Source organism: Salmo salar, chromosome ssa01 (assembly GCF_905237065.1).
Source record: "Salmo salar chromosome ssa01, Ssal_v3.1, whole genome shotgun sequence".
Taxonomy (NCBI): domain Eukaryota; kingdom Metazoa; phylum Chordata; class Actinopteri; order Salmoniformes; family Salmonidae; genus Salmo; species Salmo salar.
This window is the reverse complement of record NC_059442.1, coordinates 127,898,549-128,042,727: the sequence shown is the minus strand read 5'-3', so window position 1 is coordinate 128,042,727 and position 144,179 is coordinate 127,898,549. Positions and strand designations below refer to the sequence as shown.

General features: G+C 42.3%; 2 protein-coding genes and 1 long non-coding RNA gene across 14 annotated transcripts in view; 2 read left to right on the top strand and 1 right to left on the bottom strand.

The window, feature by feature from the left end:
* LOC106561920 (transcription factor TFIIIB component B'' homolog) overlaps nucleotides 1–12,814 on the top strand; it is a 26,566-nt gene extending 13,752 nt beyond the window's left edge. For 2 of the 10 annotated variants that reach the window (XM_014126314.2, XM_045688617.1), the window contains 17 exons: nucleotides 1–49; nucleotides 177–222; nucleotides 1,825–2,038; nucleotides 2,297–2,412; nucleotides 2,499–2,913; nucleotides 3,383–3,517; nucleotides 4,571–4,607; nucleotides 4,748–6,270; nucleotides 6,415–7,488; nucleotides 7,635–8,489; nucleotides 8,633–9,487; nucleotides 9,588–9,647; nucleotides 9,748–10,007; nucleotides 10,184–10,443; nucleotides 10,618–10,972; nucleotides 11,224–11,560; nucleotides 11,753–12,814. The exon at nucleotides 1–49 is cut by the window's left edge and continues 191 nt beyond it. In XM_014126314.2, the coding sequence (XP_013981789.2) occupies nucleotides 1–49; nucleotides 177–222; nucleotides 1,825–2,038; nucleotides 2,297–2,412; nucleotides 2,499–2,913; nucleotides 3,383–3,517; nucleotides 4,571–4,607; nucleotides 4,748–6,270; nucleotides 6,415–7,488; nucleotides 7,635–8,489; nucleotides 8,633–9,487; nucleotides 9,588–9,647; nucleotides 9,748–10,007; nucleotides 10,184–10,443; nucleotides 10,618–10,972; nucleotides 11,224–11,560; nucleotides 11,753–11,887 (6,726 nt within the window). In that variant the 3' untranslated portion in view covers nucleotides 11,888–12,814. The remainder of the gene's footprint in view (nucleotides 50–176; nucleotides 223–1,824; nucleotides 2,039–2,296; nucleotides 2,413–2,498; nucleotides 2,914–3,382; nucleotides 3,518–4,570; nucleotides 4,608–4,747; nucleotides 6,271–6,414; nucleotides 7,489–7,634; nucleotides 8,490–8,632; nucleotides 9,488–9,587; nucleotides 9,648–9,747; nucleotides 10,008–10,183; nucleotides 10,444–10,617; nucleotides 10,973–11,223; nucleotides 11,561–11,752) is intronic. The other 8 variants (XM_045688650.1, XM_045688640.1, XM_014126379.2 and 5 more) reach the window with 8 other exon arrangements.
* A 3,238-nt stretch (nucleotides 12,815–16,052) lies between these two features.
* Nucleotides 16,053–27,030, top strand: LOC106561919 (uncharacterized). The gene is made up of 4 exons (XR_001318934.2): nucleotides 16,053–16,393; nucleotides 21,042–21,108; nucleotides 22,113–22,167; nucleotides 24,105–27,030. It is a non-coding gene; the product is annotated as an uncharacterized lncRNA (long non-coding RNA).
* Nucleotides 27,031–41,773: 14,743 nt separating this feature from the next.
* LOC106561913 (band 4.1-like protein 4) lies at nucleotides 41,774–140,419 on the bottom strand. Of its 3 annotated transcripts, none has more exons than XM_014126271.2 (24): nucleotides 139,970–140,419; nucleotides 139,525–139,792; nucleotides 101,654–101,758; nucleotides 79,381–79,432; nucleotides 79,154–79,232; nucleotides 69,954–70,051; nucleotides 68,130–68,250; nucleotides 58,557–58,644; nucleotides 58,210–58,298; nucleotides 56,928–56,991; nucleotides 55,660–55,751; nucleotides 54,053–54,130; nucleotides 53,111–53,226; nucleotides 52,380–52,470; nucleotides 52,089–52,175; nucleotides 51,025–51,135; nucleotides 46,654–46,713; nucleotides 46,177–46,254; nucleotides 45,437–45,556; nucleotides 44,674–44,721; nucleotides 44,354–44,425; nucleotides 43,867–43,977; nucleotides 43,352–43,430; nucleotides 41,774–43,107 (listed from the first exon to the last, which is right to left on the bottom strand). In XM_014126271.2, the coding sequence occupies exons 2-24, from the start codon at nucleotides 139,621–139,623 to the stop codon at nucleotides 42,994–42,996; spliced, it is 2,052 nt and encodes a 683-aa protein (XP_013981746.1). In that variant the 5' UTR covers nucleotides 139,624–139,792; nucleotides 139,970–140,419; the 3' UTR covers nucleotides 41,774–42,993. The 3 variants fall into 3 exon arrangements, with proteins under 3 accessions (XP_013981746.1, XP_013981757.1, XP_045544558.1); XM_014126282.2 differs by lacking the exon at nucleotides 139,970–140,419 and adding an exon at nucleotides 139,151–139,316; XM_045688602.1 differs by lacking the exon at nucleotides 43,867–43,977.
* Nucleotides 140,420–144,179: the final 3,760 nt, after the last annotated feature.

Genomic DNA, 144,179 nt, shown 5'->3' with positions numbered 1-144,179 from the left:
GCAAAGGATGGAAAGAAAAAGAAGATCGACCTAATAACAAGTGATCAAGGTGCAGTAGAACTTCCACGACTTCAGTGGTGCTTTTCACAGTAGCCATACAACAAAGTGAAAATATACAAAATCTAGTAACTCATTATTTATCTTACTTACTGCCGTTGTTTCCTCTGCTTCCTCAGAAGAGGCTGGTGTACCTGAAGATTCTGAGGCAGGGCCTCCAGAGAGGTAATGCTTGCCGTTTGTAAATGTCAACTATTTTGTTCTTTACATTAGGAGAAAAAGTGTCAAGTGCTAAAATAATTTTTTGACTTCATATTCATCATCTCCAGCACCACCCCAACATCAACATACACTATACATACAAAGTATGTGGACACCCTTTCAAATGAGTGGTTTCGGCTATTTCAGCCACACCCGTTGCTGACAGGTGTAAAATGGAGCACACAGCCATGCAATCTCCATAGACAAACATTAACAGTTGAATGGACTTACTGAAGGGCTCAGTGACTTTCAACGTGGCACCGTCATAGGATGCCACCTTTCCAACAAGTCAGTTTGTCAAATGTATGCCCTGCTAGAGCTGCCCCGGTCAACTGTAAGTGCTGTTATTGTGAAGTGGAAACGTTTAGGAGCAACAGTGGCTCAGCCGCGAAGTGGTAGGCGACAAGCTCACAGAACGGGACCCCTGAAGCGAGTAAAAATCGTCTGTCCTTGGTTGCAACACTCTACCGAGTTCCAAACTGCCTCTGGAAGTCAGCACAAGAATTGCTCGTCGGGAGCTTCAAGAAATGGGTTTCCATGGCCAAGCAACCGCAAACTAGCCTAAGATCACCATGCGCAATGCCAAGTGTCGGTTGGAGTAGTGTAAAACTCGCCGCCGTTGGTCTCTGAAGCAGTGGAACAGCCTGCACAAGGCCCTGACCTCAACCCCATCGAACACCTTTGGGATGAATTGGAACGCTGACTGCGAGTCAGGCCTAATCGCCCAACATCAGAGCCCGACCTCACTAATGCTCTTGTGGATGAATGGAAGCAAGTCCCCGCAGCAATGTTCCAACATCTAGTGGAAAGCCTTCCCAGAAGAGTGGAGGCAGTTATAGCAGCAAAGGGGGACTAACTTCATATTAATGCCCATGATTTTGGAATGAGATGTTTGACAAACGGGTGTCCATATACTTTTGGTCATGGAGAGTCCTCTATGAAAATAGTGTTTCTATGTTTTGTGTGGAAAAAGATAGAGAAAGATAAGTGTTTCTAATGACATCCTCAACCAATTAGTAGGCAATGCCTACTCACAATGGGTTAAAATATCATGATGCACACCGATGATGTCACTGGAAAGACTTATCTTCCTCTATCTAACAAAACATAGAAATGTGCCATTTTCACATATGTTGATGTTGGGGTGGTGCTGGAGATGTTGATTATGAAGTTGAACATTTTAGAAATGTCCCTTTAAAGGTGCAGTATGCAGATGTCGCTCTGCCATTTTACATTTTGCTAAAAGTCTATTAGTTTGCCTAATTTCAGTTTTTGTAGAGAGTCATTGTGCCATCTAAACCCCTGTGAAATATTTTTTAAATAACCAAATATTGTATTTTCAGCTGTTTGAAACTGGTGTACAAAACCGAAAGTAAAAGACGCAAAAAACAGAATTTAAGAATGGGAAGCATAGAAATAGTGTACATGGAACAGATCTACCACTTCTTGGACTTGCGTTCAATGAGAATGACAGATCTATAACTCACATTTCTATGTGAATTTGGTCAGGTCGCCCAAAAGATTACATATTGTAGGTTTAATAATTATGATGTATTTTTTTATTAGTTCAAAGCAGGCAGAAGGGCCTGTGGAAGCAGCCAAGGGACCTGTGGTGATCAAACCAGCCCAGTTGTCCCGTGGCCGATCCCAGAGACCTCTTCCTAACCTGGGTAGGAAGTGGGGCCAGAGGGGCCCTGAGCCCAATACCAAGCCTAACGTTAAAGATGGGGCAACACCTACAGAGGAGGAGAACACTGAAGAAGGGCTGTCTGAAGAACAGGTAGGTCTTTGTCCTGTGAGGAAAACCCCATTTTTAAGAGGGTAAATAGAGCTTATATTCACTCCAACATCATTGTGGACAAAAAAACTTCCCCTGGTCATATGACGCACACCAATCACAGAGAATTGTGACTTTTTTTCTTATTAATCGTAAATGTTTGTAACATTCTATAAACCCTAAGACTGTTGTCTGAACCTCAATAGCTGAAAAGTAGTTGAGTGTCTGTGTGGTCCAACCTCTACTTTAACTTACTTTCAGGTAGATAAAGATGCTTCTCCTTCAGTCAGTCAAAAGGAGAAGAAGAAAGCTGGTAAACTCTCTTCATCTGAGGGAGAGGAGGAAGAAGCCAACGATAAACCCATCAAACCCACCAGGTACACACACGCACACTGATCCTACATAACTGAAGAGGGTCACAGCCATAGATGGCAGTAAAACTAACTATGTTAATGTATTTCAGGTATGGCAGAATACCCAAAAAGACACAGCTCTTGAATTACCCTGCAAAGGAGGATGGGGACTCGCCCTCAGACTCTGCCCCCACTCCTGCCTCAGACGGATCCCCATCCACTTCTTCCTCCACCAAGCCCAAATCCAAACCAGCATCCAGGAGGTCCAAAATCAAACCTGGCCCAGCACTGCCAGGTAGGAAGGGCCAATCAGCGGCTAGGAAATCCAAGCTGGTCACCCTCAGGGCGTCCCAGTCTGAAGATGAAGATGAGGAAGAAGGAGCATGGAGAGAGGAGGCGCAGGCTGAGGAGGACACCCACAATCCCACAAGCCCAGAGGATGAGAACCAGGCACCTGCGTTCATTCCCATGAGCCTTCGCTCGCCACAACCTGTCGCCACAGAGGTTGAGGAGACCATGGAGGAGGTGAGAGGGGTGACACACTTACCATTTCACACAACTGAGCTTAGCTGTAATGCACTGGCCTGGTTACACATCCCCTATAATTGCTCCACCATAATTGCACCATAGTTGCTGGAAGGGTCAATGTGTAAAGAACAAATCTGAACCACTATGGAATGGGTTGGCTCAATGCTTTGAAAAAGGTTAGTCTACTGTCCCGGGGATCTAGATCCTACATAATGGATCTATTTGTATTTATTTTTAGGTTATTTTATTATTTTATCCAGTCACAGTTGCATCCCATTGGTTTACCCATTTAATTCACTCTCCGACTTGCTATTCACAAAGCTTCTTTAGTTATCCTACACTTTAGAAACCCAGCACAACCTACCCTGTGTATGTCTTTTTATTCATTTATTTATCATGCATGGTTTTTCTATCCTGTAACCTCCCTTCCTTCCTTCCATCCTGTCATCCTCTCCCCCGCTCACAGCTCGATATCTCCGTCAACGTGCCTGATGTCCTGGGTATTTCCCATGATGCATTCTGCCCTGACTCGTCATGCGAGCGGGCACAGGGTGGTGAAATGGGCACAGTGCCCTGTGAACATCAGTTGGACCTGTTAGTAGTAAGTCATCATGTGACCTCATGTGCCCTGTCCTGTTTGTCCTGTCTGTGTCATGTGGCCAAAATGTATTTCCCTATACATCACAACCATCCCTCCTTCATCCATGTTTTTGACCAACATTTTGTCATCAATAGCTAGGTTTCCATCCAATTAGTGACAGATTTTCATGTGAAAATTCTAAAATCTGCATAAAAAAAATATAGGCATTTTCCTACCAGAGATGTTTCAATCGAACATACTTATTGCGGATAAAAGGCTGTGTGTGATGACGTAGTGCACATCAAAATAACTTTTACGGTTAAATTCCCAAGTACCGGGGGGGAAAAAACTAGTTAAATGGGTTTACATCGCCTTTTCAACAACAAAAAAGAGTTATATACCAACTGTGTCCACTCTAGTCTTGTCACAAGCGCTCTAGCCAACAGCTCGCAGATACAGTGTGGGTCGCCTACCAACAGTATGGGATTTTTGGGGATTTTTATTTGTCAAAACGGCAGCCAAGCATCGGTCATCATGTCACCAGAATAAGGCCCTCGAATTTATTGGAAAGGAGCATCAAACTCATCACTGTGCACTTTCACCACCCTGTGAAGTTTATCCTAAGTTATTTCATCTGTAGCCTAATAAACTGCATGTTTGGTAGTGGGAGGACCACACATCATCGCGTGACTCAAGTTTACTATGTTCTGATGGTTATTATATTATTATTTGTGCATTAAGGTGTTTCTCACTGCCATTTCTCACATAATACATTTTCTAGACACTAACGAACGAATTCTCAACATTTCTGAAATTGTACCAGTATTTACTGTTTCCATCAGTCTGTTCGTGACTTTTTTTCATGTGTCAGGCAATTCATCCGTTTTAAATGGTTGGATAGAAATCTGGTTATAGTATCACATTTGAGATTCAGTATATAGCACTTTTCAGAAGTTCTCGGTGTTAAATTGAGATAACTGGGTCAAGCATCCAATTGCGTCAAGCACGGCTGCTATATTGCTCCAGATTGTGTCTATGTTATGAGGACTAATGTTTTAGTTTTCTTCGTTCTAGGACGTGATAGACTTCCTGTCTCCAGATAACATGGAAGGTAGGTTGGTCCTTTCAAGAGCTGATATCTATTGTATCCTCTTAAGTAAAAAATATATACAAAATATAAACGCTCTCCCTCACACCACTAACTATAGAATGTTAAACTGTTTCTCTTCCCCTCTCGCCTCTGTGTTCCAGTATCTGAGGAGAGCTACAACGAGGCAGCTAGAACCCTTCTGGCCATCGGCAACCTCACCCACCTGTCTCAGGCAGCTGAGGCCTTCACTGCAGGAGCAGATGATATCATCACGGAAGAATGTTCCAATGAGGACCAACTGTACCAGATGACACCTCAGCCCACTGACCAATCACAAACTAGCACCATTCCTTCTGAGTCTCTGACACCTTACCTTAGGGTCACTGAGGCATCACGAATCGCTGAGGATTCTGTACCTGTTGCCACGTCAACAACAGCCTATGTCCCTGTCACCACGACAACAGCCTCTATCCCAGTCTGCAAAATAACAACCTCTGTCATAATTACCACGGCAACAGCCTCAGTCCCAGTCACCACGACAACAGCCTCTGCTCCAGTCACCTTGACAACAACAGCCTCTATCCTAGTCACCACATCAACGGCCTCTGTCCCAGTGCCTCAGAGCAGTGATACGCCCACTCTAGAAACTCCACCCATAGAGGAGGGGCCGCTCAGACAGAGGGAGGGGACTGATATTGGACACGCCTCTCAGGTGGAATCAGGTTCTGAAGTGTCAGAAGGCTCAGAGCAGCAGACAACCTCACAGACCAGGAGGAGCCACTTCCCTAAGGTCAAACCCAACCTGGGACGGGCTGCTAGGACCACACAACTCAAACCCCAACAGACTACCACCACACTGTCAGAATCACCACTAGAGCCTATGCTGAATATCACCACAACCTCAGAACCACAGCCTACCATGATTATCATAGAACCACCACTGCCTACTGAGAGTATTAATACAGAGTCAGAAACACAGCCCAACCAGAGAACTACCGCACACTCAAAATCACAACCCACCACCACACACTCCAAGCACCAGCCCACCACAAATATCATCACACACTCAGAACCACCGCCCATTCAGAGAACCAGAGTAGCGTATTCAAAACCACAGCCTGCATTGAATACCACTACACAGTCAGAACCACCCCAGCCCACACTAAATTCCACCACAAACACACTCTCAAAACAACAATCCACACAGAGTACCACCATACTCTCACAACCACAGCCCACCCCAAGCCTTGAGCAGCCAGGTCCAGTTACACTCAGACCCATAGTCCCAGAGTCACCTCTGAGGTCATCAGAAGAGGTGAAAGGTCACGATGGCCGTAAGGGAAATACTTCCTCTTCCCTCAGTGCTGGAGTGTCCCAGTCAGGGACATCTGACTCGGAACAGCCCAAACAGACAGGCCCTCTAACCCGCAGGGCCCGTTTACCTAAACCCAAACCCAACTTGGGTCGCGCCACTACACACTCTGCAGTCCAGGTACCAGAAAGCAGGCCAAACCCTGAAGTCCAGACACCAGATGTGGCTTTCAGACCCACATCTGAGGTCCAGAGTGTAGATACTGGACCCTGCCCTGAAGTCCAAACACCAGAGGAAGCTGATGAAGTTCCCATGGAAATACAACAGATCCACCAAGTCGTCCCCCTTTCTGACATCATCGATACTACTCAGGTAAGGCTTTTATAAATGTCAGCTATTGGTTTACCCGTAAATGCTATTTATAATTGAATGTGTTCCAACAAAGATGTCTGATTGTGTTACAGTTGCATTACCACAGTGTGTTTTTAAATGGTGTGTGTGTGATTTTATTCATAGGAGGAAATACAACAGATTCACCAAGTCATCCCTCATCCACCCATAGAGGAGGGGCCTCTCAGACAGAGGGAGGGGACTGATATTGGACACGCCTCTCAGGTGGAATCAGGTTCTGAAGTGTCAGAAGGCTCAGAGCAGCAGACAACCTCACAGACCAGGAGGAGCCACTTCCCTAAGGTCAAACCCAACCTGGGACGGGCTGCTAGGACCACACAACTCAAACCCCAACAGACTACCACCACACTGTCAGAACCACCACTAGAGCCTATGCTGAATATCACCACAACCTCAGAACCACAGCCTACCATGATTATCATAGAACCACCACTGCCTACTGAGAGTATTAATACAGAGTCAGAAACACAGCCCAACCAGAGAACTACCGCACACTCAAAATCACAACCCACCACCACACACTCCAAGCACCAGCCCACCACAAATATCATCCCACACTCAGAACCACCGCCCATTCAGAGAACCAGAGTAGCGTATTCAAAACCACAGCCTGCATTGAATACCACTACACAGTCAGAACCACCCCAGCCCACACTAAATTTCACCACAAACACACTCTCAAAACAACAATCCACACAGAGTACCACCATACTCTCACAACCACAGCCCACCCCAAGCCTTGAGCAGCCAGGTCCAGTTACACTCAGACCCATAGTCCCAGAGTCACCTCTGAGGTCATCAGAAGAGGTGAAAGGTCATGATGGCCATAAGGAAAATACTTCCTCTTCCCTCAGTGCTGGAGTGTCCCAGTCAGGGACATCTGACTCAGACCAGCCCAAACAGACAGGCCCTCTAACCCGCAGGGCCTGTTTAACTAAACCCAACTTGGGTCGCACCGCCAAAGCCGCTACACGCTCTGCAGTCCAGGTACCAGAAAGCAGGCCAAACCCTGAAGTCCAGACACCAGATGTGGCTTTCAGACCCACATCTGAGGTCCAGAGTGTAGATACTGGACCCTGCCCTGAAGTCCAAACACCAGAGGAAGCTGATGAAGTTCCCATGGAAATACAACAGATCCACCAAGTCGTCCCCCTTTCTGACATCATCGATACTACTCAGGTAAGGCTATTATAAATGTCAGCTATTGGTTTAGCCTAAATGCTATTTATAATTGAATGTGTTCCAACAAAGATGTCTGGTTGTGTTACAGTTGCATTACCACAGTGTGTTTTTTAAAGGGTGTGTGTGTGTGATTTTATTCATAGGAGGAAATACAACAGATTCACCAAGTCATCCCTCATCCACCCATAGAGGAGGGGCCTCTCAGACAGAGGGAGGGGACTGATATTGGACACGCCTCTCAGGTGGAATCAGGTTCTGAAGTGTCAGAAGGCTCAGAGCAGCAGACAACCTCACAGACCAGGAGGAGCCACTTCCCTAAGGTCAAACCCAACCTGGGACGGGCTGCTAGGACCACACAACCCCAACAAACTACCACCACACTGTCAGAACCACCACAGACTACCACCACACTGTCAGAACCACCACAGACTACCACCACACTGTCAGAACCACCACCCATTCAGAAAACCAGAGTAGCGTATTCAAAACCACAGCCTACATTGAATACCACTACACAGTCAGAACCACCCCAGCCCACACTAAATTCCACCACAAACACACTCTCAAAACAACAATCCACACAAAGTACCACCATACTCTCACAACCACAGCCCACCCCAAGCCTTGAGCAGCCAGGTCCAGTTACACTCAGACCCATAGTCCCAGAGTCACCTCTGAGGTCATCAGAAGAGTTGAAAGGTCACGATGGTCGTAAGGGAAATACTTCCTCTTCCCTCAGTGCTGGAGTGTCCCAGTCAGGGACATCAGACTCAGACCAGCCCAAACAGACAGGCCCTCTAACCCGCAGGGCCCATTTACCTAAACCCAAACCCAACTTGGGTCGCACCGCCAAAGCCGCTACACGCTCTGCAGTCCAGGTACCAGAAAGCAGGCCAAGCCCTGAAGTCCAGACACCAGAGGAAGCTGATGAGGTTCCGATGGAAATACAACAGATCCACCAAGTCTTCCCCCTTTCTGACATCATCGATACTACTCAGGTAAGGCTATTATAAATATCAGCTATTGGTTTAGCCTAAATGCTATTTATAATTGAATGTGTTCTAACAAAGATGTCTGGTTGTGTTACAGTTGCATTACCACAGTGTGTTTTTAAAGGGTGTGTGTGTGATTTTATTCATAGGAGGAAATACAACAGATTCACCAAGTCATCCCTCATCCACCCATAGAGGAGGGGCCTCTCAGACAGAGGGAGGGGACTGATATTGGACACGCCTCTCAGGTGGAATCAGGTTCTGAAGTGTCAGAAGGCTCAGAGCAGCAGACAACCTCACAGACCAGGAGGAGCCACTTCCCTAAGGTCAAACCCAACCTGGGACGGGCTGCTAGGACCACACAACCCCAACAGACTACCACCACACTGTCAGAACTACCACAGACTACCACCACACTGTCAGAACCACCACAGACTACCACCACACTCTCAGAACCACCGCCCATTCAGAGAACCAGAGTAGCTCATTCAAAACCACAGCATACATTGAATACCACCACACAGTCAGAACCACCCCAGCCCACACTAAATTCCACCACAAACACACTCTCAAAACAACAATCCACACAAAGTACCACCATACTCTCACAACCACAGCCCACCCCAAGCCTTGAGCAGCCACGTCCAGTTACACTCAGACCCATAGTCCCAGAGTCACCTCTGAGGTCATCAGAAGAGGTGAAAGGTCATGATGGCCCAAAGGAAAATACTTCCTCTTCCTTCAGTGCTGGAGGATCCCAGTCAGGGACATCAGACTCAGACCAGCCCAAACAGACAGGTCCCCCAACCCGCAGGGCCCGTTTACCTAAACCCAAACCCAACTTGGGTCGCACTGCCAGAGCCGCTACACGCTCTGCAGTCCAGGTACCAGAAAGCAGGCCAAGCCCTGAAGTCCAGACACCAGATGTGGCTGATGAGGTTCCCATGGAAATACAACAGGTCCGCCAAGTCTCCCCCTTTTGTGACATCATCGATACTACCAAGGTAAGGCTATTATAAATGTCAGCTATTGGTTTAGCCGGTTGCATTACCACAGTGTGCTTTTAAAGTGTCTGATCTGTGTGTGTGGTGTTTGTATTCATAGGAGGAAATGCAACAGATTCACCAAGTCATCCCTCTTACTGACGTCATTGATACCACCCAGGTAATTCAATGTATTCCTACCGAAGATGTCTGGTTGCGTGTAGAAATGTGCTCCTAAGATATGCGTCTCATCTGTGTGCGTCCGATGTTTCTATTCACAGGGCGATATGTCTGTCTTTACGGAGGGAAGCTTTTTCTCACAACAAAGTGATGCTGTCTTCATACAGCACTCAGAAACTTCTGTATCGACTGCTCTGTTGGACCAGGCCCCGTCAGACCCGGATGAGCCTATATTCATCCTCTCCCTGACTGAAATCCCAGTACTCCCCACAGGGGAGGAGAATGGCTGCACATCCCAGACCCTCTCCGAGCCTTTCTTTTTTCTACCAGTCGCAGACGCAGGCGCTCAACTGCAGCATAGGTTTGTGCCTGTCAGTCATCACTAACCCCTTTTCCACTCAGTTTTCCCCCCAAATGCAATTTATCTCCCACATGAATGTACATTTTCTCCTCTCTTCCCCCTCTTTCTTTCTCTCTTTCGTCCCTCTTTTGTGCACTCTGTCCCTTCACCTTGCATATCCTTCTCTCCTCCTTCAGCAGTGGTATTGTTGCCCCTGGAGGTGGTTTGGAGAAAGGGAATGCTGGTATCCTCTGTGAAGTCTCTGAGCCTATGTCAGTGGATGAGGCCCTTCCTCAACCCTCATACACCAGTATCAAGGAGTCTGGCTCCACAGCGGGCCCAGTAGGAGTGTGTGCCTCGGCCAAACCCTCAGAAGACTCCATGGCTGATGCAGAGACTAGTGAGGACACATATCCTCCTTCTAAGAAGAGGAAAGTGCCAGAGAGAGCCAGGAGAGGTGGGCACAGAGTACACAGTAGTGCATCTAATACAATGTGTAAAACACTTGCTCTCCATCATCTGTTTGTTTGTTTGTTTGTTCGTTCATTCATTTGATTCCGTTCATCCATTCATCCATCCATTTTATTGTGTAATATTCTCCTAATATAATTCTGTCTCTGCTTGTGTGAAGTAGACAAACTGCAGGTGAGACCTAACACTGCAGTAAGGAAACAGACCAGTTGTTCAGCCCCTGCCAAGGAGGCTGTGTCACCTGTTACCCCAGACCAGACCACCTCTTTGACCACTACCACCCTAGACACTGACCACCCCACTGCCTCCAGTCCCCCGGCCCAGCCAGGCCCCTCTGTCACGGGAACCGCATCACGAGAGGTGGTGGCTGATGAGCCACAGCAGGGGACTGTGGGCTGTTTAGATCGTACAGAGACAGTGCACACGCCGACTGGAGGGGAGGACAATAGTTCAGGGGCGGAGTCTCAGGCTGCCTGTCAAATTGCACCGCTGGCTATGGGTGGCCCCTTGAGCAGGTGATTTGTCTGAAATTCATTCGTTCTTATACCTGTCACTCTCTATCTCCCCCTGTTTGTACTATCTATTAGTTACTATCTATTAGTTATGAACTCCTCAATTAAAGATGGAGTCGTAAGTAGCTAAAAGGACCTGCTGTTGTATTATAGTTAATTGACAGGACACATTCGATTGTCTTCCATTGATTAGATTGATTAGGAGTGTTAATAATTATTGATTTAAATATTTTGGATATTCCTTCCCCCTACAGGCCTGGTAGGAGACCCAGAGGATTCCTGTCTTTCATGTCCAATAAGAACACCTCCCCTGTAGCTGTCCCTCCCCGAGGTACCAGAGCAGCCGCTCAGAGGCCCCAGGTCAACACCACCCGCCCAGGGGGGAAACGGGCTGCTCCTGCACCTTCCACCACCACCAGAACCATGCCTTCACCTTCCACAACCAATAACACCACCACCCCCACTAGAGCCACCAGAACCACCACTAAGCCAGATTTTTCCGCCAGGGTGACTCGGGAAAAACCCTCTGATGTCCTGGCCTTACACTCAGACCCAGAGCCCAGTACCTCCCTGTGTACTACAGCTACTAAGGTAAAGAGATGGACAACATCTGGTGATACAGTATTTTACCTATGAACTTTGCAAAAAAAAACATCAACCTACTGTTGTGGGTATGATCTTGTATTTATTTTTTTCCAAAACGATGAGAAACAGAACCCTCATTGTACTCCTGCCCTACTCTCACGCTCGCTCTCTCTCCCTCCCCATCTCTCTTTCCACCAGTCTTCTCAGGTGCCAGCCACCCAGCCCAGTGCGTCTCCCTGTGTGGACAGCAGTTCAGCAGACGAGGAACCCATCAACGTGTCCCAGTACTTCTTCAGTGACATCTTCACCGAGGTCGAGGAGAATGAGGGATGAGAGACGGAGAGAAAGGAGGACGGGAAAGGAGAACAAGAAGGCACTCTTTGACTCTTTGTTTGAATCAAACTGGAGAACAAAATGTCAAGTACTTAAGAAAACATGTTTTTGTATCTACCACTGAAATTACGTTTCTGCTTGCTTGTGTTTATGCGAACAAGGTTTCATGCTTGCAGTGAACAGATTTGGTCACAAGATGGCAACAGTGAAACCAAACTAGGGAAAATTCCTCTTCAAATTTTTTGGGGGACCAAACTGACGCGCCTTTAAGCTAATTTCCTAAATTTAACGATTACGTTTTTGTCTCTTTTACCCCAATCATATCATCTAGTCTATTGAGTAAGCTATTCATTCTAATAACATATTTATATTTATTTGGTTTACATTTTTTCAAACCACACCAAGCTAGACATTCATGATAATTTCCCTCTATCTGCATGAAGGAGAATACTTGAAATCAGTATCAACTCACTCTACTACAGGGACTTTCACATTCAAATTTGTGTTCTTATTTGAAATATTGTTTACATAGGTGGCCATTGTCTTATTATGAGCATTGTGTGTGTATATATGTTTATTATAATTTAGATCAGACATATTGGAGGGGTATGTACCCTTAACATTTACTTTGGTTTTTCACTCTTTGTGCATGAACAAGACCCAGCTTTGCAGCTTGAGGGACAGCACAGCGATATCTCTTTATTTCATGCTCCCTGAAGATACAGGAAATATCGTTTCAAATGGAACAGAATCCTCTAGTTTAATCCATGTACAGTGACAAACTCACAGAAACAGTGCACAGATCATGAGTCCAATTTCAGTTCTCAATTATTGATAATGTTCTGCAGCCACTGTTGGTTCAAACTAACATAGATGTTCTGTAGCTCATGTAAAATATGTGAATAAAGTTTTATACGTTAAAGTCTACTTCGTTTCATGTGTTTCAATAACAGATGAGAAAATAACATTTGATAAGTAGGCCTTGGCCCAGTGCCGCCTTTTTAAGGGCCCTAAGCAAGATTTAGCCGCCCCCCCATCTCGCAGGAAAAAAGCTTTAGTGCCTCCACTTGGCAGTGGGTAATGTTTCAGTTAAGAACAAATTGTTATTTTACAATGATGGCCTACCCCGGTCAAACCCTCCCCTAACCCAGACGACGCTGGGCCAATTGTGGGACGCCCGATCACAGCCGGTTGTGATACAGCCTGGGATCAAACCAGGGTCTGTAGTGACGCCTCTAGACCGCTGCGCCACTCGGGGGCCCTTGATTTATACCAAATTCATATGATATCAGTGTGAGAGTGAATAACAAAATCAATGGGGAGTTCAGTCCCCCTGCGCACATGCCCTGCGGTCCAGATGGTAATTTGGTTATGATTACCTACCAATTTAAGAAATGTTAGCTGATATGGGCTAATTGAGTGACTGACAAAACAAGTGGAAAACTGCTTATGTACTAGCACATTTTTTAATTGCACCTTGTGTTTTCTACTTTTCTAACTCTCAGCAGTACTTTAAGACCCAGACTGAGTTCCTGAGGTTTTTTGGTCTGGGTCCCCTAGTTGCCAAGGGGCCCTACGCTCAGCTCATAGGGAGGAGGTGGCTTTGCCTAGGCCTACTTGAAAGTGAAAATGTAGAGCTCTGTTTTGACATTGGTCTTCTGTCAGTTGACCAGCAGGAGGCAGTCTAGCTGCACAATTATGACTGCTTTTTGCAGACCAGCTATGCAGCAGAACCTTATGGCAACATAAGAAATCAATAACAAAGTTATTCAAAAACACATTGTGCAGATATCTTAGTTAGGCTCAACAGAAATCGAGAGCACATCTCAAAAGCCTTTAAAGTGCAATGGAAACAGTTTTTTGCTGTGTGTGCATGTGTGCATAGGGGGGATGGGGGAGGAATGTGCAGATGTTTCATTCCCAATCAGCATAGAGAGGCATGGAGATCGTAGGGGTTGCTAGGTGACCTCACTACATAAATATTCCACCCTCTCACAGGCAGTGCCCCTCTTCTGTTGGTCCATATTGAATACGGATAGGGTTATTCACTTTTATAGACTCTGCTATTGAATTAATCAGGGGGTTTCCAACCGTTTCTATCCTGCCTAGATAAAAAAAAAAAAAGAAAACACTGCATCAGAAAATGCTGGTGGGAGGAGATATAGGAGGACGGGCTCATTGTTATGGCTGGAATGGAATCAATGGAACAGAGTGAAATGTGTTGTTTCCATGTGTTTGGTACCATTCCATTGATTCCAATCCAGCCATTACAATGAGTTTGTCCTCTTATAGCTCCTCCCACCAGCCTCTTGTACTGTGCATCACTTGCCAATCAATGATTTAAGCCAGTATAAACTCATCACTGTCTGTCTCTGATTATGAACAAGCAATTGTAAAATGGCAAATTGTGTGCATTACACGCACCCAGGAGCCAATTAAGTCCAAAAATAGGGAATAATGTATCCCATAGCAGTGGAAAGCTGAGGGTGCTGCAATACCCCCTGAAAAATCAGAAGAGAAAAAAAATACCCAAATTTAAATTTTAAAAAGTTGTACTGTAAGCCTTTACTAGTATTAACGGAACAATATAGACATCTGTAGCACGGGCAAAAAAAAACAATAATAATAATAATCTCTGCTTTGGCAAGAATGGTAGTTGTATAATTTAAGAACAGTATCTTGCAGGATTCAGTAGTTGGAATTGTAAGAGTTGTTACCCTGTTTGTTTATCTGTGAAACATTTACATCAAAAGGTGCACAGTTATGGGCAAAGGCACAAAACATCCACTTAAAATGTTGTATTTTTCTTGATCAAATAACATGAGAGAAAAGTAAGTTTGATTCCCACAGGGGACCAGTACTATGAAAATGTATGCACTCCCTAATGTAAGATACTCTGGATAACAGTGTCAACTAAAAAGGAATGAATAGACAATTTAAGTTCACGTAGAAATAAGTTGCATTTGCAAAGTATTTCAAGAAATTGGAAAACATATCAAGCAAGTATTTTTAAATTCCACAAGTATTACCAGATTAACTTTTGTACAGATAATTATTAGACTGAAGTTACAAATGCTGGTAAACACTCAAATACATTTAGTTTAAATGTATTAACAAAAGTAGAAATGAGCCTTTACTAGCCCTGTATTAGAAGACAAATATAGACCTCTTCAGTGCAGGCAAAAAAAATTCCCTGCACCCCCAAACTACTGCATTATCCTGCATGTAAGAAGTAGTAGAGCTTCCCTTGTTAGTGGATGTTAAATAAGGGAAACCAGATCGGTGGTATCTGCAGCCACCACCCATTGCATGCATGTGTCATATGTGCTGCAAACTAGATCGAGTTGCACCCACTGAGTGAGTTCGATTAAACTGAACCACGGTGCACCGGTCTATGGCCTGTGACATGACGGCCAAAACCAGTGAGGGAGGGGCAACTCCTGGAGTGCCCTTCTCAAATCGAAGAGTATTCTGCGCCACTCGGTCATGTTGTCGACAAGGCAGCATGGTGCATTGTATTGTTCAGAAACATGCATCACTTTTCCATAAAATACACTGAACAAAAATATAAACCCAACATGTAAAGTGTTAGTCCCATGTTTCATGAGCTAAAATGAAATGATCCCAGAAAATGTCCATACACATAAAAAGCATATTGTTATTGTGCACAAATTTGCATACATCCCTGTTAGTGAGCATTTCTCCAAGATAATCCATCCACCTAACAGGTGTGACATATCAAGAAGCTGATTAAACAGCATGATCATTACACAGGTACACCTTGTGCTGAGGACAATACAAGGCCACTTTAAAATGTGCAGTTTTGTCACACAAGACAATGCCACAGATGTCTCAAGTTTTGAGGGAGCATGCAATTGGCATGCTGACCTCAGGAATGTCCACCAGAGCTGTTGCCAGAGAATTGAATGTTCCTTTCTCTACCATAAGCCACCTGCAATGTTGTTTTAGAGAGTTTGGCAGTACATCCAAATGTCCTTACAACCACAGACCACGTGTAACCATGGCTCAAGCCCGGGAGGAAACCCAGTTCCATAACGAATGCAATCCCTTTTCACCCAACCCAACTCCTCCCACCGGAGTAACACGGGCCAAATAATTGAATCCCCTCAATGTTTAGAGGTTGGCTCCGCTGGCCTTCGATCTGATTGGAGAAACTGGCTCCCAGACAGAGTAGGACCTTGAGTTACCGCGGACTGCCGAGGCACAGAGCAGTCTTGATGTAATGGGGGGCCTGGCCCCGGGCCAACAACCGTCAGAATTAGCTAATTGTTATACAATATAGCTAGGTAGCTAGTAAAAGACGGTGGCAGTCTGGTTAAGGCAGTCTTGTATGGGGTTCTCTCCCGGCAAGTTTGCATGTCATTTTATACCTACGCGAATGCAACACTGTTGCAGTAAAATTGGAACTTCAGCTGCGCGAGCTAGCCCAGCCCCCGCTAGCTGCCTAGCGAACGAGAATTTGCTAGTGGAACGGGGCTTCAGTCCGTAAGTAGCTACATCGAATTATAATGGTCTGTTCTATGTTAGTTAGCGAATCTAACTATGTGGGTTAACTAGCGAGTTGCCAAACTGGCATGGAATTTGTGCTGTACTGTCATACAGCGCGAGCCACTGCTATCAATTTCAGCCGTAAACGGTGTGCTAAACTAGCAAGCTAACATTAGCTACACTATAGTAACCCCTGTGTTTGAGAGGCTAGTAAGACCACTGCAATTTGCTTGACGCAAACTATCCTTTAGACCAGGGCTGTTCCACTCTTATCCTACGAGGTTCGGAGCCTGATGGTTTTCTGTTCTATCTGATCATGAATTGCGCCCACCTGGTGGGGGAAAAATGGAGAGAAATAAGCCATGAAACTGGCTTCGATGTCCAGAGTTTAATATGAGGGCTTTAGATTATGCTTTCGACCCATAGAATCCAGCATGTGGTACGTTTACGCAGCGGCATTGCTATTTTCATTTGGTATCTAGGCAGCTACTAATTCGGGGATTGCATGGATCTATATTTAGACACAAAGACCGATGGAGTCATGCTTTGTCTGCTTGCTGCACAAATGCATTTGATAAGCTCTGACTGCATGGCATACTACTGTGCATTGAGATGCGATTTATTTGATGTACACTGACTGTCATTGACTGCATGCATGCATGCATGCATTACACTTTTTGAATGTCTGCAGTGCCTTGAGTAGCAGACTGGGACAAGAATTCGGCCCTGACATTTTATCCACATCACTGTGCGCGCTGCCAACTCAAGCCCCATACACACCCTACTTAGACACCGACATTAGTGCTGACACAACATTGGCACTACAGTGCCGCGTTTCTCAACCATTTCAGTACCAGTGACTGGCGAGACATGGTCCTCGTTTTCAACCAGCTCATGTTTAAAAGAAATGTGAACACACCACTAGAGATACAGCTTAGCGCTATAACTGTAACTCTGTTCTAGCCATTTTGTTTGCAACCCTGGTGTTGTCTGTCTCATCACACAATGCTTTTTCTTGTTCTTTGTCTCAGGGTTTCGTTAGCTGGCAATAGGCGGCTTTTGGCAGATGAAATAAATAGAAAAGCCGCTAAATAAAATTGGCACCGGCCAAATATATTCCATAGCAAAATAATGCTTTTTAGCCTATTCATTGATGGAAATACCAGTCGATGGAAATACATTTGACTGGTAATGCTTATCGGTCTATGGGTTAATTTGCATAATTTAGTGGAATTAAATTGGTGTGTGTGTGTATATACAGTATATTCATTATGTATCTTATTTATCACATGCGTACAGAGCCTTTAAGCGAAAAATCTGCAACAGCATCCCAAACAGCAAATGCATAGGCAACAAAAGGCAGGCTTCATCAGCACGTCACACACCACTTTGCAATGAGCTGGAGGCAGTATGCATTTTGAAAACGTCTACTTAATTGTTTGAAACCTGAACGTTTTACTACTTATTATGAGGCATGTCTTACCTTGCTTCAAGGTAGCCTAGCCAAAATCAGACCACATCGATGGAGGCAATTATTTTATATAAACTTTCTTAAATTGTCCAGTAGCCAAAGGCACAATCCTAGTCATATAGCAACCCATGCTAGTTTTTGTATATTAGATCTCCCCACTTTCTAAATGTCTTAACAGATATTTTCATCTCTTTCAACATAAAATCGCACGCAAGTGCGTTGCGCTTTTAACAAAGGTGTTTTCCTGCTAACATTTGCGCGTAGCCTACTGCCCTGTGTGCATTGCTGCGCTTATAATATGAAGAAATGAGTTCAACATTTTAAGCTTAAAGTTTTGATCTGTTGCATCACACTCATTGCGTTTTTTTTTTTGTATATTGCCAAGGCCTGCTGGTTGTATGAAATTGGGATCTATCGTCCCACAGCTGTCCCAACGTCTGTTTGGAATAGTCTAGTTCTTTCGCGTTACGCTGACCATTATAATAGTCAACTTTTCTAATATGGTGGAAAGTAGATTGATATAGGCTAGTGATTTTGCTGTTCGTTACGCTTCTTGTTGGGTTGGGGAAAAAGTAAATGTGGACAGTTATTCGAAAATCTTAAGTTCGCATCAGAATTTGGTAAGAAGTACCACACGTCGTTGTATCCTCGACTTGCATGTTCTGTTCATATAAATAACCCTCATCTAAATGTGGTTTCTATCATTCTGAGCACAGTGGGTGGATACCTTAATCAGTTTACGCACCCAATGCATTTCTCAAATGCCCAGTGAATTAAAATGCTGCAGGTCAAATGTCTGGCTCCATATTTAACAAACGGAAACCCTGCCTGTCTGCTTAAGCCTTATAATGTTATAAAAGCCAAGCTAATGACAGGCTATATTTAAGCAATAAAGCCCAAGGGGGTGTGTTATATGGTCAATATACCGCGACTAAGGGCTGTTCTTAAGCACAACGCAGTGTGGAGAGCCTGGATACAGCCCTTAGCAGTGGTATATTGGCCATATGCCACAAACCCCCGAGGTGCCTTATTGCTATTAAAAACTGGTTACCAGTGTAATTAAAGCAGTAAATATATACGGTATGATATACCACAGCTGTCAGCCAAACAGCATTCAGGGCTCCAACCATCCAGCTATTGAGACTAATGAGGTATTCAAGAGATAAGTTGTTTCATCTAACGTGTCCAAGAATGCATGATTCAAATTACTTTCAGGTGCAACCTGATCCAGTGATGGTCATGGATTTTATGCTATTGCACTGTCAAAATAGGACTGCAGAATTTCAGTTTTTTTAATATATATATATATTTATTTATTTGTTTATTTATTTATTTATTATTAGAGATGACCTATATACATGTTATGTGTACTAGCTAATATCATAGGCTAATTCATTTGAGGAAGTGGTAACTCGACATTAAAGGGAATTAGCAAACATTTTCACCTATATATTCATCATCTCCAGCACCTCCCCAACATCAAAAAGGATAGAGGAAGATAAGTGTTTCGGATGACATCAACCAAATACCAGACAGTTAGTAGGCAATGCCTACTCATCATGATACACACTGATGATGTCATTGGGAAACGTATCTTCCTCTCTCCTTTTTACTACAAAACATAGAGATGTTGGGGAGGTGCTGGAGATGATCAATATGAAGTAGAAAAATGTTGACATTTCTCTACCTAGATTTCTAACTCGAAATATAATACCCACTGCTAGTAGCCATGTATTCATCCAGCAGTACATTTAATGTTCTAAAAAAACGTTGCAGTTGTAGGCTACTACCAATGAGACCTATAGCCCTATGTAGGGCTGGGCGATATGGCCTTAAAGTCTTAGCTACATGTTTTTGGGGGCGATTAACTTTCTGTCTAAGCTTTGTTGCACAATTAAAGGTCAATGCACTGCATTTCAAACAGTCGGGAATAATCCAATTATAATTCAGGGCTTGTAAAATTACAGCTAGGTTAAATATAAGCCTTCAAACATAAAACCCTCTAATTATTTATTTTATAAAAACATTGTTTAACTTGCTTTTTTGCAATAATTATTGACCTAGCTTTCAAGTCTATGAAAATGCGCTTTTTGTTACAAATGTAACCAGAACCATGCACATCCACTAATAATAACCAACTTCTTGTAGCAGGCATTATAGAACATTTAGCACAAGTCTCAAACAACCTTTCAAGCACAAGCCCACTGCTAGTGAGTAGCCAGCTAGTCTTTATATTTTAAGCCAACTTGGATCTATTTGCTTGCTAAGAAGGTAGAACAGTTGAACTGTTAAGAATACACCATTCTGTCTGTCTCCAACTGTTTGAACAACGTAGCCTGTTCACTTTGTTTGCTGAGAGTCAGATCAGTACTCTTATAGGCTGACCACACCACTCGCGTCGCGTGCGCGAGCGTTGCAAAATAAATTTAGAAATACATGTTATTCAATTATTGCACCCACACTGCTCGCGCGCGCCAACGAGCATCTGCGTTGCCAAGGGCTAAAATAGAAATCAGTTCTATTTCTGTTTATATCCCAAGACAAATTAGCTAGCAACAGCAAGCTAGCTAAATAGGACAAATTAGCTAGCAAGTGCAAGCTAACTTGCTAAATTGCCATACATGTTTAATGCTTTTAGACCTGTCCCCAAATTAATGTAATTGGTTCAGAGTTTGTTTTGATATTTTTACCTGTGTGTCGTGATCGCGTTTGGTGTAGGGGGACAAAATAAATGTATGCATGATAGCGAACGCGCCCAACTGGTTTGGGTTCCGTGTTAGCTGATGCCGCGTTTGACTTTGAATGTGAGTTTGCGTGACCTCAACCTAACAGAACCGGGTCGGCCCATCTTGGTAGGGGGGTTGGCCGTTGCCCACTGATCAGCTAAAAGCTCATTATAGATTAGTATAACAGAGAAATTGCGCAAAAATCTTAAATAAAATCTTCACACGCCCAAGGATCACTGGCGATGCCATCTTTTTCAATATTTATAAAATTCTTAATACATTTTCACCAGCCTGCCCAACTATAGATAGCCGATCCGCCCAAGCTCATTTAAAAGGAACATTTTCACCAGCCCCCCCAACTATAGATAGCCGATCCGCCCGAGCTCATTTAAAAGGAAAAATGCATTTACCTTTTTTTTTTGTCCTTTTTATTTTTTTTATCTCTTAGAGTCCCACACTTGCCCAGCTGCAGGACTATGCATGCAGTAGCAAATCTGATTTGGCAGATAATCAAGGTAAGATTTGATGCAGCCCTGCTAAATTACACATTCCAACTTCACTGATTTTCATAATTAAAATCTGCATTTTGTCACATAGCTAATAGGATATTGCTTTGATGTATGTTGCAGGTTATGTAGCTATGTTTAATCATAATTTTCTCAATGTTATAATGTATCTGTGTCAAGTCTAAAGGGGAGGAGTATTGGCCATATGCATCTTAAACAATCCATGCCAAGTTTTATAACGGTCACATCATTTCCTAATCTGACCAATTGTGGAAGGAACCTATAACCGCATCACACTAAACCAGCACCAATTTAGATGCTGTAATGATACAAGTGTGCCTTCCCTTATCCAATCAGAGTGCGCAGCAGCAGTATACCGGTAGTTGTATTCCAATCACAGCTTTAGCCAGTACAGTATTGTCACTGCTGCTCAGCATTGAACAGTGCTCTGGCTAATGTAAGTCCATGGCTCCGATGCAGCACTGACCCTGCAAGGCTGCTCGCTAGGCTACCTCCCTCCCTCCTGACTGTGATGTAGAGCAGGACTCGAGCTAGAGAGCTGTTCCTGTCTGTACTTCGTCGAGGTGTGTCTCTAAGATCCTTCTAGGCTGCTCAGCTTGCTAAAATATCTCGCAAGGCTACCTCCCATCTTCCCGACTGTTGTGCTAGTGGAGCAGGGCTGGGGTTATAGGTCATTGGGCTGGAGCTGTTTCTACAGACTCTGTAGGGCCGTGTCTCAAGCAGGATCCTGTAAGTCTATGCTAGCTCAAGGCTGCCTGTAGGGGTCAGTGGGTTCGAGGCAGGCTCAGTACGGTGGACCGACGCTGGGGGTAAATTTGACCTTGTTTGACTGGTGCGGCCTGGATGTGCTTCAAGCTGCAGTCAGGGAAGTGGACAGGACAGTATTTATGCTTTAAACAGGTAGCCTGGCTTAATTTCTGTACTGTAATACAGACTAACACCTGTTTATTCATCAAACAGTTGTATTTCATGTTTGTCTCTCTTGGTCTTAGGTATCAGCTTAACCCTCAAACTGAAGTAAACACAGGCTATGATGAATCCCCTGAGGTAAGAACTTTTGAGTCATAATTATGCCAGACAGCCAAGTCCCTTAATGAAGGACAGTGCAGGGCTACTGTAGTATTTATTGGGCTGTAAAGATGTCATTAGCTAATAATAGCTGCTGATATACAGTTGAAGTCAGAAGTTTACATACACTTAGGTTGTTTTTTCAACCACTCCACAAATTTCTTGTTAACAAACTATAGTTTTGCCTATCTACATTGTGCATGACACAAGCAATTTTTCCAACAATTGTTTACAGACAGATTATTTCACTTATAATTCACTGTATCACAATTCCAGTGGGTTAGAAGTTTACATACACTAAGTTGACTGTGCCTTTAAACAGCTTGGAAAATTCCAGAAAATGATGTCATGGCTTTAGAAGCTTCTGATGCGCTAATTGACATCATTTGAGTCAATTGGAGGTGTACCTCTGGATGTATTAAGACCTACCTTCAAACTCAATGCCTCTTTGCTTGACATCATGGGAAAATCAAAGGAAATCAGCCAAGACCTCAGGAAAAAATGTAGACCTCCACAAGTCTGGTTCATCCTTGGGATCAATTTCCAAACGCCTGAAGGTACCACGTTCATTTGTACAAACAATAGTACGCAAGTATAAACACCACGGGACCACGCAGCCGTCATACCGCTCAGAAAGGAGACACGTTCTGTCTCCTAGAGATGAAGGTCCTTTGGTGCGGAAAGTGCAAATCAATCCCAGAACAACAGCAACGGACCTTGTGAAGATGCTGGAGTAAACCAGTACAAAAGTATCTATTTCCACAGTAAAATGAGTCCTATATCAGTATAACCTGAAAGGCCGCTCAGCAAGGAAGAAGCCACTGCTCCAAAACCGCCATAAAAAAGCTAGACTATGGTTTGCAACTGCACATGGGGACGAAGATTGTACTTTTTGGAGAAATGTCCTCTGGTCTGATGTAACAAAAATAGAACTGTTTGGCCATAATGACCATCATTATGTTTGGAGGAAAAAGGGGGAGGCTTGCAAGCCGAAGAACACCATCCCAACCGTGAAGCACGGGGGTGGGAGCATCATGTTGTGTGGGTGCTTTGCTGCAGGAGGGACTGGTGCACTTCACAAAATAGATGGCATTATGAGGTAGGAAAATTATATAGATATATTGAAGCAACATCTCAAGACATCAGTGAGGAAGTTAAAGCTTGGTCCAAATGGGTCTTCCAAATGGACAATGACCCCAAGCATACTTCCAAAGTTGTGGCAAAATGGCTTAAGGACAACAAAGTCAAGGTATTGGAGTGGCCATCACAAAGCCCTGACCGCAATCCTATAGAACATTTGTGGGTAGAACTGAAAAAGCGTGTGCGAGCAAGGAGGCCTACAAACCTGACTAAGTTACACCAGCTCTGTCAGGAGAAATGGGCCAAAATGCACTGAACTTATTGTGTGAAGCTTGTGGAAGGCTACCAGACACATTTGACCCAAGTTAAACAATTTAAAGGCAATGCTACCAAATACTAATTGAGTGTATGTAAATTTCTGACCCCCTGGGAATGTGATGAAAGAAATTAAAGCTGAAATAAACAATTCTCTACAATTATTCTGACATTTCACATTCTTAAAATAGTGGTGATCCTAACTGACCTAAGACGGGGAATTTTTACTAGGATTAAATGTCAGAAATTGTGAAACTGAGTTTAAATGTATTTGGCTATGGTGTATGTAAACTTCCGAGTTTAACTGTACATGCTGAGAAACCGGCTCTAGGCTAAATTATGGTTAAGGTTTTTTAGTATTATGTTGTCCGACCCCAAATCTCTACTTACGGTATATCTGCATTTACAGATGCTTCTTGAATATGTAATTGAAAAGCCTTTTGGCAAGTCTCAACACAGTATCCACACGTACAGTCAATATATCATGTCTGAAACGTTGAATTAACATTTGCCTTTCTTAGAAAATACTGCAAGTCACTGCCAGTCAGACAAAAGGGGAGCAGCAATGAAACAACTCACCATTCCTTCCCTTCCTTCCTGGGAGAAACACCACACTCTCACCGTAAAGAACAAATGGAAAAATGAATTATGTATATTTTAGTTTCATATTGTTTTGTAAACATGTCTAACCTTTTTTTGGGGGGGGCATGTGGGGTTATAGATGAGATCATGATGACCCTGAAGTTTCATACCTTCTCTGTCTTATCTGTGATTTATTAACATGTTCGATATACAGTAGCCTGTAAGGGACTCTAAGCCTTGACGATATGTTTGTATTTCGGGAAGGAGAGGAAAAGACACAGAAATGTAATAACACCGATACCTGGCCGAATTGAGCAGAGTCTCCTACATCTGAGACCTAGCCTGGTTCCTAGATCTGTTTGCGCTGTCTTCCATGACATCGGCAAAACGGCACAAACAGATCTGGAACCAGGCTAGCAGGGACCCAACGTCTGCGTTTTCAAACTCTACAGGTGGCCCCTTTTTTGGGGCTGAGTACAGTAACTGACAGGCAGCAGCATGTCATCCACTCTTCCACAGAACACAGTTCAAACAGCAGCTGGATCCTCTATGTATGTTTTAACACTCATTCAGTACTATCTGCTCTGTTCACCTCACACACTCATCAGCATTGATCTCTGCTTAACACGGTATGTAGTTAGGCCTAGACTTATATCATTGCCTGTACAAACACACTTTAAAAAAAAAAAATCGAATCAAATGTTTATTTGTGACATGCTTCATGAACTACAGGTGTAGACTAACAGTGAAATTCTTTACGAGTCTTTTTCGAACAATTCAGAGTTTAACTCTTGAAAGGGAGTGGTTCCACCTCGAAGCATAACCATTCAAACATTGGGTTTGGTATTTTACCTCTAATACTCCTAATCCTTCAGCTCTTTAGGTGATTCACACCCTTCAGCTCTCAAATTCCTCTCTATGGTCATTCTCAAAACTCAAATATTTACACACTCTAAAGTATTTACTGAGGCTAAGAGTCCCCCCCCCCTTTTCCATTTTAGATTACTAAATGCTTGGTAGTTAATTCTTTTTTTGTTTTGAAATGTTTATTATATTTTTTTTATGTCAAATTTTAAGTTTAAAATGTTTACGTTGCTAGCTAGTATAAAACCACGTGTAGACACAGTCATGTACGCTGTGATGTATAGAAGTAGCTATAGTAGAAATGCATTGTTTCCTTGTGGTAAGTGAGTGAGATGCTGCCACGGAACTGAGACACTGATGATTGGTGCTATTTTGGACTTTAATCTGCTCCTTGGAAAGGTAGCTGAGATGGGTTCTATTTTTTACTTTCATGTTCTGATTAAGGAAGGGGTTGGTTCTTTGACGTCTGGTTGTTGTAACTTGGTCTGGATTGGCTTTGTTTTTTTCCCTGTCGTTTTCTGTGCGGCTTTCTCATTGGACTTAAGGAAAATATCAACTTTTTTCATGGTAATGTTTTACTAAAGTGGGGGGGGGAAGGATTTAGGTGAGAAGATTTGAGGATACACCATGTTGATCGGAGCAATCACAAAACTGCAATCGTTAACACTAGTTACCCTTTAAAACTGAGATGTGCAATCAAAGGGATACATTGTATCTAGTAGTACCCAGCACAAGTCACTTTTTAAAAAAATGTTTACATTTTTTTGTTCATGTTCTGATTGACAGACAATCTTGAAACCAAGAGTGCATTTTTCCCCTAACATGTTTGTGTTTAACAGATCTCCTAAGAGATTTTGCACACTTGTGAGTAATGAAATTGTCACATATAGAAGACGCCACAGAATGTTAATGTCAGATATTCGCTTCAAGGTGTTTAGCATAAGTAAACACTGAAACGTAAAGGTTATTTTTAGAAAATGGCACTTGAGAGAACTTGATAGTTAAACTATAAAATGAATGAACACACTTTAATGTGTGTTAAGGCCCAGCCTGTTAGGGTTTGGGTTCAGGGTTTCAACTTTTCTTCACCAGCTGGATATGACTTTAATGCTATAGTGAGTCATGTGTGATTATATAATGTTAGTTAGCGTGAGACTTGAATCACATGATGCATATAATCTTGTTTTAGAAAAACGTTTTCCAAACAGGGCGCACATGTATCATAAAGTGATCTCCGTTTTAATTATATATATTTTTTTCATTGTCTTTGAATTATTTAGTAAATAAATTGTTGACTGAACCTTTTTATTAAACAAACTAAAACCCAAAAGATTTTTAATTTTAGCAAATTTTTTTTTTTGACAACTAGGGTTAAGGGCCTTGCTCAAGGGCACATTGACAGATTTTCCCCCTAGTTGGCTTGGGGATTCAAACCAGCAACCTTTCAGTTACTGGCCCAATGCTCTTAACCACTAGGCTACCTGCCACCCTAGCTAGAGATTTAAAACATCAAAGTTATGTCAGTATTTGCAGTTTTGTCTTTGCTTCCCTTTTTTTATATTGTTAAATATTCTAATTAATATGATGATAACCAACTTGAAAGCCCACGTTAGTTTTCTTTTGTCTTCCATTCTCCCTCGATTTTGGGACCTATTGAACCAGCATGTTCTGGTCTTACTAATTGCGTGCTCTCTTTTCGTCATTGTTTTTGTTTTTTTTTTCTGTAAAAAAAAATATATATATATATATCATCTTGCATTTCATTCATCATAGACTACTTAATATGAATGCTGTTTTGTACATAGCAAAGTGAATAGCGTAGGCAGGATGTGTTGAGTGAGGTATTCAGTATTTACCACTAAGGTTGAAAAATATACACTATGCCAGCTTTGCAAAATTATTATAACGATGCACTTAACTTACAGTATCCCATGTACTTTGGCAATTTTAGAAGTAGTGCAATAAATAAGCAAGCTTGTAATTTGGTGTTATTTAAATCTGTTTATGTGTGTGGAGTCTTCTTTCCAGTGCTGTAGGAAAATTGTGCTTTGTTAGAGAAGCCTGACTGGTCTTGGAATACAGTTTCAAAAAGTCATGTGATTTTCAAGCTGTGGTTTTTAACCATTAGTGGCAAACAGTAGAGAGCCAAGTATCCGGAGAGCAGATCCAAAGTGTGGTTGTACACTTCCTATGGCTTCCAAGCGGATATTCCTTACAACGTAGTTGCGACACGGCAAAATCATCAGTCACGGCAAATAAATATAACTTGGGGAAATATTTCTGCCGAAACACACTTTGAAGATGCTGAAGCAGTCCACATTTTTTCCCCCTCTGAAAACAAAACGAGTAACAAAGTACCACAGAGTTGTCTTTTTTTCAGCAGGAACCCCATTTTTCCCACCAGAACTTCTAGGGACCATATTTTTTTTCGCAATTTCTCACGACCTCGTCACAAATCTAATGATACAACCTTAAACTCTGTAAATGTAGATTTTTGTATAAATAAACCAATGAATTGAAGGTTAAGAAATGTATTGGTTTATTGAAAAAAATAAAGCAATACATTTACTCAATAGAATAGTGTTTTTTTTAGATTATCTTTCTCAAATGTTTTATTGTCCCATACAATAATCTGTGCTCTTATTTTTTGGTTACCCCGCTGCAGACCCCAGTAGGGGTTGCGACCCCAACTTTGATTACCACTGGAATAGTTCACCTATTTACATAGCTTGTTGTGTGTTCTGTGGGAGTGAACTATTCCTCTTGTGGAGCATTCAAGTGTGCCATGGGGAGGGAAACATGCATTATGACAAGCAGTTGTATTGGCCTTTGTTAGAGGGGGAATCCCAACTTTCCACAACCTACTTTATTTATTTCTCAACTTCTAAAATATGTGCAAACAGCACCATTTTAAACCCAGAGTTTTTAGCAGCACAAGATGACTTCAGAAGTAACCGATCTGTTAGGCTACTTGCTTCTGGCTGTCCATCAATGTCACATTACTGCTCCACAATTCGCCATGAGTGAATAGGGGAGAGTGGGGCTAAATGTAACATGGGTCAATTGTAGGTAACTTGGGGTAAAACGGCAATATTTCGGGAGAGACTTACACATATTTTTTTAAAGATTTGTATTTATTTGAGTAAGAGTAGTGACACCAGGGACTGTGTTGGGGAAGAATGTTGACATTAAGTGGTTTCTGTGAGAAGTACAGGCAGGGAGTCTTAACCTGTTTGGTGAGTTACCCTAACGGATAGGCCTACATTATATTCACTGTTTATATGCCATTTTTTGGGGATGTAAAATTCATCAATAGGATAATAAATAATTTAAAGATCACATTTGGGATCTGACTAATGATTAGCCCAATAGGCAACCCCAAGCTTCAGCCTATTTATTTGCACTTTGCTGCATTAGTTGGGCTACAAGTGATCATGTTTATTGCTAGTAGCATACCTGATAATCATTTAGGAGTATAATGTCTTTAAGTCGCCAGAACTGAGCTTCTCAGTCCTACATAAAAATGATCTGACCCCCAAAACAAGGGGGGTGGGACCACCCTTTCAACCCCACACACACACACACACACACTGCTACAGTACACATTTTTCCAGAGGAGAAACTGCATTGTTGGATGAACCTCTACCCCCAGAAACCAGACTTTTCCACCAACACAGGCAAACACTAAGCTCTATGACATTTAAAGTACAGTAGCTGTCCTTAAACAGCAAACACGGCCGGAGATGATTATCATGGATAAATCAAAGAATATGGCAGATTTGTGCATGATGGAATAACAGTGTTTAATTTACCCACAGAAGAACACCACATCCCTCTTTAATTCAATACTGAGGTCAGTTTTACCCACTGAGATGCCGTAGAAATGTGTTATTAGCCGTTCTCTGAGATTCAGGTTAATCTCTATGGAGTTTGATTCTGGGAAAGTTTTGAAGCATCATGTGGAAAATGCAGTCAAGGGGAATCTGAATCAAACTAACATTTGGTAAACGATGGCATTTTAACTAAAGAGGCATAAGATTTTGAGAAACTTCCCTCAATATGTTCTTGTGTGTATTCTTGTGTAACTGGTGTGTGAATTTTGTGGGCGTAGAAACTCTTCCCACTGCAGGATTTGGGCTGTTGGGTTCATGCATGCAAAGCCCATTATTCCCTGACATCTGTGTGGCAGGAGGCACTGGTCAGACAGAGCTGAGCCACTACGGAGTTCTCCCTCCCTGGCTCCCTGGTGCTGTTTGTCTTTGTTTCGATGACCAGCTCATTCTAATCTCATCAGCAGCTCCACCTTCCCAACACCACTTTTCATTCATTTAATTTTCATTCCCTCTTCCTCACTTTCCCTCATCCTTATTCTCTCTCTCTCCATCTCTATCTTCGCTTCCTCTCTCTCTATGCCTCCCCCTCTATCTACCCCGCTCTCTTTTCCTCTCTCTGCCTACCCCCTCTACCCCGTCTCTTTTTTTCTTTCTTTCTCAAAACAATACCAAGGATTCCAAGTTTGCATGACATTTTTTTTCTATCAGACGATTGTGTATTAATAACATTACATTTATAGTTGTATGTATTTGACCTCTTTTCTCTGTAATTACTGTAGTCTCAGTCTGTGTGGCGCCTTCCAAGCCTGTCTTTAAATCATATTCTGGCATTGGGGCGGCGATGTGTTGTGTACTGTACTCCAAAGCTAAACAGCAGCATGGGAAATTATGGTCCACTTGGAGTCTGGGACCAGCTCTTTCATAGAATCCTTTCATCAGCTAGCTACCCGAGACCCAGAACGTTTAAGCCTTCCTAAGGAAAAACATGCATTCCAGACACACACACACACACACACAGAGACTCAGGGGGAAAAGGACATGTCCATTTCCTAACCTACAGTATCACATCAATGATCCATGACCTTTCAGCTTTTAATGAAATTATAGGCTTCTGTTTCCTTTCTAATGGGTTTCAGTGCTATGCATCACAGTGCATGAGTATCTATGGCAACACATGATCTCAGTCACTTACTGTTATTCAATACAAAAAGGACTGGATCAGGAAATACCTCAGAAGCAGTCTGTAGAACTGCCATGAAACCAAATATTATATATCTTGTTAAATCCCTCTTTTCAAAGTTGAGAGATGTACAAAGACTTTGCTCAGGCGAGTGTGGAGTATTTGGCTAAGATGGTTGACCGTATTACACTTCAGGAGTGACACAAGATGACTTCAGAAGTTACCGATCTGTTAGGCTACTTGCTTCTGGCTGTCCATCAATGTCAATTACTGTATGTGTAACGGACATGAATCATTCATGGTCTCGTGATGGGTAGCCCCGCCTGCGTCTTCGAAGTTGGTGTCGGCCCTCAGGCCAATAGGGAAATTCCTCTTGGTCTAATGGTCAAGACATTGGTTTCTCCCATGGTAGACCCGGGTTCATATCCTGGCAGTTACATATGCATTTCCATTGGCTTGCAGTAGACCTGTCTGTTAGTTGGACCTATAGGATGTGTTGCGATAGGTGACGATGATTACATGCTCCTGCAGGAACAAGATGTCTGTGCACTGACTACAATCAATCAAATCAATCAAATGTATTTTTATATAGCCCTTCGTACATCAGCTGATATCTCAAAGTGCTGTACAGAAACCCAGCCTAAAACCCCAAACAGCAAGCAAAGCATGTGAAAGAAGCACGGTGGCTAGGAAAAACTCCCTAGGAAAAACTCCCTAGAAAGGCCAAAAACCTAGGAAGAAACCTAGAGAGGAACCAGGCTATGAGGGGTGGCCAGTCCTCTTCTGGCTGTGCAGGGTGGATATTATAACAGAACATGGTCAAGATGTTAAAATTTTAAAATGTTCATAAATGACCAGCATGGTCAAATAATAATAATCATAGTAGTTGTCGAGGGTGCAACAAGCACGTCCGGTGAACAGGTCAGGGTTCCATAGCCGCAGGCAGAACAGTTGAAACTGGAGCAGCAGCACGGCCAGGTGGACTGGGGACAGCAAGGAGTCATCATACCAGGTAGTCCTGAGGCATGGTCCTAGGGCTCAGGTCCTCCGAGAGAAAGACAGAGAGAAAGAGAGAATTAGAGAGAGCATATTTAAATTCACACAGGACACCGGATAAGACGAGAAATACTCCAGATGTAACAGACTGACCCTAGCCCCCCGACACATAAACTACTGCAGCATAAATACTGGAGGCTGAGACAGGAGGGATCAGAAGACACTGTGGCCCCATCCGATGATACCCCCGGACAGGGCCAAACAGGCAGGATATACTACACAACAAACTCTAGTGCTAAAGGTTTATATGTGCCTGAAGATTTCCTCAAAGGGGACTCTGCCCTCTCATGATAAGCTCTGGATTTGTTTAGGCATCTGATATGGAAGAGGCCTTGAGGGATTTTGGTTGGCTGTCAGTTCAAATCCAATTTTATTTGTCACATGCGCCGAATACAAGAGGTGTAGACGTTACCGTGAAATGCTTACTTACAATGCAGTTCAAGAAATAAATTAACTAAAAGAAAAAGTAACACAAGAAAATTACATAATGATAAAGAGTCTATTCTATATACAGGGGGTACCGGTACAGAGTCAATGTGCAGCAGCGAGTAGCAGCAGGGTAAAAACAATGACCCCCCCCCCCCAATGTAAATAGTCCGGGTGGCCATTTGATTAATTGTTCAGCAGTCTTATGGCTTCGAGGTAGAAGCAGTTAAGGAGCGTTTTGGTCATAGACTTGGCGCTCTGGTACCGTTTGCTGTGCGGTAGCAGAGAGAACAGTCTGTGACTTGGGTGGCTGGAGTCTTCGGCAATTTCTTGGGCCTTCCTCTGACACTGCCTAGTATATAAGTCCTGGATGTCAGGAAGCTTGGCCCCAGTGATGTAATGGGCCGTACGCACTACCCTCTGTAGCGCCTTACGGTCAGATGCCGAGCTGTTGCCATACCAGGCGGTGATGCAACCAGTCAGGTTGCTCTCGATGGTGCAGCTGAACAACTTTTTGAGGATCTGGGGACCCATGACAAATCTTCAGTCTCCTGAGGGGGAATAGGTGTCGTGCCCTCTTCACAACTGTCTTGGTGTGTTTGGACCATGATAGTTCGTTGATGTGGACACCAAGGAACTTGACGCTCTCGACCCGCTCCACTTCAGCCCCGTCGATGTTAATGGGGGCCTTTTTTCGGCCGTCCTTTTCTTATAGTCCATGATCAGCTCCTTTGTCTTGCTCACATTGAGGGAGAGGTTGTTGTCCTGCCACCACACCGCCAGGTCTCTGACCTCCTCCCTATAGGCTGTCTCATCATTGTCGGTGATCAGGCCTACCACTATTGTGTCATCAGCTAACTTAATAGTGGTGTTGGAGGTGTGCTTGGCCACGCAGTCGTGGGTGAACAGGGAGTACAGGAGGGGACTAAGCACTGAGGGGCCCCAGTGTTGAGGATCAGCGTGACAGACAGTGGCGACCCGTCATTCAGGGCAGGTGGGGCAGAGCCCACAGGGGCTTGTCATATGAAGAGAAATATTGAAGAGAAATTATAGATAAAACGTATCGGTGCTCATCAGCCACTGGGCATAAACATTACACAAGTTGGAAATCGCAAATTCAACAATGAGTGGTTTGGAAGGAATTTGTGACCGTGGTTAACTGCAAGCATTGCAAAGCATTCACTAGCTTGCTATTCAATTGAGTGGCTGTGTGGTCCCAAATCTGGGGTTAAGGGGCTCTTTTCCAAGTTTAAAATGATAAACATTCAGCGTTAGCCATGCTCTCAATGAAGCATGATTTATGTCGCTCTCAAAGCAACTTAACTCGGAACTGCGAAATCTTGACTTCTCAGTTGTCTTGAACTCACTGAAGTCGGGAATAAACAAGCTCTGACTGGTGAAAATACATTTTGAACGGTCATCAAACCCGGAATTGTAAATCCGGTCTCTTTCTAGAGCTATGACCTGAAGATCAATGACGTCATCATGATTCGACCTTGTTTTTTTTCAGAGTTCCCAGTTGTTTTGAAAACACCATAAATCCAGAGAATTCCAGACTTTGACAAAAATTTGCCCTCGAAGGACCGCCGCGCCACCTTTCTGTTCAAGTGAGCACAGCACAACAAGGCGAGTCCAAAAATGTATTGTATGCTGCTGCATAAATTATGTAATATGCCAGGGAGATGTGTACTGTAGCTAAGAAAGTAATACCAAGTGTATGTTGTGTAGTAAGATGTTAGTAGCCCATGTGCCTCACCCTAATAATTTGGTCTACTTACCCCTCTTAATTTTGCCTACTAATCTGACTTGGTGGTGCACATGTAGCCTATAACCCATTTTAAAGAAATGTAGTCATCGAATATTGTGAGAGCTTTCATTGTCTGCTTATATGCCCCCTTATTTATCCTATGGTTCTGACTTGGTGTACTGGGAGAACACTGTAAGACTGTAACACTGTATGTTCTGAATTCTGTCGCTGTACATTTCAAAGTGCTAAACAAATTGTTATATTGACTACGTCCATCCTAGCTCGCTCATTAATGTCTTAATCGAAATTACGTATTGTCTCTTATCCGCTTGTCGTCCCCTTATGCCATAGTTTGTGTATCTCAATTGTCAGTAGAAACTACATTTGTTTAAGCAAGTCAGCCACATGAGCTATGTTTTTTTTTAAAGGCAGTAAATGAGGCTAAATGAACTGTTTTGCTGCCAGACAAGGCTCCCCTGATAGCCAGGTTTAGCAATCATAAGATGTTGGGAATGCTGTTGGGACAGATTTATGTAGGCCCTAACACTTTGTGGGTACTGTTTGTCACCATTATAGTGCAATTCATGTATTGTTTAGTGTTGTGTAGTCACTTTGCAGGCATGCACCACCAGGATTTACATGCTCAAATCGCCACTGGTGACAGATGTTGTTGCCTACCCTTAACACCTGGGGGCGGCCTGTCAGGAAGTCCAGGATCCAGTTGCAGAGGGAGGTGTTTAGTCCCAGTTGGTAGGGTGTCTACTGTAACACTTTGCTTACACTGCTGCTTTTATTTATGTAATATAGCAATATCCCAGTAGCAATTACTGTTACTGTACTAGATCTCCCATCAAAATGTGGTATTTAAAATATAAAGGTGAAGTTGCATATCCATTGAAGTTACATAAATTAGGCCTGACTAGGCCTCCTGAGTAGCACAGCGGTCTAAGGCAATGCATTGCGGTGCTGAGGCATCACTACAGCCTTGGATTTGATCCCAGGCTGTGTCGCAGCCGCCGGCCGTGACCGGGAGAACCATGAAGCGGTGCACAATTGCCCCAGGGTCGTCCGGGTTAGGGGAGGGTTTGGCCGGCCGGGGATGTCCTTGTCTCATCGTGTTCTAGCGACTCCTTGTGGGGGGCAGGGTGCCTGCAAGCTGACAGTGGTCGTCAGTTGGACAGTGTTTCCTCTGACATGTTGGTGCGGCTGGCTTCCGGGTTAAGCGAGCAGTGTGTCAAGAAGCAGTCCAGCATGGCAGGGTCGTGTTTAGGAGGACGCATGGCTCTCGACCTTCGCCTCTCCCAAGTCCATAGGGGAGTTGCAGCGATGAGACAAGACTGTAACTACCAATTGGATACCACGAAATTCTGGAGAATAAGAGCAAAAAATATATAAACTAGGCCTGACTTGCAGCTGTAGAGTATTTCTACTGTACTGTGTTTATTTTCAACTCTTACGGAAATGTACATTGAAATTGCATTGATACTGATACACGGGCAGAACTCTGGTTTTAGAAGTGGGGGGGACATAACTTGGTGGGGGGTTTGGGAGTCCTCCCATTTTTGGGGCTATCTTAAACATTTCCTGCAAATGACCCATGGCCATTCTAGCTGTCTCTATTTAAAACAACAAAAAGTAAGCAAAAATGCCCAGAGTCATCAAGCTAGGTAAGAGATTATTAATTATGTTTAAGTAATTAATAAGACTGAACTAGGTCAATGATCATTCAATAAGCAATATTGTGTTGCACTTTTAACCAATAGCCTAACAAATATACAACTCCTACAAATAAAGTACAAAGACATAACTTTTGATTGTCTTTATAAAGACATCCTCTATATCAAATTTCAGCCAGACCGCCCAGCTAGCCCAAGCCGCCTGCACCCCCAACCCCCACCAGTCTGGACAAGAACTCAACTCTCTCCCCCCAACACAACTTTCTTCCCATCTTTTTTTTTTATGTCTCAAGGGAAAGGTTTGGAAAATAAAAGTTGAATGAAAACACACATACACCTACACATTAACACACAAAAACAGTAAACCCTCCATATAATTCATATCATGGGTCTAATAGTACTGTAGAGCTCTTTTTACTTGCACAGAATATAGCTGGGTCACCCCGTCCTGCCCCTAGGAGTTCATGGCCCTGTAGCGCCCCAAAACACCCCACTCCGCTTTAGGATCTTGGTGAAACACTTCATTATTGGTTTTGGATGTGTTAGGGCAAGGCCAGAGTGACAACCCACAGGGCCAGGACTGAGCAGACCCAGCAGCTAGGGATTGCCTAAATAGGTATCTCCCCTGACGTGGGCATGTTATCATACAGACTCTTTTTGTTGTACAGTATTCCATATAGGCATCCAGACCTTATGAAAGCTATATCCCCTATGCCCTTAAGTATACCCTTAATCTTGTAATAAAACCAACCTTCCAATTAATGGCAATGTATTTCCTAGCTGCTAAAAATGCTAGGTTCCACAGTTTCTTCTGATAACAGTTTCCAGTATCAACATTTCGAAGCAAACAAAAACCGTGAGAAGGGAGAATCTGTAGACGTGCTGAGATAAAATAACATACTCTTTGCCAGAATTCAGCCAGCCTTCACAAGATGATAACATATGCAAATATGTCCCCTTTTGTGCTTTACACCTCCAGCAGAATAATACAATTTCTGAGTGCATGTAATTCAGTTTCACTGGCATATAGTACTTCTATGGATGGTCTTAAATGGCAGTAGTTTATGTCTGAGATTATATGAACATGATTGGGCAATATTGTGTAGAGTGCATTCGGAAAGTATTCAGACCCCTTCCCTTTTTCCACATTTTGTTACGTTACAGCCTTATTCGAAAATGAATTAAATAAAACATTTTCCTCATCAATTTACACACAATACTCCATAATGACAAAGCGAAAAAAGGTTTTTAGAAATGTTTGCACATTTATAAAAAAATAAAAAACATACTATATTTACGTAAGTATTCAGACCCTTTGCTATGAGACTTGAAATTGAGCTCAGGTGCATCCTGTTTGCCTTTGATCATCCTTGAGATTTCTACAACTTGATTGAAGTCCACCTGTTGTAAATTCAATTGATTGGACATGATTTGGAAAGGCACACACCTGTCTATTTAAGTTTCCACAGTTGACAGTGCATCTCAGAGCAAAAACCAAGCCATGAGGTCGAAGGAATTGTCTGTAGAGCTCCGAGACAGGATTGTTTTGATGCACAGATCTGGGGAAGGGTACCAACAAAAATTCTGCAGCATTGAAGGTCCCCAAGAGCACAGTGGCCTCCATTATTCTTAAATGGAAGAAGTTTGGAACCATCAAGGCTCTTCCTGGAGCTGGCTGTCCGGCCAAACTAAGCTATCGGGGGAGAAGGGCCTTGGTCAGGGAGGTGACCAAAAACCCAATGGTCACTCTGACAGAGCTCCAGACTTCCTCTGTGGAGATAGGAGAGCCTTCCCGGAAGGACAACCATCTCTGCAGCACTCCATCAATCAGACCTTTATGGTAGAGTGGCCAGACGGAAGCCACTCCTCAGTAAAAGGCACATGACAGACCACTTGGAGTTTGCCAAAATACACCTAAAGGACTCTCAGAAACAAGATTCTCTGGTTTGATGAAACCAAGATTGAACTCTTTGCTCTGAATGCCAAGCCTTACATCTGGAGGAAACTTGGCACCATCCCTACGGTGAAGCATGGTGGTGGCAGCATCCTGCTGTAGGGATGTTTTTCAGCGGCAGGGACTGGGAGACTAGTCAGGATCGTGTAAAGATTAACAGAGCAAAGTATAGAGAAATCCTTGATTCAAATCTGCTCCAGAGCGCTCAGGACCTCAGACTGGGGCGAAGGTTTACCTTACAACAGGACAGCAACCATAAGCACACAGCCAAAACAATGTAGGAGTGGCCTGGATAGATAAGTCTGTCATAAACTAGAATTAAGTTTCAAGTTGTATTAATCGTGTGTACGGGACACACATGGTATACACCATCCAACGAAATGCTTACTTGCAGGTTCCTCCTCGACAATGCAACAACAATAAGAACATAAGGTAAATGGCCCAGTATTAAATAATAAACATTTTAGCATAAGTATAATACAGGAAGGGGGGGGGGGGGATTGGGGGGCAATTGTTTTAAATTGTGCGGTATTTAGCAATCATAATAAGAGTCCGGTAGCAACAGTTGTGATGTGTGTAGCATGAACGTATATACTGTATGTGTGAGGATGTGTGTATGTCTGTGTGTATGGGGTGTGTACGTGCATGCGCACTAGCGAGTGAGTGCATGTGTGCTAAGATGCAGAGCAGGTGGTCAGTCCAGTTCAAGTGTTCAGCAGTATGATGGCTTGTAGATACCAACAGGGTCAGAGACAGTTTCTATCCGACCTCATGCTCCGATACCATCTGCCTGACAGTAAGGGAGTGAACAGCTCGTGGCTGTGGTGTGTGGGGTTCTTGATGATGCTGTGGGCCTTCCTGAGGCACCGTTTTGAGTAGATGCCCTGTATTGGTGGAGCACGGTCCCAGTGATGCACTGGTCAATCTTCACATCCCGCTGGAGGGCCTTGTGGACGGAGCAATTCCCATACCAGGCCGTAATGCAAGTGTACTGGAGTGGCACGCCGAATTTCTTTAGCCGCCTTTGGAAGTAGAGACACTGTTGTGCCCTCTTGACAAGAATGATGATGGTGGTGTTGGTCCATGTCAAGTCCTCGGTGATGTGGACACAGAGGAACTTTAAAACTGCTCTGTCAATCAAATGTATTTACAAAGCCCTTTTTACATCAGCAGATCACCCAGCCTAAAACCCCAAACAGCAAGCAATGCAGATGTAGAACAACGGTGGCTATAAAAAATGCCCTAGAAAGGCAGGAACCAGTCGCTGAGGGGTGGCCAGTCTTCTTCTGGCTGTAACAGGTGGAGATAAGAGTACATGGCCATTAAGGCTAGATCGTTCTTCAAGATGTTCATAGATGACCAGCCGGGTCAAATAGTAATCACAGTGGTTGTAGAGGGTGCAACAGGTCAGCACCTCAGGAGTAAATGTCAGAGGATAAACCATCCACAGAGACAAACTGTTATCTTTCCGACAGATGAGATCTAAATCAGGCAAGAACTGTGTAGACCAATTTGGGTTTCCAATCTCTCCAAAAGAATGTGGTGATTTGATGGTGTCAAGCGCACTAAGGTCTAGGAGGACAGATGCAGAGCCTTGATCTGACGCCACTAAAAGGTCATTTTACGATCTTCACGAGTACAGTCTCTGTACTATGATGGAGTCTAAAACCAGACAGGAGCGTTTCGTATACAGTATTTGTTTTCAGGAAGGCAGTGAGTTGCTGAGAAACAGCTTTTTTGATATAGGCCGTTTTTTAAAGGTTTGTCTTTTTCAGGAGTGGCTTTATTACTGCCACTTTTAATGAGTTTGGTACACATGCGGAGTATAGGGAGCCTTTCATTATGTTCAACATAGGAGGGCCAAACACAGGAAGTAGCTCTTTCAGTAGTTTAGTTGGAATAGGGTCCAGTAGGCTGCTGACTCTCTACTGCAGTCCCATTGATGTGGATCGGGGCATGTTCCCTCCTCTGCTTCCTGAAGTCAACAATCAACTCCTTTGTTTTGCTGATGTTGAGGGAGAGGATGTTGTCCTGGCAATACAATGCCAGTTCACTTAACTCCTCCCTATAGGCTGACTCATCGTTGTTGGTTATCAGGCCTGCAACCGTGGTCTTGTTCAGCAAACTTGACGATGGAGTTGGTGTCGTGCAAAGCCACGCAAACGTGGGTTAACAGGGGTACTCCCTGTTAACAGGGGTACTCCCTGTTAACCCATCCCCGGGGGGCCCCTGTTTTGTGTGTGAGTCAGTGTGGCAACAACACCTCCTCCAATCTTCACAGCTTGTGGTCTGCCTGTAAGGAAGTCCAGGATTTAGTTGTGGAGGGTGGTGTCCAGACCCAGGGCTCTGAGCTTGATGTCAAGCTTGGAGGGAATAATATTGTTGAATGCTGAGCTGTAGTCAATGAACAGCATTCTCATCTCTGTGAATAGTGATGGAATGGCATCTTCTGTGGATCTGTTCGAGCAGTAGGCAAATTAGATGGGGTCCAGTGTGCCTGGCATGCTGGCCTTGATGTGGGCCATGACCAGCCTCTCGAAGCACTTCCTTGGTCTCCTTGAATCAGATGGGGACTACAGACTGGGACGGGGACAGGTTGAAGTTGTCCGAGAAGATGCCCGCCATCTGGTCAACATACACTCAGAGGACGCGGCCAGGGATGTCATCTGGGCAGGCAGCTTTGTGAGTATTCAGTCTTTTGAGAGTTTTCATAATGGATGGATGAGTCATGGGTGAATGAATCTTTGGAATATGTTCAATCAGTATTCTCAAAACAATCCTGCAGCATTGAATCTGCGTTGAAGAGGAGCGGGACGTTACCATTTCCTGTTTATAGCAAGTCGAGGACTATTGCTACATGCTGTTGTCCTCTGGGAGCAAAGGATGCTTGCAGGGCATTAGACATGGATATAATTCAAATGTAATTGGTTGGTTGAAGAATTTTGGTATGCTATGATGATGGAGGAAGAAGCAGATGAAGAAATGATTACACAAATGATCTGTATTCTCAAAAAGAATGTGTGCATTAGTGAAAAGGCTAAACAAAAGGTGTCTCAAGTAAACACAAACCGTCTCTCCTAACTTGACACATTCACAAGTACAGTCACTCTCCTTTCATGCTTGGCATAGTATAATCTTCTACTACCTGGTCCTGTTCATATCCTTTCCTTGAAAGAGGTGAATGAGTGCATTTGGTACGGCTTGCTGGTACGGTGACGTAACACATTAAAATCGTGACGGGCTCCAGTGCAGATGTGAGGAGATGACACGAGTCAGAGGAATGGGGTGGCAGGGTATATCAGGTAAGTGGAAATGAATCTGTGGAAGCTGCGAGAGGCTACATATCATAGGCTACATCTCAGACCATAGGAGGGAAGGCAGGGAGGCTGTATCAGATCAATGAAGTCTATGAATGGAAGAATGCTGGCAGAATCATATCATGATCCCCAGGACAAAGTCTTGAGTCATTCAGTTGAGTTGAAGTCAGGATACAACCGGAGCTCAGACGCCTTGCCGTTCGTCATGCAGCCGTCAACACACTCGGTGACAAATCAAATCGCTGAGCAGTTTGCTTGCTGTAACAATTAGTAACTGTTGTTGCTGTGGGCCTATTTCACACGGGTGTGTATAGAATTATTGGCAGTATTCATTATTAACCTCTAAAAGTCTAAGCCTTTGAGGGGGGTGCATACCTCCCTCAACTTCCATTAATTTGTACCTTCAGACTAGTCCCTTTCTACATTGGGGTCATATTTGTTTGTAGGCCAAACCGTTGGGACGCTACTGAGGTTTTCATGAGAAGACCAATTGTCTCATGGTCTGACAAACACCGCTGTAGCTCGTTCCCCTTCCATTTAAAAAAAAAAAAAAAACAGTTAGAGGGGGGGGATTTGAGTTTTTAGGTTAAAAAAAGATTGTAAAATCACCAGGAATTCATGGCTGAATCTAATTGCCTACTCCTGCTGTAGCAGCTGCTAAACTACTGAATCTAGCTACCTACCCCTGCTGTAGCAGCTGCTTAACTACTGAATCTAGCTACCTACCCCTGCTGTAGCTGCTGCTAAACTACTGAATCTAGCTGCCTACCCCTGCTGTAGCAGCTGCTTAACTACTGAATCTAGCTGCCTACCCCTGCTGTAGCAGCTGCTAAACTACTGAATCTAGCTGCCTACCCCTGCTGTAGCAGCTGCTAAACTACTGAATCTAGCTGCCTACCCCTGCTGTAGCAGCTGCTAAACTACTGAATCTAGCTGCCTACCCCTGCTGTAGCAGCTGCTAAACTACTGAATCTAGCTACCTACCCCTGCTGTAGCAGCTGCTAAACTACTTCTTCACCTCTGCCTTTTTCTATCTTGTCATTCCAGCCAGACAGAGTGAGTCATCCCAGACGCTAATCACCACAGAGAACCAGGTTAGGAAGTAATGACTCAGCAATACTATGAGCAAGTTTGCAAGCATGCGCTTAAAAAAATATAAAAGATTAAAGAACCAAACGGCACACTATTGGGATAGGTGAACAAAGACATGGCAGTCAGGTCAAGAAAAATCTATCAGGTCACACTAAGTGACATTCTGAAAAGCGTAGAAGGAAAAAGCAGATACAGATGCAATCCATTATCAATGCGTTATCATGTTACACATGATCATCTTGGTCTCGAGTTTTAGTCTTCAAATAGTCTTACGACAGTCAACCATTACAGAGCAAATTCTGGTCATATAGCTCCCTCTGGCGGTGACAGGTTAACCATAGAAACAATACAAAATCAAATCAAACCAAACCAGAGCCAGTGGAGGACGGCCCAAGTAGAAAAGGCAGATTGGAGCTCATGGACCACCCCTCCAGAGCATTTGACAATATCAGGAAACATAAAATGATATTTGAGACATATTGAATGTATTTATTGAAAAGGACTGAAATTCCAGTTTAACAACTGTACAGTGTAGCTACACAGTTCTAAGTGACTTTTTTTTTTTTAAACCTTAAAACAGCAGAGAAATACAAAAGTTATTCAGTACTCATGAGCAAAACAAAATGGGGTCCAGCAGCAAAGGTTCCTACAGTAGAGAATACTTACAGTAAACACACCTGACTTGACAATATAATAACCCAGTCTGCATCTGAAATGGCACCCTATCCCCTATAGCAAATCATTGTTTTACCAGGGCCAGTAAGAGTCTGGTCAAAAGTAGTGCACTATATATGGAATAGGGTGCCATTTCAGACGCACACTCAATGTCCATATGGAGCTCAACATGTATGAGTGAAACACTGTTTTAATACTGTGTTTGTATAATAATAACGCAAACCAAATCGGAGGCAAATGCATAGGAAAACATGATTGATCGCAGTCGGACCTCCACTGTGCAGTGTTCGCTACGCAATTCATAGTCTCATCCTCAGCCTTCATGTGAGCGTTGGACTGAAATCAATGTGCTAAAAAAAAAAAAAATCTGAAATTCTGTTTTATTGTAGAACTCTTATCAGTGTTGAAATAACTGAATGTGTTATTATAAAACACTTATCCGACGTTTAAAATACCTGAAAAGGTTTTGCCGCTTAATTATCAACTGTTGCTACGTGCATGAACAGGTGACAAAGAGAGTAGTTGTACGACTTGCTCTAGACATAGACCATCTGCAGCTACAGTATATTTTCCCCCACTCAGGACTAGCCAGATCTCAGATCTGTTTGTGCTGTATAGCCTATGGTAGTTGTGGACTTGGCTATACAGCACAAACAGATACGAGACCAGGCTTACTCAACAGGGACTTAAGCCTGAAATGCGCTTGTATAAATGATGTGAAGATACTGTACAGGGTTTCCAGTGTGGTCCAAAAGACAGCAGAGCATACTGGCACATAGACCAGTGACATTTTTGTCCATGCATTATCTAACACATAACGTTACTGTACATACACACACACACAGGAGTATTTCAAGGTGGGGCTTGTCACTGGCCTACTATACAGCTCCCTCCATTGTATTTCACAAGTTCTTTTTTGTCTTTCAAGAAATCAGGGTGGTCTTGATGTTTTGTGTGGGTGGGAGATTGTGGCATTGTTTCTGCGGTGGGGGTTGTGTTTTGGTCAGGTCACGTCTCAACCTTGGTCCTGGGAGAGTGGACAGTCTTCACCACCTTAGCGCTGCTCTTCACATCATGCTCGATGATCTCTGAGAGCGGGGTGTCTTTGGATCCGTGCTTCTTCTGGAAAACGCACAACAAAACACACCGAAATCAGTGCTGGGAGATGAATCAACTGACTAGAGGATCTGGTAATAAAATCTAGTATTGTACTTTAGACATGTAGCGCTGTCATTCAAAGGAAAGAAAGCGCTCCGCTATGCGCTTGCAAAGTATCATTTTTATTAATTTCTAAAATTCCTGCCTCACAGCCTTTGTCAGAGGTAGTACGTGTGGCACTGACCACAGCAAAAGGAGTCTGACTTACCTGAGAGGGGGTTGAGCTGGAACCTGGGATGTCTGCTGTTCGTGTCACAGGTAATGGGGGAACAAGATCTGTCCGGGCGCTGTGGAGTGGGTAGGGATGTGTTAGATCTTGGAAGACATAAACAGGATAAAACTTGAATCATATGATACAGTACATATTATTTACAAAGCGTACCGTCACTCCCACTATCGTGTCTAACGGTGCTGAACAATACAGGAAAGAACCATTGGCATCAAGTGTCGGCACAATGAATAAACTAGGGTCTAGCCCGAGGTTCAATATTGAGGCGCGTTGCAGCGCGCTAGACATTTTTAAAGGTCACTTCCAATTGGGCAGTCATTTGCAGCATTTACCGTGAATGCGATCTCCGCGAACGTCGGTAATTGCCTTTCAAAGGCGCATTGTAGGCAGCCCTCTATAACACGCTTCGGATTGAATCCCACCCGAGATACATTTCTAGTGAGACTGCACAGTGAAAAACCATACGATCTGGCCTGAGACCAGTTTAGACTCACTTGACCTCAGAGAGCACGGATCTCTCCCCTTCGGAGCACTGGGAGCGCCGGTACTGACGGAAGCTCCGGGGAGAATGAGAGTGCCGGATTTTTATTGGGTCTCCTTGGGTTCTGGAAGGAAGGGATGAACATAAAATCATTCCCTTCATCTCATGTGTAGGACAGTAGGCCTACCTCTTATTCAGCCTAAGGGATATAAGGCCTCTCTCTATACTGAATCCATCAACTTCAGAGGCGGTGAGATAGTGGTCTATCTGGAGCACAATGTATCTCTACAGGGTGGACGACTATGAAATAACGATTCAATAATTCACACATGAGCCGAGCTTTGAATCTCTTATTTTCTTATCGAAGTGCAGATCAAGAAACCTTACCCCCAACGTATTGACTCAGCATTATAAATTCATAGCTATCTGTGATTGTCCTTTAGACCATTTTTCATTCTTATCTATCTAATCTAATGAGGAAGGGAAGAGCAGTTACTCACTCCACTTTCTTGTAGGGGATCTCCTTCAGCTGATCCTCTGTGAGGTCTGGAGCCGGGTCCACCAGCTCCTTCCTATAGGGATAAGACCACCAGGACATGTTATTATCTCTCTTCCCATAACCCTAGAGACAATGCTGTTTCAACAACCTTTGAAGGCTGTGCAAGTACACCTTTTTCAATAGTATACACTTTATAAATAGTTCATGAATGCTTAGTCAAGTTATTACAGTGTCACACATTTCACTTTCCATAACACATGATCAAAGGCCAATTTCTAAAAGACCACTGTTGAACCTCATAACTGGAGTCATGGGACTTACTGGATGTGTTTCCACAGTTGTTCCTTAGCCTGCACGTCTGGACTCCGCCTGGAAGACGTCACAGAATTACAGGGGTTAATAGTTGAAGGGTTATTTATAAGAGGGACCATCTGACAGGGAGGTTGTATTGAAATGAATGAACATTATTCTCTGTGTCTTGGAATTGAGGTGGTACCCAATAATGTTGTATCTAAGAGCTTAAATCATTTCCCCAGGTCGGGTCTGAGGTGGGGGTCTCTGGAGCAGGGAGGACAGGGAAGGAGGGTTTGTGTGCTTTAAGAAAAAAATATATATTTTGCATTTATTTAACTAGGCAAGTCAGTTAAGAACAAATTCTTATTTTCAATGACGGCCTAGGAACAGTGCCTTGTTCAGGGGCAGAACGACAGATTTTTACCTTGTCAGCTCAGGGATTCGATCTTGCAACCTTTCGGTTACTAGTCCAGCGCTCTAACCACTAGGCTACCCTGCCGCCGTGTGTGTGTGTGTGTGTGTGTGTGTGTGTGTGTGTGTGTGTGTGTGTGTGTGTGTGTGTGTGTGTGTGTGTGTGTGTGTGTGTGTGTGTGTGTGTGTGTGTGTGTGTGTGTGTGTGTGTGTGTGTGTGTGTGTGTGTGTGTGTGTGTGTGTGTGTGTGTGTGTGTGTGTGTGTGTGTGTGTGTGTGTGTGTGTGTGTGTGTGTGTGTGTGTGTGTGTGTGTGTGTGTGTGTGTGTGTGTGTGTGTGTGTGTGTGTGTGTGTGTGTGTGTGGGGTCTGCGTAAGTTACGATCGAGAGCGGTGTCGTGAGCGGCGGTGGCTTGGGTCGTTCTGAGACCTCTCCTTCTGACGGCGGAGCACAGCTTCCCACTGAGGACCAGAGTCCACCATCTCATTCTCTTGACGAGACCTGGAAGATAAATTATAATACAATCATAATCAATACCAGTTATATGAGTTATTATACAGTAGAACCATGTTACACTGAAAATACAAAACAAGCATATCTACACGATAGACCTGAAGATGCACTAAAACCTCATCCCATCTGCACAGACAAACACAGAGATGACAGTACGGTTGCAACTTGCAACTACTATGACACATGATACATCTAACACTACCTCAGGGACCTCGCCAACCGATACATTACATACATCACCATTTTCACAACAGGTTTCCGTGAAATATACTCTTTCATTTTCTTCCTAGTTCGTTTTGCTGTGTCATGCGCTGAGATATTTATACGGTCTGTAGTGTGTGGTATGATCCGGCTAGGGGAACATTGTGGGCCTACAATATGATATAGCTGTTCAATAAGATCTGGTATCATTCAGACAACAATAGCAGCCTGATAATATGCTTTCTCTCTTCAATTTACAATGTCCACTACAGACACTGGCTTAGGAAAATAGTTGTCTTGGGAGCAATTCCACCATGTACAACATATGAGGGTGAAGTAGTAGTAGTTTACTATAGAGCTTTGCATATGTAATGTCTACTTGTAGGAAGCACAGTGACATCACTCACCGGTTCCTCTTTTTACGATGATCCCGGGTGGAGTTCTCAGACTCGCTGCCACTACTGGTGTTGCCACGGGAACGTGACCTGCAGGTGGGAGGCATTGAATAAAACGGGGTTAAAAGGTTTATGAGGAGAAAGAGAATGAGATGGAATGTTGTTTGTGTATGACCTTTCAGGGAGAGAGGACAAAAGTGCGTGGGAGAGGGGATGAGTGAGAGGGTTAACGCTTACTTTTACAGAAATGACTCTAGGACTAATGTAACTACTGAAAGACAGAACCACACAATGAGTAAACTGTAATCTGTGTACAACTGTGATGGTGGACAAAAAAATACAGCACATCAACGACCATGTGGGCTGGTCACTGGCTTTCCACTCGTCTGACTCATCAAGTCAATGTGTATGTAAAGATGTGTAGTTGAAAACAGGACAGAGGTTGAGAATTTTAAGAATTTACTATTTAGTTCTGTAAGTTAACTATACCTTCTCCTCTGCTGTTTGTTCTGCTGCTGGGGATCTGTTGGATCACTGGCCTGGCCTTTCCTGAGGGACCAGATCACAGAAGTGTCACTATCATGTTTACTGTTATATTATTTTCACTGTGTCACTGTCATGTTTTTACTATAAAACATCAGAGGAATGTCACTGTCATGTTACAAATCTTATTAAAACGGAGGTTTATGAGTTTAAAATGTTTTAACAATCATAAACATTCAGAGAGCATCTATCCAGCCATGCTTTATGCTAATCATCAGTATCTGTTTTATTCAAAGAGACTACTCCATCGCACCCTCGGGGCAATCTGATTCACTGTTTCTACCCAGAAACTCTGCATCTCTGCCGCACAACAGACAGACCAGACTAACCTTTACGAATCATCATATTACATTTTATTTGATTACTACAATGGCCTAGTACAAACATACTACTATGCCCTTTCAGTAGCTTCAATACAGTATTGTCACATTTACAAGGCAATTTAAACAATGTCTTCACAATCTTTTTTTTGTAGTTAACTGCTTGTATAGGAACAATTTAACAGCTATTACAAGGTTAAAATGTTACGTTGTACACACAATATTGTGCGGAACGCAATCGGACAGTTCCACATGACACCACTAGAAGGCAACATTATCCCATAGATGTAGCAAAGATTTTTATAACTAACCCAAGACAGACTGTTTCCAATGGGAACAAATGAGTCATAGTGGGCAGAGCCAAGCACAAGCTAGCGAGATCCTATTGGCGCGTGCTAGCAAATATTTGCATGTTTCGGTTCGGGAACACCAACTCTGTGCACTGCACGTGTGCAATACCTAAATTCGCCTTTGCACTCCTTCTAAACAACACAATTTTTTCAAACTTTACCCTATAGTTTTAAGAAGAGAACTGTATTCAGATCAAATGTTTCATCAATGACAAAATTTGCAGAATGTCAGCCAAAATCAATCTTCTCCCACTGCCAGCAACTGGGCTTCCTCTCACTACCATATTTGGTAGTGAGTGGAAACACCAAATGGATGCTTCACATTTATACAGCCGGTGAAATATCTGTCTACATCTATGAATGTACTTTTCAACAGGGAAATGACTGAAGGAGCAACAGCAGCGGATGTATTCCTCCTGTCACTACCGGACGTTCACTTTCTACCTGCAACAGGCACACCTACCTGGACACACCTGGTAAGGCTATGGATAGCCCATATAACTGTCAGTTATTATGGTTGACAGGTGAAATGTTATTGGCTAGGGCCTCAAAGTCTAAAGTACTAAGCTAACATATGAAATTGTTTTATGATGGATCATTTAGCTATTTGATTTCGAATTTTAGGACCCCTTTAGGTATAAAAATATATACACTACCGTTCAAAAGTTCGGGGTCACTTAGAAATGTCCTTGTTTTTGAAAGAAAAGCATTTTTTTGTTGTCCATTAAAATAACAAAATTGATCAGAAATACAGTGTAGATATTGTTAATGTTGTAAATAACTATTGTAGCTGGAAACGGCATACTTTTTTTTTAATGGAGTATCTACACAGGCCTTCAGAGGCCCATTATCAGCAACCATCACTCCTGTGTTCCAATGGCACACTGTGTTAGCTAATCCAAGTTTTATAATTTTAAAACACTTTTGCAAGCACAAATGAAAACTGTTGTACTGATTAAAGAAGCAATACAACTGGCCTTCTTTAGACTAGTTGAGTATCTGGACCATCAGCATTTGTAGGTTTGATTACAGGCCTCAAAATGGCCAGAAACAAAGAACTTTCTTCTGAAACTCAACAGTCTATTCTTGTTCTGAGAAATGAAGGCTATTCCATGTGAGAAATTGCCAAGAAACTGAAAATCTCATACAACGCTGTGTACTACTCCCTTCACAGAACAGCGCAAACTGGCTCTAACCAGAATAGAAAGAGTGGGAGGCCCCGGTGCAAAACTGAGCAAGAGGACAAGTACTTTAGAGTGTCTAGTTTGAGAAACAGACGCCTCACAAGTCCTAAACTGGCAGCTTCATTAAATAGTACCCGCAAAACATCAGTCTCAACGTCAACAGTGAAGAGGCAACTCCGGGATGCTGGCCTTTTAGGCAGAGTTGCAAAGAAAAAGCCATATCTCAGACTGGCCAATAAAAAGAAAAGATTAAGATGGGCAAAGAACACAGACACTGGACAGAGGAAGATTGGAAAAAAGTGTTATGGACAGACTAATCTAAGTTTGAGTTGTTCGGATCACAAAGAACATTCGTGAAATGCAGAAAAAATGAAAAGATGCTGGAGGAGTGCTTGACACCATCTGTCAAGCATGGTGGAGGCAATGTGATGGTCTGGGGGTGCTTTGGTGGTGGTAAAGTGGGAGATTTGTACAGGGTAAAAGGGATCTTGAAGAAGGAAGGGTATCACTCCATTTTGCAACGCCATGCCATACCCTGTGGACGGCGCTTAATTTGAGCCAATTTCCTCCTACAACAGGACAATGACCCAAAGCACAGCTCCAAACTATGCAAGTACTATTTAGGGAAGAAGCATTCAGCTGGTATTCTGTCTATAATGGAGTGGCCAGCACAGTCACCAGATCTCAACCCTATTGAGCTGTTGTGGGAGCAACTTGACCGTATGGTACGTAAGAAGTGCCCATCAAGCCAATCCAACTTGTGGGAGGTGCTTCAGGGAGCATGGGGTGTAATCTCTTCAGATTACCTCAACAAATTGACAACTAGAATGCCAAAGGTCTGCAAGGCTGTAATTGCTGCAAATGGAGGATTCTTTGACGAGAGCAAAGTTTGAAGGACAATTATTATTTAAATTAAAAATAATTATTTATAACCTTGTCAACGTCTTGACTGTTTCCTATGTTCATTTCATGTATGTTTTCATGGAAAACAAGGACTTTTCTAAGTGACCCCAAACTTTTGAACGGTAGTGTATATTAAAAAAATCTTTTATAAAATATTGAATTTGGCATTTACATTAGCCCATAGAAACACATTGAATAGGGCCTCCCGAGTGGCGCAGTGGTCTAGCTGTGCCACTAGAGATTCTGGGTTAGAGTCCAGCCTCTGTCGCAGCCGGCCGCGACCGTGAGACTCATGGGGCGGCGCACAATTGGCCCAGCGTCGTCCGGGTTAGGGGAGGGTTTGGCCGGCAGGGATGTCCTTATCCCATCGCGCACTAGCGACTCCTGTGGTAACACCGTCGCATGGTGTACGGTGTTTCCTCCGACGCGTTGGTGCGGCTGGCTTCCGGGTTAAGTGGGCATTGTGTCAAGAAGCAGTGTAGCTTGGTTGGGTTGTGTTTCGGAGGACGCACGGCTCTCGACCTTCGCGTCTCCCGAGTCCGTACGGGAGTTGCAGCAATGAGACAAGACTGTAACTACCAATTGGATACCACGAAATTGAAAAATATATATAAAAAAACATGTTTAAAAGTTAAACACCAAAAAAATAATAAAACTAAATGAACAAAATAAGAAAATATTAAAATAAAAAATATTAAACAAATACGCATATTCGGAAATGGCAAAAAAAGACATAAGACACAAAAAAAGGAACATAAGGAATACAGTTTTGAAGGAAAAGTTTTCATTGGAAGACCGACTTTCACGATGTCTCATGGTTTGACAAACACCGCTGTAGCTTCCAAAGGCAGATGCGGAAGGACACCATAGGCGGATGCGGTGGATTGAGACGCAGCCCATGCAAAAAAATATATCTCTAGCTTAAACTGACAGATTTTTTAAGGGAATTTTAAAAATTAATGTTACTTAGATTGACGCACGGTTGCGTAAATAGGCACTTAAGGACCAACATGCGTTGGTAGACCATCTGCTTGGCAGATGTTTTGGAGGTGTAACTGAAGTATGAGCTGACAAATAGGTGAGCGGCTGCTCTTGTGTCAAACCATTCCCTTCCTTATTATCCCTACCATGTCAGAAGTTTAAAGTGGCGTTAGAAAGTGTAGGCTAATGCATGTCTTCATGTTAATTTATAGCCTATATCAGTCTAATCAAGGTGTAGACAATAGACCGCCGCCTATTCGAGTGTTTGAACTTGTAAACGCGGCTGCATGGGATTTGTCGGATTATAAATTCGGGTGGTTTCGTTGCATCCAATGGTTTACAGAAGGAACCGCTTGTGGATTTGACAGCTCTAACGCAGTTTCACCTCCAACACTGCCAAAACAACATAGTGAACATTTTACTGATATAATCTAGCCCTAGGTGAAGGGGACACACCTCTACCAGCACAGGGTACACCTGGACAATTTATGGACAGTTCATACCAGTGTCAGCTAAGGTATTGGGAGGAGAGGTGAGATAGGTTGACAGGTGAAAAGGACAAAGGTGAGGAGTACACACCTGCGTCTGTTCTGGGAAGGCTCGTTCTCGCTGCCTCCTGACGGGGTGCGTCCACGAGCCGTGGGGAATTTAGGCGACTTTGTTCGCTCGTTGGCCGTGTTGTACAGTCCACTGGGGAGAAAAACAAGGCAGCTAGCTGTCGATCCTACTGAACATACATTGAGCTGTATGATGAAACTAACTTGTTGCAAAAAAAAAATTACCGACACAGTATAGTCTTTAGCGTGAATGAAGACATCCTACCTATGCAAACAACAATAGCATTCTTGTCCACCTAGCCACAGATATGCCAGGATGATGATGACATAGCCTCAGAGGATAAAGCTAAATGCCGAGGCTAGCAGGTCGCAACACTGGCTGCTGCTAAGTGACCCCAGGCTTCACACACACACACCTTGTCTGCATTCATTAGCTTCAGATAAGGCCCCTCTAAGGCCCCTCCGACACACAGTTACGCAAGCATGCATGCTGGAACAAACACGTGCACACACGTGCACACACAGCCCTTACCAAGGGAGCACAAATCAATATGTAGATTCAATCATGTTGAAACCAGCTTATTGAAATACAAATGGCCCTAGATAATACTTCATTATAATAGCCTGGTCCCAGATCTGTTTGTGCCGTCTTGCCAACTCCTATGGTCATTATTTGGCCCATGACAATGACTATAGCGTTTGGCAAGACGGCATGAACCAATCTGGGACCAGGTTATACTGTGAACTGGAGGAGACACATATATATATATATATATAAACGGAAAATGTGTCTCGTCACTGGGCTCTCACAAACTGCTTCCAGTAGTGTATTTCATGAATCAGTTGGAGTGTGTACTATGTTAAGTCTCCTTCACTACTGAAGGGCTATGTTCTGTTCCTCCGTTGTTGTCAACGGAGGTGGTGTGTGTGTACATGCTTGATCCATTAAATATAAATAATGTACGTAACACACATAACACAGACAGTATTAGGGAGGATTAGTCTATAAGACAACAGTGTAATTGAAACATATTAGACTAGAACGATCCATCACAGAGCAGGGGCTCCAATCAGACAGTACTGTACCTTTGTGGGGTGTTCTCATCCCATGGTGCATTGGGCTTCCCTGGCTGTTCCTCTGGACCACCATTCTCCGCCTTGGTTACTTTGGCGCTAAAGATAAAAAAACAGGTAAACAAAGTATTTTGTCTGGGCTAAGCATTTTTATGAAGAACTGTCACTTTATACTGGAAAAGCATTCTCAATCCCCCCTCAACTTCTCTTTTCTCTTTCCATCTCTGTTTTATATCCTTTTCTCCATTTGGTCCAAACTTACTGCCTCTCTCGTTCGTACACTATTTTCTACATGTCTGATACCTCTTCACAGGCGACAGTGCTGTAATCTTAGCCGTTCCTTCTTTTTCTGAATTCTCCGTCTTTGTGTTTGACCGATTCCCATTGTTTAGTCCTATAAGGAAAAGAGATGTTCAGTAAGATTAAATAGTGAACCAATTTGCCTCTCTCTTTCCATTGTTTCAATACTAGAACAATATCCGTCCGTAACTACGTGTGGCATGGTAGCCTTCCTACGAAGGGCTCAGATTTATTGAATTATACACAGCTTTGTCTATTTTTGAGCCCTGCAGTTATAATTATAGAGAATTCAATCACTGAATGTGTCAGAGAGATTACTGTCCCACTGCACACAGTGAAAACAACAATGCTAAGTCAAGCACGTTATGCCAACATACTGTGCGTATGTCTGTGTGAACTGCTGAAGTGAATATAATATAATTAGCTAATTGAAGCCCTGTTGTTCCTGATGGGGGAACAGGAGGAGGAAGTGAATACTAAACTTACTGGGACTGAGACTCAACTAAGCTGCTTTACACCCGACATAAGAGGAACTGTCATTAGGAACCTGAGAGGTTCTACTTTGTGTCAGAAGAGGTGAAAGGTGGGGAAATGTTTTGTGGCTATGTATGATGTGTGGCATTAGTTACCATTGATATGTAACCCTTGTCGTAGTGACATTGTGCTTGTTAGGTGTTGTGTAGTGTGTCTGTAGATGTTGTGTATGCTTAAGGTATGCTGCATATCCAGCTGACCTGTGGTCTGTGGTGGTCTCTTGGGGTAGGTCTTGCTGCGGGTCCTGACCACCTGCAGGTCTGCCCGGGGCAGACTGATAGACGGATCCCTGCCCATCTGCATAGCTGTCTTACCACTGTAGGGAAAGAGAGAGAGACACACACACACACACACACACACACACACACACACACACACACACACACACACACACAGAGTTGTTTAGTCATCTTGTCTTTTCATGGTTTTAGGGGAAGACGTTCCTGGTCTGTCAAGTTCTTATGTGAGACAGAGATGATCTGGTCTTGGCCTTTTCATATGTCAAACCCTTTTGTCAGGCACAGTGATACACAGTCTGATGCAACAACGAGGTGTTGAAGAGCAACATGAACATAGAAAACACAGCCAAGGTTGTGACTGAAGTGACCTTAAACCTAGCAGAGGTCAGTAGTAGATCATGTAATAAATATTGCAGAAAACTGCAACTGGTGAAGAAAACAATCACTGTTGTACAGAGTGGCAGTCTTCTCTGAGTAGATACAGGAAGTAGACAACCGAAGGAAGACAAAGGATAGATGGATGTTGTGTGATCTCTGAATTATTCAGGTCTTCCACTTGTCTGTGGTGTCACACACGCACACACAAACAGTCTCTCTGTCTGTTGAACACTGTATCCCCCTTTCGCTCCTCTACTAAAACAGTCTCCATTATTCATGAGGTTGTGGATTCTAGAATGAATACATGCTGGGAGAAGTTCTCTAGGATTTACCTACACCCCGCTTTGCCAACCAAAATGATGGGCAGAGAAAAATGCTATAATATTTCTATGTATAATGCATACCTTTGTGTGGAGTTCCATCTTACAGATTATAGAAATGCATTATATTCTATACAGTTTTTACAATACTTTTCATACATAGCTAACTACATTTGAAGGGAATAAAGAATAGAGGTTCTCTCACCTGTACCGATGTTTAGATCCCAGGGAACCAAATTTGGATAGTTTTCTTGTAAGTGTGTTGGAATCATTTTCTGGCATTCTAGAAAAAGCATTCAACAGCAATGGAGAGCAGGCCTGGATGAAGAATTTAAAAGTACTGTACTTCCACTAAAGTCTCATATGGTGTGCACATTTCTACAGTACATTATTCCACAGGTAATACATTTTTCTTTTTTTCTTTATGAATTCAGAATGTGACTAACCCATGTTAAAGAGGATTAAATGCTCAGGCTGAAAGGAAAATAAAAAAATTGCGTCTTTCACAAAGGTGACCGGCGATGCGTGTTTGAATTCTGAATTCACTTTGTACTTTTTATACATTTAAAGGAAGAGACGCGAACTCAATTGCTGACATATATATATATATATATAAAGAAGCAGTTCTCTTGTTCTGATCATTGCATTAATGACATAATGGCTGCTCAAACACCACTAAGAGCTTTCGGGCTTCATTAAAATTCAAAACTCTGAGTCAGAGAGAGTGAGTGTGTCTGGTACTAGTGGTACATTCCTCCATTAACGTATAGCTGTAAAGCAAAAGGCCATTATAAAAGCCTCTTGTAGTCTCTCACCCAGCCATGTGTTATTAACACAACCATCACCACTACAGCATTGAGCTAAGGCCTCCCTCAAAACCAACACCACTTTAATACACCACTACGGCCTCACTCACAGGGCTCCGTAACACTACAGATAACTCAAGTCACTGTTGAAAGACAATTAGATGGAAGGTTAGATGGAGAAAAAGTACTGAAGGTAGGTGGATGTAGTCAGTACACCCAACCAGAAGCTAAAATGAACCTATGTTTTTACCTCTTCTCATTGTTTTTCTCACTCTTTCTATAAGGGCTTGTATAATATATCCTCTCACATTAAAACTGCAGCAAATACCTGCCTATTTTCATCCGATGGCTTATGCCCACTTCTCCCACCTTCGTGTCATAGTCCCATCACAGCATAACACATTCTCTCCCATTCTCTCATCCAAACCTCCCAACCCCTCCACCCTTCTCTCCCCCAGAGGACTATACGCCCGGGGGGGGTGTATAACCTGTCAAGCCCCCTCCCCTCCTGTCTACCTGTCAGCTCCAGGTCTGTCTGTGCCACAGGGACCCAGCAGACTGCAGGGTTCACACGCGGATTAAACAGCATAAATCCAGAGCCTCACGCGCCTTGCTGCCTCTCCTGCTCTTTAGGGCACAGTCCGTGTAAGTCTGCTCTCATTAGGCCAACGCATGCACACGCACAAGGGACCGCACTGAGCTGCGCAGCCAGACAGAGGCCTTGTTCACTTTGATTAAGGACTGAGGGACTCTGGGATCTTCATGTTAAGAGGTATGTGATAGGGTTGTTTCTACCTGAGGGGATAACAGAGAAGGGCTTTTGTTGGAATTAGTGTGGGTGATTGTGTTGTAGATAAAAGGGACAATTTTTCCACTGAAGCATAAATAGTTTGGGGTTTTACCTGTGGAAGGTGGTAGAAGTTCTAACTGAAAAGTTACAATAGTGTTGGTACAGTATACTGTAGTATTTGCCTATGACTGTGTGTGCGCGTTTGTAGTTTTTTACCTAAAGAAAGTGTGGTGTTCTACGCAGCACTTCCACAGATGTTTACAGGCTGTCTTATTGGGTGCCTCGAAGAAGAACGACGTCTCTGTACACTGCAAATAAACAACAACATAATCTCTTATACAATCAACAAACAAATAATACAAATCACATTCATAAGCTAAACCAAGAAGATGTATATCATAACAAGAGCCATTTCATCATTAATTCCGAAAACAACATTTGTGGTGGTGGTGGAAAGGACTCGTATCAAATGTACCATTAAATGTGTTTTAGCTAAGTGTTTATGTAAATGAACAGGTAGTGTGTAATCTCTCAACCAAGATGGGATGTCTGTTGGGTCATTAGGCAAATGGATATCACTGTAGAGAGAGGACAACTCGCACTCTCTAGACTCCCCTACAGCTAGTCTCCGAGAGGAGGTAGCTACCGTAAGCCCATAGGTCTCCTATATTCAAATGAAGCTCCGTTCTGAGCTGCTCTGATATTATCAATAATGGGGTTATCATGGGTCTCTACTCCAAGGCCTCTCTATTCACGGCTTAATGAGACCCTCTCAGGTTGAATAAAGTAAACCATATCATTCAGCAAGACTCACATGTCTCAATGAGCCTAACTATCTCAACAGAGAAAAGTGGTTCTTTAGTGATATCTGAAGGGGTAGGCCACACCACATCAGTTTTTCCATCACTTTGAAAATGATCAAAATGATCATTATCCTCCCCAAAAGCCCCCCAAAATGTACTTAGAAAATTCCCCTAAAGATTCAAAAGATCAGCATGAAGCTGGATTTGTTTTGAGGAAGTTTAAGTTTGTGTGAAGTGCCTATCTTTTCTCATTTGCACCCGTGAAGTGAACATCAGTGAAGACGGGAGAGTCGAGGCTGAACTGTCATGTTTCTTTAATTCCTCTCCTTACATCCTCCTAATTTTTGTCGAAATGTCTCAAGATCAAACACACAGTGGATCTTTCAAGGTTTCACATGGGAGTACTATAGATACTCCTGGGAACATTGTCAGTTAAGGTCTGATATGGGGAATATTTTTACAATGAGGCTTTCCAAACCTGTGATATCCAAACAAATTGGTTTCGATTCATTCAGTAATTACGAGTTAGCTAGTGCGAATGATCTCACATTATTGAGTTTATGAAACATGCCAAAATTACTTGAAGAATCACAAACAAAGCAGAGGTAGAAATACAGTACATAACTTAACAAAACATTCCTTATGCAGATAATTGCTGAAAGATAATAACTGGTGACTTACATCTTTTCCAACAACTCGAAGTTCAAATTGTGTTTCCTTAAAATGCACTTTAGTTATCCTTGGCCTGAAACAATAAATGTAAACAAACAAATGAGGTGCACTGTAAAAATTTGGGGTTTAACAAGGGTTCTTCTAAGATCCTCAAAGTTCTTTGAAGAACCTTAGGTTTCTTGGCACTGAAAATTGCCACCGAAAGGTTCTTCCCAAGAAGGAGGAGGGATTCATCCGAGGAACCTCCTCAGTTGTTGGGGGTTCTTTCAGGAACCAAACTGCCCAACTGAAACATTTTGATTTGAATTTGAAAGGACATCAGGTGCAGGCACTTAAATAATTTTTTTTTAAAGGTCTCCTCATTTTAAGGTAAGGTTTGTCCCTAATTTGATCTAAATAGATGGTATCATCCTAAAACAATATCTATCTTTTGATATTTGTGCACATCATTCTAAAACAGAAAATGGACACAATACAATGGATATCAATCAACAGAGAGAAGAATATGTAGGCTATAAGAATATAAGGCTAGCTGGATTGGTTGCAGATGACGACTGAACTACATTTTTGTGTCTGTAGGTATACTGACGAAGGGGCATACAAAGGTATGTCAATTGGTGTTGGTATGTTTTGCAGATCACATGTACCATCCTCCTCCCTTCAATGAAAATCCCATAGGCCTCTACATTATGGACATGGTATGTATATGAAAACCATAATCAAAAGTAATTTTTTTCCCCCATTCCCATTTGCCACAAAAACCATGGTATGAATACTGTTGTGTGCGTGTGTTAATCATCTGTATAATTACTATTTTTGGGATTCAGACTTCACCCTCCCCACACCTCTGATGAATATAAGCAGGAAACCTGTTCAATCACCATGCACTGCAAAATCATTCCAGCTATTGATACGGTGAACATCAACACGCCAGAGGATATACCCATTGGACTTGGGGCTCTGCTGGGAGTTTGTCATATCAGGATTTTTTTATTCTGCTTTGTCACTAAAATCAAAACACGGACAACTTAAAATATTGTGTTATTGTTATGCGTATTATTAATAATAATATGGGGGGGTAGTTCAAACATTTACACCAAAAGTTTTTTGAGGATCCATCAGAAAGGGTTTGTCGACGAACATATAGGGGTTTCCCATAGTTTCAATTTGAAGAACCCCTAAAGGATACTCCAGGAACCTTTTTTCTTTTTAGTGTGTATTGTATTCAAGGTTATGATAGCAAATTAAAGTGGATGATTCTCATGAAATACTGCCACAAAACAATACCTACCAGAAATACTTCCCAACTTGTGTTTTGTTTTTGTAAACAACAACTCCAATAGGTGTCAGCCCCAGGAAGTATTCAGACTGATTCTCTCCCTGCAAAACACCACAATAACAGGTATTATACCAAACACAATTTACATAATAAGTGCCAACCAGAAATAACACAGTAAGGATACTAAAGTATGTGTCAAAGGAAAAAAGTCATCTCAGTAAACAGAACCAAATGGTAAGGCTGCCATGAGAGAAATTGTAAGGAACATGATCAAGGCAAGGTGATTGTGATAAACCACAGAATACAACTCTAACAAGCATCTCAGTCTTCTCCACAGTCAGAGTCCAGCTCCTACTTACGAACACAGGGTGAAGGTCGACTCCATACATATCCAGTGTTTTAGCTATTCCTAAATAATTGGCTTCAGCCTCGGAGGGAACCTGACCCCTGAAACACAGAGATGTTATCTTGTTAGCGAAGCATCAGGAAAGGCTTTAAAGTCCATAGAAAAGCCCATAGAACGTAGTGTTATCCAGTGTGTATCTACAAGTATACATCGTGTAACATGATCTAGTACACATCTACAAGTACACATAGTGTAACATGATCTAGTACACATCTACAAGTACACATAGTGTAATATTATCTAGTGTACAATGACAAGTAGTGTACAATAGAGACTATATCATTGGTCTAGTTGCTTTTATCTATTCGAAAGCTAAGGGTTTAGAAACAGCCATGTAACATGAAAAATGAATGTAAAGTTGATATATATTGCATTGTAATTCACACCCGGTGACACTTATTGGATTGATTGAGAGTTGTTGAACCGTCAGGAACCCCACAGTCTAATAAACAGTAAAGCTATCATGATGATCTGCCTGACCTTGGGCAACAACAGAGGTCATTATAGGGAGTGTATTAGAGAACTGTGGACAGTTCAAGACAATGGGTTCACTCTGAAGAGGTGAGATACACAAAGAGGCAATACAAACTACAATGGCCATGGTGCCCATAAGGTCGCCTAGGCAGAGAGCTCCTGTACATTTAGTAAATATAAATGTGAACTTTGAACATTTTTTTTTTTAATCAATCTCTGTTTTCATCACATAAACATGGTCTTCAATGTCCTGTTACAGGACTTTGATGTTAAATCTGTTTGTTTGCCTGCTACATTTTACATTTTAATCATTTAGCAGACGTTCTTATCCAGAGCGTCTTACAGTAGTGAATGCATACATTTCATTTCATACATTCTTTTTATTTTGTTATTTTTTTTGTGCTGGCCCCCCGTGGGAATCGAACCCACAACCCTGGCGTTGCAAACACCACGCGTTGCAAACACCATGCTCTACCAACTGAGCTACAGGGAAGGCTAGTTGGATGGCTAATGTTGCCATTTCAATAATGCAACGGCAGCACCATCTTTTTTGTTTCACCTGCCGGTTGGAAGGTGGAGACTGCGATGTCAGAGAGGAAGAGGGACTGTTCCTGACCACTGCTGAGGTGTGGTTGATTTTCTGGTGCTTTACTGCAGCCAAAGCATCACCCAGGTGCGTGCTACACTGTCTGCAATGGAGGATCAGCCACCTACGGAGGAGCGGTTACTATGGAGGAACTGGGAACGCTGGACAAAGCGATGGGCCCTGATGAAGAGCTCCTGTCTTGTCTGACAGACTGACTTTCTCTCTGGCTGTACTGTGCCATCTGCCCCCTCCACTCAAGCCATACTGACTTTTCCAAACTGCCTCAACTCCATTAGTTTTCCATCTTTACTTTGTTGTTCATTGATGATGTATTTTGTTAACAAGAGGACCACAATGGAAATACGTTTCTAAACTTGTTTGTGTTATCCTAGTTTTTCTTTTTGTCAAATAAATCATATCATAAACACTGAGTGTACAAGACATTAGGAACCCCTGATCTTTCCATGACAGACTGACCAGGTGAATCCAGGTGAAAGTTACTGTATGATCCTTTATTGATGTCACTTGTTAAATCCATCAGTCTAGATGAAGGGGAGGAGACAGGTTAAAGAAGTATTTTTAAGCCTTGAGACAATTGCGACATGGATTGTGTATGTGTGCCATTCAGAGTGTGAATGGGCAAGACAACATATTTAAGAGCCTTTGAACGGGGTATGGTAGTAGGTGCCAGGCGCACGGGTTTGAGTGTGTCAAGAACTGCAACGCTGCTGGGTTTTTCACGCTCACAGTTTCCCATGTGTATCAAGAATGGTCCACCAACCAAAGGACATCCAGTCAACTTGACACAACTATGGGAAGCACTGGAGTCAACATGGGCCAGCACACCTTGTAGAGTCCATGCCCCAATGAATCGAGACTGTTCTGAGGGCAAAAGGGGGTGCAACTCGATAATATTAAAGTTTTGTACACTCAGTGTATCTACAATTGAAGTCAGAAGTTTACATACACCTTAGCCATTTAAAAACTCAGTTTTTCACAATTCCTGACATGTAATCCTAGTAAGAATTCCCTGTCTTAAGTCAGTTAGGATCACCACTTTATTTTAAGAATGTGAAATGTCAGAACAATAGTAGAGAGAATGATTTATTTCATCACATTCCCAGTGTGTCAGAAGTTTACATACACTCAATTAGTATTTGGTAGCATTGCCTTTAAATTGTTTAACTTGGGTCAAACGTTTCGGGTAGCCTTCCACAAGCTTCCCTCAATAAGTTGGCTGAATTTTGGACCATTCCTCCTGACAGAGCTGGTGTAACTGAGTCAGGTTTGTAGGCCTCCTTGCTCGCACACGCTTTTTCTGTTCTGCCCACAAATTTTCTAAAAGATTGAGGTCAGGGCTTTGTGATGGCCACTCCAATACCTTGACTTTGTTGTCCTTAAGCCATTTTGCTACAACTTTGGAAGTATGCTTGAGGTCATTGTCCATTTTGAAGACCCGTTTGCGACCAAGTTTTAACTTCCTGACTGATGTCTTGATATGTTGCTTCAATATATCCACAATTTTCCTACCTCATGATGCCATCTATTTTGTGAGGTGCACCAGTCCCTCCTGCAGCAAAGCACCCCCACAAGATGATGCTGCCACCCCCGTGCTTCACGGTTGGGATGGTGTTCTTCGGCTTGCAAGCGTCCCCCTTTTTCCTTCAAACATAACGATGGTCATTATGGCCAAAAAGTTGTATTTTTGTTTCATCAGACCAGAGGACATTTCTCCAAAAAGTACGATCTTTGTCCCCATGTGCAGTTGCAAACCGTAGTCTGTCTTTTTTATGATGGTTTTGGAGCAGTGGCTTCTTCCTTGCTGAGCGGCATTTCAGGTTATGTTGATATAGAACTCGTTTACTGTGGATATAGATACTTTTGTACCTGTTTCCTCCAGCATCTTCACAAGGTCCTTTGCTGTTGTTCTGGGATTGATATGCACTTTTCGCACCAAAGTACGTTCATCTCTAGGAGACAGAACACGTCTCCTTCCTGAGCGGTATGATGGCTGCGTGGTCCCATGGTGTTTATACTTGCGAACTATTGTTTGTACAGATGAATGTGGTACCTTCAGGCATTTGGAAATTGCTCCCAAGGATGAACCAGACTTGTGGAGGTCTACAATTTTTTTTCTGAGGTCTTGGCTGATTTATTTAGATTTTCCCATGATGTCAAGCAAAGAGGCACTGAGTTTGAAGGTCGGTCTTGAAATACATCCACAGGTACACCTCCAATTGACTCAAATGATGTCAATTAGCCTATCAGAAGCTTCTAAAGCCATGACATCATTTTCTGGAATTTTCCAAGCTGTTTAATGGCACAGTATGTAAACTTCTGACCCACTGGAATTGTGATACAGTGAATTATAAGTGAAATAATCTGTCTGTAAACAATTGTTTGAAAAATTACTTGTGTCATGCACAAAGTAGATGTCCTAACCAACTTGCCAAAACTATAGTTTGTTAACAAGACATTTGTGGAGTGGTTGAAAAACGAGTTTTAATGACTCCAACCTAAGTGTATGTAAACTTCCGACCTCAACTGTATGTATGTGTATATATATATATATATATATATATATATATATATATATATATATATATATATATATATATATATATATATATATATAAGGCAAAGGGTGGCTATTTGACGAATCTCAAATCTAAAATATACTTTGATTTGTTTAACACTTTTTTGGTTACTACATGATTCCATGTGTGCCATTTCATAGTTTTGATGTCTTCGCTATTATTCTACAATCTAGAAAATAGTCAAAGAAAGAAAAACCCTTGAGTAGGTGTTCTAAAACTTTTGACCAGTAGTGTTTAATACAAGTAATCTTACGTGCCAGACTTAATATTCAGAGACAGACTTGTCTGATGCCACGAGACAACAATAAAATAAACACAAAGGAACTAAAACTGTAACATAACATACTTTCCCTCCTCCTCATCTAATCAATAATGGTTTTTCCATGTTCCTGAAATTCCATGTGAGATAATGTTCAACTGAGTTGTGGTCTGGGTTACGTATCTTCTATTACTGATTAACTACAGAGAAAGGGTCGTGTTTAAAAACCAAAAGCATGCAGTCAAGGAAACCACAGCTATGGAGCAACTCCCTGTGGTTTTACGGTATGTTTATCGAGGGTGAAACATGTCCCAACAGTCAACTAAGTCTACCAAATATCTATGAATGTGGATGAAGGGTGATGGAATTCCTAGGTCAATAAGGTGTTAGTGTATGTATCATGAAGCCCACAGTCTAAGCTCTGGACTATAAGCAGTGTGTCTACAGTGTAAACTCTGGACTATAAGCAGGGTGTCTGCAGTGTAAACTCTGGACTATAAGCAGTGTGTCTGCAGTGTAAGCTCTGGACTATAAGCAGTGTGTCTACAGTGTAAACTCTGGACTATAAGCAGGGTGTCTGCAGTGTAAACTCTGGACTATAAGCAGTGTGTCTGCAGTGTAAGCTCTGGACTATAAGCAGGGTGTCTGCAGTGTAAACTCTGGACTATAAGCAGGGTGTCTGCAGTGTAAACTCTGGACTATAAGCAGGGTGTCTACAGTGTAAGCTCTGGACTATAAGCAGTGTGTCTGCAGTGTAAACTCTGGACTATAAGCAGGGTGTCTGCAGTGTAAACTCTGGACTATAAGCAGTGTGTCTGCAGTGTAAGCTCTGGACTATAAGCAGGGTGTCTGCAGTGTAAACTCTGGACTATAAGCAGGGTGTCTACAGTGTAAACTCTGGACTATAAGCAGGGTGTCTGCAGTGTAAGCTCTGGACTATAAGCAGTGTGTCTGCAGTGTAAGCTCTGGACTATAAGCAGTGTGTCTGCAGTGTAAGCTCTGGACTATAAGCAGTGTGTCTGCAGTGTAAACTCTGGCTTTGGGAAACTCTACACAGTATCCTGTGCTCTACATCCCCCTTCTGATGTTATGTTTGGAGTGGTGCAACCCCTCCCTTCCCTCCTCTGCTCTCCCCTCTCTGCTCTCGAGCCGTATCATTGATCTTCTGATCACACACATTAGCAACACAAAGACTCAGGCTCATTCAGCCTGTTCAAGCGTGACCCCTAGAGCTCCTCACACCTCTCCTTCTCCTCCCCCTCTACCTCTTCTCCTTCCCTACCCTGAAGACACAATGTCACCCGGGATTCCTTACGAGTCCATTATGGATTCTGTTCACATGTTCTTTATAGGTGGCCAGGGCCAGGGACAGGGTTGTGATGATTGCTGGTATAAATACGGCGAGTGGCGAACGGCATTGGAACGGGGGAGTTATTTACGGACGCTCTGGGGTGGGCGGGGAGACGGGCGGGGACGGGTCTGCCAGGCTGTGTGTGTGTGTGTGTGTGTGTGTGTGTGTGTGTGTGTGTGTGTGTGTGTGTGTGTGTGTGTGTGTGTGTGCGCCGCTGGTGTGTGTGGTTAGCCCTATGTCTCTCCGCCTGGCCTGTCTGCTGCCTATGGGACCGGGACCGCCTGGTATGACGAGGCAGGAATAGGAAGTGGAAGAGTGTCAGAGAGCAGAGCTTGGTGCTGACTACATAGCAGATCACAGCGAGGACGACATCCACAGGCTCTGGAGAGAACTAGGGCAGATACCTAGCCCGCTACGTCTGTCTCTCTGCATCTACTTCTCCCTCACGCCCTCTCCCACTCTTTATCTGAGTCCAGCTCCCTTTGTCTCTCTCTTCCGCCTTCTGCCTCCTCTCTATCCCCACTCAGTTCTCATTTCACTCTCTCTCCATTTCTGTCTCTTTGCATCTAACTCTCCGCCCTTTCTCCTGCTCCTTCTGTCTCCCTTTCCATCCCTCTGCTTCACCTCTGTCCCTCCTTGTTTTCATATTTCAGTGTCTCTATGTCCCTCTCTCCCACTGTCTCTCTCTTCCTGAGTGCCGCTCCCTCTGTCTATATATTTCTCGCTCTTCCTCCCCCTTGCAACTCCTCTGTTCTCACAACCTCTCTCTATGTCTATCTGCATCTTCTCCCACTTCTTCCTCTCTCTGCCTCCCCTCTACCTCTCTTTTGTCTTTCTCTGACCAGTCAGTCAGTCAGATAGCAGTGGGAGGATAGGAGGATGCATTGATGAACCCTCTAGTGGCTGATCTCCAATTAGCCCAGCCTGTTCCGCTGTCCTCTCTCCATGGGACACTTAGCTCACTGCGTAAATAACGACCGAGGCCTGAGCCTCATCAGCAGGCCAGAGGGCTGAGACTCCCTCCAGTATTACAGTCAGTCACAGCAGCAGACAGACAGACAGATAGAGAGAGAGAGAGCTGCTAGAGGAGCTAAGAGCCCAATTGATGCTCAGAGTCTCTTAATCATTGATAGCTGCCTGAACCCTTTTCACTTCTTACTGTGCGTACTGTTGTCTTTTCAGCAGCATTAAGAGGATGTATGATAATTAACTAACACCCTTCAGGACTTATGGGCTTGACACTGAAGAGGTACTGTAATACATAGATGGTATGTGATATTACGGTCTGAATTTTAGAAGACCAACCCGATAGGTTTCTGTTATAGAATAATAAACTGTCTGACTGCGAGGAGAATGTTGTTATCCACAGAGAGACAGAGGACCAGACTTGGTTGCAGAGGGTATGGTGGGTCTAGATCGTTAATATGTGTGTCTGAGTGTGTGCATGCACGTGTGTGTGTGTGTGTGTGTGTGTGTGTGTGTGTGTGTGTGTGTGTGTGTGTGTGTGTGTGTGTGTGTGTGTGTGTGTGTGTGTGTGTGTGTATGCGTGTCCGGCTGACGGGGGCTGCATGGGGAGATTATGTTGGTGTAATGTAGTGGACATTTGTTGGAGCTGGCTGTTTCTCGTGTTTCACACTGAGATTAAACCACAATCACTTCACTCAGTTCACTGTCACAATACCATGGACCATGCCACTGTTTGGAAAACACAAACAACAACAGAGAATGGATGGATGGATAACTTGTGTGCTGTGGTCAAATTCCTCTGGAAAAATTGGTTTATTCTCCATTCTATATTAATTCCTTCTAGAAAGATGGCTTCACTGAACTGACCTGATTCGTATCATTACATTTTAATATGTGATGATCAAAATATATTTCTCTTTTCAATTAAATCTGTCAAGGATCAAAACAGAGCTGTCTGTCTGTCTGATTTATTGCCTACTCTCTCACAATGAGGAGGAGCGTGCTTGTGAGGGCAGACCAGTCATCACAACTGTAATCCATAACCCTCCCAATAGGGTTGGGGTCCTGGCAGCACTGTGCAATCTGACTTAATACTAATTGGGGGGGGGGGTCTCTCTAGCTCTTATCATCAGGCCTCTGTTTTTTTCTTCTCAGTCACAGCTCTGTCTGTCATCCCTTTACCCTTCAAATCAAATTGTATTTGTCACATGCGCTGAATACAACAGGTGTAGACCTTACAGTGAAATGCTTACTTACAAGCCCTTAACCAACAATGCAGTTTTAATAAAAAAAAAAAATTAATGAAACAAATAATGAAAGAGCAGCATTAAAATAACAATAGCGAGGCTATATACAGGGGGATACCAGTACAGAGTCAATGTGCGGGGGCACCGGTTAGTTGAGGTAATATGTACATGTAGGTAGAGTTATTAAAGTGACGGTACGACATTCATCAGTACAAACAATAGTATGCAAGTATAAACACCATGGGACCACGCAGCCATCATACCGCACAGGAAGGAGATGCATTCTGTCTCCTAGAGATGAACGTACTTTGGTGCGAAAAGTGCAAATCAATCCCAGAACAACAACAAAGGACCTTGTGAAGATGCTGGAGGAAACAGATACAAAAGTATCTATATCCACAGTAAAACTAGTCCTATATCGACATAACCTGAAAGGCCACTCAGCAAGGAAGAAACCACTGCTCCAAAAACGCCATAAAAAAGCCAGACTACGGTTCGCAACTGCACATGGGGACAAAGATCGTACTTTTTGGAGAAAAGTCCTCTGGTCTGATGAAACAAAAATATTACTTTTTGGCCATAATGACCATTGTTATGTTTGGAGGAAAAAGGGGGAGGCTTGCAAGCCGAAGAACACCATCCCAACCATGAAGCACAGGGGTGGCAGCATCATCTTGTGGGGGTGCTTTGCTGCAGGAGGGACTGGTGCACTTCACAAAATAGATGGCATCATGAGGTAGGAAAATTATGTGGCTATATTGAGGCAACATCTCAAGACATCAGTCAGGAAGTTAAAGCTTGGTCGTAAATGGGTCTTCCAAATGGACAATTAAAGAATTAAAATGTTTTTATTTATTTATTAAAATGTTTTTAAAAAACTTCCAAAGTTGTGGCAAAATGGCTTAAGAACAACAAAGTCAAGGTATTGGAGTGGCCATCACAAAGCCCTGACCTCAATCCTATAGAACATTTGTGGGCAGAACTGAAAAAGCGTGTGCGAGCAAGGAGGCCTACAAACCTGACTCAGTTACATAAGCTGTGTCAGGAGGAATGGGCCACAATTCACCCAACTTATTGTGGAAGCTTGTGGAAGGCAACCCGAAACGTTTGACCCAAGTTCAACAATTTAAAGGCAATGCTACCAAATACTAATTGAGTGTGTGTAAACGTCTGACCCACTGGGAATGTGATGAAAGAAATAAAAGCTGAAATAAATCATTCTCTCTACTATTATTCTGACATTTCACATTCTTAAAATAAAGTGGTGATCCTAACTGACCTAAGACAGGGAATTTTTACTAGGATTAAATGTCAGGATTTGTGAAAAACTGAGTGTAAATGTATTTGGCTAAGGTGTATGTAAACTTCCGACTTCAACTGTAAATAAGGTATTTCTAAAAACCTGTTTTAGCATCGTCATTATCGGGTATTGTGTATAGATTGATGAGGATTTTTTTCAATTTAATCCATTTTAGAATAAGACTATAACTAAACAAAATGTGGAAAAAGTCAATGGGTCTGAATACTTTCCGAAGGCACTGCATATATAAACATAGATAACAGTATGTCTATATCAACAGTCTTGTTTTGAGAGCCAACAAAACGCTTCAGAACAGATAAATGAAGGACTCAACTGGGGTTTAGTATTAAAGTGCCAGTACTAGCAAACAGTTACAGATAAAGTAGTCTCTGTTATATCTCAGCGAGTTCTAAATGCTTTCTGAGAAATGATTAGATCAGATACTGTAGATAGTCCAATCCCTTATGACACAGAAATAATACACCAACAGAAACGGACTACATAACCCAGCCACTGTAACAGTAGTCACATTAACAAACATATCAGATGCAAAGAACAGTGGAGAGAGGGGACCCTTTCACACACATAGTGTATAATCTGTTATGAGGGGATCAGACTGGGATTAGGGATTGGGCTGGCTGTCAGAGGAGTGAGGGGGAGAGAGGGGAGAAGAAGGAGAGGGAGAGGAGGAGGAAAGGAGAAAAGAGGAGATAGGAGAGGAAGATGAGATGAGAGGGCTTCCTTACGTTACGGTTTTGTGAATTGTCTCGATGGCGTCTTCCAGTTCCTCTTTCTGGTCCGGGACAAAACGGTACTCTGACACGTAGCCTGACGCATGTTTGTACGGGTCATAGTCGCCAAGTTCAGCTGGAGACAAAGAGTGAAAGTCATAAGCGTACCCAAACACGAACACACACACATTTTGACTGTGTGAGAGATCATATAATACTATGAACAGTGACATCACATACAGTTGAAGTTGGAAGTTTACATACACCTTAGCCAAATGCATTTAAACTCAGTTTTTCACAATTCCTGACATTTAATCCTAGTAAAAATAATCTGTTTTAGGTCATTTAGGATCACCACTTTATTTTAAGAATGTGAAATGTCAGAATAATAGTAGAGAGAATGATTTATTTCAGCTTTTATTTCTTTCATCACATTCCCAGTGGGTCAGAAGTTTACATACACTCAATTAGTATTTGGTAGCATTGCCTTTAAAATGTTGAACTTGGGTGAAATGTTTCGGGTAGCCTTCCACAAGCTTCCCACAATAAGTTGGGTGAATTGTGGCCCATTCCTCCTGGCAGAGCTGGTGTAACTGAGTCAGGTTTGTAGGCCTCCTTGCTCGCACACGCTTTTTCAGTTCTGCCCACAAATTTTCTACAGGATTGAGGTCAGGGCTTTGTGATGGCCACTCCAATACCTTGACTTTGTTGTCCTTAAGCCATTATGCCACAACTTTGGATGTATGCTTGGGGTCATTGTCCATTTGGAAGACCCATTTGCGACCAAGCTTTAACTTCATGACTGATGACTTGAGATGTTGCCTCAATATATCCACATAATTTTCCTGCCTCAAGGAGCAATCTATTTTATGAGGTGCACCAGTCCCTCCTGCAGCAAAGCACCCCCACAAGATGATGCTGCCACCCCCGTGCTTCACGGTTGGGATGGTGTTCTTCGGCTTGCAAGCCTACCCTTTTTCCTCCAAACATAACAATGGTCATTATGGCCAAACAGTTTTATTTTTGTTTCATCAGTCCAGAGGACATTTCTCCAAAAAGTACGATCTTTGTCCCCATGTGCAGTTGCAAACCGTAGTCTGGCTTTTTTTTGTTGCTGAGCGGCCTTTCAGGTTATGTTGATATAGGGCTCGTTTTACTGTGGATATAGATACTTTTGCACCTGCTTTTTCCAGCATCTTCACAAGGTCCTTTGCTGTTGTTCTAGGATTGATTTGCACTTTCGCACCAAAGTACATTCATCTCTAGGAGACAGAACGTGTCTCCTTCCTGAGCGGTATGATGGCTACGTGGTCCCATGGTGTTTATACTTGCGTACTATTGTTTGTACAGATGAACTTGTACTTTCAGGCATTTGGAAATTGCTCCCACGGATGAACCAGGCTTATGGAGGTATGAAATTAGTTTTCTGAGGTCTTGGCTGATTTCTTTTGATTTTCCCATGATGTCAAGCAAAGAGGCAATGAGTTTGAAGGTAGGCCTTGAAATGCATCCACAGATACACTAATTTGACTGTGCCTTGGAGGTGTATGTAAACTTCTGACCCACTGGAATTGTGATATAGTGAATTATATGTGAAATAATCTGTTTGTAAACAATTGTTCGAAAAATGACTTGTGTCATGCAGAAAGTAGATGTCCTAACCGACTTGCCAAACTATAGTTTGTTAACAAGAAATTTGTGGAGTGGTTGAAAAACAAGTTTTAATGACTCCAACCTAAGTGTATGTAAACTTCCGACATCAACTGTAATACAATTATTGAATCTCTTTTCATTCCCAATTTACTCTCTCTACTTCTCTCTCTCTTTGTGGGTACTCACACTGTATGGCCAGGGCTGCCAGCTGTGCGCTGATATCAAGGGGACAGGGAATTCTGCCTTGTAGTACATCTTGCTTTACCTGCAGGAAGAATTGGTACCTACAGTACCAAGGCACAGACTCTGGCCAAGTGAGACACACATCCTTAAATCCCACACATATAGCACATTAAATACAATACATGCAAATAACAACACAACCACCAAGCATGGAGAGTACATGTGTACTGTGCAAGGTTATTATAGTTTTGTGTTTTTATATTTGTTTTTATTTATATACAGTACCAGTCAAAAGTTTGGACACACCTAGTCATTGCAGGGTTTTTCTTTATTTTACATTGTAGAATAATAGTGAAGACATCAAAACTATTAAATAACACATATGGAATCATGTAGTAACCAAAAAAGTGTTAAACAAATCAAAATATATTTTATATTTGAGATTCTTCAAAGGAGCCACCCTTTGCCTTGATGACAGCTTTGCACACTTTGGCATTCTCTCAACCAGCTTCATCTGGAATGCTTTTCCAACAGGCTTGAAGGAGTTCCCACATATGATGAGCACTTGTTGGCTGCTTTTCCTTCACTCTGCGGTCCAACTCATCCCAAACCATCTCAATTGAATTGGGTTGAGGTCGGGTGATTGTGGAGGCCAGGTCATCTGATGCAGCACTCCATCACTCTCCTTGGTCAAATAGCCTTACACAGCCTGGAGGTGTGTTGGGTCATTGTTCTGTTGAAAAACAAATGATAGTCCCACTAAGTGCAAACAAGATGGGATGGCGTATCACTGCAGAATGCTGTGGTAGCCATGCTGGTTAAGAGTGCCTTGAATTCTAAATAAATCACTGACGGTGTCACCAGCAAAGCACCCCCACACCATCACACTTCCTCCTCCATGCTTCATGGTGGGAACCACACATGCGGAGATCATACGTTCCCCTACTCTGTGCCTAACAAATACACAGCGGTTGGAACCAAAAATCTCATCAGACCAAAGGACAGATTTCCACAGGTCTAATGTCCATTGATGGTTTCTTGACCCAAGCAAGTCTCTTCTTATTATTGGTGTCCTTTAGTAGTGGTTTCTTTGCAGCAATTCGACCATGAAGGCCTAATTCACACAGTCTCCTCTGAACAGTTGATGTTGAGATGCGTCTGTTACTTGAACTCTGTGAAGCATTTATTTGGGCTGCAATTTCTGAGGCTGGCAACTTTAATGAACTTATCCTCTGCAGCAGAGGTAACTCTGGGTCTTCCTTTCCTGTGGCGGTCCTCATGAGAGGCAGTTTCATCATTGCGCTTAAAGGTTTTTACTTACCCTACCTTGTCACAGCACAACTGATTGGCTCAAACGCATTAAGAAGGAAAGACATTCCAAAAATGTACTTTTAACAAGGCACGCCTGTTAATTGAAATGCATTCCAGGTTACTACCTCATGAAGATGGTTGAGAGAATGCCAAGTGTGTGCAAAGCTGTAATCAAGGCAAAGCATGGTTACTTTGAAGAATCTCAAATATAAAATATATTTTGATTTGTTTAACACTATTTTGGTTACTATATGATTCCATACATATTATTTCATAGTGTTGATTTCTTCACTATTATTAATGTAGGAAATAGTAAAAATAAAGAAAAACCCTGTAATGAGTAGGTGTGTCCAAACTTTTGACTGGTACTGTATATATACAAACATGAAATAAAAGGTTTCAGTTTTGAGATCTGGTTTACTTATTTCATTTCAAGTTTTATATTAAAAAAATGTAGTTTTCATATTATTTAGTTTCAGTTTTAGTTTTAGTGTTAGGGACAGAAAGTAGCCAATGCCTGGAGGCTAGGAGCCATTTATGTGTTGTTTTGTTGTTGTGTTTTTGGGGATATCCCTTCTTGCCACTGTGGGGCAGTAATGTATAAGCTGATGAGTCAGAGCATAGGTTAATTTAGGTTTAAAGGTCGACTCAGTGAGATGATATAGATGTATAAAGTAAACCGTAGGAGTGGGTCAATTTCCGCAACAGTGCGAGGCTAAACTTCTCTGATCTTTTGGTCCCGTAGCTACCACGGTATAGCAGCTTGAATCGCAACTGTATACATGCGCAGATACTCTGTGTGACTGTGTGAGAGCAAAGTCTTGCATTACGCTCATCTCATTGGGGGTGTTTGAGTAGTATGGCTAACGAAGCCTCACTGTAGACGAAAGTGGACGGGTGAAGTCAGGGGAGATGCATATGCTACAGCTTGAAGTCAGACACTGTAGTGCAGGGATGTCAAACTCATTCCATGGAGGGCCTAGTGTCTGCTGGTGTTTGGTATTTCCTTTCAATTAAGACCTAGACAACCAGGTGAAGGGAGTTCCTTACTAATTAGTGACCTGAATTCATCAATCAAGTACAAAGGAAGAGCGAAATCCTGCAGACAATTGGCACTCCGTGGAATGAGTTTGACACGTGCTGTAGAGGTTTTCTAACAGCAAGGCTCAGATCAACATGGCAGTGTCAACCTCGCTGCTATTGTTAATAAAAGTTTCTTTACACATGTTGAAAACTTTTCTAAACTCCCATATCATACACTCATGAACTAAAAACGTGAATTAATTGGTCAGATAGGTCTCAAATATCACTTTAATGTGTATCCTCCGCTCTGCCTGTAGCTTTAAAATAGTGGCTAAGTTGGTTCCTGTTTCAGTCATGCATTCGGTTACGTTCGCATGGGTCAACCAAAGACACCTAATGGTTGACAAATAGTGCCTCTCACTACCCAGGCGTTTGGCTGCATGGTGCAGTTGGTGAGAAGCAACTGCAGCGACTTGAAGCCAACTTCATCAAAAATTCAACGTGTAGGCGCAAGTTGGACATTTTCTTCCCATAATGCAACACACTTTGAAAGGTGGTCACCGACTAGACAAAATGTATCCGCTCGAACGCGCCCAATATCTGCTGTACTGCTCGTGACATCTTGCTGTCTACCTTTAAATTATTTAAAGTCAATGGGCGAGTTCGAGCTGATCACTTTTGTCAAGTCGATTGTCACCGCCTTGCAAAGTGTGTTGCATTATGGTGATAAACATGTTCCAACTGCATGAACTTTACAAAAAAATCATGTGATCAAAGGTCATCCAAAATGGACCCCTAAGCCTTATGCACTTGTGGAGATCCCGAGATAATTCAACAGGTGTAAGCAATATGGTAATAGCTCCACCTTGCCTTCTGATAGGCTGTGTAGGACCAGAAGTTTTGTTTAATTTTATTTCTTGAATTTTTTGACCGGTATTTCCAGAATTAGGAAATGCTGTTTAATTGACACAAGCTGTCTCCAATCAATCATTCAAGGTCTGGTTGTGTGCGAGTGTTTGGTAGGAGGGGGGGGGAATTGCCTAAACCAGGGGAGGCGTAGCATACGAAACTTAATTGCACTAAGCCTATTATTTGGCAGGGACTACTATTTGTAGATCAGTGATTCTACAAATCACTTTGCTCAATCTGATCCTCTCCAACAGACTCAATCCCTGATCATCGGTGGTTATAAAAATGAGGCAATTAGGACAGTTAAATTGGAGAGACTATGAATCCCACCAGAAAAATCACAATATCGCCTGAAAAAACAGTGTGCCAATACCCCGCTGGGACGCTCTTTGCAGACAACAATATATTCAGCAAAACCTGCAATTTAGCATTACATTATAAACAGAAAGACAGGATAGACAGCCATCTAAAAAAAATTAAGAAAAACACATTACGCTGTTTCAGAATAATGCTTCTACCTTAGGTTTTGGAGGATATAGCGAAACAGTCTCATCCTTACATAAGATAACATCAATCAACAAAATATTTCACATTTGTTGTCTGCTCTTAACATGTGGGCATGATAGGCATTTTTATATCAGAAAATGGCTAGCCTCTTTTCATTCGCTTTAGAAATAACAACCCAACATCTTCTCCAACCCTTTTAAGATCGCAGTATTTGGAGAGACATGCTTCTCCGACCTCAACAAAGTGCAGGTACTCGGAATGATATTCTGACACTGTTGAATACTTCACTGCCTGTAAAAACACTGCATCAAGAAGAACAACTTTAACGTCTTCACCCAGCTCTCCTACAAAATATGAAGAAACTTTTGTTCTTGTCGTTGTTGCGAAGATGCTTTCTGCCTGCGCCTCCGTTCTTTACATGCGTCTTAATGAATGCGCTCATTTTGTGATTGTCAAATTTTTCGAGAGGGATGTTGGAACTTGCAAAAGCCATATCTTCAGCGTTTACGTTTTTTTTTATAGCGAATGAAAATGGCTACTTTGTTCAGAAATAGGCAATTTTTTTTGATAAAATGCCTATAATTTTCATATAATGTTGATAACAGACAATGAATAAGTTAAATATTTATGTTGATAATGTCCTTGAGATAATTTGGTGCATTAGGCTAAAGCATAGGTTGCTGATAAGAATAACGGTCAAAATGCCTGGCCCTAGCTATATGGAAGTATCATGTTGCTTATAACATTCAAATCCTCTTAGATCTCCTTCTCACTAATTGATTGTACAACGTACACCCATATTATTTCAGTTTTTGAGTGTATGATATGGGGGTTGGAGACAGAGAGAAAGAAAAACGTTTATTATAAATAATAGCAACACTGCCATGTTGTTCTGAGCGTTGCTGCTGGAAACCCACATAGTGCCTGACTTTCGACTGCCGCACCTCCCCGACCTCAACTTTAGTCTACAGTCGGTTGCTTTAGCCTTACCACTCAAACGCGTCAAATCTCAATGTGACCTGCCAAATTCAGAAGCTTGAAAAAAAGCTTGAAAACCCCATTAGATTTTTGAGCAAAATTTAGATAAAGAAAACTTAAACTGAACATAATTCACAATGGTTTTTATTTAATTTTAGTTTGTTTTGGAGTCAAAGATAGTTTCAGTATACTTGTGGTTTTTCTAATTATTTTATTTCAGTTTCTACCACAGTCTCTATCACATCTCTAGATTCCTAACGCAAGCTCTGAACCTTTACTCCGGATCATCGCAGCTAGCTAGCTGCTATCCGAGTGGCTACTCCTGTCTAACGTCTCTGTCCCGAAGCAAGTACCAGTTAGCCTGGAGCTAGCCTTGAACTAGGCCCATCTCCCGGCTAGCCGAAGAGATTCCATCAAGCAATCCCTGGGCTTCAATTACCTCTTTTGCCAATTGGCCTGGACGCTTTGCTGCTGACACGGAGCCCCGCCGATCCATCACGACTGGTCTGTTGATGTAACCATCCGAGGTGGTTTCAACAGACTCTCCCGTTGCAACGTCACCCTGAGGACCATCTACTAGCCTGCTGCTAGCCCCGGCCTGCTAACTGTGTGAATCGCCATGCCTCCAGCTCGCCTAGCTACTCACTGGACCCTATGACCACTCGGCTACACATGCCTCTCCCTAATGTCAATATGCCTTGTCTATTGCTGTTTTGGTTAGTAATTTTTGTCTTATTTCACTGTAGAGCCTCCAGCCATGCTCAATATGCCTTAGCTAGCCCTTAATGTTCCACCCCCCACACATGCGGTGACTGTACCTGGCTTAAATGGTGCCTCTAGAGACAAAACCTCTCTCATCATCACTCAATGCCTAGGCTTTACCTCCACTGTACTCACATCCTACCATACCCTTGTCTGTACATTATGCCTTGAATCTACTCTTCCGCGCCCAGAAACCTGCTCCTTTTAATCTCTGTTCCGAACACACTAGACGACCAGTTCTTTTAGCCTTTAGCCGTACTCTTATGCTACTCCTCCTTTGTTCCTCTGGTGATGTAGAGGTTAACCCAGGCCCTGCAGCCCCCAGCATCACTCCCATTCCCCAGGCGCTCTCATTTGTTGACTTCTGCAACCGTAAAAGCCTTGGTTTCATGCATGTTAACATTAGAAGCCTCCTCCCTAAGTTTGTTTTATTCACTGCTTTAGCACACTCCAACCCGGATGTCCTAGCTGTGTCTGAATCCTGGCTTAGGAAGGCCACCAAAAATCCAGAAATTTCCATCCCTAACTATAACGTTTTCCGACAAGATAGAACTGCCAAAGGGGGCGGAGTTGTAATCTACTGCAGAGACAGCCTGCAGAGTTCTGTCATACTATCCAGATCTGTGCCCAAACAATTCAAGCTTCTACTTTTAAAAATCCACCTTTCCAGAAACAAGTCTCTCACCGTTGCTGTTTGTTATAGATCCCCCTTGGCCCCCAGTTGTGCCCTGGACACCATATGTGAATTGATCGCCCCCCATCTATCTTCAGAGTTCGTACTGTTAGGTGACCTAAACTGGGATATGCTTAACACCTCAGCCGTCCTATAATCTAAACTAGATGCCCTCAATCTCACACAAATCATCAAGGAACCTACCAGGTACAACCCTAGATCCGTAACCATAGGCACCCTCTTAGATATCATCCTGGCCAACCTGCCCTCCAAATACACCTCTGCTGTCTTCAACCAGGATCTCAGCGATCACTGCCTCATTGCCTGCGTGCGTACTGGGTTCGCGGTCAAACGACCACCCCTCATCACTGTCAAACGCTCCCTAAAACACTTCAGCGAGCAGGCCTTTCTAAATGACCTGGCCCGTGTATCATGGAAGGATATTGACCTCATCCTGTCAGTAAAGGATGCCTGGTTGCTCTTCAAAAGTGCTTTCCTCTCCAACTTAAATAAGCATGCCCCATTCAAAAAATGTAGAACTAAGAACAGATATAGCCCTTGGTTCACCCCAGACTTGACTGCCCTTGACCAGCACAAAAAACATCCTGTGGTGTTCTGCATTAGCATCGAATAGCCCCCACGATATGCAACTTTTCAGGGAAGTCAGGAACCAATATGCTCAGTCAGTTAGGAAAGCTAAGGCTAGCTTTTTCAAGCAAAAAATGTGCTTCCTGTAGCACTAATTACAAAACGTTTTGGGGCACTATAAAGTCCATGGAGAATAAGAGCACCTCCTTCCAGCTGCCCACTGCACTGAGGATAGGAAACACTGTCCCCACTGATAAATCTACGATAATTGATAATTTCAATAAGCATTTTTCCACAGCTGGCCATGCTTTCCGCCTGGCTACTCCTACCCTGGCCAACATCTCAGCACCCTCTGCAGCAACTTGCCCAACTTGCCCCGCTTCTCCTTCACCCAAATCCAGACAGCTGATGTTCTGAAAGAACTGCAAAATCTGGATCCCTACAAATCAGCTGGGCTAGACAATCTGGACCCTCTCTTTCTAAAATGATCCGCCGAAATTGTTGCAACCCCTATTATTAGCCTATTCAACCTCTTTCGTATTGTCTGAGATCCCCAAAGATTGGAAAGCTGCCGCGGTCATCCCTCTTCAAAGGGGGAGACACTCTAGACCCAAACTGTTATAGACCTATATCCATCCTGCCCTGCCTTTTCAAAATCTTCGAAAGCCAAGTTAATAAACAGATCACCGACCATTTTGAATCCCACCGTACCTTCTCCGCTATGCAATCTGGTTTCCAAGCTGGTCATGGGTGCACCTCAGCCACGCTGAAGGTCCTAAATGATATCATAATCGCCATCGGTAAAAGACAGTACTGTGCAGCCGTCTTCATTGACCTGGCCAAGGCTTTCGACGCTGTCAATCACCGCATTCTTATCGGCAGACTCAATAGCCTTGGCTTCTCAAATGACTGCCTCACCTGGTTCACCAACTACTTCTCAGATAGAGTTCAGCGTGTCAAATCAGAGGGCCTGTTGTCCAGACCTCTGGCAGTCTATGGGGGTGCCACAGGGTTCAATTCTCGGGGCGACTCTTTTCTCTGTATATATCAATAATGTCGCTCTTGCTGCTGGTGATTCTCTGATCCACTTCTATACAGACGACACCATTCTGTATATATCTGGCCCTTCTTTGGACACTGTGCTAACAAGCCTCCAAACGAGCTTCAATGGCATACAACACTCCTTCCATGGCCTCCAACTGCTTTTAAATGCTAGTAAAACTAAGTGCATTCTCCTCAACCGATTGTTGCCTGCACCCTCCCGCCCGACTAGCATCACTACTCTGGACGGTTCTGACTTAGAATATGTGGACAACCATAAATACCTAGGTGTCTGGTTAGACTGTAAACTCTCCTTCCAGACTCACATTAAGCATCTCTAATCCAAAATTAAATCTAGAATCGGCTTCCTATTTCGCAACAAAGCATCCTTCACTCATGCCGCCAAACATACCCTCGTAAAACTGACTATCCTACCGATTCTTGAGTTCGGCGATGTAATTTACAAAATAGCCCCCAGCACTCTACTCAGCAAACTGGATGTAGTCTATCACAGTGTTATCCGTTTTGTCACCAAAGCCCCATATACTACCCACCACTGCGACTTGTATGATCTCGTTGACTGGCCCTGACTACATATCCGTCGCCAAACCCACTGGCTCCAGGTCATCTATAAGTCTTTGCTAGGTAAAGCCCCGCCTTTTCTCAGCTTACTGGTCACCATAGCAACACCCACCCATAGCACGTGCTCCAGCAGGTATATTGCACTGGTCATCCCCAAAGCCTTTCCGCCTTTCCTTCCAGTTCTCTGCTGCCAATGACTGGAATGAATTGCAAACATCTCTGAAGCTGGAGTCTTATATCTCCCTCTCTAATTTTAAGCATCAGCTGTCTGAGCAGCTTACCGATCACTGTACCTGTACACAGCCAATCTGTAAATCACACATCCGACTACCTCATCCCCATATTATTACTTACCCTCTTGCTCTTTTTCACCCCAGTATCTCTACTTGCACATCATCATCTGCACATCACTCCAGTATTAAAGCTAAATTGTAATTATTTTCGCCTCTAGGGCCTATTTATTGCCTACCTCCCTACTCTTCTACATTTGCACACACTGTACATAGATTTTTCTATTTTTCTTTTCTTTTGTGTTATTGACTGTACGATTGTTTATGTGTAACTCTGTGTTGTTGTTTTTGTCGCACTGCTTTGCTTTATCTTGGCCAGGTCGCAAATGAGAACTTGTTCTCAACTGGCCTACCTGGTTAAATAAGGGTGAAATAAAAATAAATGTAACTTTACTGAATAGTTTTTCATGATTAGTTTTGTTACCTTGGTACTGTGAATGTATGTAGGCCGTGCTACATGTAGGCTATTTTGCATGTGTGGAGGTGCTAGCCAATTAAGTACACAATAGTGAGACATGAGAAGTCCTGACAATGCACACCTTGTTATTTCTTCTTTTAGCTTGCAGGGATCCTCAGCATAAAACTTGACCCCAAAATAGAGTGTGTATGGAGGCCCCGCTGAGAGAAAGGGAGAGAGAGAGAAAGTCAGAGAGAAGGAGAGAGAGCCTTCTATTTCACTAACTGCAGCAACCTTCTACTGTAAATCACTGTATCCAAACAGCTGAGAGACATTCAACTCAACGCAGAAAGAAGAGGAGATACTTACTCGTTATTAAATCTTTGTGTTCTGAAAGGGTTTTTGAGGGGTCAAGCCAATACTGCAAACAAACAAAAAAACACAAACAGAAGACATTTAATTACATACAAAAAGTACTGCCATAATGATTATATTTGTTTACATAAGTAGTACCATACGTAATATACCATATGTAACTAGTAGCCTATGTGTACGGTAACAATTACAGTATGTTCTGTAACAAGCTACCTTGAGCATGAGTATTCAGTAATTGTGTGTGTGTGCAGTGTGCAGTCAGTGTATTGGACAGAATGCAGGCAGCTCCAGAGAGGGATGTTCAGTCATGCAAATTCTGGTGTAATACTGAAGCCACATTAAAACCAACTTTTATCCAAACTGTCTTGTTGAAAAGGAGTGTGACTGTGTGAGTCATTAACATCTGCATCAATAAAACATGGAGTTAGAACAGGTCACAGCATGCTGGCTTTTATGAATTATCTTATACTGACTGTACTGGCATTTTGGATTTGCAGACAGTCTTTGGTGGGTATTTTTATCTTGTTGGGCCTATAGCACACATCAATGAACATCTGATTTGGGTAACTTCCTGCAAGACTGCCTGGATTTCTGTGCACAAAGTCCTTATGGGACGTTGATGATGCATAATGCTGTGGGACAGGAATGTGATGTGATATGAATAGGACTTTTATTGTGATCCACCCATACCTGTGTTCTAATTGGCTACTGTATTAAAGCAAAGGCTTCTGAGTAGAAGACAAGTCAGAGCTACCATGATCTAGTGTGTGGAGGTGTCACCATTCCCTCATCCACATATTATTTATTTTATATCCCGTTATGAGTTATGCAGAGTCTCAGTATTAAAGTTTGCAGTCGAATGCACTGATGACGCATTGTCAGCTTTATCAACTACAAGACCTACAACCAACAGCCTTACAATGCGACATAAGTGCTTGAAATAAAATAAAAGCACTGTATCTCCTTGCAACACTGCCTGGCCTGCACAATGTCCTTATGTCACACTGATTAGGCATAATACAACCAGGATCATCAACTAGATTCTGCTGCAGGACAACTTTTTATTGAGCAGATGGTTGCGGGGCCGGAACATAATTACAAAAATGTGTAGACTGCAAATTGACCGCAAGAAGCCCAAACATATATAATATTTGACTAGAACCTTGCTTACATTTGTATATGATCACGTGTCTCTCTATTATGAGTAAGAATACTTGGAAACAGATTTCCAAAATTAAAATCACTTACAGACGATTTCCTGGTGTTTTTACAGTCTTTTATGACCAACAATGAAAATTCTAAAAAGATTGCTTTTGCTCAGAAAACTTGGGGTCCAAACAAAACCACCCCCGGGCCAAATTAGTCCCGCGGCCCACCAGTTGGGGAACCCTGTTGTATAATGTGACATAACATAAGTGGTTGAAAGAAAAGACAAAGTACACTGCTAAAATAACGGTGCTTTTTGGTTCTATATAGAAACATTTCTAGCAGAGTACAGTGACATCACTTCCCAACAAACCTCAGCAGTGGGTTTATAATAGAACATCCTGCTTTAAACAGCCTTTTCAGTGGCTAGTCATTGAGCATGTTCAATGCCGCTCTGAACACATGTACAATTACCCTACGTGACAATGTGTAATATAAACACTGTGGAGGTCTCAAACAAGAATAACCTATAGTATATGAAGCTAACTAGATATGTTCCAACACCCACACTAGTATATGACTTTGAAGGAAAGGTATGCATTCAAAGTAGTATGCTAGTGTGGATATTGGAACATGTCTTCATCTCAAAAATAACAATCCACATCTACAACCTACAAGTGTCATGGTTATACAGTATATTCACTGGGTGGCCTAGTGGTTAGAGTGTTGGGCCAGTAACTGAAAGGTTGCTGGTTCAAATACCTGACAAGGTGAAAAAACTGTTTATGTACCCTTGGGCAAGGCACCTAACTCTAATTTGCTCTAGGGGTGCCATACTAATATGTCTGACCCTGTAAAACAACACATTTCACGGCATCTATCTGGTGTATGTCACAACATTATATATTTTCTTCTGATAAAGACATACATATATTCATGTGTTTATCATTGGTTATAGCAGCTACGGCACAGTAGTGTCTATCTGATGGGATGTTGTTGAGCTTCTTATGATCATGAATGCAAACTTCTATTATAAAATCATTATTTGCATTGTTGTCAAAGTGAGCCCATGCTTTGCTATGATTTTGTGTCAGAGCTCATAATGTCATTGCAGCTTAGGCTTCTCTTGGGAACCATCATAAGGAGGAAAACAGATTGACCACAATGTTTCTCTTCCTCTGTTCTTTTAATAATTTAAAGTCCCAGTGCAGTCAAAATGTGATTTTCCTGTATTTGATCTATATTTCCACACTATGAGGTTGGAATAACACTGGGAAATTGGGAAAATTATGATAATGCCCAATTAGTGTAAGATCTGTTTGAAAAGACTGCCTTAAATTTCAGCATATTTTGGTGGGATGGAGTTTTGGCCCGCCCGGTGACATCACTACGTGGTATAAATGAATAGACCAATAACAAAGAGTTTCAAACCTCTCAATAACAGCTAGTTCTCAGGTTACATATCCCTCCCATAGGTTCATCCATTTAGGCACCTCACTCAGACCACTCCCAGACAGTCCTAGCAAAAGTCTTGACCATTTTAATTGAAAACCATCACAATAAGGTACTTAATTGTTACCCAGAAATGATTTGATAGAGATAAAAACGGCTGCATTGGACCTTAAACAAGTCTCATCGGCAGCAAACATTCAAAACAAACGTGATAACTTAGCAACAGGATTCAACTGTTTTAAAATGAGACTGCAATAAATAGTATTATCCACTCACTGTTTTATGCTTTAAGGGGACTGTAGATCATGGAGCTGATGTTATTGAAACTGCTTACATGTCTGATATAAATTAATTGCACCGCACCCCTTGCATGAAGAAACAGCTTCAAGTCCTGTTTTATATGCATTCCATATATTTAATGCGAATTTCTGGAGATGTAGCTACTACCCAAGATGAAGATGGAAATTCAGGGGATGTTAGAAGAAGGGAGGGGTCTATGAGCTCAATCTTTTGATTCTGGGGCATTTTTGGGGCATGGAGATGAATAAATGTTAGTGTAATGAGGTAGGTTAGCCTTGAAAAACCTATTTCAGACTTAAATATGCCACTGACAGATGCTGTGCATGGTGCACCATCCCCATTTCCTTCCACCTAAACCCTCACCACACCACACTACAGATGGGCCCCAGGGTCATATTCACTAGGGCACATCATAGCCAAATATAGCAAAATGTTTTGCTATTAAAAATGAAAATGAACGTTTCTTATTGGACATGTTCAGGAAAGGTAGACCCTCTCAGTTTCACTACATTTTCTTCCGTTTGGTGCCTAATGAACGACCCAGAACACACTGGAACAGATGTTGGTGACCAGGGGAACGTGATTAGAGCTGTGTCTGTGACTGAATTAGAATAAGTTAATTGAATTGGTTAATCTTATCTAATTTACAATAATCACATCACTGCAGCTGGTGTGTTCCAGTGCATGCTAATTAATGCAAATGAGAGGTTGGGGATAAAGCAGCGGCTGACAGTGACAGGGCGGTATCGCTATGGACAACCAGACAAAGACAGAGGAGTTCCACTTAGAAAGATAGCCTGAGCAACAATCTACTACTTATTAACCTTTTGTAATACTTTATAGCCTTCGGGTATAATGCAGTATGATGCAGTTATAATTTTTTTTAAATGTACTGAAGAATATTCTTTTGTTATACAGAAAAATCTAATCATGGTGTGCACATGAAGGAATATGCTAGCCTTAGTTATCTAGTAACCTTATCTATTAAAGCAGGTAGCGTATGTGTGTAGTACAGACATTTAATATGTTATATCTATCAGCATTCATGGCACCTGCACAAAGCACCGCTAGGTCTATTTATTTGTTTATATCTGTTCAAATGCACCTCAAGGATTTTTAAAACATGGGATCAGAGCTTGTTCTGTATGAGAATTATGAGAGAGTTATGTCTCTCTTCCCTTCAGCACTGCTCAGAACCCCCAGTGAATGGAACTGATTAATAATAGATAGATAATAAATAAATTAAAATGTTCTGTCATCATGGGGCGAGGCTGCCCGGACCATGCACCACTTCAATAGGAAGTTAAGTTAGGACAGTTTGATTGATAGGTCTGACTGAGAGGCCCATGCTCTGTTCCAATAGGCCCATACTGAGAGGCCCAGGCTCTGAATCACTGTTATTTACCCCCATCCCAAGGTTATAACGGGAGAAAAGAACTGTATGCCTAAATTGTTTAACCTGTTACAAAGGCGAAGCCTATATGGTAAATCATGGCTGGCATTGTTTATAATCTGCCACAATAGAAATGTGCCAGCTATAGGAGGGGATAGTAGGTTTAATTGGACAAGGCTATCTTAATCTGAACATGATGGAAGTTAAAAGGTAAATATTAATTATTTAATTTTAAAAAAATGGTGACTGTGTGACTAAGATGACTGACTAAAACTAGCCTAAAGTTGTCCAGGGTTTTAGTTAACTGATATTAACTCAAACTAAAAAGGATGAAATTATAAGAATGTAAATTTGACTAAGACTAAAAATGTACTTTAGTCAAAAGACCAAATCTAAAATAGTTACCAAAATTAACACTGTTATTGCCCCAGGCAGTCCCATATAAATTACAGAGATGTCTATTTTAATTGATAGGTTTTGATTATAGGCGTGCTGCAGGCTGGGATTTATTATCATAAATATTTCCCAGGAGGCAGCTCTTCAGAGTGGTCACTAGCTGGCACAGCCATAAAGTCATAAAATCTGATTTTAAACCTAACCCTGAATTAAAGTGAGACTGCCCCTAAAAAACAACTAAACCCTTTGAAAATGGCCTATATGGCATCAATATGAGTCAGAAACATTTACTCTAGTGTCAAAATTTACTACAAAGTGTAAATACGATAATTTTGGGCTAAAATGGAGTTTGGAACCTCACTGTGTCACAAGTAAATGAAGGTTGAGTTTGGATTACAGTTATGTCAACAAATCATGCCCCCTTTTGCCAAGCTCTACGTTCAAATTCCCCTTCCGCTTCCCTTCATTGAATGGGGCTCAGTTTTTTCATTGCACACAACCAACACATTCAAATATCACGGCAATTTGAGACTGAAAAGCCATATACGGATTAACCATGCAATGCATGCTTCCAGCAAGATGCACAGCCAAAATCTATTTAAAAAAATATATATATTTTGTATTTATTTATTTCACCTTTATTTAACCAGGTATGCTAGTTGAGAACAAGTTCTCATTTGCAACTGCGACCTGGCCAAGATAAAGCATAGCAATTCGACACATACAACAACAGAGTTACACATGGAACAAACAAAACATACAGTCAATAATACAGTAGAAAAAAGAAAACAAAAAGTCTATATACAGTGATGGTTTGCATGCCCTGCCTATTACGCATGACCGTATCATCAGGAATCGGTGGTTGGAGTTCGTTGGTCCCCAGTGGTAGTGAGTATACCGGTAGCTAGACCATAGACTGCTGGTTATGCATATGGTTATGTATATTTTGATAATTATTATCACTATCATCTAGATTAAAATGTATGTTTTAGCACGATGTTCCAAATGCCAGCATCTCAAGAACCAAGGTTTTTATTTGTTTCTGTTTTTATGAGTGTTTGTCTTTTTGGTTTTGTCTCCTTTGCTCCTTCTGTGCTGTGTACACTGCACACCTTCCCATTCCCACACAAACACCTTCCCTGTAGCTCAGTTGGTAGAGCATGGTGTTTGCAACACCAGGGTTGTGGGTTCGATTCCCATGGGGGGCCAGCACAGAAAAAAATGTATGAAATGTATGCATTCACTACTGTAAGTCGCTCTGGATAAGAGCGTCTGCTAAATGACTAAAATGTAAATGTAAAATGTAAACGCCTCTCGTGCCACTCACAACAAAAACGAAAGATAATCTTCTTCCTCTCTGACAAGCAGTTTCAACTCGCTATTTCCATTTTAGGTTTAGTACAACATAATCTGTCATATGGACACCAAAAAACATTGAGACATTATTTTACTGTAATAGAGAACGTAACCTTTGCAATGATTCACTTTTTTTGTCTCAAATCCCAAAAGTTTGAACCGAGCAGACCCTACTAAGACAGGAGTATCAATTAATGTTCAGTTTCTATCATGGGCAGCATTGCAGTACCACTAGCAGAATTCTAGCCAAACTGTCTAGTCTGTGTTTTATAAATGTGCAATGAGCATAAAAAGATGCATTTACATTTATATAAGGAATTGGCAACTCGTTCTCATTCTGAGAAGTAAGCATCCGGCCGTGATCTCATCTGGCCGGGATTGGGAGTCCCATAGGGCGGCGCACAACTGGCCCAGCATCATCCGGGTTTGGCCGGGGTAGGCCGTCATTGTAAATAAGAATTTGTTCTTAACTGACTTGCCTAGTTAAATAAAAAATATATAATAATCTTCTTATCCAGGTAGGCCACTTGATTTCAACATCTAAACAAAGTGAACAGGCTATTGTAGCGACATTAACAACACCTTGCGACCTTGTCAAGAGGTTCAGACCTCTTGGTGTAACAGTTAGCTTGATAACCATTGGACCCGGGTTCGAGTCCCGGTTGGGGCTACACCTCCCGAATTCGCTACATACACTATGTTGTTCAAACATTTGGAGACAGACAGAATGGTGTATTCATAACAGTTCAACTGTTCTACCTTCTTAGCAAGCAAATAGATCCAAGTTGGCTAGGCTTAAAATATAAAAGACTATCTGGCTACTCACTAGCAGTTATGCTTGAGAGATTGCTTATGACACCTGTGTTAATCTTCTATATTGCCTGCGACCAGAAGTTGGTAATTTAGTGAATGTGCATTGTGCATTGTTCTTGTTAAATTTGTAACAAAAATGGCATTTTCATAGACAGACTTGAAAGCCAGATCACTAATTATTGCAAAAAAGCAGGTTAAACTATTTTGATTATTAGTGGGTCTTATGGTTGAAGGCTTATATTTAGCCTAGGTTTAATTTTACAAGCCCTGAATTAATTAGATTGTTCCCGACTGTTTGAAATGCAGTGTATTGACTTTTAATTGTGCAACAAAGCTTATTTAGAGAATTCATTTTGAAAAAAAAATCAAGATACAATATATATTGTGAATCACCCATAAGTTTGAAAAAAAATTGAGATATGATTTTTAGGCTTGTCACGCCCTGACCATAGAGAGCCTTTTATTCTCTATGTTGGTTAGGTCGGGGTGTGACTAGGATGGGTAATCTAGGTTGTTTCGTTTCTATGTTAACCTGGTATGGTTCCCAATCAGAGGCATCCGTTTATCGTTGTCTCTGATTGGGGATCATATTTAGGCAGCCATTTCCCCACTGTGTTTTGTCGGATCTTGTTTTGAGTTAGTGCATGTAGCACCGCTGATGTCACGGTTCGTTGTTTGTTTCTTTTTGTTTGGAAGTTTCGCTTGAATAAATATGTGGAACTTTAATCACGCTGCGCCTTGGTTCGTCTCTCCACACGATCGTGACAAGGCCACATTGCCCAGCCCTACTATCATTGCTAGCATACCTGACATTAATTAGCTAGCTAGCTAGCTAGCTAGCTACCAACTACCTAGCTATCTACTTAACTAGCTAGCTACCTAGCTAGCTGGCTAATGTTAGCGTACATCAATACAATTCGGATTTGGCTTGGAAACATGATAACATTTAAAAAGAAGACAAATAATTAGTAGGAAAACCTTTTATCATGATTGTGATGTCGCCAGATTGAATTTAGATGCAGTATAACTTTAGCCAGCTAACTAAGTCTGAGGGGACCACTGTATTTTAGCTAGCTAAGATTAGCATTGTTGGATATACTTTTATAATGAATTATGTCTTATTTATTTATTTATTTATTTATTTATTGTCCTATCATGGTGGAACAGTTTTAAAATAAATTATAAATTTTAATTTATTTATTGTCCTATCATGGGGATCTACATTTTTAAAATAAATTATATCTATTTATTTATGATCCAAATTTAATGGTACGGTCAACAACCCTATACCCTGGACACCCACCTGAATGACCCAGATACTAAGGAGAAGTCCCTAACTGTTTTATGTGCCTGCTGTAAGCGGTCTCTATGCAGCCAAAATGCGGTCAGAGACCAAGAGCAGCACTGCCCCCTGAAGATTCTGAGCCCGCTTGGCAGGGTTGGTCCTGCAAAGCCAAAGCCCCCTAAAGGGAGAGCATACTAAACAAAAAATTCTCAAAGCTGCTAATGAGAACCATGACGACCTTGTAGCCGGTGGGGATTCCGGTGGGGTGCCCCCACCGAGGCAGTGGCAGTGCCGGCAACACTAGCTGCAGTAACCCATGGGGAGGGGGACACACTCGGACATTCAGAGAGGGGGGTATATTATTGTGACCCTAGTGGCACAAAATCAAAAGTCTGACTGCATGGAGATGCTTGGGAATATGGACAATACAGGTGACCGTATTGTGGGTGTTTCAGGGAAGAGGTGTACATTTGACCTCCATCATCTAGGATGTGACAATGGTTAATCAAATCTCTCAATTTCTGGCCATTTTTTTTGCACGGTCTTGCAGGCCTTCTAATGCAGCTGCAACTGTAAATGCATTTGTAAATCAAGACCTTTCTTGAGTTGGGCTCTGGGTGGTGCAACTGTGGAGAATGTGAGCTTATGGTTGTGTGGGGGAAAGGGTTGAGTGTGTGTGGGTGTATGTGTGTATCCCACAACTGTTGCGAAGGAGTAAAAGATGTTAGGTACAATAGAGGATGATCCACAGCTACATATAATACAAATCGAGGTGAGGGTGATGGAAATGCATTTGGCAATTGATTTACTTCAATTCGGTAAATGGCACTGTGTGCTCTTTTCGAAGGATGGATCCCAGTCTGTTCAGGGCTATGGGATACGGGGGATCGGGGGTGGTCTGCCGGGCATTGGGATGACAACCCAACTAGGGATGAGGAAGGCTTTTAGCGGGAGGAATAGTAGGGACCAATTGGAGGTTTACTTAGTAGCAATGCAAATATCATGGAACAGCTATATAGACACTCAATCATCATGTTACTTTTTAATGGTACGTTTACAAACATATATTTTCATAAATAGAATTTAAAGTTGTGTCTCATTATGATAAGTGGAGAAATAAGTATAGCCAGTTACAATTGTAATGGCCTAGCAGATAATAAGAAAAGACGATCAGTATTTACCTGGCTAAAAGAGAAGGCATATAATATCTATTGTTTACAGGAAACCCATTCAACAATTTTAGATGAAGTTTTGTGGAAAAAGAAATTCAAAAGGGGTGATGGTTTTAATTAACAGTAATTTTTATCCATATGTGCAAATTGTCCAAACAGATTATCAAGGTAGATGGATTATTTGAAATATGTTATTGGACAATAAACGGATATGGCTTATTAACCTATACGGTCCGAATAATGATGATCCAAACTTCTTTGAAAATATATATAAGAATTTATCAACTCTACAAACAACACTAGACTCTATTATTATGGTGGGAGATTTTAATACGATCTTAAATACCTCTATGGACCGGAAAGGAAATCACACTACAAACTATCACCCTCAAGCACTTAAGGAAATCATGAATGTCATGGATATATTGGAATTAGTGGATATATGGAGACTTAAATACCCTGACCTAGTGAGATATACATGGCGGAGGCTTAATCAAGCTAGTCGCCTTGACTACTTTCTTATGCCATTCTCTCTGGCACCAAAAGTTTAAAAAGTGTTGATAGGGGACAGAATGCGGTCGGATCATCACATAATTGGCATATATATTACTCTTACAGAATATCCACATGGGCGAGGATATTGGAAATTGAATCAAAGCCTACTAGATGATAAATTGTTTGGAACTAGGACAGAAGAATTTATAACGGACTTTTTCAGACATAAGTACAGCAGATCCCCTTATTGTATGGGACACTTTTAAGTGTGCCTTTAAGAGGCCATGCAATTCAGTACTCATCTATAAAACAAAAGCAATTTAGATCAAAAGAGTCCATATTAACAGTGGAAATTGAAGGACTAACAGTACAGTTAGATAGCAATAAAAACGGTACCATAGAGGCACAGAATAAGTTAGAGGAAAAACAAAAAGAAATGGAGGAATTTATTCAAGAAAGATCCAGTGTAATATATTATAAAAATAAAGCAGACTGGATGGAATATGGGGAAAAATGCACCAAATTCTTTTTCAATCTTCAATATAGAAATGCTACCAAATAAAATTTATTAAAACTTGTTACAAATGATGGAGTCACGCATGATTCACCAAATGATATTTTGAAAGAGGAAGTAAAGTACTTTAAGAATATATTTTCATTTCAGGTTCCTCCATCTCCACTAACTGAAACTAATTGTATGGATTTTTCCTAATAATAATGTAAAATTAACATCTGTACAGAAAGACTCATGTGAAGGCCAAATTACAGAGGAGGAACTGCTTGATGCAATTGGGGCCTTTAAGGATGGGAAAACCCCAGGGCTGGATGGCGTACCAGTGGAAGTATACAAAACTTTTTTTGATATAGTCAAAGGACCATTATTAGCATGTTTTAACCACTCCTATATAAATGGCAGATTATCAGACATGCAACAAGAAGGTCTGATATCATTATTACTGAGACAGGACCCAAATGGTTTATATAAAGATCCAGTCTATTTAAAAAAATGGAGACCTCTTACACTTCAGTGTTGTGATGCAAAAATCCTAGCAAAATGCTTGGCGCATAGAATTAAAAAAGTATTGTCAGATATTATTCATCCTAATCAGACAGGTTTTTTACATGGACGATACATTGGAGATAATATAAGACAAGTACTGGAAACAATAGAATACTATGAAATATCGGGGACACCAGGCCTGGTTTTCATAGCTGATTTTGAAAAGGCTTTTGATAAAGTATGACTGGAGTTTATATATAAATGCCTAGAATATTTCAATTTTGGGGAATCTCTTATAAAATGGGTTAAAGTTATGTATAGTAACCCTAGGTGTAAAATAGTAAATAATGGCTACATCTCAGAAAGTTTTAAACTATCTAGAGGAGTAAAACAAGGTTGTCCACCATCGGCATATTTATTTATTATTGCCATTGAAATGTTAGCTGTTAAGATTAGATCAAACAATAATATTAAGGGATTAGAAATCTGTGGTTTAAAAACCAATATGTCGTTATACGCCGATGATTCATGTTTTCTTTTAAAACCACAATTAGAATCTCTCCACGGCCACATAGAGGATCTAGATACTTTTGCTATCCTCTCTGGATTAAAACCAAATTATGATATTACGTATTGGATCACAAAAAAATGCTAATTTTACATTACCATGTAGTTTACCAATTAAATGGTCTGGCGGAGATGTGGACATACTCGGTATACAAATCCCAAAAGAAAGAAATGATCTCACTCCAATAAATGTTAATAGAAAGTTAGCAAAAATAGATAAGATCTTGCTACCATGGAAAGGAAAATACCTGTCTATTTGTGGAAAAATCACCCTGATTAACTATTTAATCATATCACAGTTTACCTATTTGCTTATGGTTTTGCCTACACCTAGTGACCTGCTTTTTAAATGATATGAACAAAAAACATTTAATTTTATTTGGAACGGCAAGCCAGATAAAATTAAAAGGGCCTATTTATATAACGAATATGAATTCGGAGGGCAGAAATTATTCAATAGTAAAGCAAGACCTCTCACTAAAGGCATCAGTCATACCAAAATTATATTTAAATCCAAACTGGTTTTCTAGTAAATTGGTACAAATGTCTCATCCTATGTTCAAGAAGGGCCTTTTTCCCTTTATTCAGATTACACCTGCCCACTTTCGGTTGTTTGAAAAGGAAATAATCTCCAAAATATCTTTATTTTTTAAATAAGCCTTAGAAAGTTAGTTGCAATTTCAGTTTAATCCACCTGAAAAGACCAAAAAGACCACCAAATAATACAACAAATATTGTGGTTAAATTCAAATATAGTAATTGATTAAAAAAATGTATTTTTCTAAAGAAATGTTTTAAAAAAAGGTATAATTTTTGTGAATGATATTATAAATAGGACTGGTGGGGTGATGTCACACATGCAGCTAACACAGACATATGGAAATGTCTGCTCTACCCAAAATTACACCCAATTAATTGCAGCATTACCACAAAAATGGAAGAGGCAAGTAGAAGGGAAATAAAGTAAGGAACTTGTATGTCGGCCCTGTATTAAAGAACATAAATGGTTAAAGAAAAGTGTGATAAATAAAAACATATACCAATTTCATTTAAGGACCAAAAAACTGATAGCTGTGCCATATAAATTGCAAAATAGTTGAAGAGAATTGCGATGTGCCCATTCCATGGCACATGGTTTATGAATTGATACGCAAAACAATGCCGGATTCAAAACTTAGAATTTTTCAATTGAAATTATATGGCAAATAGAAATCCGAAATGGATGATGTTGATGGATAGATGGGAAGGGTTGAATGGAGCTGAAGGGTGAGACTAATAACAAGATAAACAATGTAAAACATACGGGGTCTGTAAAATGTATATAGGTTCAGAACTTTTGTGATATAGCACAGTTACAAATAGAAATCAAACTGGATGGACATCAGAAATAGAGGAAGGACTAAAAACAAACAAAAAATAACTATTGTAAAATAGACTGTGTGTGGAAAATGTGTATAAGATGAATAAATTGAAGGTAAAAGCCGAAGTGCTTATTAGTTTACTCCAATTGGGCGGTCGGTGGTAGGGTTTGCGGGGAATAATAATAAAGGTATATTCTTTAAAAAAGTATGTATGTCTATATAGGTATGTGTATGTATATATGTATGCATGCGTGTATGGATATATATATTTACCCAAAAAATAAATGGGGGATTGGAAATGATGCTGACAATTACATTGATGGAAGCAATATTCTTTCCGCAATATTAAGCTGATCCACCCCTAAAAAAATTAAAAAATAATAAAAAAAGATAAGCATAGTTAGCTTTTTTGATTATTTTTTTAAACATTTTAGTCATTTAGCAAACGCTCTTATCCAGAGCGACTTACAGTAGTGAATGCATACATTTCATAAAAAAATGTTTCTCCTGTGGGAATCGAACCCCCAACCCTGGCGTTGCAAACACCATGCTCTACCAACTGAGCCACATGGGACCTTTGATGGTAACAGTAATGGCAACAATGCCATCTCTCTAAAGTACATTTGATGACATCATAATATGGCAGTTGTTTCCTACTAATTATTTTCCTACTTTCATCAACAACAACAGGTAATGTGTATTATATGAAATGTTAAAAGTTGTATAAAAAAATACCTGACTTGATAAAATAGTAGGATAATTCCCCAGCTAAGCAGATGCAATTAGTAGTCATTTTGGTTGTGAAGTGCATTAGAACAAAATGCAATTTACCACTTGGCTATCTATTATATCAACATGTCAGAGGTCCTCTCATTCAACACCACCTCATAAGATTGCCTGCTGCAGTTGTTCAAGAGATTTCCAGTTTTCAGTTGAACACGTACAGCATAGAGAAGACCAGCAAGGGGGCCCTGATCAGCATCATGCAGACATGTCTTCGCTGTGAGCATTCCTAAGAATGGAACAGTGATACTTGCCACATGTTGGCAAGTATCCGGACATTAACCTTCACCTGTCAGTGACAATAGCTTTCACAGGCTCATCATTTGTACAAATACAGAAAGTAACCCACTTCATTACTCTGATAAAATATGTTTCACAATTGGCTTATGTAAACTGGCATAACCTAGCCTGGTGGAACAAGCTTATCGCTTGTTTCAATTCACATTTTATGATATTTATTTTACTTACCTTTAATTAACTAGGCAAGTCAGTTAAGAACAAATTCTTATTTTCAATGACGGCCTAGGAACAGTGGGTTAACTGCCTTGTTCAAGGGCAGAACAACAGATTTTTACCTTGTCAGCTCGGGGATTCGATCTTGCAACCTTTCGGTTACTAGTCCAAAGCTCTAACCACTAGGCTACCTGCCGCCTTCCGCCCATATCTGAAGTGAAATAGAAAGGTGAACACAACGATCAGGTTGGTTCCACCAGCCTAATCATAACCACCATTGATAATGTAATCAGTGCTCTCTCTGTGTGTGTGTGAGAGTGAATGTGTGAATGTGTGTGTGTCTGTATGACCGACCAGTATCTATGATGAGGGGCCAAGAGCTGATCTATGCTGCTATTCCCATCAATGGGGCTCTGGCAAAGTCTTCACCTCTTACCTGCTCACCAAAGTATTCATACCCCTTGACTTACTCCACATTTGTTGTGTTACAGCCTGAATTTGAAATGGATTAAAGAGATGTTTTTCTCACCTGTCTACACGCAATACCCCATAATGACAAAGTGAAAACACATTTAGAATCTTTTTGCAAATGTATTGGAAATAAAATACAGAAATATATAATTTTACGTAAGTATTCACATCCCTGAGTCAATACTTTGTAGAAGCACCTTCGACAGCAATTACAGCTGTGAGTCTTTATGGGTAAGTCTCAAGAGCTTTCCACACCTGGATTGTGCAACATTTGCCTATTAATATTTTACAATTGTTTCAAGCTCTGTCAAATTGGTTGTTGATCATTTTTAGACAACCATTTTCAGGTCTTGCCATACATTTTCAAGTAGAAACTCTAACTTAGCCAATCAGGAACATTCACTGTCTGCTTGGTAAGCAACTCCAGTGTACATGTGGCCTTGGTGTTTTAGGTTATTGTTCTGCTGAAAGGTGAATTCATCTCCCAGTGTCTGATGGAAAGCAGACTGAACCAGGTGTTCCTCTAGAATTTTGCCAGTGCTTAGCTACATTCCTTTTTTTTTTATCCGGAAAAACTCCCCAGTCCTTAACGATTACAAGCATACCCATAACATGATGCAGCCACCACTACCCTTGAAAATATGGAGAGTGGTACTCAGTAATGTGTTGTATTGGATTTGCCCTAAACATAACACTTTTTATTCAGGACAAAAATAAATGTTTTACTTTAGTGCCTTGTTGCAAACAGGATGCATGTTTTGGAATATATATATTCTGTACAGGCTTCCTTCTTTTCACTCTGTCAATTAGGTTAGTATAGTGGAGTCACTACAATGTTGTTGAGCCATCCTCAGTTTTCTCCTATCACAGCCATTAAACTCTGTAACTGTTTTAAAGTCCCCATTGGCCTCATGGTGAAATCCCTGAGCGGTTCAATCCTCTCCGGCAACTGAATTAGCATGGATGCCTGTATCTTTGTAGTAACTGGGTGTAGTGATACACCATCCAAACTGTAATTAACAACTTCACCAAGCTCAAAGGGATATTCAATGTCTGCTTTTTTTAAAAACTATCTACCAACAGGTGCTCTTCTTTGCAAGGCATTGGAAAACCTCCCTGGTCTTTGTGCGGAAGAGGCATTTCAGTTGTACAACTGACTAGGTATCCCCCTTTCCCCTTTAATGATGGCTGGAATGGAGCGAATGGCAACATTTGATGTTTTTGATACCATTACACTGATTCCGCTCCAGCCATTACCACGAGTCCGTCCCCACAATTAAGGCGCCACCAACCTCCTAAGTCCATGCAACTTCTTATGTGACTTGTTAAGAAAATGTGTACTCCTGAACTTATTTAGGCTTGCCATCACAAATGGGTTGAATATTTATTGGCTATAAGACATTGTAGCTTTTAATGAATTTGTAAAATTGTCTCAAAACATAATTACACTTTGACATTATGGGGTATTGTGTGTAGGCCAGTGACCAAAAATCTCAATTGAATCCATTTTAAATTCAGGCTGTAACACAACAAAATGTGGAAAATGTCAAGGGTTGTGAATACTTTCTGAAGGCATTGTAGTATATGTTTCTGTGTCAGATATCTGCTATCCAAAACTGACAGTTGTAATAGAACAGTGACTGTGTGTACTGTATGTGTTCACAGATGCATGAGATGCATAGAGACCTGGCACTCAACACATCCACAATGAGGTGATTAATAATACTACAGTACAGCACAAATGTCCAGTAATAGCAACACACTTTTCATTCCATGTGTCACTGATGAACTAGGGCAAACTAGGGCGAAAGGTAACTTGGCGGGCCTCTGTATGCCTATGTAGATATTCCATTCAAAATCAGCCGTTTCCAGCTACAATAGTCATTTACAACATTAGCAATGTCTACACTGTATTTCTGATCAATTTGATGTTATTTTAATGGACAAAAAATTTGCTTTTCTTTCAAAAACAAGGACATTTCTAAGTGACCCCAAACTTTTGAACGTTTTTTTATTTTCACCTTTATTTAACCAGGTAGGCCAGTCGAGAACAAGTTCTCATTTACAACTGCGACCTGGCCAAGATAAAGCAAAGCAGTGCGACAAAACAGCAACACAGAGTTACACATAAACAAACGTACAGTCAATAACACAATAGAAAAATCTATGTACAGTGTGTGCAAATGTAGAAGAGTAGGGAGGTAAGGCAATAAATAATAACAATGTTGCATTAACACTGGAGTGATAAATGTGCAGATGATGATGATATGCAAGTAGAGAAGTAGAGACTGGGGTGCAAAAGAGCAAGAAGATAAATAGCAATATGGGGATGAGGTAGTTGGGTGTGCTATTTACAGATTGGCTGTGTACAGGTACAGTGATCGATAAGCTGCTCTGACAGCTGATGCTTAAAGTTAGAGAGGGACATAAGACTCCAGCTTCAGTGATTTTTGCAATTCGTTCCAGTCATTGGCAGCAGAGAACTGGAAGGAAAGGTGGCCAAAGGAAGTGGCTTTGGGGATGACCAGTGCAATATACATGCTGGAGCGAATGCTACGGGTGGGTGTTGCTATGGTGACCAGTGAGCTGAGATAAGGTGGGGCTTTACCTAGCAAAGATTTATAGATGACCTGGAGCCAGTGGGTTTGGTGACGAATATGTAACGATGTCCAGACAACGAGAGCATACAGGTCGCAGTGGTGGGTAGTATATGGTGCTTTGGTGACAAAACGAATGGCACTGTGATAGACTACATCCAGTTTGCTGAGTAGAGTGTTAGAGGCTATTTTGTAAATTACATTGCCGAAGTCAAGGATCGGTAGGATAGTCAGTTTTACGAGGGTATGTTTGGCAGCATGAGTGAAGGAGTGTATATACACTGCTCAAAAAAATTAAGGGAACACTTAAACAACACAATGTAACTCCAAGTCAATCACACTTCTGTGAAATCAAACTGTCCATTTAGGAAGCAACACTGATTGACAATAAATTTCACATGCTGTTGTGCAAATGGAATAGACAACAGGTGGAAATTAGGCAATTAGCAAGACACCCCCAATAAAGGAGTGGTTCTGCAGGTGGGGACCACAGACCACTTCTCATTTCCTATGCTCCCCGGCTGATGTTTTGGTCACTTTTGAATGCTGGCGGTGCTTTCACTCTAGTGGTAGCATGAGACGGAGTCTACAACCCACACAAGTGGCTCAGGTAGTGCAGCTCATCCAGGATGGCACATCAATGCGAGCTGTGGCAAGAAGGTTTGCTGTGTCTGTCAGCATAGTGTCCAGAGCATGAAGGAGCTGCCAGGAGACAGGCCAGTACATCAGGAGACGTGGAGGAGGCCGTAGGAGGGCAACAACCCAGCAGCAGGACCAATACCTCCGCCTTCGTGCAAGGAGGAGCAGGAGAAGCACTGCCAGAGCCCTGCTAAATGACCTCCAGCAGGCCACAAATGTGCATATGTCTGCTCAAACGGTCAGAAACAGACTCCATGAGGGTGGCATGAGGGCCCGACGTCCACAGGTGGGGGTTGTGCTTACAGCCCAACACCGTGCAGGACATTTGGCATTTGCCAGAGAACACCAAGATTGGCAAATTCGCCACTGGCGCCCTGTGCTCTTCACAGATGAAAGGAGGTTCACACTGCGCACGTGACAGACGTGACAGAGTCTGGAGATGCCGTGGAGAACGTTCTGCTGCCTGCAACATCCTCCAGCATGACCGGTTTGGCGGTGGGTCAGTCATGGTGTGGGGTGGCATTTCTTTGGGGGGCCGCACAGCCCTCCATGTGCTCGCCAGAGGTAGCCTGACTGCCATTAGGTACCGAGATGAGATCCTCAGACCCCTTGTGAGACCATATGCTGGTGCGGTTGGCCCTGGGTTTCTCCTAATGCAAGACAATGCTAGCCCTCATGTGGCTGGAGTGTTTCAGCAGTTCCTGCAAGAGGAAGGCATTGATGCTATGGACTGGCCCGCCCGTTCCCCAGACCTGAATCCAATTCAGCACATCTGGGACATCATGTCTCGCTCCATCCACCAACGCCACGTTGCACCACAGACTGTCCAGGAGTTGGCGGATGCTTTAGTCCAGGTCTGGGAGGAGATCCCTCAGGAGACCATCCGCCACCTCATCAGGAGCATGCCCAGGCGTTGTAGGGAGGTCATACAGGCACGTGGAGGCCACACACACTACCGAGCCTCATTCTGACTTGTTTTAATGACATTACATTAAAGTTGGATCAGCCTGTAGTGTGGTTTTCCACTTTAATTTTGTGTGACTCCAAATCCAGACCTCCATGGGTTGATAAATTGGATTTCCATTGATTATTTTTGCGTGATTTTGTTGTCAGCACATTCAACTATGTAAAGAAAAAAGTATTTAATAAGATGTTTTCTTTCATTCAGATCTAGGATGTGTTGTTTAAGTGTTCCCTTTATTTTTTTGAGCAGTATATAATGGTAGTGTATATATATATATATTTTTTTTTACTCTGCCTATTTCTACAGATGGACTGGAGATTTTTACCAGTTGGCAGCCTCAAGCGTTTGATGGGACACCATAATTGGGTAGGTTTTATCTGACCCGTTCAAACTTCAACATAATACAGATGTAGGATCTTCATTTGATAACTCTTTTGTTGCTGAGAATTTTAGTAGCGGTTTAAAAAAGCTTTTAAAGTTTGTAATTTCTACTTTAAAATGTCAGACTTGATTTGCCCTAAGGAAAAATGTATTAACCCCTACAACAAATATCCATTAATTATAATCAACGTAATAATTCAAATGTCCTATTGCAGCAGGATTATTCTCCTGCTGTAGCGAACTAGCTCAAATTAAGATCCTACATCTGTACCCGCTTGTGTGTCAGATATTACCTATTCTAACTGCCATTGGTATTAGAACAGTGACTGTGTTCACAGAAACATGTATGGAGCCAGCAAATGGAGACCTGTAGACGGGCTTGATACTGATGTCTCTGAATGGAGAGAGACCTGGCACTCGGCATAAACATTTTACTAGACACAACTTTTACTTGTATTGTCTTTTTAAATTATTGAATTGAAAGGTATCAGTCAATATGGGGAGGGAACTCGTGATGTATGCGGGACACCATACAGGAAGGTATGACCACTCTGACATGTTTGCCAAGGTAGCCCCATTACCACCAGACAAAATGCCGATAGGCACAGTGTCTGTATCGGCTGGGAATGAAAGGTGCACATTGTTATATTACCAGACCACTGTTTCTATGGCATTATGTAAAAGGTTGTTTAATCTACATGGACCTGTTACTACATTTGAAAGTTATCAGAACATTTAGTTTAGAACAGAGATCATCAACTAGATTCAGCAGTGGGCAGATTTTTTATTGAGCGGATGGTCGGGGGAGTGGAAGATAATTACAAAAAAGGTTTACATTGCAAATTGACCGAAAGAAGCCCAAACATACATTTACATTTACAGATATAATATTTGACTAAAACATAGTAATTTCTCCATACGGAATACTTGGAAATATATTTCCAAAATTAAAATCACTTGGAGATGATTTCCTGGTGTTTTTACAGTCTTTCATGTCTGCGGGCCGCCATTTGGGGAACCCTGGTTTCGAATATCTACATAAATTATATATTACTCTGTAGGCTACTGACCCATTCAAAGCTTCCTCTGGCATCTCACCATATATCTGCCTGTAGTTATTGAAATCAACGGCACAGCTGCAGGCAAATTTCTGACAGATGGGTGTGTCTTTGTGGTGGCAAGGACACACCCAAGAAACACCCACATCAAACCACACACCCAAGCCAACTCACGTTTGGCTTCTGTCATGGCCGCCAGAATTTCTTGAGGAGCAAGCCCAAAAAATTGGGCCTAATCAGCGGGTGCAGTTCCCCATTAACCCTAACCTTAACCACACTGCTAACCCAAAATCCTAACCATAACCTTAAATATTTTTGTTTTCATAAGTTAACGATATAGCCAATTTTGACTTTGCAGCTGGCCCATCTTGCGTAAATCTGCCTCTAGGGCAAGATTCATGACAATAAACGTCAACCTGCTACAGTATCTATGTTGGTATGTCCTTTACGACTCCAGAGGGTAGGAATGATGTGAATGTGCATGCTGATGCAAACACGCCCTTGGGCCAAATATTACCCAAGCACAGGGAAGATAACCTGCCATAAACAATAGCTGTGTATACATTGATAAAATAAATGTTCTATAAAACAGACCGTAAAAGGTCTGTATCTATCCAATAACAATTTTTTCTACAGAATTCTTAATTAACTCATCTCCAAAAAAAAACAAGGTTGGCAAAAATTCTTAATCAGATCCCCCGGTCAAACATAGTTGAACATCAACTCAGCATTACAGAGATTTATCATCTCTAATTATCTCAACAGGATACTGGTTGTCAGACAAACTCAATCTGTTGGAGATAAACTGGAAAAACACAACACTGAGAAAAACAAGGGTGAAGGTGGAAAACGAGAGAGAGAGTGAGTGAGTGTGAGAGAGAGAGAGAGAGAGAAAGAGAGAGACGGGGTAGATAGAGGGGTGAGGCATAGAGAGAGAGAGGAGGGGAAAGAGAGAGGGGTAGTGATGGAGAGAGAGATGAGAGAGAAAGAAGAGGAAAACAAACTGAGCTATGTGGGTTAAAAGTAGACTCAGCGATATGACGTAGATGTAGAAATTAAACAGCACAGTGGGTCAATTTCCACAGCAACTATGAGCGTTGAAGTGCGAGGCTCAACTTATCTGCTGTTTATGCGCCCTGGCTACCACGCTGTGAACAGCGTGAAGCTCACACGTGCACTTGTGCAGATACTGTGTGTGACTATGGGAGAGCGTCTTGTATCTTTCATATCTGCGGTTCTGCTCGTGGCAACGTAATTTGTCTACCTTTAAGCAGGGACATCAGCAGTAAAACAATGTATCTCTCTTTTTCAAACAAGAATCCTCTCTTGTACTGGGTGTGTGCTTATAGTGCATAGTGCATGCATGTCAGGTCATACATTAGATAAGTCAAACAGAGACAGTGATGCTGGTGTTCCAACATTTTCTTCTTTTACTTAAACATAGCTTTTGAGTCTTGACACATGTACAGAGACATGCTTTCATCCTGCGCAGGTCTGACGATAAATCAGGGCTTGGCCGACAGCCCCCAGAAGGCATTGCACAGGATACCGCCCATCCATGTGAGCGGGGGGACGTTGGGAGATTATGTCTGGGTCCCAAACGGCACACTATAGTGCACTACTTTTGACCAGAGCCCTATGGGCCCTGGTCAAAAGCAGTGCACTACATGGGGAATAGGGTGCATTTTGGGACGCACACAGCCTATCATTGTGTTCTTTTATGGCTCTGTACTCTGAGTGTGTGGAGCCCTGGGGCCCTGAATGAGTATTTACTACTCCTTTCCACCCCTACTCTACCCTGTCATGGCCTGGCCTGGACCTGCGTGCGACGCACTGTGATGGCACCTTCTGCCAATATTCACAGAACTGTTGTTGTCTTGTCTTTAGAGCATACTAACACATACTATTTTCACTTTGACTGGGGCAAGCTGAAGCTACCCGTTTCAGATATCTATCCCAGACATCTGCCTCAGAGGGAAATACCCTTTCTAATCTCACCAGCCACTTCGATTAGTGTATATGAAGGAAGGAAATATCCTCTCCAGTGCACTATTCATAATGTAATGTCAAAAGCATGCCAAATGCAGAAAGCCTTCCCTGGTCTACAGTGAGAGTATACTGTACATCTGTATTAATGTATATATTATTTGTATAAATATGTTTATATAAATCATTGGTGACTGACCGTCTGGTGGCTGCGGTCACAGTAGCGCAGCCCGAAGTAGTCTGTCTCTGCCAGGTTCACATGGTTGAACACAAAGTCTAGCACCACCGACCCCTTAGTGGACTTCTGTGTAACACAAGAGGTTAGGAATTAGTATCTCAGTCACATTCAAATGTGTTGCCAAGCAAAGACATTCTCAAGTAGATGTCAGTGTTTTTATTTACAGAATATAAGATGGGTGACAGTCATATTATACTGTAGCTTTTAATGCATTCTGAAGCAACATGCAAAGTATTCTGAAATACCATGGTGGACTTCTGTATGGACAGTCATTTAAAAAATAAATAAAAATAGTTTCAACTATATATGGCATACAGCAGTGGTCACCAACCGGTCAATCACGTTCGACTGGTCCATCTCCAAGGCATTCCTAGTCGATCACCAAACATTTCTGTAAAAACCCCAACCATAAAGCCTTGCTTTCCTATTTTTTGTTTCGCGCTGTTGGGGGTAGGTGCACTTGATTCAGCAGCCCTAGCGCCGGGAAGGCAAAATGTTCCCATACATAACCATTTAATGTGTCTGAAGGTAGAACTCCCAGAGAGAAAATCAAGTGCACCTATAGGCCTACCTTTGGCCAATCAGATAGCTCAGAACACCGTGTCTGCAGTTTCCTCGAGCTATAGACTGTAAAAATACGCCTTGAACATACAGCAAGTTCATACTATAACATTTAAAAACTTTTAAAACCATGACTATAGAGAGACTCAACGAATACAGCAAAATTCTGCTGTTTTTGTGTATGCTTAAGTTGTTATTCAGCACTGTCAACACTTTGTTCAACACCATCATAAGCCACAAAATGCGGGTTCTCCCAGCTTCCACAAGCTACAACCAGCACTGCAGCTGCAATGTAGGAGTTTAGCAAAGTGTTCTGATAAGCTTGAGTTGTTATTATTAGCAGCTTGTGTCTTTTTTAATATCAAGGAATATTTCACTTTCTCTGGTCATAGGAGTAACGACATGAATTGGTGCATGAGGCAGAAATAATGCAGTGCGACTTGAGTTGCTACTAGCTAGAAGACTCTGTCCCCTTTTCTCAGTGGAGGGAAGGAGGGTGAAGTAACGATGAGTCGGGTGAAGTAACGATGAGTCGGGTGAGAGGCAGCCTCACCGCTGCTCCCTCCCCTCAGACAGATGCAGGCCATCAGTCCAGTAAAAAAAAAAAAATAAGCAAATGATCATGCTCACTTAGCTGTGCCTCACAAGTAATACAACAAATTATCTATTACCAATGTGATCATATACCTACATTTTTTAAATAGAATTTCAAAATGGTCTGAGAAGAACAACATCGGCAGGGCAATTCAAGCATAGCCAATAATGTATTGGGCCTATAGCCTGCTGCACAAACCTCATTGCTACAGAACTGTTTTTAATTGGTTAATGTTGCATAGGCTTACGTTTAAGTCCTGTTTAAAAAAGATCTGAGCGGTAGATCTCGGCTTGCATTTTGACTCAAAGTGATCTTGACTCAGACCACTGGCATACAGTATAGCACATATTTTATTCACTTCAGGATGAGGACATATAGTCTCTCTTTTAGCTTGCTGTGGCTGGATTTAGAAATAACATGAAGAGACTATAAGAGAGCAGACATATGTCTCCAGGGAAATATGAAGAGAGATAAATTATTACTTTGCTATGCAGTGAAAACAGCCTTACACTGCAATTTACGCACCTCACCTCTTATTACCATTTCTCAGAGGCTTGCAAAAGTAATCTGCTAAAAGAAACAAATTTAGGACTCTGATTTTAGTATGAACCAGACAAACCCTTGTTACAGTAGCATTTCCATAACACCTATGCCACTGTTACAAGATAATTGCCATAAATCTATATCTCCTTCGTAGGATGGAGAAAAATCCTTGACCGTATCTTTAGCTCAGTCAGCACTTTTGCTTTCCCTTGTAGATACAGCATCAATCCAAATGTATCCACTGAGGATATAGTGTAAGTATATATTGCGATAGATAACCAATCATTTAATCAAACAAACCAATCCCAACTTGCCAGGCCTCAGCGAGGAGCAAAACCCAACAAAACTCTCCTCTCTCACCTGCATTCAGTTACATTTACATTTGGGGCTCCCGAGTGGCACAGCGGTCTAAGGCACTGCATCTCAGTGCAAGAGGCGTCACTACAGTACCTGGTTTGAATCCAGGCTGCATCACATCCGGCCGTGATTGGGAGTCCCAAATGGGCGGCACACAATTGACAAACGTCATCCAGGTTTGGCCGGGGTAGGCCGTCATTGCAAATAAGAATTTGTTCTTAACTTACTTGCCAAGTTAAATAAAAAATAAAACATTTTTTTACCTTGAGGGCAATTTGACTACATCCCAAGAGAGGAAATTGATTTCTACTATGGAGGCATCAATGCATAGCCTATGCCAGTAATGAAAGATGGGGGTTTACTCACAGTAAACATCATCTCAAGGTGAGTCAGAGGCTGAAACACACGACAAACACACTAACATTCCAACCCAACCAAGGGTTTCCTACCCTCCTCTTTTGCCGTTTTCCTTTTCAAAGTCAACACACACATGCATGCATGTACACACACACACACTCAGTTCCCTGGGGTATGATTGAGAGATCATTTCGGGTGGATCATTCACAGACCAGCGGTGAGTTTGCTTTGGGTTTGTGTGCGATTTGTTCTTTAGCAGGACACCAACATCCATCTTGGCTGGAGGACATCACTCTCTCTTTACCTAATTCTCTCTGTTTGCTCTTGACACAGAAAGGAGGAAACGGTGTGTGTGTGTGTGAGTGAGTGTGCATCAGAGTGTGTGTTTCTCTCTGAGATAGTGGAGAGGACTGCTCTTCTTAATCACAAAGCACATTTTTGATGAATCACGTGGTGTACACTGACAAACAGTCAGTATGATTTACGTCCCCAAAGGCATGAGCACACAGACCATGCTCGGCTGGTTAGAGACCAAATGTGACTGCCTAGAGCAGAATATGCCATTTTCAGCAGTAGGTTTACAATCAGCAGTGTGGGAAAACCTAGTGAATCTATATGGGTTTTTAGAAGTCACGGCTTACACTCCTATTAAGAATTCAAGAAGTTAAGAGCAGGTTGAGGAGCAGGTCGAGAGCTTCAAGCTCCTTGGTGCCCACATCACCAACAAACTAACACGGTCCAAGCACACCATGACAGTTACGAAGCGGGCACGACAAAACCTATTCCCCCTCAGGAGACTGAAAAGATTTGGCATGGGTCCTCAGATCCTCAAAAAGGTTCTACAGCTGCACCATCGAGAGCATCCTGACTGGTTGCATCACTGCCTGGTATGGCAACTACTCGGCCTCCGACCGTAAGGCACTACAGAGGGTAGTGCTAACGGCCCAGTACATCACTGTGGCCAAGCTTCCTGCCATCCAGGACCACTATACCAGGCGGTGTCAGAGGAAGGCCCTAAAAACTGTCAAAGACTCCAGCCATCCTAGTCATAGACTGTTCTCTCTGCTACCACATGGCAAGCTGTACCAGAGCGCCAAGTCTAGGTCCAAGAGGCTTCTAAACAGCTTCTACCCCCAAGCCATAAGACTCCTGAACATCTAGTCAAATGGCTACCCAGACTATTCGCATTGCCCCCGCCACACCATTGCCACTCTCTGTTGTCATCTATGCATAGTCACTTTAATTAACTCTACCTACATGTACATACTACCTCAACTAACCGGCACCCCCCTGTATATATTGTTATTTTTTTACTGCTGCTCTTTAATTACTTGTTACTTTTATCTCTTATTCTTATCCGTATTTTTTGAAACTGCACTGTCGGTTAGGGGCTCGTAAGTAAGCATTTCACTGTAAGGACTACACCTGTTGTATTCGGCGCATGTGACTAATAAAATTTGATTTGAAGTCCAAGAAGACTAAAAGACCACATAGTATGTGATGAGTAGGTCCAAGTTCATTCCTAAGGCATCTAAAGTAGAACACTTCCTCATGTTAACAGTTAATTACTTCCTCTGTGATTCAAGACTCATCTGCATGTTTTCATTATCTACTCAATCTGCAGGTGCACTCCCAGTGAATCACAAGTGGGCTGCCTGTGTCTGACACAGGAGACAGGCTCTCTCTCGCTCTGTCTCTCTCTTTCTCTCTCTCCCTCTCCCCCCTTTCTCTCTCTGATACCCTACTATATCTATTGTTCTCCTTCTCTCCCCCCACCTCTCCCTCTTTCAGAGATGTAAACTGGTGAGGGCCCAAAAAGGTGCAATATTTTTTTGCTGAGAAACACATTTTTTTTTACACATCTACCAATCGATGCCCTTCTTTGTGAGGCATTGAAAAACCTCCCTGTTCTTTGTGGTTGAATCTGAACCCTCCAAATCGGAACCCTCCAAAGATAAAATGTTTCTTGGTGTCTGCACACCCCAGCTCGCCATCATGGGCCCAGGGGCCGACTGGGACAAAAATTCATCCTTGGCATTTAAGTCACACCAGCCCACATCACCGTGCAGTCACTGCACGCACCCCCCATAGTGCTCCTCTTTTTTCAACCAGCTCATGTTTAAGACAAATACAACACATAAAAGCACCACCGGAGATACAACTTACCACTATAACTGTGCCTCTCTTGCCTCCCTGTTGTGCAGTCTGTCACTACATTTTCTCTGCTGTCACTCTGTCTGTTTGTCTATCTGTCCGTCTGTCTGTCTCTGATTCGCCTTGTGCTCCTCTGCTGTCACTGTCTGTCATTCCTAAGTGCTATTTGCTATTACTTACAGTATAGAGCCAACAAATGAAGGAACTGGCAGTACATCTGTGTCTTTGTTTCCTTCCTACCTCAGATGTACTCACCTATGAGTTGTCTGGTACCAGAAGACCAGGGGTCCACACTACCTGTGCTGGGCCCAGCAACATCCTAGAGTAACACTTTATTTTAAGGGTCCATAATAAACCATTTATAAGGCATTTACAAACTGTTTGCTCACCATATATTAAATCATTACTCCCATATTTTGCAAATGTTAGTAAGCTAGCTATTCACACACCACTGGTCAGCCAAATGCCCAATATAGACAATTATGACAACAAAAATTGCGCAAAAGTCATAAACAAAAGACTGGCTCATGGGCAGCCAGCCGTATCCATAAAATATACAGTACCAGTCAAAAGTTTGGACACCTACTCATTAAAGGGTTTTTCTTTATTTTTACTATTTTAGAATAATAGTGAAGACATCAAAACTATGAAATAACACATATGGAATCATGTAGTAACCAAAAGTGTTGAACAAATCAAAAAATATTTTATATTTGGGATTCTTCAAAGTAGCCACCCTTTGCCTTGATGACAGCTTTGCACTCGCTTGGCATTCTGTCAACCAGCTTCATGAGGTAGTCACCTGGAATGCATTTCAATTAACAGGTTTGCCTTGTTAAAAGTTAATTTGTGGTACTTCTTTCCTTAATGCGTTTGAGCCAATCAGTTGTGTTGTGACAAGGTAGGGTTGGTATATAGAAGATAGCCCTATTTTGTAAAATACCAAGTCCATATTATGGCAAGAACAGCTCAAATAAACAAAGAGAAATGACAGTCCATCATTACTTTAAGACATGAAGGTCAGTCAATCCGGGAAATTTCAAGAACATTGAACGTTTCTTCAAGTGCAGTCGCAAAAACCATCAAGTGCTATCATGAGACTGGCTTTCATGAGGACCGCCACAGGAAAGGAAGACCCAGAGTTACCTCTGCTGCAGAGGACACGTTCATTAGAGTTACCAACCTCAGAAATTGCAGCAGAAATTACTGAATTAACAATGAACTTTTATTTTAACTTAATATAATACATAAATAAAATCTATTTAGTCTCAAGTAAGTAATGAAACATGCTCAATTTGGTTTAAATAATGCAAAAACACTGTGTTGGAGAAGAAAGTAAAAGTGCAATATGTGCCATGTAAAAAAGCTAACGTTTAAGTTCCTTGCTCAGAACATATGACAGCTGGTGGTTCAATATTCCCAGTTCTTCAATATTCCCAGTTTTAGGTTGTAGTTATTATTGGTATTATGACACGTCAACTATTTCTCTCTATACCATTTGTATTTCATATACCTTTGACTATTGGATGTTTTTATAGGCACTTTAGTACTTCAATAGCCTAATCTCAGGAGTTGATAGGCTTGAAGTCATAAGCAGCGCTATGAATCAAGCATTGCTAAAAGCTGCTGGCAAACACGGTAAAGTTTGAATGAATGCTTACGAGCCTGCTGCTGCCTACCACCGTTTAGTCAGACTGCTCTATCAAATATCAAATCATAGACTTAATTATAATATAATAAACACAGAAATACGAGCCTTTGGTCATTAATAAAGTCAAATCCGGAAACTATAATTTTGAAAACAAAAATGGTTTATTCTTTCAGTGAAATACGGAACCGTTCCGTATTTTATCGAACGGATGGCAACCCTAAGTCTAAATATTGCTGTTACATTGCACAACCTTCAGTGTTATGTCATAATTATTTACAATTCTGGCAAATTAGTTTGCAATGAGCCAGGTGGCCCAAATTGTTGCATATACCCTAACTCTGCGTGCAATGAACGCAAGAGAAGTGACACAATTTCCCTAGTTAAAATTGCCTGCTAACATGATTTTTTTTTTACTAAATATGCAGGTTTAAAAATATATACTTCTGTGTATTGATTTTAAGAAAGGCATTGATGTTTATGGTTAGGTACATTCGTGCAACGATTGTGCTTTTTTCGCGAATGCGCTTTTGTTAAATCATCACCCGTTTGGCGAAGTAGGCTGTGATTCGCTGATAAATTAACAGGCACCGTATGTCACACTTGTCGTCGTAGAGAGAATGGGACCAAAGCGCAGCGGGTTTCGTGCTCAACATATTTATTTATCAAATAATGCGAACACCACGGAAGAAAACAATAAACAAACTAGCGACATGAAACAGTGAAAGCAGGCTCAACAAAAAGCAGTGCTCTCAAACAACTACCCACGAAAAACAAAGACAAACACACCCTACTATATAGGACTCCCAATCAAAGGCAACTCAACACACCTGCCTTCAATTGAGAGTCCAACCCCAATCAACTAGACATAGACCAGTGACAAACCCCATAATACATACATCAACACCCTCTGCCACGTCCTGACCAAACTACAATAACCAAATATACTCTATACTGGTCAGGACGTGACACCGTATTGATTATATGCCAAGCAGGACAAGCTAGTTAACCTAGTAATAACATCAACCATGTATAGTTAACTAGTGATTATGTGAAGATTGATTTTTTTATATAAGATAAGTTTAATGCTAGCTATCAACTTACCTTGGCTCCTTGCTGCACTCGCGTAACAGGTGGTCAGCCTGCCACACAGTTTCCTGGTGGAATGCAATGTAATAATTGGCGTCCAAAAATGCAGATTACTGATTGTTATGAAAACTCGAAATCGGCCCTAGTTAATCAGCCATGCCGATTAATCGGTCGACCTCTAAAAGAAACCACTACTAAAGGACACCAATAAGAAGAAGACACTTGCTTGGGCCAAGAAACACGAGCAATGGACATGGTAGAAATATGTTTGTTGGTCTGATGATGCAAAATTTAAGAGATTTTTGCTTCCAACCACCGTGTCTTTGTGAGACGCAGAGTAGGTGAACGGATGATCTCTGCATGTGTGGTTCCCACCGTGAAGCATGGAGGAGGATGTGTGATGGTTTGGGGGTGCTTTGCTGGTCACTGTCTGGGATTTATTTAGAATTCGAGGCAAACTTAACCAGCATGGCTACCACAGCATTCTGCAGCTACATGCCATCCCATCTGGTTTGCGATTAGAGGGACAATCATTTCCCTGCATCCAGGTGGAGGCCTACTACCAGCAGGAACATGGAACACTCCAAAAAGATATGTATAGCTAATACTCCACTCACATGAGGAGTGGAGAAGCCCTATGCCCCATAAACCTTTCTACCCCTGGAGTAACTCCCTGTCAGAGATACTGTGATTAGAGGGTTTTGCAGGAGGCCCTGGGAGGTCAGGGGTGAGGGCTTAGGTGTCAGGGGGAGTGAGAACGAAGTTACAGAGTAAGGCTACCTTCAACCAAAATGCACGAAACGCATGTCCAACAAGGCTGTTTGGTGGGGAAGAATGCTGTTTTTCCGTTTTAATTGGTTGATGGATCGTCTCGATGGACCCCCCCACACCCAATTTGTCTGATTTGACCCTTATAGTCCTCAATCATCAATGTAAATGTTAACTATTGCTTTTTCTTTCAAGAGCATTCAGTATGTTTATACATCTCTCTACAGGTGCAACAGAGAGGAATATTCCAAGGACCTCCAGGGCCTTCATACCAACTACATGTAATCTCTCCAGAGCGCAGAGAAGTAGGCTCTGCTGGTGGTAATATACTTTATGCAAACCTCCTTCACTACGGCGGTGTGATTATAAACCGGGTGATTCGAGCCCTGAATGCTAGTTGGCTGACAGCTGTGGTATATCAGACCGTATACCACGGGTATGACAAAACATTTATTTTTACTGCTCTAATTATGTTGGTAACCAGTTTATAATAGCAATAAGGCAGCTCGGGTTTGTGGTATATGGCCAATATACCACGGTTAAAGGCTGTATCCAGGCTCTCTGTGTTGGGTCGTGCATAAGAACAGCCCTTAGTCTCCCAGACTTTTAATAAAACTAATGTGTCGTCCCCTATTCCCAGGTGAGTCGACTGGGCCATGGAACTCCAGAGCAGCACATCAAAAACCTGCCACCCTGTTGTCAGCAAACAGTTCCCTGAGGAAGGATGCCACTCTCAAGGCTTCAAATTGTCAAATTTGAAATAAAGTTAGGTATAAACAACTTATTTTCATTTTTTGGAAGGTTACAAAAAAATAATATATATCCTGTTATTTTTACTACCTACTCTGGTAACTTAAACATCTGACAACATGCAGATTTTCTCTATCAAGACAACACTTAGAGCTTATGATTCAAAAAGGTTTAATATCAATGAAAGTCTCATATCAAGGGTGAATACATTTTCATTCATGTATATAAAGACATCACACAGGTGTGCGAACTAAATATACATCCCAGGCAAGACTGAAAAATAGGATAAATAGGGTGCGTTTAGACAGGCACCCCAAGTCTGATCTTTTTTCACTCAGATCAGCTCTGAAAAATATCTGATGTAAAAAAATATATATGTGATTGGTCAAAAGACCAATTAGTGAAAAAAAGGCTACCAGGCTAACAGGGCTACCAGTCTAAACACAGGCAGGGCCAAGTGAATATAAGTCTGTTCTTGTGTTCGTAGCAGTTTGTATGAATTTAAGTAGTTACATAAATCAAATCAAATTATATTGGTCACATACACATGGTTAGCGACTGTAGCAAAATGCTTGTGCTTCTAGTTCCGACAGTGCAGCAATATCTAACAAGTAATCAAAAAATTCCACAACTACCTAATACACACAAATTTAAGTAAAGGAATGAAATAAGAATATATACATATAAATATATGAATGAGCAATGACCGAGCGGCATAGGCAAGATGCAATAGATGGTATAAAATACAGTATATACATATGAGATGAGTTTTGCAAGATATGTAAACATTATTATAGTGGCATTATTAAAGTGACTAGTTATCCATTTATTAAAGTGGCCAACGATTTCAAGTCTGTATGTAGGCAGAAGCCTCACTGTGTTAGTGATGGCTGTTTAACAGTTGGATGGCCTTGAGATAGAAGCTATTCTTTCAGTCTGTCGTTCCCAGCTTTGATGCACCTGTACTGACCTCGCCTTCTGGATGGTAGCGGGGTGAACAGGCAGTGGCTCGGGTGGTTGTTGTCCTTGATGATCTTTTTGGCCTTCCTTTGACATAGGGTGCTGTAGGTGTCCTGGAGGGCAGGTAGTTTGCCCCCGGTGATGTGTTATGCAGACCGCACTACCCTCTGGAGAGCACTGTGGTTATGGGCGGTACAGTTGCCGTACCAGGCGGTGATGCAGCCCGACAGGAAGGTCTCAATTGTGCATCTGTAGAAGTTTGTGAGGGTTTTAGGTGGCAAGCCAAATTTCTTCAGCCTCCTGAGGTTGAAGAGGCGCTGTTGCGCTTTCTTCACCACGCTGTCTGTGTGGGTGGACCATTTCAGTTCGTCTATGATGTGTACACTGAGGAACTTAAAAATGTCCACCTTCTCCACTGCTGTCCCGTCGATGTGGATAGGGGGGTGCTCCCTCGGCTGTTTCCTTAAGTCCACGATCATCTCCTTCGTTTTGTTGACGTTGTGTGAGAGGTTGTTTTCCTGACACCACACTCCGAGCGCCCTCACCTCCTCCCTATAGGCTGTCTCATCGTCGTTGGTAATCAAGCCTACTACTGTTGTGTCGTCTGCAAACTCGATGATTGAGTTGCAGGCGTGCATGGCCACACAGTCATGGGTGAACAGGGAGTACAGGAGGGGGCTGAGCACGCACCTTTGTGGGGTGTTGAGGATCAGCAAAGTGGAGATGTTGTTTCCTATCTTCACCACCTGGGGGCGGCCCGTCAGGAAGTCCAGGACCCAATTGCACAAGGCGAGGTTGAGACCCAGGGCCTCAAGCTTAATGATGAGCTTGGAGGGTACTATGGTGTTGAATGCTGAGCTGTAGACAATGAACAGCATTCTTACATTGGTATTCCTCTTGTCCAGATGGGATATGGCAGTGTGCAGTGTGATGGCAATTGCATTGTCTGTGAACCTATTGGGGCAGTACGCAAATTGAAGTGGGTCAGGGTGACAGGTAAGGTGGAGGTGATATGATCCTTGACTAGTCTCTCAAAGCACTTCATGATGACGGAAGTTAATGCTACGGGGCGATAGTCATTTAGTTCAGTTACCTTTGCCTTCTTGGGTACAGGAACAATGGTGGCCATCTTGAAGCATGTGGGGACAGCAGACTGGGATAGGGAGAGATTTAATATATCCGTAAATACACCAGCCAGCTGGTCTGCGCATGCTCTGAGGACGTGGCTAGGGATGCCATCTGGGCTGGCAGCCTTGTGAGGGTTAACACGTTTAAACGTCTTACTCACGTCGGCCACAGAGAAGGAAAGCCCACAGTTCTTGGTAGCGGGCCGCATCAGTGGCCCTGTATTATCCTCAAAGTGGACAAAGAAGGTGTTTAGTTTGTCTGGAAGCAAGATGTCGGTGTCTGTGACATGGCTGGTTTTCTTTTTGTAGTCCGTGACTGTGTATTAGACCTTGCCACATACGTCATTGAATTGCTACTCCACTTTGTCTCTATACTGACATTTCGCTTGTTTGATTGCCTTGCGGAGGGAATAACAACATTGTTTGTATTCGGCCATATTCCCAGTTACCTTTCCATGGTTTAATAGGTTTACACTTTCAGTTTTGCGCGAATGCCGCCATCTATCCACGGTTTCTGGTTAGGGTAGGTTTTAATAGTCACAGTGTGTACAACATGTCCTATGCACTTCCTTATAAACTCACTCACCAAATCAGCATTTAAATCGATATTATTCTCTGAAGCTACCCAGCCCGCATGATCATAACAATCTTGAAGCGTGGATTCCGATTGGTCAGAACATACAGTACATGTCAAATGCCTAGGAGACAGAGATAAGGAGACTCTTGCTGTAATCAAAGGGAAGGTACCATTGAAGGTCCCAGTATACACGCGGGCAGCTTGAAGCAGATGTTTGTCACCACCCAGGCCCTTGTCACAGCATGCAGTGGTCTGATAGGGAGATGACAAATTCATTATGTACCTATCACCACCAAAGCCGTATTAGTATTTACTGCACATGTTACTGAACAATCCAACCATTTCATTAGTATCATTGATCTAAATGGGGAATTCACATACAATATCCTATTCATAAGCGTTGACTAATACGTCTAGGGTCATGTGGTGGTCTGGCAGCATGCTGCTTTCTAGTGATTTTACTCCCTCTTCATCTGAAATGCAATAATAAAAATATGAATAACAATAAGCCTAGTCAGTCAGTAACTTGGCTAACCAGGCTAATTAAACACTGTACATCAGCCAAATGATACCCAACCAATACAGCCTACTAGTCTAGTCACAGTGAAATTGGGAGGGGCATTTTTCTTGCCAACTTTTCAGTCACCGATTAATACATAGGCAGTGGAATTAAGTAGTTTGACAAAATGTGTTCAGAAGTCAGTAAAATGTCTTTAAAATATAGCTAGCAAATACAGCTATAGTTTTATTTTCTAGAAACCTAGCTAACATTAGCTACATGGCAGTGATGCTGGTGGGAGTTAGCTAGCTACCGTTCCCCCAGCAGTTTCAATTTAGCTAGCTATCTAGCTTACCTTAATGGCATTTATATAAACTATCAATCAGATGATTAACTAGCAAATATATTCATTTTCTCCTCATATATAATGCTGCCTGATAAAGCTAGCCAGTTGATGGTAAAGCTGGGGTGGCAGATAGCCTAGTGGTTAGAGCATTGGGCCAGTAACTGAAAGGTTGAGCTGACAAGATGTAAATCTGTTGTTCTGCCCCTGAACAAGGCAGTTAATCCACTGCTCCTAGGCTGTCATTGTAAATAAGAATTTGTCCTTACCTGACTTGCCTAGTTAAATTTAAAAAAAGCTAGGATGAATGCCAGATAGCTAACGCAACAGCACCTGTCAATGCAATGGCTGGTCTGTAGTTTGTCTGTCATGCCTTTTCACCCAAAAATCTATGTACACAGATAAGAGACAATTACCTTCAAAGTGATTGTTTTGCTTTTCTTAACCTCATCCTCTCTTGTGCATGTGGTTAGCTACTTCCTGATATTTGATTGATGGAACAATCCAGCCAATGGTTAGGTGGCTGTGGTTTTGGCAGAGGGAACTGATTGGTCAGGAGTAAAAGGTCCTGCACCCAGAGAGCAAATCAAGATTTTACTTGCAAATTTCTTCCTACAAATTTACAAATCTTTCTACAATGTGACAACAGTGACAGAACTCAGAGTGACCGCAGATTCAAAATCTGCAAGTGTATTTTTGAATAACAGCAGAGTCGTAAATGGACTTGCAAATCTTGATTGCAATAAAATGTAAAGTTACAAGTTTGTGGCCATTGTTAAATCTTTCAAACATCATGATACTAGTTTGCGAAATTAATTTACACATTTGCGAATCGTACTTGCAACCACAAAACTAAATTTGCAACCACGAAATGTAAAATGCAAACTTACGTAGTTCTGTCAACATTATAATCCCATATTGAACGAGGAGAGAGCGAGAGAGACATTTCAGCAGAAGGTAGCCTATAAAATAATGATAGACTAACTAAATAGCTAATTCAAAACATAACTAGCCATGCTACAAGCTATTAGCTAGTTAATTTGTATCTATAAGCATTAATGTTGTTGCCTCATTGTTGCCTTTCCACCAGCAGTGTTGAGAAATAAATCTAACACCATTATTTGAAAGCTGGGATTCCCCTCTATCAAACAGTTAGCTAGCCATGTAATTCTGACAATGTTAAAAATAGTCTAAAAATAGCCTAATTGACAAATAGCTTCCATGCTGTGCATAGATTGAAACCATATTTTAGCCTTATAAGGTTATAGATAAACATGTTTAATCCCCGCTTTAACACACCACATTGTAGCCTAAACAGCAGCTGCTCAGCAGGACCTTGATAGGCAGACTTGGGTGTGTTTAAGGGCTGGATCAAAAGCCTGCATACCCATAAGCTCTTCAGATGAAGGGTAGACCACATGTGTTTTATACATTAGCTTAACAGTACAGTTATTATACTTTGTGGGGGGTTACGTGCCTTGATCAAGGGCACAATGGCAAGAGATAGTACCCTTCATGGGATCAGAGACATGCAGCTTTCCAGTGTCAATACCACATTTATGCTGTCTTTTTCATGTAGGCTACAATTATTGGTCATGGACATTTTCTTCAAATTATGGAGAATTCATGGAAAAGTCATGAAATTCCATCTGTCAAAATGTGTATGAACTCTTAACAGTAAAGAATCTGAGGTTTCTATAGCATAATGTCATTTGGGAATTTCGGTGAACATAGTCTAATGGACTGACTTGAAAAAAGACAGCTCTTGCACCTCTTTCATCCCAAGTCAAGCATTGGGCACCGTAGGGATGCATTCTGTGCTCTGTAAACGATTTGACCATTCATGATTCACGTGGATGGCCTATTTTGAAATCAAAACGGTGAATATCGCCGAAAAGTGCCAAGTTTGCTTCCCTGCACTTTAACCGCCTCTCCCCCTACCTTCTCCCTCTTTACCAGCCTTTCTCCCCTCTCTTTCCTTTTCTCTTTCTCTCCCTCCCGCTCTCTCTCTGACTAAAGCGCATGATGCATACTAGCTAGACAGTTGTCTCTGTACTTCATTCTCTTTATGACTCTGTGTGACGGATGTGTGTGTTAAAGACATGCTCCGTAACTTTGGCAACTAGTAAGTATTTTTTAAACCTGTGGGCTGGATGTGTCAATGTGTAGCTCATACATGCATAATATATGACCAGAATTACTGTTTTACCTCAATAAGCCACGAAATCCCTAGTTTGAAAGCGACTGTTTACTGGATGCGGTGTGGCGCCATTTTCCCCCATGTGGGCCAGCACCCTAGCAATTAAAGTTTCAGCCAATGAGCTTTAGTCCCTCGCCATTTGAGTGACAGCTAGCCAGATGCACACACAGCAGAGCAAGCGAGAGAGAAATTATGTGGTGCACTTATCTGCATATACTATATGTGACATAATACGCAATTTACGAGGACCACTTTGGCTCGTGAGCACTACTTTCAGAACTACTGGCCAAAATAATCTACAAAAGTACCAGAGAATCTCTTTAACATCCTCTACACTTCCTCCCATTGATACATTCTCACATAACAAACAAACAAACCTTTGACAACAACAAATACACAGGTGGTGAAATTAAAAACAGCATATACTGTAAACTCCTGTGTAGTAAATCAACACCTGTGGAGGCCTACTGTGTCTTTGCAGGTATTCACAGTTCTGCCAAGACTAAATAGAGAGACTGTATTAGTGCAGTTCTGACAATTATTCTCAACGCAGGAATCCAACATCATCTCCTCCTACTCTCCCTCCTCCCTCCGTCCTTCCTCCTCAACCAACCGGCACCACAAACACAACAACCAAACCTCAGCTGTAGTCTTTTGATGTCACATAATTGCCGTGCTCAACTTGTTTTCATTTCAAAGACTCCACATGTCGACTTCCCTTGTCTCTCTGCACCTCATTTATCATAAGACATTATGAATACGACTGCTGTGATTCGACGTGCCATGAGTTCTGTGAATATGACCGCTTTTGACAACCGCATATCGTTTGTCTATGCTACGCTGAATAAAACCTACGCTTATCAAGTCTACTATAATAATACAGTATATTGAGTCTGATTGCTTTGGATGAGAGAACTTCTCAATGTCTATGTGAGCACAGAATCTCTATTCTACCCCATGTTGCTTACAGAGTGTGGAGGATCATGGCGTGATCACAGCCACATATTTGTAGTGCTTATGTTCATTCATGACTCACAGGTATACCATAACTCTCGTTAACATAATTTTTGCACTCAGTTACCATTGCGTGATTAGCTGTGGAGAAGAAAGCATCTAACTCATTTTCAGACTGGCCAGGCAAACAGGGAATAATTGTGATCACTGCTGCTTACTCTGGCCCTAAGTACCCAAAGGGGGAAAACCCACTGAGTGAGCTACAAATTGATCATCCATTTCAGTTCATTCTTACTGCAAAGTTTTACCCTTGTTTGACATTCTACTTCTTGCTTGTTGACTTGACCTCTCTCTGACTGGTTTTGGAATCGCAGTGAAACACACAACTATGCTTTCTGTGTCAGGATAAGCAGCCCCCAGCCGTCAGATATGGTAGAAGCGCTCAAGCAGTAAGGATTCCAACTAACTCCAGAATCACAATTTCTGTTTTAAGACCAATGGCTATAATAAGAAAGTTAGTGTATGGCTGTTACAACTTACAACACATCTTTCCCTTAGGAACTCAGTAGTACAGTACATATGGTCTCAGTGAATGAATGTAGAGTACATACTATGGAGGCCTACATACTTAAGTACATGGTCTCAGTACAGTATGCATGGTTGGTCTCAGTTTGTCTCAGCACTTTTAGGGAGGAAGGCCCTAAAAATGGTCAAAGACTCTAGCCACCCAAGTCATAGATTGTTCTCTCTGGTACCGCACGGCAAGCGATACCGATGCACCAAGTCTGGAACCAACAGGACCCTGAACCGCTTCTACCCCCAAGCCATAAGACTGCTAAATGGTTAGTTAAATAGTTAACCAAATAGCTACCTGGACTATCTGCATTGACCCTTTTTGCAAGTATTTTGACTCATCACATAGGCTGCTGTTACTGTTTATTATCTATCCTGTTGACTAGTCACTTTATTCCTAGTTATATGTACATATCTACCTCAATTACCACGTACCCCTGCACATCGACTCGGTACTGGTACCCCGTGTATTTAGTAAAGTTACCATTACTAATTTTGTATTTATTATTACATGTTATTACCTTTCTGTACTATTATTTTCTTTCACTCTGCATTGTTGGGAAGGGCCCATAAGTAAGCATTGCACTGTTTGTCTAAACTTGTTGTTTACAAAGCATGTGACAAATACAATTTGATTATGATTTAATTTGTCACAGTGTCTCCCAGGGCAGAGCAACAGCCATTGTTATAGGGCTCCTCCTCATTACAGTAACTGAAAACCCTGACCCCCGGCAGGAAAGAACTGTGGTGTGACTGATTGTACTGTATGACATCATCCAGATGCCAACCAGACCAACACCCTCAGGTTCTGCAGTGGATCCAGGCCCAAGCAGCAGCTAGCACTGTCATGGAACAGACGCTGATATGTTTTCCCATAGGGGCCCCTACTGACCAACCCTCTCTCCCTCCCAACTCTCCCATACACACTCCCCTCCTTCCCCGCCCTACTAACCTTCCCATGTACTGTAAACTTCATACGCTTCTTCCCAACACTTCCATAATTGCTCACTAGCCTCCCTCCCTTCCTCCCTGCATTACTCCTCTATCTCCCCCACTGATAAGGTAGCTCTGGTGGTCAGGGTGGGATTGTTAAAATAACACTGACTAGGAAAAAGAGGAATGGAGAGAAAATATACAGGTAACTGCCATAATAAAGGAAACACTTGATGAAATGAGGAATATAAAGTGTTGCTCTCCACTTTCTGGAGGACTGAGTTTTGAAATCAGTGGAATTAGAGTATGATAGCTAAGGAGATGGAGAAAATTCTGGAGTTTGGTTGCAAATATGCAGACGGGTTCAAAAAGAGTGTTGTAGAAGGCTGTTGTATGAATCCCTTTTCTCCGGATTACATCTACAAACTAAGGGCAACCATGGCATCTGTGACAGAGAGGGAGAAGCGTCCATCCATGTATACGGGTAAGCTAGCTACATTTTCAGATATTACGCGTTTCTAATTTTGTCAGAAAGTCGTTTTAATTTCAAGTTAAAGTGTACTGTTCGCTAGCTAACGTTACGTGTATGATCTGTGTAGTTATATTATTCATATCTCAGAGCCATTTGCATTGCTAGTTATAGGCTAATGTTAGCTAGTTAACATTAAACCTGGTTGGTTAGCTACCTGCAGATTCATGCAGGGTAGTAATGTCATGAGTTGGGATTATGGTACATTGTTTAGCTAGCTAGCTACATGTCTAAACAAAAGACTCCACTAATACAAGTAACCATTTCAATAGAATGATGTCATGGCGACAATTCTCGATAGATGTAGCTGGTAAATTCGCTCTGGCTATCTACTCCAATTTCAGAGCACTCTCGTCTGAGTGTGCCAGAGCACAGAATAACTGACAAATTTATGAACGCTCAACACCTGTTGAATATGGCCGGTGTCAGTAAACGTTGGCAAAAAATCATCATGAAATTGTTTCTAGCAGCACAGTTGCAGTCACAAACGCTCTGGATAACATAAAAACAGCCTAACCAGCTCTGCTAGGGTAAGTCAAATGGTCAGAGTGAACTGTTCTCTCATTTGTGTCTGGAAGTAGCTAGCAAGCTAGCCAACGTTAGTCATTTAGCTTGGGTGCTTGACTGCTGTTGTTAGATCAGAACACTCGGATCAACCCACTCCTTGGCCAGAGCGCCCAGTGTGCGCTCTGAACGACAATCTCAATGCTCAGAGTTTACAAACGCCCAGAGCACACTCTGAGCACACTCTGACACTCCAGATTAAATTTACGAACAGACCCGTAGTATAAACCAGCCTTTCGTCTTCAAATCTTTGGTTGTTTAGCCTGTTAGGGCTAGGGGGCAGTATTGACACGGCTGGATAAAAAAACATACCCGATTTAATCTGGTTACCACTCCTACCCAGTAACTAGAATATGCATATACTTATTACATATGGATAGAAAACACCCTAAAGTTTCTAAAACTGTTTGAATGGTGTCTGTGAGTATAACAGAACTCAAATGGCAGGTCAAAACCTGAGAGATTCCTTTACAGGAAGTGGCCTGTCTGACCATTTCTGGAACTTCTTTGCCATCTCTATCTTTTACTAAGGATCTCTGCTCTAACGTGTCACTTCCTATGTCGTCCATAGGCGCTCAGAGCCCGGGAAAAACCTGAATGTCGTCATCCCAGCCCCAGGCTGAAACACATTATCGCCTTTCTCAAGTGGCCGATCAAGGGACTCTGGGCTTAGGCGCGTGACCTGACCGCCCCCGTCTTTGTGATTTTTTCCTCTGTTTGCCGAAAAGGAGATTCCCGGTCGGAATATTATCGCTTTTCTACGAGAAAAATGGCATAAAAATTGATTTTAAACAGCGGTTGACATGCTTCGAAGTACGGTAATGGAATATTTAGAATTTTTTTGTCACGAATTGCGCCATGCGTGCGACCCTTCTTTACCATTTCGGATAGTGTCTGGAACGCACGAACAAAACGCCGCTATTCGGATATAACGATGGATTATTTTGGACCAAACCAACATTTGTTATTGAAGTAGCAGTCCTGGGAGTGCATTCTGACGAAGACAACAAAAGGTAATCAAACTTTTATAATAGTAAATATGATTATGGTGAGTGCTAAACTTGCCGGGTGTCGAAATAGCTAGCCCGTGATGCCTGGGCTATGTACTTAGAATATTGAAAAATGTGCTTTCACCAAAAAGCTATTTTAAAATCGGACATATCGAGTGCATAGAGGAGGTCTGTATCTATAATTCTTAAAATAATTGTTATGCTTTTTGTGAACGTTTATCGTGAGTAATTTAGTAAAATGTTAGCGAATTCCCCGGAAGTTTGTGGGGGGTATGCTAGTTCTGAACGTCACATGCTAATGTAAAAAGCTGGTTTTTGATATAAATATGAACTTGATTGAACAAAACATGCATGTATTGTATAACATAATGTCTTAGGGTTGTCATCTGATGAAGATCATCAAAGGTTAGTGCTGCATTTAGCTGTCTTCTGAGTTTTTGTGACATTATATGCTAGCTTGAAAAATGGGTGTCTGATTATTTCTGGCTTGGTACTCTGCTGACATAATCTAATGTTTTGCTTTCGTTGTAAAGCCTTTTTGAAATCGGACAGTGTGGTTAGATTAACGAGAGTCTTGTCTTTAAATAGCTGTAAAATAGTCATATGTTTGAGAAATTGAAGTAATAGGATTTTTAAGGTTTTGAAAATCGCGCCACAGGCTTCAAGTGGCTGTTACGTAGGTGGGACGAATTCGTCCCGCCTAGCCCAGAGAGGTTAGTACATGGCCTCACATGTGAATCCTTAAATAGATGGGTGGGGCTAAGGGTTTAGAGGGTGTGAACGATGCTGAATGGGTGTAGACAAAGAAGAGCTCTCCAGTAGGTGTACCAAAACATTCAAGGGACATTTTCTCAAAAGTGAGGTTACAAGTTTATCAACTTTCAAAGCAGAATTACTTTTCCATTGTTTCCCAACTGTAGTGTATGATATACCATTTTGTAGCTCTGAGTCTCTACTTTTATCCAATGTAAAAAACACAATTTCTAATTTTGCTACATATGACCGAATCGAGCCGGTCAGTCACATTTCTCTTCCTCATCTGACAACACTAATTATAACTGTATCACATATGCACATAAGACATACCTGTAGAGAGATTCACTTCCAGGTCAGAGAGATCATGTATTAGAGGTCAGAGTTCACAGCCAATTAAAGTGTGTGAAGTGAGCCCAGCGTGAGTCATTATGCAGATGTATGCAAATGTCCTCTAGAGGTGAGACTAAGAAATAAAGAGGTGTCAGACTCTTTGTGACCTGACCTGTCTCTACTCTCTAACGCCAGACCACTGGGTTGATAATGAGAGAACCTATGTCACTGATCAGCCTTATGAACAAAAACACATCCTCATGCACAATAATGAGAGAAACATATAGATTGAAAAGGACAGCACTGTAAAAGGATCATATTCTGTAATTAATTTATTGCCTTAATAACAATGATCCAGCACCCAACTGTTTTTGAAGTGTGACCTGTGAGTGGAGCACATTGGCTATTATTTCATAATGAGAGAAATGCCAGCACCGGCCAGCCAACACACCCTTATGAAAACGCATCATAGACCTATCAATCAACACTGTAATTCCAGGTATGTACAGGGAGGACACAAGCAATTACCAGTGTAATTTAAAGATCCAGATCTCATTAGCTGTATTGACAGACGCGCACACACAGTGTGTCTAAATAAAGGTTACATCCCAGGGAGAAAGAGAGAAACAGAGAGATGGAGAGAAAGAGAGATTGAGAGAGGTGAAGGCTAAATGTTGTTGATGCTGGAGGCGGTGTATGGATCAGGGCCATCAATTGAACAAAGAATGATGGATTAGTCTCATTATGTCCTTATATGGCAGTATCTAGACAGACCATACTAATCAATACACCTGTCATATTCAGCTGGCATCTATTTAGACAGTAGACAGGGGTATGATATGACAAGTGACAGGCATGTTGATGGCCTTCAGAGGAGGAGGAAGTATTATATTAACAGGGTGAGAATTTTGGGAGTGTGTGTGCGTGTGTGAACATACAGTATATGCAGTATGTGTCTAGTAAGGGTGTTACTCTCCTCTGGCTTGTGCCCCCTATCCCCATGGTAACAGGGTCATCACATGATCATGGTGCGGTCGGTCGGTCTGGCCATCTGCTGCTCTGCTCTGGGTATTTCTGGCTGTTGGGACGTGGTGGTGCTGAGTGCTGCTGGTTAAGGCAGTGTGTATGTGGGTGTGTGTGTGTGTGTGTGTGGTGGGGGGGCGTGTTGGTGCTAAGCGCTACTGGTTAGGGCAGTGGAGATGGGGCAGGGGGGGGGGCCTAAGGGGACCGTTTTGGGTTGTAGTGCGGAGGACGGAGGTTTGGATGAGGGCCACTGACTCCTCTCAGACCAGGCACATCAACTCCGTGGAGGGATAAGAGGTATGGGGGAAAGGGGAGGAGGGAGGTCGTGAGCAGATGTTCCCTTTTCCCACTGGGCCCTCCACAGAGCCTTTGTAGAACCACTTTCCCTCTCAATTCTCTGTAAATGAGTGCAGCGTGCTCACTGCTCCGTGGCGAGGGAGAGAGAGTGAGATAGAGAGAGAGAGGCAGGAAAAAGGAGAGAGGGTGGACATATGGAGCTGTTACAGCACAACATGCTGCCTAGCTGGCAGGGTGTCTCTGTCTCTACACCAGGGACTTGGATCTGAGTTGGACAGCCTGCATTTCAGAAACAGACTATTTAGTTACTCCTCCTTCTTCCTTTTTACAACAGCTTCATGTAAACATGTTTCATTGGAAGGGTGTCTCCTCTCTAGCTATAGCTCTGGGAGTGGAACAGTGGCCTACTGCCTGTAACTGCCTCCTTAGTTACTCATCCTCCTCCTCCTTCTTCTTAGTTCCTATTTTTACTCGTCTTGTTGCCACTGAAAACCGTCTATATGCCTGTGCCATCCCATCCATCCAGGGCCGGCCCGCCCATTAGGCGGGACTAGGCGAGGGCGGCATTTTCAGAGCTAAACTTACCAAGAAGCACCTCCAACAACACATAAAACCTCACGTAATTATACTAAAAAAAGAATGACAATTTCTCTCACCCAGTTGCATATGGGCTATTTAGGTGAGCACTGATGCAATATATTTTGCTTGTCCATGCCGAGCACACCTCTCCAGGGTGCTGTTGGAGAGATGCACCGCTGCAGCGCTCCAACAACGGTCCGCCACAAAAATCTTCTAACATAAATCATGTAGCCTACAGCCTATGGTAGAACGAGTGTGGCCTTTTCTATAGCCTACCGGCTGGAGATCAAATTTATGACAATGTTATGATACAGATACTTTTTACCTTATGCACGTTTCTCTTCAAATAGCCAAACCTAAATGGCGCCCAATCAAACACAAGTGCTTCGGTGTTATCCGGTTTGGAGCGAGCAGCCGCACCACGCTTCGCTCCACAGGTAATATTACACTTCACTACAGTACAACGGCTTGATTTGTTTGATCTGAGCAATTCTTCTTAGCTAGCTACATAGCCGTCTTTGTATCAAAGATAATTGTGTAGTTTAGAGTAACTGAGTAATTATCGAGGCTAGCTATCTTCGTCCTCCTAACGTAGTCAACACTGCTAGCTGCTAGCTAGCTAGTCATCACTGCTAGCTAGCCAACTTCTACCGACTAGCAGCACTGCAGAAACGATTACATCGTAACGACTTGATTAGTGTGGTGTTAGTGTTAGTTAGCCAGCTACATAGTTGTCTTTGCTGTCTCTGTATCTAAGATAATTGTGTAGTTTGAGTTTGAGTATTATCGAGGTGAGCCAGCCAGCCGCGACGCGGCGCCAGACTTACTCAACACACCTAGTCATCATTAACCCACTGCCAGCTAGCCAACCGTTACCGACTAGCAGCGCTGTAGATACTAATACTTTACAACAGAACGATTTGACTAGTGCAGTGTTACCTAGCTAGCTACTTAGTTGTCTTTGTCATAGCTTGATAATTGTTAGCTAGCCAGCCATCGAGGTTAGCTAGCCAGCTATTTCCGTCCCCCGCGACGCCATTTTTCCTAACCCAGCCAACTATTACCGACGAGCAGCATTGTTGAAACTAAATACACTACAAGGAACGTCTTGATTAGTGTTATGTTAGCTAGCTAGCTACAAAGTTGCTTTGTATCATGACAAGGTGTAGTAGTGAAACTACCGAGGTTACCTAGCCAGCTACACGTTCAAAGTCAACAACGCAGCCACTGCTAGCTAGCCTACTCCACCAGCCAGCAGTACTGTATCATTTTAGTCAATAAGATTTTTGCAACGTAAGCTTAACTTCCTGAACATTCGAGACGTGTAGTCCACTTGTCATTCCAATCTCCTTTGCATTAGCGTAGCCTCTTCTGTAGCTTGTCTACTATGTGTCTGTCTATCCCTGTTCTCTCTCCTCTGCACAGGCCATACAAACGCTCCACACCGCGTGGCCGCTGCCACTCTAACCTGGTGGTCCCAGCGCGCACGACCCACGTGGAGTTCCAGGTCTCCGGCAGCCTCTGGAACTGCCGGTCTGCGGCCAACAAGGCTGAGTTCATCTCATACCCCTAGAGCATCGAGCCAGCGGGGTGGTGGCACTGGAATCCTCATCTCTCCCAAGTGGACATTCTCTCTTTCTCCCCTGACCCATCTGTCTATCTCCTCATTTGAATTCCATGCTGTCACAGTTACCAGCCCTTTCAAGCTTAACATTATTATCATTTATCGCCCTCCAGGTTCCCTTGGAGAGTTCATCAATGAGCTTGACGCCTTGATAAGTTCCTTTCCTGAGGATGGCTCACCTCTCACAGTTCTGGGTGACTTTAACCTCCCCACGTCTACCTTCGACTCATTCCTCTCTGCCTCCTTCTTTCCACTCCTCTCCTCTTTCGACCTCACCCTCTCACCTTCCCCCCCTACTCACAAGGCAGGCAATACGCTTGACCTCATCTTTACTAGATGCTGTTCTTCCACTAATCTCATTGCAACTCCCCTCCAAGTCTCCGACCACTACCTTGTATCCTTTTCCCTCTCGCTCTCATCCAACACTTCTCACTCTGCCCCTACTCGGATGGTATTGCGCCGTCCCAACCTTCGCTCTCTCTCTCCCGCTACTCTCTCCTCTTCCATCCTATCATCTCTTCCCTCTGCTCAAACCTTCTCCAACCTATCTCCTGATTCTGCCTCCTCAACCCTCCTCTCCTCCCTCTCTGCATCCTTTGATTTCCTCTGTCCCCTATCCTCCAGGCCGGCTCAGTCCTCCCCTCCTGCTCTGTGGCTCGACGACTCACTGCGAGTTCACAGAACAGGGCTCCGGGCAGCCGAGCGGAAATGGAGGAAAACTCGCCTCCCTGCGGACCTGGCATCCTTTCACTCCCTCCTCTCTACATTTTCCTCTTCTGTCTCTGCTGCTAAAGCCACTTTCTACCACTCTAAACTCCAAGCATCTGCCTCTAATCCTAGGAAGCTCTTTGCTACCTTCTCCTCCCTCCTGAATCCTCCTCCCCCTCCCCCCCCCTCCTCCCTCTCTGCGGATGACTTCGTCAACCATTTTGAAAAGAAGGTTGACGACATCCGATCCTCGTTTGCTAAGTCAAACGACACTGCTGGTCCTGCTCACACTGCCCTACCCTGTGCTTTGACCTCTTTCTCCCCTCTCTCTCCAGATGAAATCTCGCGTCTTGTGACGGCCGGCCACCCAACAACCTGCCCACTTGACCCTATCCCCTCCTCTCTTCTCCAGACCAGTTCCGGAGACCTTCTCCCCTACCTCACCTCGCTCATCAACTCATCCTTGACCGCTGGCTACGTCCCTTCCGTCTTCAAGAGAGCGAGAGTTGCACCCCTTCTGAAAAAAACCTACACTCGATCCCTCCGATGTCAACAACTACAGACCAGTATCCCTTCTTTCCTTTCTCTCCAAAACTCTTGAACGCGCCGTCCTTGGCCAGCTCTCTTGCTATCTCTCTCAGAATGACCTTCTTGATCCTAATCAGTCAGGTTTCAAGACTGGGCATTCAACTGAGACTGCTCTTCTCTGTGTCACGGAGGCTCTCCGCACTGCTAAAGCTAACTCTCTCTCCTCTGCTCTCATCCTTCTAGACCTATCTGCTGCCTTTGATACCGTGAACCATCAGATCCTCCTCTCCACCCTCTCCGAGCTGGGCATCTCCGGCGCCGCCCACGCTTGGATTGCGTCCTACCTGACAGGTCGCTCCTACCAGGTGGCGTGGCGAGAATCTGTCTCCGCACCACGTGCTCTCACCACTGGTGTCCCCCAGGGCTCTGTTCTTGGCCCACTCCTATTCTCGCTATACACCAAGTCACTTGGCTCTGTCATATCCTCACATGGTCTCTCATATCATTGCTATGCAGATGACACACAATTAATCTTCTCCTTTCCCCCTTCTGACAACCAGGTGGCGAATCGCATCTCTGCATGTCTGGCAGACATATCAGTGTGGATGACGGATCACCACCTCAAGCTGAACCTCGGCAAGATGGAGCTGCTCTTCCTCCCGGGGAAGGACTGCCCGTTCCATGATCTCGCCATCACGGTTGACAACTCCCTTGTGTCGTCCTCCCAGAGTGCTAAGAGCCTTGGCGTGACCCTGGACAACACCCTGTCGTTCTCCACCAACATCAAGGCGGTGACCCGATCCGGTAGGTTCATGCTCTACAACATTCGCAGAGTACGACCCTGCCTCACACAGGAAGCGGCGCAGGTCCTAATCCAGGCACTTGTCATCTCCCGTCTGGATTATTGCAACTCGCTGTTGGCTGGGCTCCCTACAACTCATCCAGAACGCCGCAGCCCGTCTGGTGTTCAACCTTCCCAAGTTCTCTCACGTCACCCCGCTCCTCCGCTCTCTCCACTGGCTTCCAGTCGAAGCTCGCATCCGCTACAAGACCATGGTGCTTGCCTACGGAGCTGTGAGGGGAACGGCACCTCCGTACCTTCAGGCTCTGATCAGGCCCTACACCCAAACAAGGGCACTCCGTTCATCCACCTCTGGCCTGCTCGCCTCCCTACCTCTGAGGAAGCACAGTTCCCGCTCAGCCCAGTCAAAACTGTTCGCTGCTCTGGCACCCCAATGGTGGAACAAGCTCCCTCACGACGCCAGGACAGCGGAGTCAATCACCACCTTCCGGAGACACCTGAAACCCCACCTCTTCAAGGAATACCTGGGATAGGATAAAGTAATCCTTCTAACCCCCCCCTTAAAAGATTTAGATGCACTATTGTAAAGTGGTTGTTCCACTGGATATTATAAGGTGAATGCACCAATTTGTAAGTCGCTCTGGATAAGAGCGTCTGCTAAATGACTTAAATGTAAATGTAAATGATGTGAATACGACATGTTAACAAACACCATATCCTCAAAACAGGACAGGTCAAAGTAAAATGGACAATATGGAATTAAAAATCAGGCTACTCACAACTGCTGTCCAGGAGTTTCACCCCGTGGGCTAAATTGTCATGATTATCAGTGGTTTCAAGTTTGTATCTGTCAACTTTTGAAGAGATGATTACAGCGAAAAATTCAAAACTTCTGCATTTCCCGCAGTGTAAACACATTGATTCTCATTGCAAATAGGCTCAGTATAACTCCTGATAAAGTTGGGTAGCTGATATGCAGTGCTTACATAGACAAAATGATTAGTCACAGTAAAAAAAGACAAAAAAAGTCAATGCAACTACTTGTTTTACAAACGGTAGGCCTACCAGATGGATGAACATTTGTAAAATTCCACTGCAGGCCAACGCTGCCGGCTACACCCCAGTAAGCACAGACCGACACCAAAGTCTTTTGGATGTATTATTTGGTCCTATCCTGACAAGACTTATGTTCGGGGTCTTTTTGTGCTGCGGACCGGACCTGCCTTAATTTCAACATCTAAAAACCGGACCCAATTTGAATCAATCATAGGACGTCAAGTTTTATTTGTCACATGCACAAGTACAGTGAAATGCTTAACTTTTTATTCTCAGTAATAAAAAAATATAATAATAATAAAACACAAGAAATAAGAAATAAGTGAGGAAACTATATACAGGGTCAGGGCCAAATTTACAATGTGCAGGGATACTGGATTATTGAGGTAGATATGTACATGTAGGCAGGGATTAGGAGGAAGTGACTGGTAGCAGGATAAATAATGAATAAATATAATAATAAACAGTATGGCAGCAGCATAAGTGGTGGGTAGGTGTGTATGTAAGTGTAAGTGTGGGGGTGTTAATGTGAGTGTGTGAGTCTGTGTGTGTGCAAGAGTGTCAGTGTAGGCGTGACAGGGCTGTAAACAGGACTGAAAAGTGACTGGTAGCAGGAATATATAAATACTTATGGTAATATACTAATGGTAATTTATACAACGGGTGGGTCTAATCCTTAATGCGGATTGGTTAAAACCGCATTCTAGTTGGTGTCTATTCCACAAGTTACCACCAGCTAAATCTATGACGTTAAAATGCCTATTTACTCTGTTCCATCTGACTGTGCAATCCACTTCCTCATCAGCCCAGCCAGGTAATTTATAAACGTGATCTCCACTATAAAAAGCATCTAGACATTATGTCATATTTCTTTTAGACTAACATTTAGTTTTCAACAGCCGAGATTTGTATAAACCTTGCTGTCTGTGTCTCCAACATTTTCAACCTTGTTTCAATATTCAAATTCGATCTCCAGCTGTCCCATAGTAATGAACGTGTTGGAAGTCAGGATGAGACAGGCAGGCAGCGTTTCTCAGCCAGTCGAAATCATGAATCAGCTGGCATAATTTTTATGGATATATACAAAGAAATGTCAATTGAAAAAAGGTAAAAAGTGCAGCTAATATGCCGTCTTTCCAGCTTCAGTTTGAAGTGATTGTGTTAGCTGTCTGGCCTAACAACACCCGTGCCAATATATCCTCCAAATACCGGCTTCTCGGGCATTATCCCTTAAATATACATGTAAACAGGAGTAACAGTGACCAGTAGCAGAATAAATAGATAAGATACTAATGGTAATGACAATCAACAATCACTGAACTGCAGAGTAGAGGTAGTAATAAATACAATCAATAATATTTTTAGCGGCAGGGTAGGGGAGAAGCCCAAACATAGATGTATAAGTTTGGTTCAGAATTGGTAGGGTCCGGACTGGCTTTGATTTCAACGTCCACAGACGTCAGGTCTGGACTGGCCTATATTTGGCCCAAACATAGACATCTATGTTTCACAAGTTTGAACAGCACAGTACAGCACAGTACATTACAGTACAGTAGATCACAGTAGAGTACAGTAAAGTATAGTTCAGTACAGTAGAGTACAACTGTACAGCACAGAAGAGTATAATACAGTATAATTTACCCTACTCAAGATGTCATTTCAACTTTGATTCAGAACTGAAAACGAACCTGATTTCAACGTCTGGAAAATACGTATTTTCAAAGTAAGTCCAAAAAATACGTATTTTCAAAATTTCATTCAGAACCTAAAATGAACCTAACTTTATACATCTTTTCAACATCATTTTTACTTACTGGGACTATTCTAGTTTCGGAGGACAAATAAACATCTCGACTAGGGCGGCAGAACAACAGCAAAGGACGGCAAATCAGCTTACAAAATGTTTTTTTGTGACGGATTTGGGCGCGACAGTCGGTCAGATTCGGTAGGCAGTCAGATCTGGCACTGACACCGGGCCTGCATTCATCAGGTGCCAGAGCAGACCCCTCTCCATTGCCATGGTTACCCTGCTGTTTATAACAGTTGGCCTCTGCCACAGATTATACCAGTTTCTAGGTTAGGTATGTCCTGTGAGGCCCAGACGGTTAAAGATGTTACCAAATTTGCTTAAACACGCAATTTAAAACACCATTTAAACCATCTTGATTTATGGGTCTAGAGAAAGATGGGACCCACTGGTGTAGGGTATTCATCTACCAGACTAAGAACACAGACTCGTCTGAAAAATGGGAGCCCATGCGTGAGGCTTCTAATTCAAACTGAATAATACAAAGGATGAAATAAGGGCAGGATAAACTGAGAGATCAGAGAATAGGTATTCAAGAGGGCCGAAGGATAGCATAGTCATTTATATACAAACAAACCCACTAGACCAAGGGGGTCAAACTTATTTCGCCCCGGGGGCCACATTTGGTCTTCAGGTCTGGAGGTCCGCACAGAAAACGGGTTATATTTCTTTGCCGTCAAAATTTGCAGAAAATAGTCCACTATCCATAGTTTAAAAATGTTCGATGCTCCCTGACTGTCCAGTGATTATTAGCGAGCTGGACAGTCAAGAAACTGCATGAATATAGGTCCATTATCATTTCTACACTGCTTTATTTTTACGTTTTTTACTCAAACCACCCGCGGGCTGGATTAGACTCCCCCCGCCGTATGTTTGACATCCCTGCACTAGACTTTATTTTTTTTATTTCACCTTTATTTAACCAGGTAGGCCAGTTGAGAACAAGTTCTCATTTACAACTGCGACCTAGCCAAGATAAAGAAAGCAGTGCGACAAAAACAACAACACAGTTACACATAACTGAGTTGCACAGACTGTTACGCAAAGAGACACCGTCTAGCCTAAATAATAACGGAACACCCACTGGCCATAAGAACCTTGGACCCAAACACACAGAATGCACAAAGCTATACACATTCGCTAAAAACACAAAAACAAGCTCTGCAGAGGTTTGTAAAGCACAAGCCAAATACATACACCAAAGCGAGAGAACTAAAATAGCTGCATGCTGACTGCAGGGTAAAAAGCCATGCACATATTCTGTTTAATAAGGAGTAACCTCGGCTTGCAGAGATTTCAGCTGCTCATGTATGTGATTTATGTATGTGATCACACATATATACACACATAGAAACAGATACACACACACACACACACACACACACACACACACACACACACACACACACACACACACACACACACACACACACACACACACACACACACACACACACACACACACACACACACACACACACACAAATCCACGAGTGAATTGTCCACACACCACTGAATAGATCGCAACAGAACAGAATGAAACTGTCTGGATGAGAATGAATGGAAAGTGACAAGTGTACTGTGGTCACATTGTGTAGTGTTCTGAATGCTGAGTCCTGCCTACTGGTCACCAAGGAGATTAAGGTCAAAGACAAGATTAGAGCTTCAGAGCAGAGGAAAACACCACATAATGAACTTTTCATGATGATTATGATGATAACGACTACCCTAATCAGCAGGCAAGATAGTAAAGCACAATACATGATAACAACTGTGACATTACAATTGTATGATCTGGGGAATTGGTGTGTGTAAAGTAGTTAAGTTGACAGGGGGTATATCATTGAGATGTTTTATAAGCTATTACAGTGTTTCATATACACACTATATGGTACAGTAGCACAGATAGGACATGTGTGTTCTGCTCCTAGACATCTCAGACCTGATGTAAGTGATTATTTTGATCTGAAGCATTAAACATGTAAAAAGTTAAAGTTGATCTGAAATCCCTTTTGAGAGAGAGGGGGGGGGGGGTTAAAAGTTTGCTGGTTGTTTTAATATCACGTTCTGAAAATTTCAATCAGGTGAAAAATGGAAGCAACCATTTGTAATACAGAGTATTTTATAATCTCTGACAAAGGAGAAAGAAACCACTTGCAGTGTTGATGACATCAGCAAAGATGGGTTAGAGCATCATTTTTCATGTTAGTTATGAAATACCTATTAGATCATGCTCCATAGGGGGAAAGATACGTCTTTCTTAGGCCAGGAATAGCATACAGATTGGATCCTTTTGTGTGTGTGTGGTTGTGTGTGTGCGTGGGTGTGTGTGTGTGTGTGTGTGTGTGTCTGTGTTTGTGAGGAGGAGTGTTTGAATGATATTTGCTGATCCATGCCTAATATGAGGACAGGTGGTGCAGAAAACATCTTTAACAAGCATCAACAATGTCCTCCTCCTCTCGTCATATTTTACCCATTCACGAATAACACATTAAACACTCCAAGGTTATGGCTAAATCAGCATGGAATTCCATTGTAAACCTTGGTGAAAACCCTGCAATGTGTAGGTGCTTAAATAAGGTATGTGTATAACAACAATATAATCTGAGTTAATCCTGCCCTGTCAGAGAAGATATTACGCTGCTCAGGGTGACTAAAGACAGGCAGCCATGAAGAGATTATTAAACTGTTGTTCTCCCATCCCCCTGAAATCCCACTATATCTCCTCTCTCTGTCTCTCTCTCTCCCTTTCTCTCCATAGCGCACACCCTCCTGCCTGGCTGCTTGGCTGACTGAGCAAGGACGTGCTCACTCACACCTAGGGTTGCAAACCAGAATTTTGGTATTTTCAAGGATTTTATGTAATCTGTCACAAGACATCTAGTGGCCCTTCTGGGTACTTCAGATTATCACAGGTGTCTGTAATTATCTCTGGCCCTCTGTGTGGACTTCACATGTGAAATATATGAAATAATTAAATAAGATGATTTTAATATAAAAAATAGAATGACAAAGTTTAAAACATTATCCTAAATATAAACCATCAACAGTGTTTAATATGAGGGTTTCAGCATTAAATATTTTTGTATACTTTTATTATGTCAATATGTATTTGTTGTCAATGTTTTGGTGTCAAACTGGTGGCAGTCAATAGTTGGATGAGTTGCAGAGGTAATTGAAAATAATGCCATTGTTAATTGGATGCTTTTTTCATTAATTAGGCCATTTTCTCTTGAACCATATGGTCTATCTACTAGAAACTCATGGACAATACAGACACATATATAACAAATGAATACTATATACCAACACATTTGTTTCAAGTTATTGAAGTATAAATGACTAAAGTTACAATAGATTGCCATAGATTTTCTGTTAATTACCGAAATTGCTGAAGACGATGGCAACTTTAGTAAATGATAAGTAGCTTTGCAACCCTACTCACACCTCAGTGCCTTTGGTTCTCCCTACTACAGCTCCCCTCCCCCCTGCCCTGTCGATATCTGTTGCTTACACTTGTTTAACAAATCTCTGGACAGGCTTAAAACATATCAGGGTAAGCGATCAGATCAGACTATCTGCAGGTATCTGCTAATAATAAAAGTGATAATTTATGATTCGATTTTTATTAGGATCCCCATAGAGCGACAGCTATTCTTTCTGGGGTCTGACACATAACAGCAATTGTAATCACACACAGCGTGCTGTTTATTCTCCTGTTGTAATGAAAAAGAAATTGTGTGTGATTGTGCCAAGCAAGTCTAGCAACGGGCAATTAGTTTCATTTTGTATAGCTCCTTTCAAAAAACTATATGTCAGAGGGCTTGTGATAATTAAACTGAAGACGCAAGCGAAGGTGTGTGTGTTTGTGTGTGCGTGCAAGCACGCACTTTTCCTCCAGGGCCGAGAGTCTACTATTGTTCATTATCACTTTCAACCAGCAGAAGTGGAAACCGCTAGTGTCTAATAAGTTATCATATCTATTTGATTAGTGATGTGCTGCTGACTCACAGTATCACAGCCGCACACTGTGAACCTCAAAGTAGTTTCTTTCGATGTTGGTTTACACTCCAAATCACTTAACATTAGTAAACAGATTTTTGGATAGACTGATCATGTAAGCATGGTTTTTCATCAGGCCTATTGCCTACAATGGGTTGACTTAAATCTGAGAGGGCAACAGTGAGAGTATCCTACTAAATCAATAAACAGACCGATTCTATTTATTGGATCCACACTTACATGCCAGTTCCAGAGTTGAAAATCGGAGCATTCCAAATAAGAGTATTACTGTTCCCTGCCCCATTAGCAGTACTGTGTTAGTAAATAATTCACAGCTGAGCCTGTGTGTGTGTGTGTGTGTGTGTGTGTGTGTGTGTGTGTGTGTGTGTGTGTGTGTGTGTGTATGTGTATGTGTGTGTTTTACCAGCCTTAGGTGGTAATAGGTGGATCACTACTCAGTCCTTATTACATAATGAGCTGCTACCTGGCCCTGGCTGCTCTGTCCAACAGGTAGGTACTGTATGTGGCAAGACAGGTTCCTTAAGAGCATTCAGGCTAATATACTGTATACTAATATACAATACTGTTGTGAATGTGGACGATGTTATCTCCTAAGAATTATTTTGCCTCGTAACAAACATTACACTGCTAAACCCACCTTAAAAATACTTCCATCATGTAATGGAAATGTGTGTGTATGTTTTCATAGGCCACAGATGTGGGGTGTTCGTCTGTTACTCCCCCTTTGATCCAGATGGTGTAAGTGTTTGTTTCCCCAGTGCTCTACCCTACTTTGAGGGCAAGCCCGGGGGACGTCTGTGCTTGTCTCCAACGGGAGAGAGAGAGAAAGGGGGGGATACAGAGTGTGTGAGTGAAAGAGAGACAGAGTGAGACAGAGAGACAGAGAGAGGAGGTGGGAGAGAGGGACGAGGTGATTAAAAGCAAAGGTACCAACACAAACCATTTTTAGCAGTTTTCCCATACACTAGTGCCTCCCAGAGTCAAATATTTCTTAAAGTTTGAATCCTTAATTGAAACAATAAGAAAGTGGACACCCCAGCTCTGTTTTGGTAAAAAGCTGAGAGATGGGCCTGGAGAAATTTAACCACTCTCAAATTCATAGACCGAGCTATGGATGCAAGGATTGATCATCCATGATATCAAAATGATGTATTGAGGCAATATAGAGTTTGTTTACATTTACGTTGTTTACAAACACGCTTATATTTTGGGTTCTGATGGGGTAGGACAGTTGATCTAAGTTCATGAGGCATTTATAAGTTATATTCTTTAAGAATCAATGTAGCAATTAACGATTCTGGATGTAAAATATGGCTCTGGTGTCTCCTAGCATTAGACGTTTATTGCTGTGGGATGTCAGCTAACAGATAACAAGCTTTTGACAGTTTTCGCCCACCTGCTACAGTACATTACTGTATGGTGATAGAACTGAGGTGTTTTAACAAATCACTTGTAATTCACCTAGTTAAAGACATACTGATTGTCTCAAGGGAAAAAACAAACACCGATTTCACACAGTCATACACAGTCTGAGGTAGAATTCTTCACAGTTTCAAAGAGGGACATGTGAATGTTGCATCCCCACATAAAACAGCCTGAGCTGAGTTAAAGTGGAGAGATAAGAAAGAAAGCCAATACTGATTGAATAGGCAGGCGTTAGTTCGATTTTTTCTCTCTCTCTCTCTATTGACTCTTCAGTAGCAGATCACAGAGGATCCATTAGTAGCCACCAGGTTCATTAGAAAGTCATATGTTTCCATGGCAACCAGCTTTTGATTTTCTCTTTCAGAAATTCACTGATTTTAAAATATCAATGTAATTTCTGAGGATATAAAGCTGAGGAATTTGTTATCGGTCGACACTGTCAACAAATATTTGACGTCTAAAATAGGCTAATGTGATCTAATGTGTACCGAGCTCTAAAAACACAATGGAATTGACACATTCCGCACATGCAGGAATTTTTATGTATTTCTAATTTCACAATGGAAAAACTTTGCCCTGAGCCAAGCATATCAACATGTCACACAGCTGCAGTGTTACCCTGATGTACCTAAACCCTCTCTCCTGGCATGAATCAGGAAGAACTTTATAGGTACACTGACATGAAATGCTGCCTATTCTTTGTGACAACCTTAGGGGATGACCTGTTGTACAAAAAAAACACCATGTTCATTGTATTTAGTGGAAGTTGGAGAACAAAGACATTCTGAATGACGACAAGGAAGGAAGCAGCTGTGGCTAAGCTGCCCTGTTTTCGTTAATTATTATCCAGAAAGCTAAAGCGGTCAGAGCATCTCTCTCTAGCCATGGCCAGAGAAAACAGACGTGGCCTTCAGGGTCAGCGGCCGCTGTCTTTGGGACTGCTCTACTTTGTTGTGGTAGCAGTTCTGTACCTCACACTAAATCCAACACAGCCCCCGGGCCAAACTCAATGAAGCCTTTGTGTAAGAGGCTCAGTGCTGTTTAATACAGCATATAGCAAAGACTGGATCGGGCTTACAGGAGCCAAATGCATCTCTGCCCACCTAGCCCCACTTTTCAGACACAAATGTGCTCCCAGCAGCCAAGCATAAAAACTTTGACAAACGTGAGAAATAATACATAATATCAAAATATAATTGCAGGTGCAGCAGGAAGGCCCATTAATGTAGGCTAGGGAACTTCTGTTCACATTGTGAACCCTTTCAAGTCTCTTTTTTCTTATTTATTTACAGCTGAGAGCAGCATAAAATAAACAGCCTAGATGGGAGATCTTGAGATGGGTGACAACACACCAGAGTGACAGCTGGAGTGGTGTTGCGCAACACCTTGGGGACACGGGTGTGGAGGTCAACTAAACAGCATTTCCTTCGCAGCTCTCTTGGCCTCTTTTTCTGAAGGGAAAAAATTAATTAAAAAACCTGACTGACTGACAGACAAAGTGAGCGTCCCTCTGGAAAAATGTGTCACTTAAACACACACTTTGTTCTGCCCCGCATTCCATCTCTTTCTTTCGGACCAAAGCCTTTTAACTCAAACCCTTTCATTGTCATTGTCTGGTCTCTCACTCATGTGGTTTTCAGTCACAGTAGTGTCAGGGGCCAGGGAAATACAGGTGTATGTCATGCCACACTGCTGAACGTAAAGCTAAACTTCAACAGTAACAGAGAGCAGCATGAATATGATTAGTGCCAGCTTCACTTCCAGAGTCCCTCTGTACTTTGTTTAGTACACATATTTTTGTGTAATACAAAAAAAGTTTATGAGAACAAACTACAAAACTCAACTTTTGTTACAAATTGTTATGCTGGGATCAGATGAATCCTAGAGCCCAATAAATTATATAATATTCATAGAACCAACCCAGAGCTAAGCTCCACTGCGGTAGAGCTGGTGTTTTTAATCTAACCACTGACAATACCAGGATTATAATCCTACTCTGCTGGATCAGTACAGTCAGAAACCATTCATTCAAAATCTCACCACAGCAGCTTTACTAACTCACCCTAGAGCCATAAAGGAGAAAATACATATTACACGCATAATGTATACAAAACGACAATAATGCATAATACACAGCAGATACTGCACTATTCACCATGCATGGCTTCCAGAGAGCCCACCTGGACAGCCTCTCACATTAACAATTAAAAGAGGATGAGCAACCTGATCTCTCCAATGGACTAGTCACTAGTGGAGCACAGACAGGGAGAATAAAGCCAAGCCAAGAGGGATAAGGCGCCAGGGTATCATGTGAGGCCATCTTGAGGAGGGGGGGTTGCAGAGAGTGGTGGGTGGTGGCATGGCAACTAAAAAAATCAGTTAGATGGTCTCTCTATTTCCAAATGCACAATTTTAGGAGTCGCTTTCCACAAATAACCAGCAAAACACACCTACTACTGTAACAGGTGCCCAACGCCCAACGGTTAGGCCTTCTCTCCTATTTAAATAAAGGGCTTATCAAGATAGACCAAAAGCTATGGACTATGAAGGGTTTATATGCTATGAAGGGTTTATATTTGGAACATTATAATAGGGAAATAGAGGTATGAGCGTCAAAGGGCAAGGTGAGGCCAAGCAACCAGATGCAGTTTAGCCCAAGCAGTCATCAGAACATAATTATCTGCCTCTTACCCTTTGACACACAGAGAGACCTGAGTTTCGTCTTCAGAGATTATATCCAGCCCATAAACTAAACCCATATTCACTCCCAGTCCGACCTGCTCTGGGTTGGAATTATATTATGAAGCTAGTCAAGAGAAAATGGTACATAATACCTATAGCATCATAACAGTCATTGAATAGCACCCCCTGTAGAATGACAGACAGTGAGCTCTCCTAACAGACTTTCCTGAAACTGAAGTTGCATCGCAGTATTGAATCTATCATCATGAAGTCTTGGTTTACACTATGCCCCAAGGTAAAGAAAGCAGAGAAGATACTTACAACTGATATTGATACATTCAAGTCTTTGTTTTCCACTTAGACCCCAAAAAATGTAAGGCATGCTCTGGGTGTTTTCTTGATGCATTTTTTTGACTGTGTGTTGTGGTGGACTTGTAGATTTAACATACCATGTGTTATAAAAACATTATGAAGATCCAAATGAGCATCACTGAGAGAATGTGGCCTAGTAGGCTGATATAAGTCAAATACTGTACAGACATGTAACAAAAGTTAAACTAGAAAACTGGCACTGGTTGGTTGTCATCAAGTTTCAGGATTTCAACTGTGTCATTCTCATGCTTTTGTTTGGATGGAAATCCCCTAAAGCATAATTTCAGATTTAATTCATGACCAGAAATAAAGTCATTGAGACTATCAAAGGCACTTACATAGCTAAGATACTCACCATGTTTCTTAACAGCCCTTGGGGCCTGTATTTTGTTTCACAGAGAGTTCACAGCAAATTACAGTAGAAGCCTGGGCTACTTTTTGGGCTCCTGGTCAGCTACCAATAGCCAAATGTATCCTCAAGAGACACCTTCATGGTCGGGTAACCTGTAGCTTTGGGCTTTCTGTTAATAAACGACACATTGTACTTGTTGATACATTTAGAAATGAGTCAAAAACACAGATACCAGATTCCAACAACTGCATACTTCAGTCAAAGTAGAAGTACAGATTCTTGACAAGCCTCACCGCGCGCGATGTGATGACAGACCGCTTATTAAACGATGGCTACATGACAGACAGAGGAGCGCGTGTAAAGGGATCTTCTCTTACCTTTATTCCTTGTTGTTGAGTGGTTAACGTCAATTTGGTTTCATCCAACAGTAAAACTTCACAATAAAACTCCTCCTGGGGAGCACAGAAGCAACTCATGTCTTTCTTTTTGCAGGGGGGGATAAAGCAACACTGCACTGACTTAGCGGACTTATGTCAATTCAGTGATAAAATAATGGACTAATGCTGGGACTAAATAAAAGTCAAATTCATCATTGGGTTTTCTTCAATAAAACACTCCTTAGCCAGTCCTTGTATTGTCTATGATCTGCAAAAAAAGACAGAACCATTAAAATTATAGAATGATCAGAATACATTGCATTGAAACGAACCTTTCAAAATAAGGATTAAAGCAGCCTTTAGGCCAATAAACGTCACAATACTGTACAAATGCTTAGAATAAAAATACATAGCAGTTTTATAAGGTTCCCAATAGGCTACACACCTTTGTGATCTATCCAAAATAATTGCGAAACCTTTTGTTTTGGCTTGCAGCTTGTTCTTTCAACAAATCAGCCTCCATTAAATGTTGAGCTTTGGGTACAGTATGTGAAGCCTATTTCTTTATAAACCGTAGTTTATAGTTATTTCATTTTCATGAAAAACTGGATAACTTCCGGACCGCAAGGTTCCTTCCTTTTATTGCGTTCAATAAACACGAGTTATGCGCTCTTCAGTGCCCTCCAGCTCCAATATTCATAGATATGCAAGAAAAATAGCAATTATTTTCAGTGTGATCCGCTTTTTGATCTCCAAGTCTTTAATTTTTATTTGTCTTATATCTGGCAATCCTACTAAAAGTGAAGACAGAGGCTTAGCCTGCACCTGTCCCGTCGGCTTAGAAAAATGAGGCAAAATCTCGCCACTCTTCAGCATTGCAGACAGCCCGTTGCTAAGGAGCGGTGCCCATGTCTCACGACAAAGCTTCCCGACACAAAATGACTCCGCCCTTCTGGACTTTCCACCAATTGAAGCCATACCGACAATTTACATTCATAGATGATACAATCATGCCACCTGTTGGAGATTTGCAAACTGGTCTCCCTGTCTCTGTCTCGGTCTAGGTCTCGGGTCTCTGTATATCAAATCAAATGTTATTTGTTACATGCGCCAAACACAAAAGGTTTAGCCCTTACCGTGAAATGCTTATTTACAAGCCCTTAACCAACAATGCAGTTGTAAGAAAATAGATAAGAAAATAAATACTAAATAAAGTAAAATAAATAAATGAAGTAACACAATAAAATAACAATAATGAGGTTATTTCCAGGGGTTACCGGTACAGAGTCAATGTGCAGGGCCTTTCTCTGACACCGCCTAGTATATAGATCCTGGATGGCAGGAACTTTTTGAAGATCTGGGGACCCATGGCAAATCTTTTCCGTCTCCCGAGGGGGAAAAGGTGTTGTCATGCCCTCTTCACAACTTTCTTGGTGTGTTTGGACCATGATAGTTTGTTGGTGATGTGACACCAAGGAACTTGAAACTCTCAACCATTTGCACTACAGCCCCGTTGATGTGAATGGGGGCGTGTTCGGCCCTCCTTTTCCTGTAGTCCACGATCATCTCTTTTGTCTCACTCACGTTGAGGGAGGTTGTTGTCCTGGCACCACTCTGCCAGGTCTCTGACCTCCTCCCTATAGGCTGTCTCATCGTTGTGGGTCATCAGGCCTACCACTGTTGTATCGTCAGTAAACTTAATTATGGTGTTGGAGTCGTGGGTGAACATGGAGTGCAGGAGAGGACTCAACACACACCCCTGTGGTGCCCCCGTGTTGAGGATAAACGTGGCAGTTGTGTTGTAGCCTACCCTTATCACCTGGGGGTGGCCCGTCAGGAAGTCCAGGATCCAGTTGCAGAGGGAGGTGTTTTGTCCCAGGGTCCTTAGCTTAGTGATGAGCTTTGTGGGCACTATGGTGTTGAATGCTGAACTGTAGTCAATGAACAGCATTCTCACATAGGTGTTCCTTTTGTCCTGATGGGAAAGGGCAATGTGGAGTGCGATTGAGATTGCATTCATCTGTGGATCTGTTGGGGCGGTAAGCGAATTGGAGTGGGTCTAGGGTTTCCAGGAAGATGGTGTTGATGTGAGCCATGACCAGCCTTTCAAAGCACTTCATGGCTACCAAAGTGAGTATTACGGGCCAGTAGTAATTTAGGCAGGTTATGTTTGATTTCTTGGTTACAGGGACTATGGTGGTCTGCTTGAAACATGTAGGTATACAGACTCGGTCAGGGAGAGGTTGAAAATGTCAGTGAAGTGACTTGCCAGTTGGTGTGCGCATGCTCTGAGTACATGTCACGGTAATCTGTCTGGCCCCACGGCCTTGTGAATGTTGACCTGTTAAAAAGGTCTTGCTCGCATAGGCTACCAAGAGCGTGATCACACAGTCATCTGGAACAGCTGGTGCTCTCATGCATGCTTCAGTGTTGCTTGCCTCAAAGCGAGCATAAAAGGCATTTAGCCCGTCTGGTAGGCTCGCGTCACTGGGCAGCTCGCGGCTGGGGTTTCCTTTGTAGTCTGCAATAGTTTGCAAGCTCTGCCACATCCGACGACCGTCAGAGCCAGTGCAGTATGATTCAATCTTAGTTCTGTATTGACGCGTCGCCTGTTTGATGGTTCGTCTGAGGGCATAGGGCATTATGGCCAAAAATTGATATTTTTGGCCATAATGGAAAATCTATGTCTGGTGCAAACCCAACACCTCTCATCACCCCGAGGACACCATCTCCACAGTGAAGCATGATAGTGGCAGCATCATGCTGTGGGGATGTTTTTCATCGGCAGTGACTGGGAAACTGGTCAGAATTGAAGGTATGATGGATGGTGCTAAATACAGGGAAATTCTTGAGGGAAACCTGTTTCAGTCTTCCAGAGATTTGAGACTGGGACGGAGGTTCACCTTCCAGCAGGACAATGACCCTAAGCATACTGCTAAAGCAACACTCGAGTGGTTTAAGGGGAAACATTTAAATGTCTTGGAATGGCCTAGTCAAAGCCCAGACCTCAATCCAATTGAGAATCTGTGGTATGACTTAAAGACTGCTGTACACTTGCGTAACCCATCCAACTTGAAGGAGCTGGAGCAGTTTTGCCTTGAAGAATGGGCAAAAATCCCAGTGGCTAGATTTGCCAAACTTATAGAGACATACCCCAAGAGACTTTCAGCTGTAATTGCTGCAAAAGTTGGCTCTACAAAGTATTGACTTTGAGGGGGTGAATAGTTATGCACGCTCAAGTTTTCTGTTTTTTTTGTCTTATTTCTTGTTTGTTTCACAATAAAAAATATTTTGCATCTTCAAAGTGGTAGGCATGTTGTGTAAATCAAATGATACCATCCCCCCAAAAATCGATTTTAATTCCAGGTTGTAAGGCAACAAAATAGGAAGAATTCCAAGAGGGGTGAATAATTTCGCAAGCCACTGTACTTGATGGAAACCTGTTTCAGTCGTCCAGAGATTTGAGACTGGGACGAAGGTTCACCTTCCAGCAGGACAATGACCTCTCGTCTTACCGGACGTAGCTGTTCTGTCTTGCTGATGCATGGAAAACCCAGCCAACTGTATATGATCCACGGCGTCGTTCAGCCACAACTTGGCGAAACATAAGATATTACAGTTTTTAATGTCCCGTTGGTAGGATAGTTTCAAATGGAGCTCATCCAGTTTATTCTCCAGTGATTGCACATTGGCCAATAGAACGGATGATAGAGGCGGGTTACCCAGTTGCCGACAAAATCTCACAAGGCACCCTGATCTTCGCCCCCTGTATATCCTTATTTTCTTCATGCAAACATTATATCCTTTGCGGAAGACTTCTTCTTTGAGGTGAGTAATCGCTGTTCTGATATCCAGAAGCTCTTTTCAGTCATAAGAGACAGTAGCATCAACATTATGTACAAAATAAGTTACAAACAATGTGAAAAACACAAAAAATATCACAATTGGTTAGGAGCCCGTAAAACAGCAGCCATCCCCTCCGGCGCCATTCTCTCTCTCTCTCTCTCTGTTTGTCTGTGGCCATTGGCAGGCTATATATAATTTAAAATGTCAAGCCACCACTGTAGGCTACAGTAAATTGCAGTGAGATAATATTGCAACTTTATTTTGAGTTTTTCAGTAGCCTTGCCATAGGCCTAAACTACAAATTTTTTAGAGCAAGCGCTACCCTGATTTATCCTGACCTCTGGTGGTTGGTCTTTGCCAATGCCTCCCTAATAAAGAGAGGTAGCAAGCAAAAGTTGTTGATTGCAGTGTTGCACAATGTCAAGAAATATGCATTGGCCTTGCAAAATATGTAAGAGTAGGCTATTACTTAACTGTCAATAAGTCGTTCTATTCACTGGGCTTATTGTCAGTAAGTTATCCTTCTCATCCATTCATGATTCCATTTCAATATACTGTATGGTCAGAGTGGTATGCACAAACATGCAGGGATGAAGCTTTTCTTCTTTTTCAGATAAGGGTGTAGATGTGTAATATGTGTCAAAGATGGACTAATGTATGTCAAGTACTTCTGTGTGTAGTTGTTATAGCCTAATATGAATTGGCCTACTGTATTCATACTATAACAACAAAGAAGTCCTTGACATGCAGAATACACAATTGAATAAAAGGTCATTGTTGCCACTTGCCAGTAAAATGTATTAGGCAGA

Bases quoted from the DNA above. Each gene is read 5' to 3' on its own strand.
- LOC106561913 (XM_014126271.2), bottom strand. From the start codon at position 139,623: ATGAGTTGCTTCTGTGCTCCCCAGGAGGAGTTTTATTGTGAAGTTTTA. The intron at 46,714-51,024 runs GTGTGTACTCCT...CTGGTCCCTCAG, and splicing joins CCTTCCCAGAACAGACGCAG to GAAAGGCCAGGCCAGTGATC. The intron at 46,255-46,653 runs GTATAGTTAACT...TCCCACCTGCAG, and splicing joins AACAAACAGCAGAGGAGAAG to GTCACGTTCCCGTGGCAACA.